Here is a 144,179-nt window from a genome sequence, read left to right as displayed (position 1 = left end):
ATACATGGATCAAATAAACACTCATTAAACATGTCTAAAACATATCAAACATTAATCTAAACCATCAACTACCCCTATTGACCACATTGTCCCAATTGGCTTATCAAATTGCCTAATTGGTGACATGGGCTTACATGGTGGGGTTTATTGCATACATGAAACACAAGACACACTAAGACACCCTAATTATCCTAGTATTAATCCCTAGGGTCATTAATATATTGTTTATGAGGTGCTCCTTCACCATTCTAGGTCTCTAGCGGTTCCAAAATAGGCCTAATTGCATCAGCCCTCCCTTGGCGGTTTTAGGGTCTTAATTTGTAAAAGTCCCAAACAAGGATAGAAATAAATCATGGATTAGAGTACCCTTTTGGAAGTTACAGACAATAATGGAAAAGTGCATCTGTGTTATTTGTACAAGTTGGGTTTCCAATGCTGCACTATTTTGAAGGGTTTAGGTCTCACCGGTTGACTTGGCAAGTTGGGTCTAAAAATCTTCACTAGTCAAGACTCCTGCTCAAAAAAATTTAGGATTATTCAAGGGAACTCAGAAGGATTTCCATTCATGTGTCACTTGGTCCTGCACCAATTCCCATGTGCTTATAAATCACACTTTTCTTGTTGGCCTAACTCACCTACTCCCAGAGTTGAGCCTAGGGCTTCATTGTTTCTCCTCCTCAAGGACCTGAAAAACCACAAATCCTATCCTAAATCTATGTACAGACCTTAACCTATCATTCTTAATGATTTCAATAGGTTCCATCAAAGAATGCCTAGGTTAGAGCTATTTTCTTGCTCTTAAACCCTACTTGCAAAGAATGGAAGACATCTCTGCAACCTAGGACAATCAAACCTGAAAATCAAACTCGATGAAGACAAATAAAATGAACACTCATTAATTACAATTATTTTACACCATCTAGTCCGTACTGGACCGTACAAGCAATGAAAACAAGTGAAAACTGTCAAAAACCGGTGAAAACAAGTTTGTTTCACAATCCAAAAACTTGCTCTTGCATTTCCAATCTTCCAACCCGTACAATGAAGTGAATTCTGGATTTTATGCTCCTATTTCAGTTGGTTCAACCAAATTTTAACACCTATAACCAAAAATGCAACTTTTGCAAGAAATTGCAAAATGTTGCTCAACAACTTTTTACAGCTTTTTGGCTCCAGGATGTAATTTTGCATTCAAATGCATTTTAAGACTCCTAAAGGTCCTAAAACACCCTAGAAGACCTAAACACAACACAATTGACCCCCTAATACATGAATACATTCATCTGGAGTACTTTATTGTGAACTACCTAAGCATCTCACTTCTCAGGCTATCAACATCCTGAACACAATTGACTCAAACCAAAACTTGGACACCTCAACCATGGCTCTATTGAGTCCTAAATGGTTGGTCCATTATTACATCACAAAGATAACTCACAAACTTGAAAGAAAAATGCACCCATAAGTTGCATTATTAGTCAAAGTTAAGCTCAAAAAGTTTTTGGACGTGGGTTTTATAAGGTCAATTAACTATGTTGAATGTATTTCCAACTTGGTACCAGTCACCAAAGCCATTAGGGGCATAAGAATTTGCACTGATTCTAGAGACATAAATAAAGCATGTCCCAAAGATGATTTTCCTCTACCAAATATTAATATCATAGTAGACATGACAACTGGCTATAAAATGTTGTCATTGATGGATGAATTTTCTAGATATAACTAAACAGAATAGCTCTTGAAGACCATCACAAGACTGCCTTCACATGTGCATGGGGAACTTACTACTGGAATGTGATGCCATTTGTCCTGAAGAACGCAGGAGCAACCTATCAAAGGGCTATGAAAACAATGTTTCATGACTTTATGCAAATGCTTATGGAGGACTATGTAGATGACTTATTGTGCAAATCAATTACTATAGACAATCATCTTGGCATCCTAGCCATGATATTTGACAGAATGGAGGAATATAATCTAAAGCTAAACCCAAAGAAATATGTTTTTGGGGTGACATCTGGCAAGATACTGGACTATATTATTTCTCACAAAGGCATCGAAGTTTACCTTGCAAAGGTGAAAGCAATTATGGATATGCCTCCACCTACAAATCTTTATCAACAGAGAAGCCTTCAAGATAAATTGCCATTAATCCGTAGATTTATAGCATAGTTGGCTAACACTTGTTCCACCCCTTTCAACACCTACTTCACAAAGGGGTAGCTTTAAAATGGACAAAGCAATGCCAAGAGGCATTTTAATAGCTAAAAGATGATCTCGTGTCTCTGCCAGTCTTGATGCCTCCTATTAAAGACAAACCTTTTATTTTGTATATCTCAACAACCACCACATCATTGGGAGATCTTTTAGCACAACATGACAAAGAAGGCAAGGAGAGAGTGATTTACTACATTAGTTGGCTATGAGTTGAATTATTCCACCATTGAGCAAGCATGTCTAGCAATAGTATTTGCAATTTAAAAGCTTCGACATTATATGTTGAACCATAAGATATTATTGGTAGCCAAGATTGATCAACTGAAATATTTACTCAACAAAGCAACCCTCACTGGCCGGATGGCAAAATGGGTAATGATCTTGAGCGAGTTTGATATTGAATACATTGACATAAAAGAAATTAAAGGACAAGTCATAGCTGATCAACTCGCATACGCGCCTATTCAAGGTGATCATCCCTTGTGGGCTGATTTTCCTAATGAGTTAGTATTTCCAACAATAATTTCTGATGAATGGCAATTTTATTTTGATGGATCATATGTACAAGATTTGGTTCGAGAGAAGGAATCCTATTTGTAACTCCTCAAGGAGATTCTATTCCAAAGTCTTATAGAATCACTTTTGATTGCACAAAAAATAATGCAGAGTACGAGCCTTTGGTCACATGGCTTAGAATAGTGGTTCAATGGCATTTCACACATCTTCAAGTCTACGGGGACTCCCAATTGGTCATTCGAAAAGTGAATGATGATTATGACACAAAAATGAAAAATTAGTCCCTTATAAGCAATTGGTTGAATTTTTCAAGGCAAAATTTATTTCCATCAAGTTTAGACAAGTGCCAAGACTTTTAAACAAGTCATCCCATGCTATGGCAAAAATTACTTCTATGTTGGATATGACTCAGAATGTTGAAAGATGTGAGTTCTTGGTGGAACATTTATTGATCCCGTCTTTTGAGATTCATTAGTTAGAACTTGTGTGCGTAATTGTTGGTCCTAATTTCCCCTGGTACAAAGACATATACGATTACTTGAAATTTCAAATTATACCTCCAAACCTTTCCCATAACCAATGTTGATCCTTTATTCACCAATTAGCCAAATATGTCATCATCAATGATACCCTTTACCGTTGCTCCTTTTACCAAACCCTCCTTAGGTGTCTGGATTTTGAAGAAGCTCAAATGAATTTAAATGAGGTTCACGATGGTATATGTGGGGGGCATTTCAATGGTTTTAGTCTAGCTAAGAAGTTGGTACGAGATGGATACTATTGGCCTATAATGGAACAGGAGGCCCATGATTTTGCAAAGAAATGCTACGAGTGTTAGATGCATGGAGATTTGATCCACACGCTAGCACATGAGCTTCAACCAGTTATATCTCCATGCCCCTTTTCTCAGTGGGGACTTTACCTCATAGGCAAGATTCACCTGACCTCTACAACTGGACATAAGTTCATCATAACTGCAACTGAGCACTTTGCTAAATAGATTGAGGCTATACCTATGGCCTATATCACTAGAACAAAAATTTCTAAATAAATTTTGAATTATATCATATTTCGATATGGAGTCCTGCTTGCAATAGTCACTAATAATGGCCATTCATGTTTAAGAATCAAGCTATCAGAGAACTCTATGAGAAATTCCACATTCAACAATATTTTTCCACTCCTTATTATCCAAAGAGTAATCCAACAAAACCATCATCAAGATATTGAAAAAGGTTGTCAATGATGCTGGCTAAGACTAGCATGTGTAGTTGAATCCTTCCTTGTGGGCTTATCACATGTCTATCTACACACCTACTGATGCAACCCCTTATTCATTGGTGTATGGTGTAGAATCCATCCTTACTTTGGAGGTCGAGATCCCGTCACTAAGGGTTTCTTTGAAACACCTGATAGATGATGAAGAATATAGAGTATCCAGGCTACATCGGTTATAAATGTTAGATGAAAGGCGTTAGACAACATTAACACATCTGCAGACCTATCAAGATCATCTCTGTCGTAGCTACAATAAGAAAGTCAAAGGGCGACACTTTGAAGTAGGATACTTAGTACTAAAAGCCAATCCCAAGAACTCTCAATTTACAGAAGTCATTAAGGGCAAATTTGAGCCTAATTGGCTAGGACCTTTCATTGTCACCACATCATATGGCTTTGTCACATATCGGCTGACAACACCGAAGGGAGAATCACTACTAGATCTTGTCAACAACATGCGCCTTTGGAAGTAATTTACATGATCTTCTAGAAATTCGAAATATGATCCTGAAAAAAGTTTTTAAAAAATTGAAAAAATAAAAAAAGTAAAAAAAATTTGAAAAAATACAATTTTTTTTTTGGAAAAAGTCAAAATACAAAACAAAAAAAATTGAAACAGTTAAAATACAAATAAATAGAAAAAAAAAAAGAAAACATCATCACCTAACCTAGCAAACAAGCACCTTGTGTGAAATTAAAAAAAAAAAGCAAAAAATGTGAAAAATGGCAAAAGAGTAAAGAGAAATCATTCGCCCTCTAATGAAAACCTAGTAAATAGGTGCTTTGGGAAAGTACTGTGGTGAAAACCTGGCAAATAGGCACCACGCGTAAATGGTCGTTGCTCCATTGTCTATCTTTATTCCACATGTGGTATGTTTCTGCATGATAAAGGCCTATCACGCCCATTTTCCTGATTTGACCCTAATGTCCTTGTTTAGGCCTATGATTGGTTAGCATTGAATGTCATTTTCCTTTCAGTTGCCAATATGTACATATGTTTGTCTTGGTCATTGTACATAAATTAGACTTTAATTGGGGACAAATCCCTTGTCATGATCATTTTACAGAGTTATCATCGTAAGTATCTCAAAAGCTACGACCTGTACATAACCTTAAAGTCATGAAAAAAATCATAAAATCAAATAAAGACCTAAAAAAATTCAAAAAAATCAAATAAAGTCTTGAAAAAACTCATAAAAATCAAATAAAGTCCTAAAAAAATTCATAAAAATCAAATAATGTCCAAAAAAAAATCCATAAAAATTGAAAAATGTTGTGAAATAATCCATAAAATTTGAAAAATGTCTTGAAATAATCCAAAAACATTCATAAAATATCCTAAAAAACAAAGAACAAAAAAATCAAATAACCCTAAAAATTCCTAAAAATTGGAAAGCATAAAAATAAAAAGAAATCACTTTCATTTCATCTTGTTAATAAATTGTCCCTCTTGTACCTAGACAAACATTTTAGCAGATATTAGACAAAAAACATGGCAAGCACCACACTTAACAAATCACACATTAACAAATGAACTATTCAATCAACCAAGCATTCAAATTGATATAAATTGTCATATCAATCAAATAACATCAACATCATCGGTCCTTTATTAATTATCACGTGTGTTATATAGTGTGTGGTAAACTTGAAACCAAACTGTGTCTTGTCTTAGATGGGGTACTGCATTCTTTGAAACTAGGCAGCATGATCAACCTATCATCAAACAACATTATCAATTTTTGACAACAAGATCAGAATGATTGTTTGACTTGTTTGGATTTGTGAGTCTTAGCTATCATTGATTTATCCTCGATCATGTTCCTATGTTGCTCGATGATGTCACTAAGTCATTTAGAGCGGTCGGGATGGCTCATGGTTTTTTGTTTTTTTCTTCTGTTTGTGGGATATTTCATAACATTCAAGGGCAAGTACATGTCTTGGGTGTTTGTGTTGGTATATTCATGTTGTGGTTGTCACACATAACTCAAGCTTTGACACACATAATGCCTCATGATGGTTGAACCATTCCTTGTCTGCAACATGTCTATTTTACACAAAAGGGTAGCATTATCGCCCTGGATTTCCATGACATGGTGCGTTGTCTCCACTTTTTCCACATCAAACAAAGGCTCTTAGCTACATTGTTCATTTGTGAAAGCAATATTTCTTCCCCCTTTCTTTGTCTAATTTATGCTTACTAACATTTCTTCCATCCGTCCTTGCGGTTAGTTTGGTCTAGTACTCTGGTAGACAAAAACAAGTGCATCTTGCATCCATTCGTTAGTATATTTACATATCATAATTATTCATGCATCACACATAAAAACAAAACAAAAGATTTGTCTTTCATTCATTGCATCACATAAGCATGTGACATTCATGCATAACATCATATGGAAAATAAAATGCATATCATAATTGCAACTGCATATCATGTATATATCTCAAACAATATCACAATACAAAAATTAGGCTATCTGTATCAAGTATGACCCATAGGCTAAGTACATCATAACAAAAAGTGTCTACATCAAGAAAGCAATTTATCTATCGCACTAAGTGCTCCTATCCTCTTGGCCTTTGTCTTGTCCTAAGGATGACACTCCTCTTGTCCCTGGTCCTATCTATAGTGGGCTGGTTGGCCCAATCACTCCTATGTTGTTTTGTGTCCTTTGAGAGTGTGACCTCCTTTGTGTCCTAGTCTGTGACTGTATTGATGGTGCTCTCTGCTTTGGTGTGTTAGTCCCAACCAATACTGAGAGGGGAGGGGTGAATCAATACATTACCATTTTTTACTAATTGATATTTTTGCTTTAAATATGAACTAATGAACCATTCACCAATGTACACATTTACTACAGAAGATTAAGCATACATGAAAAGATACACAAAGACACAAATTTATCTTGTGGAAACCCAATAGGGAGAAAACAACGGTGTGAGTAGAAACTCACAAAATTTGTACTCTTTTGGAGTATACCCAATGAAGAGCCATCCCTGTTAGGATATTACAAAGACATTGGTTAGGTGCTACCCGGTTAAGGGAATTTGATCAAGGTCAGTTAGTGCCTTTACCCTATTAAAGGTAGCTTGGTTAAAGGACTTAGAACATCAGTTAAGATGTTACCCAATTAAGGGATTTATACAATGGGACTTGTTAAAGTCCACCCAATTAAGGGATTTATGTTGCAGTTATTTCAAAACAACAAATGAATGATCAGATACAAGAAGCTACACACTAGCCTGATCAGATCACAATTAGGCATCAGTCTTGGTCTGCATCAGTTGTGCCTGTCCTTCACAACTCTGCCTTCTGCCAGTTTGCTGGTACTTGAATCCTACACTGCTAGTCCTCTGTCACTTGAGCCACTGCTCTGTGAAACCCTCACTCTACCAGTCTTCTGTCACTCAGCTCTGCATGCTCTAAAACTCCCCCCGTGTCCTTTTTCACATTAACTTCATTCACCTTGACAACAACCATATCAAGAATGAGATATGTGCATTTATAGACCCTTAAGTCTTTCGCCAACTTTTCCCTCCAAAACATACCTTTCAAAATTTTGTTGTCAAGCCTTAAATTGCGCTTTTGAAATCATGCAGGAATCTTTGTCAATATTGTTGAACATGTCGATATGTCTGTTGGTTGACTAAGAGAATACTTCCAATTTAGCTGGTTGTAACTGAACGTTACCAGTCTGTCGGTTATTGACTTTTTCGGTGAACCGATCAAAACCTTGTCTAGCTAATTTCTTCCTGTGTACCGGTTTAGTCTTTGCTTAGGTGGTGGATGTCTTCCTTACCGATCTACTCATCGCTACCCGATCGCCTTACTGCTTGTCGGTCTACTACTTGCCGGTCTACTGCTTGTCAGTATACTTACTGTCTGCTAGTTTACTCACTACCCGGTTTGCTTACTCCCTAAGGACTGGGAAGACTAAGGAGATGATGTTGCCAACAATAACAACCATATCATTTATCGGTCATACAAAATTGCATCAGAATGCCAACATGGTGGCACTGCGCTCTCATATAGCATCCTCTAATATCACACTTTGTCTCTTGAATCCAATAGCATGCGTCCTAAGTACCACACACAAGCATCTATAATGGAACTCATGAACTCTCACATGGCTTCCTCTATCCTCTAAGCTTGGGATACCCCTGTGTCTCAAGAAGCTATAATACTACCTATATCCATTGTATACTTATCCCTCTCTATCGAATATCTATCCCTTTCTGCTTCCAACTACTCCTCCAACCATGCTATCTCATGATCTCACTCGATCCTCATCTACTCTTTCTCTATCTAAAGATCAGATATCCGCCTCTACAAATCTGTGATACACTCTTTCTGGGTTCTGATTGTGGTCCTATATGTCCCAAGATCTATAATTTGGTCCATATCGTGCCCAACAGGCACATCATGTATTGGCTCGTCCTCTGGCTGATTTATCTACATATGTATAGGACTATCAGCCTCATCCTCATCCTCATTCTCATCCTTATCATCATCTTGATCTGTTTCCTCATCTCTCAGAAACTCCTGCTATGTCCTAGGAACTAGAACCTCTGGATCTGTTAGTGGTATCAAACAATTCTCTGTGAACCATCTATCATACTTTGATGTAGTACCTGTTAGGATAACCGGTGAACAACTGAGAGGGGGGGGGGGTGAATCAGTTGTTAATAGATTATGTGAATTAAAGCACTTAAAACCTTATACTGGAATAACTGATTAAGCATTAAAGCATAAATGAAAACTAGAGATTCAATACAGTGCAACCATAGCACATAACACCATGAGTTGTACGTGGAAAACCTCAATGAAGAAAAACCACGGTAGGAAACCCTGCCCACAACTAGATGATACTTCTACAACAAGTATACGATTACAATAGGGGCATGCACATGCAGGTAGGCACACTGCCTAGAGCGCACTACTCATCATAATGGAGTCTCACTGACTACAGAGATGTCAACAACCTCAAGATGTTTGGACTATAACCCAGAGAGAAGAATTGTTGTTGATAACATCAAACATGATAGATTATAGTTCCAGTTAAGCTCAATACCAGAGGTCTAAAACCTCTTACATAAACCCAACTCGATCACCTATGATCGACCAGATCCTCTGCACAAATAATTATTACATTATTCGCTCCTTGCCTATTCCCATATGTCCACACACGATCTACAATGAGATCTTACATATATTTATACCAACCCGAGACCTAAGCAATTAGGTCAGCCACACAAATGATAATACAATAGATCCATTATATAATCCTGAAATAAAATCAAAACACATGTCATCCTAAGGCCAAAAAAATATCATCTAATCAATAAAACATCTGGGAAGCACATCCGAGGATCCACCAACACATTTCATGCAAACCAGTCTATAACCTAGATAGCACCAGACCTAAATTAGATCTACACATGCCAAAGCAATGACACTAATCAGTTGAGGCACAAACACAATCACCATCAACATCCTGAATCTCTTCTAGAAGCTCACCAACACCACTTATGCATTTCATCAAAGATCTTCAATAAAGCTCTACCAGTGAAACCCTTACCAGACCAATAAAGCAAGCTTACTAGAACATAAGATAGCATCCGATCATCAAGTCAATACTAATTGACTGAAATATACTTCAGAAGCATATGAACCATCCATACAAACACATTCCATCATCTAGATCATACCGGTGGCAATCAACTGATTAACTTCCCAATCCAATCCATCTACCGAAAGCCAATAAACAACCATAACAACAAGTGTTGATATCAATGACAAAACATCAATGCAACACATAATCAATTCCATCATATGGTCAACAATACCCCCCTTTGGCATTGATGGCAACACTAGATGTGAAAAACATCCAAGTGCCAAGAAAATTCCAAACAAGTCTCCCCCAATGGAAGACCACCAACAATCTCCCATGAAATGACATAGCAATGAAGCTCTGAAACAAATCTGAATAAAAAAGACCAAATATCACCAAACTTCTCCTAAGGAGTACAATCAATAAATAGAAAAACTCCCCCTAAGGAGTACAATCAATAAATAGCAATGGTTTTTCACATATATTCCTCCCCCTTTTGACAACAATGCCAAAGAATCAAACAGAAAATGAAAACTCTAAATCTCAAGGCTAACTACTCCCCCTGAGTAGTAGCACTGATTCATCAATCCAGAGCAAAAGGTAGCTCTGATAATGTATACCGGACTGATGCACAACTGCATGAATTAAGTCTCTACCAGAGGGGTAGAAACCCCCAATCTGTCTCTCAAATACTCAAATGATTCCCGAGACAAAGGTTTAGTGAAGATGTCTACTATGTACTCTTTAGTGTTCACATAAACCATTTTGACTTCTTTTGCTTCCACCTTTTCTTTCAAAAAGTTAAAAGTCACTGATATGTGATTAGTCTTGGAGTGAAATAAGCGATTATTTGATATGTCAATAGTTGCAAAGTTATCATAATGAATAACTATCGGATCATTACAACTCACTTGTATATCCATCAACATCTGCTTCATCCACAAAACTTGAGTACAATTGGTTGCGGCTGCAACATATTCAACTTCAGTAGTAGATAAGGAGATGCATGACTACTTCTTGTTGATCCATGAAACCAACTTCTTCCCAAGGAAGAATGCTCCACCAAATGTGCTCTTTCGGTCATCAACACCTGCCCAATCTGCATCTGTATATGCACATAAAGTAAAGTCATCGTCTTTAGGGTACCATAAAACATATTCAGTTGTACCTTGCAAATACGAGAATATCCTTTTTATTGCACTTTCATGATTTTCTCTTGGATTACTTTGAAATATTGATACAATACCGACTGCATTCATTATATCCAATCTAGTTTGAGTTAAATATAGCAAACCACCAACCATGGATTTATATCTTGTAGAATTTACTGAAGGGGATACATCCTTAAGTGACAATATTTCACTTGTAACCATAGGAGTACTAACTAGTTTAGAATTTTCCATACCAAATTTCTTCAACAATTCCCTTAGATACTTAGTTTGATAGATAAAGATGCCTTTGTCTATTTGAGTAATATGCAAACCTAGAAAAAATCTTATTTATCTAGTCATAGACATTTCAAATTCACTTTGCATATTATCAGAAAATTCCATGCACAATTTTTCTTCACGTCCAAGAATGATATCATCAACAAATACTTCAATAATTAGAATATCATCATTAGTGATCTTATAATATAGGTTACTGTCAGCATCACCTTTTATAAAATCAAGCTTCGGAAGATACTTATCCAACCTTGCATACCAAGCTCTAGGAGCCTGTTTTAGTCCATATATGGTCTTCCTTAATCTGCAAACCATTATTTTGTCATCTGCCAGTAAAAATCCATCTGCTTTCTCAATAAATACTTCCTCTTCGAGTCCTCCATTCAGAAATGCACACTTAACATCCATCTGATAGACCTTGTAGTTCTTATAGGTTGCATAAGCAAAAAATAGTCTAACAACTTCAATTCTAGCTACCGGTGCAAAAGTTTCACCACAATCAATTCCTTCCTTCTAAGAATATCCTTTGCAGACCAATCTAGCCTTGTTTCTTACAACCTATCCATCCTCATTTAGTTTGTTTCTAAAAACCCATTTAGTTCCAATAATATTAATATTTTTAGGTCGGGGACCTAAAGTCGAAGTATTGTTCTTTTCTATCTTATCTAATTCATCTTCAATAGCTTTCATCCAACATTCATCTTTACAAGCTTCAACTACTGATGTTGGTTCAATATGAGAAATGAAACATACCTCTTGATTTGCCAATCTTCTCCTTGTCATAACTCCCATGTTTTTGTCTCTAATGATCTGATTTTCCGGAATGATTTAGCCTTACATACCTTAGTGTTTTCTGATTTTTCAGGTTCTCTGTGCTGCTCTTCAGTTAAAGTTGAGTTTTCTGATGATGCCAGAGTAACTAGTTCAGTATTTTGTTCCGGTACAGGCACTACTAGTTCAGTTATGATCATTTCCACTGCCGGTTCATTGTCATAAGATTTAGCCTGGTCTTTGTACTGCTCATCCACTTTCACATTAGCACTCTCTACAATTCTCTGCAATATTTTATTATAACATCTATATGCTTTGCTTTTAGTTGAATAACCAAGGAATATTCCTTCATCACATCTAGGGTCAAACTTTCCAATGGAATCATCTCTTTTGATATAACACTTACTTCCAAAGATTCTGAAATATTTAAGAGTAGGTGAATGACCAAACCATGATTTATAAGGTGTCTTACCGGTATCTCCTTTGATATGAACTTTGTTGAATGTATAAACTACTGTACTTACTGCTTCTCTCCAGTAGATATGAGGCAAATTAGCTTCCATCATCATGCTTCTAGCTGCATCCAAAATGGTTCTATTCTTTCTTTCCACAATGTCATTATGCTAAGGTGTCTGGGGCGCAGATAACTGTCTCCTAATGCCATTTTTCTCATAGTAACTATTGAACTCACAGGATGTGAATTCACCACCTTGATCTCATCTCAGACACTTGATTTTTTATTCCTGTTTCTGTCTCAACCATAGCTTTAAAGATCTTGAATCTCTCAAAGGCTTCAGATTTCTCCCTTAGAAAAGCAACCCATGTCATTCTAGAATAGTCATCAATGATTAACATGAAATATCTATCACCTTGAAAGCTTCTTGTATGAATCAAGACCACATACGTCAGTGTGAATCAAATCAAGAACATCATTATGTTTATCAAGTATGCTCTTAAAAGAAGTTCTGATTTGCTCACCCATTTGACATTCTTTACATACAGGATTATGAGGCTTCACAATCTTAGGTAAATCTCTAACTGCCTTAGTTGAACTGATCTTTACAATGCAATCAAAATTTACATGACACAACCTCTTATGCCATAGCCAACTTTCATCAATATGTACAATCAAACATGTCTTTTCACTAGAGTTCAAATGAAAGATGTTACCTTTTGTCTGTGTGCCGGTTGCAATCTCCAAACCTGATTTGCTAATGATTTTGCACTTTCCATCCTTGAATTGTAATTGAAATCCTCTATCTGCCAACTGTCCTACACTCAAAAGACTATGCTTCAAATCTTCAACATAATAGACATTATCAGTGTTATGCTTACCATTCAATGAAATGGTTCCTCTTCCTTTGATCATACATGCATTTTTATTACCAAATATGGCTTGACCACCATCAAATTCATGCAGGGTTAGAAACTTTCCTTTATCACCTGTCATATGATGAGAACATCCACTGTCTATTACCCATTCATCTGTGTCTTCAACTTTTGTTGCAAGGGCCTTTTCCTTATTCTTGATAACTGGTTCCAGATCATCTTCCTTCATAGCATAAATACCCAGTCTTTTCCATTGCTAGATCCACTAGCTGAATCTCCTGCCGGTTCTTCTTCTAAGTCATCAGTTACTCCTTCCTCATCAACATAGTAGCACGATTTTTTTTTGTATTTCCTATACTTATGCTTGATCTGATATTCAGGGTTAGGCTTATAAGATCTTCTTTCTCTTTCTTCCAATTTTGAATTCCTTTCAGGACATCTAGATGCAAAATGACCTATCTTATTACATTCAAAACATTTGAAATTTTTCCTTCATACTTACTTCCTGACAGACCTCTAGGTATCCTTCTAGCAAATAGGGCTTTAAGTTGCTCAAGCTCTTCATCTTCTTTCATGATCTCTTCCAATTCCTTTGCATACAAAACTTTCAAATCTTTCTTGTTGGTTGATGATGTAGATGCCTTAAATGCAGTATCAACCTTTGTAGCTCCAGGAGGACCAAATTCTTCAAGCTCAAAACCAAATATCTTCCCAACAAGAGTTTCTCTATTGACAGAGGAATTAGGCATGGTTCTTAGATCATTAATTGCAGTTAGCTTCATCTTATATGCCGGTGGCAAAACCCTTAACACTTTTGAAACAATCTCTTCCTCGCTCAGAGATCCACCACAACACTGAATTCCCAATACAATTTCATTAACCCTTTCCATGAATACAAAAATTCTTTCATCTTCTTCCATCTTCAAGGTTTCATATCTTACCCGGTAACATTCAAGTTTTGTAATTTTAACAGTAAGATCACCTTCATTCAGAGTCTCCAACTTTTCCCACATAGTTTTGCCAATAATTTGTCTGATAGTCCCATGATTTGTTGATTTGATAAGGTGCTTAAGAGGGATTCTCTAGCTTTGCAATCATTCTCAATGTTCTTATCCAAATCTGTCGATGCAAGAATGCCAGATGCAAAAATATGAGGAGTGTAACCATTCTTAGTTATTTCTCAAATTTCCTTTCCAATGCTTCTTAAATGAGTCTCCATCTGAATCTTTCATACTCCATAGTTTGTTCCATCAAGCCTAGGGTTGTCCTTCCAGAAAACATGAGTTGAACTATTAGTTGCCATAGGATCTTCCTCAAGCGGTTAAGCTTTTGCAAAAAGAGGACCAAGCTCTGATACCAATTGTTAGGATAACCGGTGAACAACTGAGAGGGGGGGGTGGGTAAATCAGTTGTTAACAGATTATGTGAATTAAAGCACTTAAAACCTTATACCAGAATAACTGATTAAGCATTAAAGCATAAATGAAAACCAAAGAATCAATACCATGCAACCATAACACATAACACCATGATTTGTACGTGGAAAACCTCAATGAGGAAAAACCATGGTGGGAAACCCTACCCACAGTCAGATTGTACTTGTGCAGCAAGTATATGATTACAATAGGGGCCTGCACATGTAGGAAGGCACACTGCCTAGAGCGCACTGCTCATCACAATGGAGTCTCACTGACTATAGAGATGCCAACAACCTCAAGATGTTTGGACTATAATCCAGAGAGAAGAATTGTTGGTGATAACATCAAACATGCTAGATTATAGTTCCAGTTAAGCTCAATACTGGAGGTCTAAAACCTCTTACATAAACCCAACTTGATCACCTATGATAGACCAGATCCTATGCACAAATGATTATTACATTATTCGCTCCTTGCCTATTCCCATATGTCCACACACGATCTACAATGAGATCTTACATACATTTATACCAACCTGAGACCTAACCAATTAGGTTGGCCACACAAATGATAATACAATAGATCCATTACATAATCCTGAAATAATATCATAACACATGTCAGCCTAAGGCCAAAATAATATCATCCAATCAATAAAACATGCCGGAAGCGCATCCGAGGATCCACCAACACGTTTCATGCAAACCGGTCCATAACCTAGATAGCACCAAACCTAAATTAGATCCACACACACCAAAGCAATGACACTAATCAGTCAAGGCACGAACACAATCACCATCAACGTCCTGAATCTCTTCTAGAAGCTCACCAACACCACTTATGCATTACATCAAAGATCTTCAATAAAGCTCTGCTGGTGAAACCCTTACCAGACCAATAAAGCAAGCTTACTAGAACATAAGATAGCATCCGATCATCAAGTCAATACTAACTGACTGAAACATACTTCATAAGCATATGAACCATCCATACAAACATATTCCATCATCCAGCATACCAGTTGCAATCAACTGATTAACTTCCCAATCCAATCCATCTACCAGAAGTCGGTAAACAACCACAACATCAAGTGTTGACATCAATGACAAAACATCAGTGCAACACATAATCAATTCCATTATATGGCTAACAGTACCTGCATCTAGGATGTCTAAATCCCATCCTTGTTGTCTAGGTTGTAATTGATGAAACTCCAAAAAAGCTACATATAATTTGATCATTGTACCCTACTATTTGATCTCTTTGCTCGATCGAGCAAAATATGTTGTACCGGTGGGCATATCCTACTGCTCCCCAAACTATCGTCTTACTTTATCTCGCAACTATATCTCAATCACTCTCTATTGAGTGATAGTTCGACCTATCAAGAACCTCTCCTGCCGACAATATGGTAGATGCTTTGCATCATGTATCTATTTGGGGAAATATTTGTAAGGTATCCTAGTGAACTCTCTTAGTCTATCCAATTCATGACACCAATACAATGTATATCCATATGGACCTCATTGCAATGCCCCTTTGTAGCAATAAACATATGGCATACCTGGAACAACCTGTCTATTTGGAATGGGTCTAAAAAATGCAATGTGCTCGAATGACCATACTTGAAATAATGTGAGTCCACAACTGAGTATTAGTGCACCTTTGTACACAATCTGATGCAACTAAAAGTACAACATCCCTAGCATACACGGTCCCCATGCAAAAACTGTACTCTTTGTGACTATGTGTTTGAGGAATTGACCCCATCCAATTGGAAACCCATGTCCTCACTTGTGCGGTGCAAGTAATCTTGCTATCACCACCGCTATCACCATAACTAATCTATCATTATCCTCTTCCATAGTCTTCCATCGGATCTTGTAATCTGTAATCCCCAAAGGCACCAGGTCCGAAATCAAACAGTTTGCATAAGGCATCTCTCCCTATCGTGGGATCATAAATATCTCTCTTCATGAATCAGGATCCAAAGGATGCTCCATACATCCTCTAGTGTCATAGTTGCCTCGCCGGTCGAGAGATGAAATGATGACGTCTCTAAATGCCACTGCTATGCTAATGTAGTGATGACTCTTGTATTTGCCCTAATCTTGGGCATGTAGGTGATGTAATATAGTCCCAGAGCTTGCAAAGTATCCCTCACATGGCTTCTCAATTGGTGTCGTAAGTCCAAGCATTCTGGTCTACTCTCGCATGTCAGTATTGGGTGTTGGTGAACTTGCATCCACATGGGGTATATGCATGTTATTTGTAGGGTTTGTTCCTAACTTTTGTATTTTACCTTTTCAATCACAAATGGAGTCCACTTCCACTCTAAACTATCCTATTCAGTTACCCTTAGTTCCAAGACCTACCTGGTTCTCACTGGCCAATCAAATGCTTAACCCTCTTGCCCAACTAACTATCCTAAGGAACTACGCAACTTTTTGTTAGGGTTTCAAGCAGATCCGAAGCAAATATGAACTAACAATTATATGCAGATTTAAATACAAAAGATAAATAAATAAAATAGGACACAGATAACACAGAGATTTAACGTGGTTCACTCAGAATGGGTTACGTACACCATACACAGTCGTCCAATCTTTCTTATTATCCAGCAAAAATAGTACATCAACCTTACAATGCCTTAAGCATCCCAGCCGCTTATAACATGTGTTTTTAGGGCAAAAACAAAGTCGGCCTTTTTAGGGTTTTATTACAATATCAGTTTTCATCAAAAAAATACCCCAAAAAAAAATCTCGGGGGCTCCCGCCCCCGAACCCCCGCTTTTCTCAGGGGTTGCCACCCCTGCTCGGGGCCCAGCCACACCCCAAACCCTGGCAAGGATATGTGCTGAGTGTACAGTACTTTGTTGATCAGTCACCACATTTCAACAATCTCCCACTTGGAGACTGATCAAGCTCCACACCGAACAATCTCCCACTTGGAGATTGATACTACATGACACCACTGTACATGCAACATCTGCTGGATAAAACATTAGGACTCGACTGGTATAAATTCCACAATTATCAATCAAGAAGACCAACAGAAAACTGATGAAGAAATCAGCTTCTCCTGTGGAACTGCCTTCGTGAACATATCGACAGGATTCTCACTTGTGTGAATCTTCTCAAGCCATAACTGACCCTCCTCCAAAACAGTCTGGATGAAGTGGTACCTGAGCTGAATGTGCTTTGTCCTTGAATGAAAAGAAGAGTTCTTCGCAAGATGAATGGCACTCTGGCTATTAGTATACAATGGGCAATCCTCCTATGTCTGACCCAATTCCTCCAGAAAAAATTGTAACCAAATCATCTCCTTGCTGGCTTCTGTAGCAGCAACATACTCAGCTTCAGTGGTTGAAAGTGCAACAACCTTTTGTAGCCTAGAAATCCAACTGACTACAGTTCCCCCTATAGTAAAAACATACCCTGTAGTACTCCTTCGTGAATCAATATCACCTGCCAGATCAGAGTCAACAAATCCACTCAGAGCAGCATTAGATCCTTTGAAACATAATGCCTTCATAGTGGTTCCTTTCAAATACCGAAGGATCCATTTCACAACATTCCAATGTCCCATACCTAGATTACTCATAAACCTACTCACAACTCCCACTGCATGTGCAATATTTGGCCTTGTGCATACCATTGCATACATCAGACTGCCAACAACTGATGAATAGGGGATGTTAAACATTTTATTAACCTCTTCCTGTGCCTTTGGGCACATCTCCTTAGTCAATTTGAAATGACTAGCCAAAGGTGTACTAACTGCTTTTGCATCTTGCATGTTAAATCTTTTCAACACCTTCTTTATATACTCACTTTGGGACAAATTCAAGGTTCTATTTTTCCTGTCCCGTGTAATCCTCATACTGAGAATTTGCTTAGCTGCACCCAAATCCTTCATATCAAATGACCTAGCTAATTTTTGTTTAAGATCATTTATATGTTGCATGTTAGACCCAGCAACAAACATGTCATCAACATAAAGCAACAGAATAATAGAACTGCCATTATCCAATCTCTTAAAATATACACAATGATCAGAATGACATCTATGATAACCGTGTTCAGCCATGAAACTATCAAATTTTAAATACCATTGTCGGGGTGCTTGCTTTAGGCCATGCAAACTTTTCTTCAACCTGCACACCAAGTTCTCCTTACCTTTGACCTCATATCCCTGTGGTTGCAACATGTAAATTTCCTCCTCCAAATCTCCATGGAGAAAAACTATTTTGACATCTAATTGTTCAAGATGTAAATCATCTACAGTCACAAGACTAAGTACAGTTCTAATTGAAGTCATTTTTACAACTGGAGAAAATATTTCATCATAATCTATACCCTTTTTTTGTGCAAAACCTTTTACAACAAGTCTGGCCTTATATCTTTTTTGACCTCCTTCCTCCTCCTTCAGCCTATTAACCCATTTGTTAGGCAAAGCTCTTTTTTCTGCAGGTAAAGGGACTAAGTCCCAAGTCTTATTTTTCATCAAGGAGTCCATCTCCTCTTTCATGCCTAGCTCCCATTGTTGTTTGGCATCCACCTGCATTGCTTCTTCATATTCTTCAGGTTCACCAGAATCAGTTAATAAAATAGAATACAAAGAAGGAGAAAATCTTTCAGGGGGTCTACTTGACCTCGTAGAATGTCTAACACTTGCAAGAGTTTGTGGGACAATCTGTTGTTGCTGAGCATTAGGTACTTGTGGCATTTCATTTTCAAGAATCTCATCCAACACCACATATTCTTGTTTGACATGTTCATGCTTATTTTCCTGCATCTGTTCTTTATACATAACCTTCTCATTGAACATAACATCTCTACTTCTAATTATTTTCTTATTTTCAAAATCCCATAACCGATAGCCATATTCATCTATCCCATATCCAATGAAGGTACATTTATGAGATTTAGCATCAAGCTTGGTTCTGTTTTCTTTATCAATATGGACAAAAGCTTCACAACCAAAAGTTTTCAGAAAAGAATAATTTACCTTTTTACCAGTCCATGCCTCCTCTAGAATACCACCATCCAAAGGGGTTGAAGGTCCTCTATTTATCAAATAGACAGCAGTATGTACAACATCTGCCCAAAAATGTAAGTGCAATCCAACATGCAATCTCATGCTCCTCACGTGTTCCATGACAGTCCTATTCATTCTCTCTGACACACCATTTTCCTATGGAGTTCCTGGAACTTCTGCTTTTGAATCCCATTTAAGGAGTAGTAATCTTCAAATTCTTTGCTGCAATACTCACCTCCATTATCCGATCTGAGACACTTCAACTTTTTTCCTGTCTCATTCTCAACCAAAGCTTTCCATTTCTTAAAAGTTTTAAAAACATCTGATTTTTGTTTTAGGAAATATACCCATGTTTTTTCTGGTTGAGTCATCAATAAAAATAACATAATAACAAGAGCCACCAAGAGATGATACCTGAGTCGTTCCCCATACATCTGAATGCACAAGCTCTAACTTCTCACTCTTCTTCTCTTTCCCAACCTTGAGAAATCTGACTCTTTTCTGTTTACGATAAACACAGTTTTCACATAACTCTAAATCAATCTTCTTTAGTCCTGGCAATAGATTTTTGGAGTGAAGGATTTTCATCCCTTTCTCACTCATGTGCCCAAGCCTACGGTGCCACATTATCGAATTTGTTCTTGCAACAGCTATTGTTGTTGGCTCTGTAATAACTTTATCTGTAGCAGCTAGGGTAGAGTAAGTGTTACCAGTACACAGATATAATGTGCCTACCTTTGCACCTTTAGCTCCTACTAATGATCCTTTAATGACCTTCCACATACTATCTGAGAAGGTAACTATGCAACCTTCACTACCTAGTTGCCCTGCAGAAATTAAATTTCTTCTTAAATTAGGAACATGTCTTACCTCTTGCAGAAACCAGTCATTTCCATACTGCAATTTGATCTTTATCTTTCCTTTTCCAACAATTTGATAGGGCTCATCATCACCCAAATATACCTGTCCAAAATCACCTTGAACATAATTTAGAAAATATTTTCTATGGGGTGTAGCATGAAATGAAGCCCCAGAATCTATTACCTAGGAATCATTAACATTATCCAAACATAAGATTAAAGCATCTTGTAAAGTATTACTAGCAATATTAGCTTCCTTACTGTCATTTTCATTTTTGTCTCCTTCTTTGTTTTTCCTAGACCAACAGTCTTTCTTTGGATGACCAGGCTTTCCGTAGTACCAGCAATCTTTCTTTCCTCTAGATTGAGAGCATCCTTTCTTTGACTTCCCTCGTGACTTCTCATTCCCAGGGCCTTTTCCTCTTTCCTTTGATCTTCCTCTATTCTCCACATTCAAAGCACTACCCGATGATGTTGGAGTCTCACCTGTGCTTTTCCTTCGCATTTCCTCGCTTAGGATAAGAACAACAATATCATCAAATACCAAAGTATTTTTACCAGAGACAGAGTTACTTACAACCATAACCAAGCTATTCCAGCTTTCTGGCAAAGAACATAAAATCAAGAGAGCCCTAACCTCTTCTACAAAGGTAATTTTTACTGAAGACAGTTGACTGGTAATTGTATTAAATTCATTTAAGTGCTCTGCTACAGATCCTCCCTCACTCATTTTCAAATTAAACAAACGCTTCATAAGAAATACCTTATTTAAAGCCGAGGGTTTCTCATACAACTTTGCCAATGTCGCCATCAAATCTACACTCGTTTTTGCCTCTGTTATATTGAATGCTACAGACGATGCAAGGCACAATCGAATGGATCCCAGTGCCTTTCTATCTAAAATGTCCCACTCTTCATCTGACATTGTGGTCGCTTTCTTTGCCTTTCCTTCTAATGGCTGCCACAAATCCTTTTGATACAGGTAATCCTCCATCTGTATTTTCCATAACTGATAGTTTTGGTCGTTAAACTTTTCGAGCTTGAATTTGGAATCCTCCATTGCTCCCACTCAAATCTGAGAGTCCTGCCAATTTACAGAAAACCTCGCTCTGATACCAATTGTTAGCTCATATTTGCTTCGGATGTGCTTGAAACCCTACCACTTTTCCTATACAACTGTGTAGAAGAACCTATACAACCGTGCAATAGTTCTTTTCTTACCCCTAAACATGTCCTATAATGTCCTAGGTATGTGCATAATTCATCAAAATTGAAACATGGGTTTTTAAGTTACTCACTTGTGCTCTCCGGTTGTCTAAAATTGTGTATGTGTTCACCGAGGTGCTTCTCCACTAGAATAAAAATGAGCTATTTTCACCCCTCCCACCTCCTTTTAGAGCCTTTTGGGGTACCTACATGGACGTGCACCCTTTCCTTGTTGTGTTGGTTGCGGTGTTTTTCACCTTTTGGAGCTTATATCTATTGTATTTGACCTTTAATTTTCATTTTGTCTAAACTAGTGGATTCCTATTATCATTTTCAATCAATTGGCCTCTTTTATGGCCTTTTCCAGCCAATTTATCGAGGGGGAATCCTTATATCTTGTCATTTCCAGGGAAATATTCTTGTGATTATTCTTTGAAACAATGTTCTAAATTGCATTGTCTCAAAGAGGGGCAAAATGCAGACACTAAAAAATGGTCAACACTTGCATTGTTGTATGTTAACATGTCTGCATTACCTTCTTTTAGGTTTTTGCACTTACTAACACTTCCTCTATGCCGCACATTTGGTCTTTATCATTTTTCAAAATTGTGTCATTCTTCTGCTTTCTCTTCCTATTTAGTCATTTCAATTTGGGCCTTGTCAATTTCAATCTCAATTCTCAATCTCTGATCATGATCAACCTTTCATATCAACTGATAGTTCTGATACTTAATGTTAAGTACAAATGTCAAGCTAATAAGATGAGAGGGGAGGTGAATCATACAAACTTAATCTTCCATTAAAAACAACAGATTCAACCTCGGTAACATATACTTCAGTAATATAACCAAAACTGTTAAACATGCAAACTCAAAAGCATATGAACATCATAACACTTATAACACTAGATTTAACATGGAAACCCAAATAGGGAAAAACCACTGTGGGATTTCGGACCCACTAAGAAATATACTCTTCTAGAGTATGCTCGGTTAAAAACAAATCCTGTTAAAGATTACAAACACATTGCTAGATGTGACCCGGTTAAGGGATTTCCCTTAGATCTATTAGGATCTTCACCTTGTTAGAAGTGACCTTGTTAAAGGATTTCAAACACTCAATCAGAATGTCACCTTGCTAGAGGGTTTTACAAATAAGACTGTTAAGTCCACTCGATTAAGAGATTTTCTGTCACTTCACAAAATAACGGTAATAAAAATCTATCTGCAACTTCACATCTAAAATGCTAAAGTAGATTCTTATTTGCTCAATACAATAGGACTAATCTTGTCCATCTGCTGGGCTCTATACTCTGTTATTCAAATAGGTCTTCAAGCTTCTGGGCTCGGTAATTACTATGTAGCATCCCTATGCATACACTTGCTCGCATACATTGTTTATCAATAGTTCCTTATTTATAAACAATAGCTAACCGCTTAATCTCCTTGATCACATTTCCCATGATCAATCATAGCCATCAGATCTTCAAACTTGACCAGGTTCAATGTATCCTTCGATCTGAAAACGTTTTACCCCGCCTTGGACTTGCATACATTTCTTGGAACTTGTGCTAGGGTAGTGCGGTTCAATCTGAGCTGTAGATCTTTCTGTCGATTTTCCTTTGCCATAGATTCTTTAACAAACTTCATTCACGACATACCAATCATTTAATCATAGAAAGCTCATCAGCTTCCTTCATTAAATAATGCTTTTATTCATTCAATGCATTTTGTTATTACTCGGTTGCAACTCGGTAAATACTAAACTTCGCTCGGGTAGACATTCTGCCTTCATTAACCGATAGCGATAACCTTAGGGTTTACTGACTAGGTTCTTTGCTCGGTAACATAGTATAGTATTAACATTACAATAAATAACATATGTATGATATCAAAACAATCTAAACATCATGATCTCATCATTGTCTAACTTGGTAATAGTTGCCCATTGAATAACTTATTCCTCCCCTTATTCATAATATTCTTTCTGTGTCTTTTATCGACATCTTTATACTCATCAAATCATTCTTCTCAAGATATGGCAACATCATACTGAATTAGAAAATCAATTTCTTGACATCAATGACAAAATAATAATATAAAGACAGTAAACATTCTTAATCAGTTTTATCCATAATCATCAACAACCTTCTCAATATCCTTATTGAAATGCCAACAATCTCTCCTTGTCTGTTATAATGCCAAATGCCAACAATCTCCCCCTTTGGCATTGATGGCAAAACCAATTGATTTGACCTAATTGATTTGGATTGTTGTGAGATTATGAAATGCTGAAATGCTCTCCCCCTGTCATCAGAATTCTCCCCCATACATTAGTCTTCTCCTCTTTTTTTCAGTCTTGCTTTTCTTCAGTCTTCTCCCCCTTTGACAACAATGCCAAAAAGTAAAGAACTAAAACATGATTTCTTCCTGTATGAAGTGATTTCCTATTGTTGTGTGTCAACTTAGTCTCAGTCAGAGCATTTATGTCTTCAATTCCTGTTTCCTGTATTTGTTTCCTGCACACCTTTAGAAAACATCCTAAAGTGTGTAAATCAACATCAACTCTTAAAAGATATTCTGTAGAGTCATCGAATTGATGCCTTCACTGAACTCGGTCAGTGAATGGAAGATAGGGGTAGGACTCCTAACTTACTTTTGAGATACTCAAAAGTGTCCCTTGGCAGTGGCTTGGTGAAGATATCTACTATTTGTTCCTTTGTGCTAACATACTCCAACACCACTTTCTTCTCTTGAGCTACTTCTCTAAGATAATGATATTTGACAGAGATGTGCTTTGTCTTCGAGTGCATAACAGGATTCTTTGAAATGTTAATGGCACTAGTATTGTCATAGAATATAATTACTGGCTCAGTAACTTTCTCATTTATACCTTCCAACAGCTGTTTGATCCATGCTATGTTGGTACAATTCAATGCTGCAACAAGGTATTCAGCTTCTGCTGTTGACTGTGAAACACATCCTTGTTTCTTGCTAAGCCAACTTACTAGTCTTTCTCCTAAAAAGAAAGCTCCTCCACTTGTGTTTTTCCTGTCATCAATGTCGCCTGCCCAATCAACATCAGTATAAACTTTTAAATCAAAATCATTTCTTTTCTAATATATTAAGCCATAATCTTCAGTGCCTTTCAAGTATCTGAAAATTCTCTTGATTGCTGTCATGTGTGTTTCCTTAGGATCTGCAGAGAATCTTGCAACTATACCTACTGCATGTGCTATGTCTAGCCTGCTGTGAACAACATATTGCAACTTTCCAATCATGGATCGGTAAAGTGTCTCATCAACAAATGCAGATTCATCATTCTTTGATAGTTTACAGTTGGTAGTCATAGGAGTACTTATTGGTTTTGAATCCTCCATTCCAAATTTCTTCAAGATTTCCTTTATGTACTTGGATTGAGTAATGAAAATCTCATCTTTCATTTGTAGTATCTGTAAACCTATAAAATACTTTATCTCACCGATTAATGACATCTCAAATTCTTTGCTCATTTCATTTCCAAAGTTCTTACATAGAGAGTCATTTCCACAAAAGATAATATCATCAACAAATATGGCTGAGATCAGTATTCCATTTTCATCATTCTTCATGTACATATTGTTGTTTTCACTTGTTCTTATAAAACCAATCTTGATTAAATAAGAGTGCAATCTTTCATACCATGCTCTAGGTGCTTGTTTCAAACCATATAAAGTTTTGTTCAATTTACATACCTGATCTTTATTCTTGTCTTCAACAAATCCTTCAGGTTGTTCAATAAAAACTTCTTCTTCTAATATACCATTCAGAAATGCAGATTTGACATCCATTTGATATACCTTGAAATTCTTGTAAGCAACATATGCCAACAATGTTCTTACTCCTTCAAGTCTTGCCATAGGTGCAAAAGTCTCACCATAATCAATTCCCTCTTCTTGGGCATAACCTTTGCAAACTAGTCTTGCTTTATTTCGAATGACCTCACCTTTTTCATTTAGCTTATTTCTGAAAATCCACTTTGTACCGATTACATTTTTGTCCTTCGGTCTTGGGACCAATGTCCATGTGTCATTCTTCTTGATTTGATCAATCTCTTCTGTCATAGCATTTATCCAATCTTCACTGTTAAATGCGTCTTTCACTATTCTTGGTTCAAATTCAGATATCAGACATGTGTTCTGTCTCAGTTTGTTCCTTGTCATCACTAGATCATCCTTATCTCCTATAATCTGACTTGATGCATGATGTCTTCTGACATACTTGGCTAATACAGGCTCGGTAGGCTCTGTATGATCTTCTTCATCACTCGGTAACTGAATATTTTCTTCATTTCCTTCTGCAGTTTTCTCGGCAGGACGTGTCGGTTGAACATAGACAAATTCATCACAATCTTCTGGTTCTTTGGAATTTACTTCATCGTTTCTTTTTGCAAATTCATAAATTTTCACATTTGCACTTTCTACTATTTTGTTAGATGATTTGATCAGACATTTAAATGCTTTACTTCTAGAAGAATAACCAAGAAATATTCCTTCTTCACTTTTCTGATCAAACTTGTCATTTCTATCATCTTTGTGTACATAACATCTACTTCCAAAGATTTTAAAATAACTTACATTAGGTTTCTTGTCATACCAGATTTCATATGGTGTCTTCAAAGTTCCTTTCTTCAGTTGTACTCGGTTCAGGGTGTAAACTGCTGTGCTTATTGCTTCTCTCCAAAATGTTTGTGGCACTTTCTTTTCAATCATCAGGGTTCTGGCACAATCCACAATAGATCTGTTTCTTCTTTCAGCTATCCCATTTTGTTGTGGAGTTCTTGGCGCAGAGACCTGTCTTTTAATACCATGATCATTGCAGAATAAGTTGAACTCATCAGATTTAAACTCACCTCCTCTATTTGATCTAAGACATTTCAGTTGTCTTCCTGTTTCATTTTCAACTCTTGCCTTGTACCATTTAAACATTTGAAAAGCTTCTAATTTTTCTTTTAAAAACATTACTGACATCATCCTTGAATAATCATCCACAAATAGTATGAAATATTTATCACCATAATAACTTTGAACTTTCATAGGACCAAAAAGATCAGTGTGCACAAGATCTAAAATTCCCTTGGAAGTGTAGGACTTACTTGTAAAGCTTGATCTTGTCATTTTACCCATCTGACATCCTCGACACATGGCATTCTCAGGTTTTTCAAGACTCAGTAGACCTCTTACTTAGTGCTTCTTGCTTATTTTGATCAGATTATCAAAATTTACATGACAAAACCTTTTAGTTCCGAGTTGAGTCAAGGTGAAATGTGTTGCCTTTTGTTTGTGTCCTGGTAGTAGCTAACTTTCCATGCTTGTCATGAACTTTGACAATTCCTTTCTTAAATTCTATTCGGTATCCTGTATTGTTTAGCTGTGCTACACTCAACAAATTGTATTTCAAACCTTCAATCCAATAAACATCATTGCACTTTTCATCGTCAAGAAGTGTTATGGATCCTTTACCTTTTACCGGACATGGTGCATCATTACCAAATCTTACATATCCTCCATCATAGTCTTCTAACATAACAAACTTGTGTTTATCACCTGTCATGTGATGTGAGCATCCACTATCTATGATCCAAGAATCATTAGTATTTATGTGAGATATTAGGGCTTTTTCTTCATACCTTTCTTCATCTGATCCATCTTTGATAGCCACATAAACTACTTCCTCTGTATCACTTTCATCTGATTTATCATCATTGGATTCCTCATCGGCTATTAAGCATGACTTTCTATCTCTTCTTCTGAAGTCTCAGTGTCCTCTGTAATGATTATCTTTTTGTCTATCATCTCGGTAATCTCTCTTTTTAGTAGAATCTTTGTCAGGACAGTTAGAAGCCATATGTCCTATCTTATCACAATTGAAACATTTCAAAGGTATTTTTCCTTTATACTTACCTTTGCCTCTCGGTAACCTTTTGGCTAATAGTGCTTCAAACTCTTCTTGCTTTTTGATTTCCTCATACAGTTTGTGTACTTCCTCCATGCTCTTGCGAAATCTTTCACTTGCTCCACTGTGATCTCCTTCAGAGTACTTATACTTTCTTTCATTGTAATCATTAGATTCATCAAGATGAAAAGAACTAAATGCAGATTCAACTTTATTTACCGATGACCCACTGTTATCAAAGTTACTTAACTCAAATGCATGTAGCTTACCAATAGTAGCATCTAAGGAAATTGGCATATTGGGTACATACCTTAGTTCATTGATTGCAGAGACTCGGATTGCATAAGCCGGTAGAAGGGTTCTTAACAACTTACTTGTTATATCCTTTTCTTCAATAGTTCCACCTGCTCCTTTGATTTGATTGACAATCTCCTTTAGTTTTGTACTGTACTGGGTTATGTTCTCACCTTCATTCATCCTCATAGATTCAAGTTGTCCTCTTAGACTATCCACTTTTTCTCTTTGAACATGTTCATCTCCACCATACACAGATATGAGCTTGTCCCACATTGCCTTTGCATCATTGCAGCCTTCTAGATCATTAAACTCTGAGTCGGTCAATGCAGATGTTATTTCAATCATTGCTTGAATATGTTCTTGATTTGCCTTTATCTCTTCCATTGTTAATGGATAGGTGCTTAGTGTAATGAAATCATTCTCCAGATAATATACAACATATTCTCCAACTCCTGATAGGTGCAGCTTCATTCTTTTCTGCCATGTAGAGAAACTTGACTTGTTCAGCTTCGGTTCATCCCTCTTATACATCTTTGGATCTTTGCCTCAAGTACCTTTAAACTTTTTTTCTCCTGAAGTCCAAAGCTCTAATACCAATTGATAGTTTTGATACTTAATGTTAAGTACAGATGCCAAGCTAATAAGATGACAAGGGGGGTGAATCATACAAACTTAATCTTCCATTAAAAACAACAGATTCAACCTCGGTAACATATACTTCAGTAATATAACCAAAATTGTTAAACATGCAAACTCAAAAGCATATGAACATCATAACACTTATAAACACCAGATTTAACGTGGAAACCCAAATAGGGAAAAACCACTATGGGATTTCAGACCCACTAAGAAATATACTCTTCTAGAATATGCTCAGTTAAAAGCAAATCTTGTTAAAGATTACAAACACATTGCTAGATGTGACCCGGTTAAGGGATTTCCCTCAGATCTGTTAGGATCTTCACCTTGTTAGAAGTGACCTTGTTAAAGGATTTCAAACACTCAATTAGAATGTAACCTTTCTAGAGGGTTTTACAAATAAGACTGTTAAGTCCACTCGGTTAAGAGATTTTCTATCACTTCACAAAATAACAGTCATAAAAATTTATCTGCAACTTCACATCTAAAATGCTAAAGTAGATTCTTATTTTCTCAATACAATAGGAATAATCTTGTCCATCTGCTGGGCTCTATACTCTGTTATTCAAATAGGTCTTCAAGCTTCTGTGCTCGGTAATCACTATGTAGCATCCCTGTGCATACACTTGCCCGCATACATTGTTTATCAATAGTTCCGTATTTATAAACAATAGCTAACCGCTTAATCTCCTTGATCACATTTCCCATGATCAATCATAGCCATCAGATCTTCAAACTTGACCAGGTTCAATGTATCCTTCGATGTGAAAACCTTTTACCCTGCCTTGTAACTTGCATACATTTCTTGGAACTTGTGATAGGGTAGTGCGGTTCAATCTGAGTTGTAGATCTTCTTGTCGATTTTCCTTTGCCATAGATTCTTTAACAAACTTCATTCACGACATACCAATCATTTAATCATAGCCAGCTCATCGGCTTCTTTCATTAAATAATGCTTTTATTCATTCAATGCATTCTGTTATTACTCAGTTGCAACTCGATAAATACTAAACTTCGCTCGGTAGACATTCTGCCTTCATTAACTGATAGCGATAACCTTAGGGTTTATCGACTAGGTTCTTTAGGGTTTACTGACTAGGTTCTTTGCTCGGTAACATAGTATAGTATTAACCTTACAATAAATAACATATGTATGATATCAAAACAATCTAAACATCATGATCTCATCATTGTCTAACTCGGTAATAGTTGCCCATTGAATAACTTATTCCTCCCCTTATTCATCATATTCTTTCTGTGTCTTTTACCGACATCTCTATACTCATCAAATCATACTTCTCAAGATATGGCAACATCATATTGAATTAGAAAATCAATTTCTTGACATCAATGACAAAATAATAATATAAAGATAGTAAACATCCTTAATCAGTTTTATCCATAATCATCAACAACCTTCTCAATATCCTTATTGAAATGCCAACAATCTCTCCTTGTCTGTTATAATGCCAAATGCCAACATCAACTGGACACCATTTTAACCCTAATTGGTGTCGATTAGGGTTGTTTTCAATCATTTTCAATATCAACCGCTTTCAATCAATTGTCAATCAATTTGGATCAATTTGTATCATTTTCAATCATTATCAGTTTTTATCAATCTGGATTAATTCGTCATCGATCCCTATCAGTTGTCAACCATCTATCTTCATCATCGATTTCTATCAATATTGATCAATTCATCATCAATCTTTATCAATGATCAATCATCATTTATCATATCAAAATTTGTCAGTCTTTATCAATATTTATCGATTTTGATCGATTTCTCATCAGTCCCTATCCTTGTCAATTTGATCAATTCTTGGTCCTTATTAATCAAATCAATTGATCATGTCCATGCTTATCATTAGTTGTGTCAATTTTTTCATGACATTGTTTGACCTAATTCATCTCTCTTTCTACCTTGGGTTTGACAATTCTTTAATTATTCATCCCTTACTAAAATCTCTCTTTAGGTTAAATGAATTCATTTCATTTATCCTACGTCTTTTGTCACAATTAAATATTTTATTTAATTGGCTAATTTCCCTTTTGTGGGCTAATTAATAAATGAAAAGTTATTAATTATTCCCACATTTCTCTCCCTAAATTTTCTCCAATAACTTTTCTCCACTAATTCCTCAAATCAATTAGCTATAGTTTCTCCAATTTGTCATATATTATGAAGCTAGAATTCCTATTCAATTTGTCATAATCATGTCATATCAATTTTCCATTTTCAAATCAATAATGCCTTTGTCACATTCCTTGATTTTCTCATGTCATTTTGATGAAGAATTTCTCTATAAATGGAGCTCATTTTTAATGTATGAGATCTAATTTCGATAACTATATGCTGCTAATTTGTCTTCAAAATCATACTTTGAATCTTCTCGCCTAGCCTTGATTTCATTACACTTGCAATAGCATTGAGAGTCACATTTCTATTAGATTAGAGAAGCAAGAAGGACAATGCAAGGGATTATTTTGAGCATGTGAAGGATGGTTTGTATTTGCTTGCGTTATTTCCTTGTTTATGCTTTATTTTTGTACCTTCACTAATGTAGGATTTATAAATGTTATTGAATGCCTAACTTTTCCTCCTACAGTTTCCATAGAAATAACTTGTGAAGCATTAAAACTTTGATCAACCAAAAACTCTAATTTTTCAATTCTAATAAAATCAAAGGTTACCTATATTTTGGGAGGTGCCAAGAATATCAAATAAAAATAAAATTAAGATAAAATAAACCTATTTTTTTTTGGTTCATGGGGATCACATGTGAGCCCAGATGCTCCTACATTAGACACGATGAGTAAGATTGTTTTTGTGAGTTTGGGATTACAAAATGGAGTTGAATGTTGAAACCATTATTTTATAATGTGAACAATTTGCAACAAACTCCATCACTGTAACAAATATATTGCAACACTTCTTCCTTCCCCTCTTCTAACATTTTCCTAGAACAATCTTCATTCTCCTCCACTATATCATCTCCACACTTCTCTTCTTCAACGTAGAATCTATTCCACCATAACTTGACCTCATCCTTCAAATATTGATTCACTTAGGATTTCTTGTCATCTCACCACTCCCCATTCCTCTTCTCTTCTTTGTGGGATTTAACCTACCTAAGTTTGGCCACCTCCATCAAATGCACTTTGCAATTTCCTCTATCCTCGCCACCATAATATAAACCTCTCCACATCCTCTATTGCAACATATACAATATTTTATTCCCTTTAATATTCCTTTTTCTATAACTAACCTCTTTGTACTCTACTTTTCCATGCTCTCCATCATGGTCATGCCCTCCAAGCACATTTCACAACTCCTGCTACATATTCATCTTTATTCTCCTCTATCTTTGTCGCAACACCACCCAAATTTGCAACCTCTTTTTTTCTCTTCTTATTCCATGCCTTCCTAAAGAAATGTATCTATTTCATCCTCACTCATCACACTCTCCATGTCTTCATATAGATAAGTTATTGCAACTTCACCCTTTGTTGCAACCTCTTTATCTTCCTCTACACACATAGGTTCAAGTTCATCAACAACCAAACCCATGTCCTCTTATTTCCTCTACTCCATTGCTACTCTGTTTTCTTTTAAAACTCTCAACATCCTCTTCATATCATTAATTTGTGTTGAAATAATAATGAACCCATAATAAAGATGCAAACTTCAAGGATCAACCAAGAAAGATACCTTCCACAAGAGAGTGTTTCAAGATGAGTTTACATGAATATTGAGAAATGATATTGATTGATGAGATAATGAGATATGTTAAAATATACAAAAACCTTGAATATAAATGCAAGGTGTGAAGAGGTATGACAACTACCTTTGATACAAACATTATATGCTCAATGCAAAATAATAGATGCCTAAAGCAAATATTAAATATCTAAATGACTAAAAGTAGATAATGAGACATGGGCCTATTATAACTAACTTCTAGAATGTTACACCTAGGACTAACTTAACTTCTAAGTATACTTAACATGTGAATAGGTTTCCACTAATGACTAGATAGGAAATAACCTCATATACACTAACACCCCCCCTTAAGTGCAACTTAGGGAGTGAAACTATTATGCAAATGATACAAGATCCTAAATGACGATGAAAAATGCAAATGAAGATGCAACATGGGTCCTGACAACTAAGCCATGTTAGATACTCTTACACAACTAACCATGCATAGCTAATTGCTCACAAACGAAGAAAATGAGAGAACCTTGTGGAACAAAACTCCTCTTGAAAAGAGAGAAAATATAAATCATGTACACATGATCTAGAATAAGTGATGTATGGATGTGTCAATATAAATACCCCCCAAGAACTACAACCATCACAAGATATAATATAATAACCCATCCAACGAAGGGACAAATAGAGATTAAATTGACCCCCCATAATGAAGTATCATTAAAGCCAACAAAGATAATCTGGAGCCAAAAAATAATTCAATGAAGAAATAATATGTCCCCCCTTAGGAAGAAAGAAATCCAATGGTGAATGCGGAAGAAAATCCATCTCCATAAAGAAGTAAGAAGGAAGAAGTCTCACAAATGAAATCTTTGAAGAAGAATCAAGTCCTTCCAAAGATGTCCCATCAAAATTAGGATGTATCTCAATCAAGGAAGAAACAATGGAATTAGGAGACTCAAGAACATCCTCCAATGTAAAATTTGCAAAGAGGAGATTTATCCCCTCAAGCATGTCCTCCAAATCTATAGAATCTATTTGGAACCACTAATATGAAAAACTGAATATTTCCTGCACTGCTAAAGTCATTGAATCCATGTCAATTGTCAACTCTGATGAAGCAAGTAATGGGAGAACCATGGAAAGATTAACAAACCCTTTAAGAGGAACTGAATTACTCCCCACACTAGAAGAGGGATATTGAGAAACATATGAATCATAATTAGGATAGAAGTGGGAAAAGGTATACACATTAGACCTATGATTAACCCTACCCACTGCAATAAGCTCTCTCATCTCCTAACAAATGAAAATTGAATCATATGTGAAATGCCTATCTATGTAATCTAATAAATCGAAAGAAGATTGGGGGTAATCTTAAGAATGCAAAGTATATTAGATGGTGATTAGATGCCAACCTTGTACCCAAGTAAACATCTCCTACAACAACAACATGAACAAACTGAATTTTTATATTAAAGAGCATATTATAATGTAGAGCTCTAAGAGATCCTAGAATCATGTGATCAAATGAGCTAGCAATATTTTTTGAAGCACCTAAATCAACAATCTAACCAATACATCTATTTGCATGAATGGTAATCAATGCATGACCCTTCCCTTTGCAATATCCACTAGCAAATCCTTCTAACCTAGTGTTTGAAGTGTCCCCATGACTGATAGAAGAAAAATGTGAACTAGATGAATAAGGATTGAAAATATGATGCTCCTTGATAAGTTGTTTCAACTCATTAATTTCCTTCTTATTGTTGGCAATATATGTTGTCATTGATGTCGACTTGATGTCTGACAATATGTGTTGTCATTAAGGAGATGAATAAATATGTGTTGTTGTCATTGGTGAATTAGATAATGTGAGTTCAACACATTTTAAAGCAGTTGTGCCTTTGATGATTAATGATAAAAGTTTAGTATACTTCTAGAAAGATAGTTTGATTCAAATAATGTCTAGAGATCTACATACCAAGAAATATGGAAGACAACCTCCAGAAGACAACCACTTGAATCTATGACAATATAACCACCTAGATGATTGATAAGTATATGGTAACACATTGTTACACATACTTTATATTTTGGTTATGAGATGTAATCATGCTCAAGGTGTCAGTGGATTAATATCTGAGTCAGATTCATACTTGCTTGATTAAGGAAATATGTCTAAGGCATGAACAATGCACTTCTCTTTGTTTGGGTGTTGATAACTTGGTCTGCATCTTGCCGCATTATAAGATCTAGTTATGTAGTTCTCGATGTTAATATTGGTAATATAAAATTCTTGGATTTAAAGTCACATCCACTTATGCGGGAAAAGTTATTAGTGTATGTTCTTCATATTATAGTTTGATAGAGTGATGGGTCTCTAGAATGCTCCGCATTCTTTCATTGTGATTGGTATTCTTGCGCGGATTAGGAAAATTGCTAAAGGTGGTATAAGGATTTAGTGATATGAGTTTCAGGTGAAATGATGCTCCACAATACAATATCTGACTTGTTGATGTGAAACGGTTGTTCATAATGCCTTGTTTCTAACTGTTTAGTGAGTCTCTCCATTTGTGCCAGTATTTGATGATAGCTTACTCTAAGGGATGACTGAATACATGTTGTTGTTAGTCTACATTTCTTTCATATTAGTTTGCACAATGATTTTGGTTTCTCCCCAATGGTGTTAAGGCAAACAGTTAACACTGTTGATAGTGGTGTTGATGCTTGAGCCAACAAATTGTCTTTCTTATTTTACGGTTGATCTTGAACTATCTCACTTATTTTGAGGGCGTGTTGAGATGTTTATGAGGTATATTTATGCATTGGGTTGACCCGTAAATCATAATTTTTACTTGATATTTATGTTGGGGTTGACTAGAAAATGTGAAGGTGTTGTTGATGATGTCTTGAACATTGTATCATGTGTGCTAATATGATGAGATTATTTTGGGACCAAGTAACCTCCTTGCATGGTCCACTGCATTCTATTTGTCATGATTCAGTTGTTTCTAGGCTAACCTATGTGATGCTAAATGCTTTCCCTATAGGTCCATTTGGTGTCAACCTAATAGATGTTTTTGAGGTAATGGGAAGGTTATATAAGGAGGATAAGATCATTTTGTGAGATTGCAAATAAATGGAAGTAATAGTAATAGATTAGTAGAGTATGAAGTGTGCAACATTAGTGTGACAAAGTAATAGAGCTACAAAAGTAGACCACAACATCAACATATGTTAGATGCTTCTTCTATAGCAGTTCATATCATGTTTGTTATTGTAATCTTCATCTATCTTGCTTGGAGATAGTGTGTCTTCTCAACAAGTCCTTTCTATGGAGTAGTTACTTCCTTGGGTTGCTGCCCTAAAACCAAATTATAAAAAACTAATTATATATATTTTGAATTTACTCTCACCATGTTTTTCCCTCTTTGGGTTTTCCACCTAAAAATCATGTTGTTCTTGTATGGTGCATGTTTTGTTTTTGTTCTTTCTTTCAATAAATCAAATTAAATGGTTAAATGATTAATGGATGCTTAAGTTCTAATTAAAGCCGATTCACCAACCCTCTTAGCATCTTAGTGTGTTCAACACTTATAACAAACTTGTTCACCATGTCCAATCCCCTTACAAAAGGTACACTTACGTTTCTCTTTCTTGGAATGAACCATGAGAAAATATAAAACAATTAAAAATAAATACTCTAGAATTGCTAACGTTGAGACACCTTAATTCCCAACATTAACTCCAGGTTCAATTAGGGTTATATTTAATGTTCAAATAGGTTTAGAGTTACGATCAAAATTCAAATAAACTAGGTTCAAGGTTACATTTGAGGTTCACATAGACTTCCAATCAAAGTTTAATTATTAAATATTAACATTGAATAAAGATAAACTTTATTTTTTATTTTATATAATTTACACAACATTAATAATAACTATTTTATACTTATAATAAGAACATTATTAATGTCTTACATGTTGTATCTCACATTGCTACTAACATATATATCTTAAATATAATCTATATAGAATATGTCAAAGATATCATTATCAGACAATATTTTTTTTTCATTACAAAAATATCATTATCACATAATATTTCTTTTTTTCATTACAAAAATATATCAAAGATATCATTATCGCATAATATTTCTTTTTCCATTACAAAAACATGTCAAAGATATTATTATGAAACAATTTTTTTTCTATTATTTATATATATATGACAATTTTTCATTACAAAAATATGTAAAAAACGGACCTATTTTTTTTAATTACAATAAAAATACATCTAGACATATTTACCTATGACAATTTTTCATTACAAAAATATGTCAAAAACAGACCTATTTTTTTTAATTACAATAAAAACACGTCTAGACATATTTACCTCTTACATTTCAACTTTTTAAGCCAACCTTCTCTAAAACGAATCGGATATGAAGAATATTCCTCAAGTAAAATATTATTCCAAAGTTTGTTTTATATAATAGAGCAGATGATTGTTTCCCAAATTAGAAAGATTTATCCATCACGCATCTCAACAAACAAAAATTATGAACATTGTTCATCACGCATTTCAATGAACACGGCACTGAAAGCTTTGATTGAATTGTCTTTAAACGGCAGGTTCCTTATCCATATCCAACCGTTAAGATAAAATAGGTAGTTGACATGTAGAAAGAAATGAGCGTCGGATCGATGTTGTAAGAGACTATAAATTATCGATCAATTCAACACCCAGAACTATTTGTTTTGACCGATCGATTTGCCGCTGAGAAAAAAAACCATTTTAGCCATTATATATCGCTCACGGAGAATAGAGAATACAAGCTTATCCGGTTTCGTCAACTAAACAATGGAGAGCAAAAATTGTGAAGATTCCATTGCAAGGCGAGCACGAATTGTTGCAGAACATCTTCAACCCCATGTGCACGGACGTAATGGAGTCGGAGTTGAGAGATTTTCATGCTTGCAATATTGTCCACCAGAAATTGCTTTAGGTGAGCCTTTTCTTATAATTTCATGTACCTAATGTTTAATCGCAATTAAATTGAATTCAGTAAATTCTCCTTGCGGGAGTTTGAGTGCTACCGTTTAGATGCCAGAACAACCCTGGAGTGTCTTGATTTTTTGGGTGGATTTTGATCTATGAAATGCTTAATTGCAATTAGATTAAATTTTGTAAGTTACTCTTGCTGGGAGTTGTTCTTAGTAAATTTCCATGGGGGTGTCTTTTGGCATATGTGTTTAGGGCACATCTAGAATTAGATGTGATTGTTTATCTGATCCAATATCAGACATTTGTATATGTAAGCATGTAGCAAAGTTTAAATAGATTTGAACATATGTTTGGATTAAGGTAAACGCTTTGACTGGAGCTATGAATCTGAGATGGGTTTGGAAAGGATCCCAAAACCTTTTACAACAAGATCAACAAGGAAATGGAACAAGGTCCGGACCCAAATACAAATCAGCCAAAAAGATGAACAAAACTTGTCTCAAAAAAAACAAAACACCAAAATCAACAAAATCAAAGGAAACAGAAAGAACCAACAAATGCTTTTGACTGGAGCAAAGAACCGGGGGCTGGTTTTGACAAGAATCCAAAACCAACAACAAAGCCTAGCAGACAGTCAAGGTAGTTTGAAACCAAACTTCACCAAAGGCCTCAAAAGAGGGGCAGGATGGGAACGGATGGAAATGGAATGTCCTCTAATTATTTGAAGGAGAATCTCAGCTAAAGAACTCTCAATCACAGCATCAATTTTTCTTTGAACCTTGCATGGGGATCCTTTGCCCACATCAATGTGGTCATTTTTCATGGTTTTCAGCACCTTCCTGTCCACCAAAGGGGTTAGAAGATGATAGCCGAGGATTGTTCTAACCAAATTTGAAGAAAAGTTGTTATTGAAAGAGGGGCTTTTGAACACAACTTGTTCCTTGCACGAGGAACCTAAAACCTTACAAACATGGTCTCTCCTAGTAGTTTCTACTACTTTCTAGTACCTTCCCAATATAATGAGCCCGGGACATTGGAATGCACATTTTCATGAATATATGCCCTACATTGTGGAAATGTTGTAGTTGAGAGGTCTCATAATGAAGTTCCTACTCCCAAACACCAAACTTGGAGCACAATTTCACACTGTTGGGAACTCCCAACCAATTTCAACACATACACCAAATCTAGCAAAAAGAAACCTTATTTTAGATTTTGTAACATTGTCAATGGCAATCAACTGACCAATAGCATTAGCAATGCCAATGAATGATACTTTCATCCTAGAAATCCAAAGGAAGCTCTAGGAGATGAACCCAGATCGGAACCATGTTAATCTTGGTAGCATTGAAACCAACAATCCATATTTTTAAATGAAGAAATGCCCTACCAAGAAACCAGGGACTTCCTTGAAGAACTTTGGTGCAGTCCTTGATGGAAAAGAAGGAGAATAAAAGAAATCCATTCATCAAAGTTGTCACATGAACCAGAATTGGAGCCAATCAACATTCGATCCCAACTAAGAATAAAATCAATGTTTGGTCTAATACCAATGAACCTCCTAATAAGAGAAGAATGCAAGCTTGCAGAAACTGTTGGATTATTTGTCATTGACGTCAAAGGCTTAATTGAGTTTTGATTATGAATTTTGGTTGAGCTCCTTATGTGTCTGGTTGCTTGAGCTGCTTGAAGTGCTTGAGCTAAGTGTGTGCCTTCTTCAGCCATCTGTATGCTTACTTGTCACCTTTGTCAGCATCCACTTCCGATTCTTGCCATGTCAGCCTAAGTGCTGTGGGTTTTGATTGGATTGTGGAATGCAGCGTATATGTCAGATCGTGGGGGTCTTTAATTGAAGTGCAGCATAGTATGTGTAACGTAGACTATTCTTTGCCACCATAAAAAGAGAAAAGATTTTTTTTTGAAGGGAAATGGCCGGACGTGGGCCACGAACTTAAGTGGTCGGTGCTATTAAAGGAAAATAATATGGTGTAGTCATGAGATACTTTTCAGAAAATTCGAACTCACAAAAAGACGTGTTTTTGGTGTTGAAGGCTGCACAATTGTTTGGGAGTTTTTTTTTTAAATTTTAGAAGAAACATCATTTAATATTGTGCTTATTAAAGTTGGGAGTGTAACTGGAAAAAGCTCAAGACAACAGTTGTGGTGTATGTTTAATCATATTAAAAATGATGTGTGACTTCTATTAAAAAAACGGCTTTGTTTTGGAATCTTAAAAAAAAAACGGACTCAATTATGCAATATTGTGTATATGCTGGAGCGAACCCATTTAGTAAAAAAACGAAAAATGAAGTAAGTGACTTTTTTTTTGAAAAAATTTGGAGACATTTGATACAAAAAGGTTGTTGGTTGCTTACCGTGATTGCAATCTTAAGAATTCGTGTGAGCTTATAACTAAGTGCAAAGCATTGGGTGTTGTGTGGGGAGAATGTGTTGACTTGGTGGTTAGCACCTCCTTGGGGACTTGTGACATGGCTTAATCGTCTCCGGTAGATTGAGATAAATTTGGTGTTGATAGTTTGCGCTTTTGGCACAATAGCAAACGATTCCAACAATTGGTATTAGAGCCGGTACCTTTTGTTAAGACTCAAAAGCTTGAAGGTTAGTTTTGTTAGCACTCGAAGATGAATGCTTTGGAAGGTCTTGAAATGAATAGAGCCCCTCTATTTGATGGTTCAAATTAAGCCTTTTGGTGTGTCAGGATGAGATCATATTTGATGTCTCTTGGATTCGATGTTTGGAACAACGTTGTGTCAGGCTACACACCTCCTTAGAATCCTCCATCTACTGCTGATGAAAAGAGAGCTTTTGAATGCAATGCAAAGGCTTTGAATGCTATTTTGTGTGGATTGTCAGAATTTGAATTCGTGAAAGTTATGCACTGTGATAGTGCTCAAGCAATGTGGGATAAGCTTAAAAATGCCTACGAAGGAGATGAAAAAGTGAATAAGGCCAAGCTTCAGTTTCATCGAATGCAGTTTGAAAGTCTGAAAATGAAAGAGGAAGAAAATGTTGCAGCGTATTTCCTAAGGGTCGATGAAGTGGTTAACTCTCTTAAAGGCTTAGGAGAAACAATTGATGATACCGTTTTTATACAAATAATTTTAAGGTCTCTACCTTTAAGGTTTGACTCAAAGATTTCTATAATTGTAGAGATGGCTGATCTTGATTAGATGATCATTGACAAGCTCCGTGGTATACTGACTGCATATGAGATGAGAACGAATCTTGAATTATAAAAAAGGGAGACCACCTTCAAAGTTTCAAAGAAAGATAAACAAGTGGAGCAAGCCTCAAGTGATAGTTCGGAGGATGACATTGACTTAGAAGAAGCTATGTTCACTAGAAAGTCAAAGGACTTTAGCAAAAACAAGAAGAAGACCTCTCTCAGGTGCTTTAACTGTGGCAAATCTGGACATTTTGTAGCCAAATGAGCATATGAAGATAATGATGACGATAGTAATGAAAAGAAGCCAAAGTTTAACAAAAAGAAGTATAGAGGAAAAGACAAGAAGATTCGGAAATCTATGAAGAGTCTTTACTCAAAAGACGAGAGTGATTCATCTTATGGAGGTGATGTTGAATCTTTGAGTGATGAGATCTTGTTCATGGCTATGGAAGAAATTCACATAGAAAATCTAGAAGATGAAAGTGACCTTGGAGAAGAAGAGGGAGAAGTGGATTTGGAGCAAGAATTGATAAGTGCTCTCAATGAGATCAAAAGTCTTAAGAAGAAAAATCTGAGTTTGAAGGTGCAACTCAAAGAAGAAAGTGAAGGAAAATCTGTGAAATCACAAGCTCTTGAGGATGCAGAGAAACAAATAAATGATCTGAAAATTCTGAATATTGAGGCTAAGAAACTTGAAGAGGAATTGAGAAATCAGATTAAGGAAAAGGTTGAAAGCTGTGAGAAAATTGAAGCAGAAATTGCTTCTCTTAGGGTGATAGAGAAATCATCTATGCTGTTGAACCAAGAAGAGATAAATCAGAAAGGTTCACTTTCGCTAGACAACTTGTTAGCTTTCCAAAAATTGTCCTCAGACAAGGGTGGAGTTGGCCTTGAAGAAGGTCAAAGCTCAAAGGTAGAACAACGGACTCTTAATGGTGAGAGCTCAAGGGTTTCATCTTCAAAAATCAAAAATAATAATTTCAGGCAACCTTTTAGTGCTAGACAAGCACATTTAACCAGGTTTAATTATTCATACTTTCATGGTTATTGTTTTGCTTGTAACTATTTTGGTCACAAGGCAGCAAATTGTAGGGTGTTTTTTAGAAATAATTTCAGTTTTGCAAACAAGAACTCTTTTGCTCCTCTGAGAGATTATAATTATGTTTGCTATAAACGTAATAATATTGGACATAGTGCAAGGTTTTGTAAGATTGACAGGGTAGATTTCTCAAAGAAAGATAATGAGAGCAAGGCCAAGGAAACCAAAGTTTGGAGGAAGGAAGAGAAAGAGGCTGAAACAAAGTCTCTAATTGTGGAAACAACTCTTCTTGCACAAGAAATCAATAATGGTAAGATAAGATTTGGTGGAAACTCATCTGCTAAGGTTGCTGGTAAAGGTACTCTCATGTTGAATGATGGAAAGACTAGAGTTGAGAATGTGCTGTTTGTAGAAGGCTTGAAACATAATTTGCTTAGTGTCAGTCAAGTGCATGTTCAAGGTCATAGTTTAATTTTTCAGTTTTGGCTGTTGTAAGATTAGTAAAGATGGTATTCATATTGTTGAAGCCAGTAAGGCAGTGAATAACTTATACATTTTTGATGATGCTAAAAGTGAAACTTGTTGTTTGAGTCTACTTGATGAATCTTGGTTGTGGCACAAAAGACTTGATCATAGAAATTTTGACAGCCTTATTCAGATCAGTAAGAAGGAGGTGGTGAGAGACCTACCAAAACTCACTAAACCATCTGACTTAGTGTGTAAAGATTGTCAATTGGGTAAACAAACTTGTAGGAGTTTTAAAACAAAGGAGTACTCAAACACAATGCCTCTAGAGTTGGTTCATACTAATTTGTGCGGACCAACAAGGATTGTAAGCATGCAAGGTGAGAGATTCTTTATGCTTCTAATTGATGACTACTCACGTATGACTTGGGTGGCTTTTTTGAAGGAAAAATCAAAAGCATTTGAAAAGTTCAAAGCTTTCAAATCTTTGGTTGAGAATGAGAAGGGATTGAAAATCAAATGCTTGCAATCAAATAATGGACGTGAGTTTTCCTCTAATGATTTTGTAAGTTTTTGTGAGAAGTTTGGTATCAAATCCTTGGGTCACGGGTTTGAATCCCCCTTTAGTGGGTGCGGAAGGCTCAGTCGGTGTTGAGGGGGAGATTGTTGACTTGGTGGTCAGTACCTCCTTGGGGACTCGTGACATGGCTTAACTGCCTCTCGTGGATCGAGTTAAATTTGGCGTTTGTATCAGGCGTTGATAGTTCGAGCTTTTGGCACAACGGCAAACGATTCTAGCAGAATGTTTACATCAATATCAACATCCAAATATTTATGATTTGTGCGCTGAACATATTGTTTTGATATGTGTATGGTGGTAAAGTTGCTGGAGTTTTGTTCTTCTTAAAAATCATCATATATGACTTTGCTGTGCAAGGTTTTGAAGATAAAAAAAAAAATATTTGAAAGTTTTTTTTTGGCTATGTATTGACCTATTGAGGCCACGTTTTCAGTAGCAGGGATATATGTTGTGTTGCCAAATTTTATAGTGGTCTTGTTAGAGCTGTTCAAAGAGATAAAATTAAAATTTGGAGTTAAGGATGTTTCTTATAGGTGGTTGATAAAAGAGGATATGTGGCTGTGTTTTTTTAAAAAGAAAAAAAAATTGTGCATACATGCTGTATGAACATTGAGAAGATTGAGTCTTGAATTTTGATTTCTTGATTGCTCAGAGTTTAATTTTCCTTTGGATTTGGTGCTCTTGATTTGTTGTTTCTATGTGTGAAGTTGGTGCTTCAGAATTATTAAGTTGGTGCCTTGAAAGGGTTGGTGCCCTTTGTGAGTTGAAGCTCACTTATGTATTGTTGGGTTGGTACCCATTTTGAAGATTAATAAGAGTTTGATATGCCGTGGTTTTTTACCTGAAATGGTTTTCCATGAGAAACTTTGGTGTTTTGCCTTCACTAATTTATCTTTCATGTTTTGTGTTTGTCTTTAGAGTTTCAAGTTTTAAATTTATGCAATACCGATTCACCCCCCTCTCTTAGTATTGCTTGTGTGCTCTTCAGAAACTTTGTCCACCATGCGTAAAGAATAGTAAGAATTGAGTCTTGTATGAGATGAACCAAAATCGGAATTCGAGGATCCACAAAAGGGGTGACCTCCCCAACACAACACTCCTGCATCATAGTTAGGGGAGGAGAAGGCACATGAGGAACACCTTACAAAACAACTTAAGTTGTAGAAAGAGGAAACCCTATACAGAAGCCCACATCAAAACAAAGGGAAGGCTCAACATTCACAACACACACACACAAGCAATAAGGGAAGGTGTGAGATCCGAGTTCAGCAACGGAGATGAAGCAAGATGAAAATATCTTTTAACAAGGGGGGCAACCACGCCAACCTGAATATTGCCAATATGCGAGTTCACAAAGTGTCAAGGAGGAGAAAAACTCACACTGCATAGCGTCAGATGAACATAGTGCCTTAGGGTTCTTGGAAGAGGGAATTAGAAATCCCCTCTTGAGAGAGCTACTAAGGGCGCACAATCGAGACCCAAAGAGATCAAGCTTAGTAGATGTTGGAGAAACCTTCCTTTGAATTGAGGGCACTTGAACAATGTATTGTGCATCCAGCCATAGCGCAAGAGTGAGTTTTCCTCATTAGCCTCCTCTTGAAAGTGCCATCCTTTCAAGGACCCCGTCTTCCCATCATCCATACCCCACTAAGCATTTAGACAAGACTCTAGGAGAATGTTGAGGAGCATTTCATCCTCCTTGATCCAATCATTCTCCCAAATGGCTAGATCAACCTCCATTGAGTTGCCCCCATTGCCATCCTCATCGTCTGAGCTACCATCGCCAACATGATCACAAGAGGAATCACCATTTCAAATGTCATTGCAAGACGCCGCTATTGCTAGGGTTTTGGCCCCAGACATAGAGAACGCCATCCTAATTATTTATTTTTCTAGATTTGAACATAGGCTTTATTGTAAAAAAATATATTATTTACCAGGTGCTCATCCCATTTGATAAGTGACATTGATTTGATATTCTTGGGTCGCCACAATGGAAAACCTGATCATTTACCATTTGAGTTCATCCCATTTGACAAACAATATTGATTTGTCTCCAATACCACTAAGAAAACCGCATCATTTACAACTTGAGCTCATCCCATTTAACAGACACTGTTAATTTATTATTTTTTAGGTTTATTAAAGATTTTATAAACTCTTGTATGTAATGTTCCCTTCCTAACCAGTCGATAGGGTGAACCATTAGCCTAGTTAGTTGAGTTCCCATAGGCTAATGGGTAAGCAAATAAGGAACTCAGGAGTCGTCTACCGGGCTTGGGCATAATTTTATATTATAATGGGTTCTAAGACTTTATAATTAAATAACATAAAATCTAAGTGAAAATAAAATATATTTCGCTTATGTTATTTAATTATTATAAAGTAAGTTTATTGAGGGTCCCACCCTCATAAGTTGTTTTCAAAAAGTGGGATGCTTAGGGAGTAATAAGGGGACTTAATAAATAAAGGGAGATATAAGGGCTAAAAGTTAATTGAATAAAATATCTAGAGGTGTGTCCAAATGGTCTCATATAAGGGGTTTCCAAATATTAATAAAATAAAAAGTGTTTGCCTTCAAAATTGTGCGTGGGAATTAGAGCAAAGTGGATGCCCTATTTAGGAGTCAATTGAAGAATAGATTATTCATTTAGGTTATTAACTGTTTGGAGATTTGGCTGCAGCTTATTCTAGAGACAATCTTCTGGTTAATGAGGACGAATTCCCTTATTGATGACATTTCCTACATTGTTGAAAGATAGAGTCTGGGAGATCTGTGACTATCATCCTACAGGCAATAGGTGGATCAATCAGAATAATTAATTTAATCATTTACTGGGCTGTTGTAGATTTGCGGAGGCTGATTTACAGGTTTTGGAAGGGTTTTATCAGACCAAGTTGGGCAGTTAGGGCTGCAGGCAACCTTTAATTAATCTCATTTTATGACAACAGTAGTTTCCAGCTAGCCACTTATTTTGGAAAGACAGGGGTAGCACACATTACAATGGTATTAGAGCACAATTTTTCTTGCCATCCAGTGGGTTCATGAGATTCTATGAGCATCAGTGACAAATAAAGAAGATACTAAGAAAGACTAAGGAAAAGAGAAGAAGATTTGTGGGAACAACGAGAGGTAGACTCGAAGGAACAACACTCTAAGCAATCTTCACATTTAGCGAGTATAGGCGACAAAGGTGACCAAGAACCAGATCGTATAACCCTCCTTTTGGATGCCTTGTTTAGAAGTCAAGAGCAAACCAATTAGCATATTGCAGAACTGTTGATATAGTTGTACAGATGAGGGTCAACGATCGAGGAAACAATGAGCAAATAGATGAAGGGGATCAACCCAGGGCTGCTAAGCAATATCCTAGAGCAGCTCCAACTAGACTTCTCATGCTTGTCTTCCTTCCTAGGGTGGAACCACTTGTAGGGAATGATCTCACATTGGTTGAACTACAGGATGAACTTAGACAAGATTGTCTTGCTGCAGGACCTGAATTTCAGCGTGATATATCCTTGAGGGATTATATGGATGTTAGGATGAGACATATGCCTAACAAGGGCAATAGGGAACAACATTATGATCTACTTAGGAAGGTTGGAAAACTTAGCTTACTGTACTTTGATGGATCTCGTAAGACTTCAATGAGAGGATGGGTCCAAAAAGTGGATACTTATTTCATTCTTAATCCTATGCCTGAAGAAGAGTCCATAAAATATGCTGCTTGGCATTTAGACGGGGTTGCTCATGAGTGGTGGCATCATGGTATGATCACCATGGGTCATGCAGAAATCACATCCTATGCAGAATTCACTGAGACATTAATTGAGAGATTTGACAAGAAGGATCCAGAACTACATTTTAAGAAATTGGCACAACTGAAACAATGGGACTCAATAGATGCATATGTTGCTGATTTTCAGAGATTGCCAGTTTTATATTTTAGAGAGGAGGCTTATTGTTCTTTTCATAGATGAATTTCAGGAGCCTTTGAGGGGATGGATTAAAGCATTCAACCATCCAACCCTACATGAAGCAATTAAAATGTCTAGAGCTATGGAGACTACCACTTCAAGGAGTAGATTTCAGTCCAAGGATTTTCTACATAAGAAGGATAAGGAAAAAAAATTTCCAAAAGGAATCGCATCAGCCACAAAGTGATTCAAAAAGGCTGGACAACGAACAGTTAAATGATCTCAGGAGGAGAAAATTGTGTTTTCATTGTAGGGAACCATGGGATCCTTCACATAAATGCAGCCTCAAACCCAAAGAAAAACAATTAGAGTATTTTTCGTTTGATGAATAAGAAAAATCTGATCAGCCATCTGATTTAGAGAATGGAGAAGAGGAAAACACTCCAAATGAAGTGCCCAAGGAAGATAGGACCCTTGCCCAACTCTCCAGTGCCCAAAAGGCAATCACTTTCAAGGTGAGAGGTGTTCTATAGGGGCAGCGAGTAGTATCTTTGAGTGACACAAGAGCAACACATAATTTCATTGATGAGAGGGTAGTGGCAAGAAGAGGGCTGCAAACATAGGAGCATGATGGGTTTAAGGTAATGGTAGCAGATGGGTACAAAATTTCTTGTGCTCGCAAAATTTCAAATCTAATTATAGTTGGGGGATTATCTACAAGATGAGTTTTTTGTGGTAGATATGGGGAACAATGATGGCGTCACTTGTGGAGCTCACTTTCAACTTACAAAGGTTGGAAATGAGGTTTGAACATCAAGGGAGGAAGGTAGTACTAAGAGGACTTTCCAATGAAGGGCCCAAGGTAGTGTCACTCAAGAGGATGGAGAGGTTGATTAGGCATGATCAAATTGAGTGGGCAACAGAGTGTCTTAGTATGCCCAAGGTTCCAGACATTCCAGATCAGCAAAAGAACAGTTACCACTCAAATATTCAGTTGGTGTTATCCAATCATAGGAAGTTGTTTGGGAGTATTCCCCTTGGAGTTCCACCTATTAGGGGTATGGAGCACAACATTGAGCTAGAAGTGGGAGCTAAACTTGTCATTACAACTCCTTATCGACATCCTAAGAGGCACAAAGATGAGATTGAGAAGGCAGTTAAGGAGTTGCTTGAGATGGGACACATAAGGCCCAACAAGAGTCCCTTTGCATCAACAGTAGTCTTGGTTGAAAAGAAGAATGGTACAATGCAAACGTGCATTGATTACAGGGCTCTAAACAAGAAAACAATCAAGAATAGGTACCTAATCCCCAGGATAGATGAGCTGATTGATGAGTTACATGATGCCCATTACTTCTCAAAAATAGATTTGAGATCTGAATACCACTAGATTCGAGTGAGGCAGGAGGACAAAGAGAAAATGGCTTTCAGGTTTGATATTGGGGATTTTGAGAAACTGTTGATGCCCTTTGGGTTGACGAATGCTCCACCCACATTCCAGAGTTGCATGAATCGGGTGTTTAGGGAGTAGCTGCGGCGGTTTGTTTTGATATTTTTTGATGACTTCTTGATTTTCAATAGGACTTGGGAGGACCACATATGACATCTAGAGGAGGTATTGAGCATACTATAGAGTGAGTCCTTTTATGTGAAGGAGTCAAACTATGATTTTGGGATGACATAACTCCTTTACCTTGGTAACATTATTAGTGTAGAGGTAGTGAGGGTAGATCCGAAGAAGTTTAAGGCTATTGTGGAGTGGCCTACCCCTACCAATCTAACAGAGCTCAAGGGATTCTTTGGACTTTGTGGGTTCTATTGGAGATTTGTTAAGGGGTTCTCTCGGATAGCTGCACCACTTATCGATTTGACTAAGAAGGGGGCATTTGTTAGGTCTGATTCAGGCGATGTCTACATGTCCTATCTTAGCCATACCAGATTCTCCAAACTCTTCGAGTTAGAGTGTGATGCTTCAGGTGAAGGGATAGGAGTAGTATTGATGCAAGATAAGCACCCCATCTCATTTGAGAGTAGGAAGTTAAGAGGGGTAGATATGAGCTATTTAGTTTATGATAGGGAGATGTTGGCCATTATGCATGCCTTGGCCAATTTCAGACCATACTTGGTTGGAGGCAAGTTCATCATCAAAACAGACCATAACAGTATCAAATACTTCATGAATTAGAAGGACCTTAATGAGAGGTAACAAAAGCGGGTCAGTAGATTGTAGATGTATGATTTTGACATTGTTTATGTCAAGGGAAAGAATAATATAGTTGCTGAGGCACTCTCTAGGAGACCACATATATGATCTCTTGTGGAGATTTTTGTTGATTGGAGGGAATTATTTGCAGCTGAATATGCCCAAGATCCATGGGTAGTAGGAATTATGGAGGGTGCAACACAAGATGATAGGTACACAGTGGTGAATGAGCTGATCATGTATAAGGACAAGAATTATTTGGTACCTTCTTCACAGTTTAAGGTGAAGATTTTGAGGAATTTTCATGATACACCTATGGCTGGACACCAAGTTTCTTTAAGACTTACAAGTAGATTCACAAGAGATTCACTTGGAGAGGGCTTAAGAATGAAGTCCTCAAGTATGTTAGGGAGTGTCTAGTGTGCCAATAGAATAAGAATGAGCATACATTTCCAGCTGGTCTACTTTAGCCATTGCCCATGCCTAATCAGAAATGGGAGTGCATCTTGATGGATTTCATTACAAGGCTGCCTAAGGTTCATGGCAATGATAGCATTTATGTGGTGGTCGATTGATTGACTAAATTTCCTCACTTTTTCGCTATCTCAGCTACATATATAGCCACACAGGTAGCTGATTTGTTTTTTAGAGAGGTCTTTAGATTGCATGGGCTGCCCAAGAGCATTGTGAGAGATAGGGACAACAAGTTTTTGAGTATCTTTTTGCAGGAGCTCTTTAGGTTGAGTGGGACTAAGCTCACTCCTAGTACGAGCTACCACCCATAGATGGATGGTCAAACAAAGATAGTTAATAAATGGGTGGAAGGATACCTCGAGAACTATATTTGTGAACAATAGAGAGCATGGGTTAAGTCTCTGCACTTGGGAGAGTATTGTTACAACACCACTTACTACATGTCTATCATGATGACACCCTTTATGGCTTTGTATGGATATGAGGCTCCCAACTTCATGGATCGACTTTTGGGGGACAACTGATTTCCTGGAGCGAAAGACTTGTTACAGGAGAGTCAAGACATCATGAAAACCTTGAAGGAGAACCTACAACAAGCACAAAATCAGCATAAGTTGTATGCTGATTAGTAGAGGACAAAGCGTCATTTTGAGGTTGGGGACATGGTGTACCTCAGGTTGCAACCATACAGATTGCCTACTCTCAAGAAGAGTGGGGCCGAGAAGCTCAAGCCAAGATTTTATGGACCATTTAGAGTTACTAGGAGGATTGGGGACGTTGCTTATGAGCTTGAGCTACCGGCTAATAGTTGAGTGCATAATGTTTTCCATGTATCTAGACTCGAGAAGGCACTTGGATACAATGTGGTTCCTGTTATCACAAAAGCTTGCACCCTTGCTGAGCTATCAACTCAGCAACATTGTGAAACGTGTAAACCACCCCGAAGTGTGGGACCTTGCACAAGGGGGTTGAATCTCCGGAGAAGGCCGACTTCCTTCTCAATCCAGGTGGAGGTGCTGAACCAGCTCAACATTTCAAAATTACTCCTAAGCCTATCCTAACAACTTGCAGAGGAAAAGAGAAGAGAGAAGTGCTTAAAATAAAAAGAGGTGATGCACCAAGAAGAGATTGTTTCTTTCCCTACCCGAAATGACACAAAGAATCAATTGAAATACCTAGGAGATGCACAAACTTCAGTTGTATGAGTGACCCCCATGCATGTATGGAGGAGAGAATTCACTGAATGTCAAGAGGGGAGAAGGTTTCCCACAAGTCACACTCAGAAATGAATTAACACAACATATGTGAGAGAAGAGCCACAAAACATACACCTATGATGAAGGTAAGGAAACATACACAGCATACATAAGTTGAAGGAAGGCAAGAATAGTGATTTTAATTCATTATAATGCCAGTAGCCAAACTTACAGTTGCATAAATGCAATATAATTACAAGAGAAGTGGAAGAGCATATAATAGCTCAAGACAACAGGGAGAGAACCCTTTACAATGAGGCTTAACAACCTTTATATAAAAAATTGGTTACAAGAGTGATCATGACCCTTGTGTGTGCAGGGAAATGTCAGTTTGGGAGTGCAGGGAAGTGCATGCACTTGACTTTTGTACATACAAGCAACCTAGCCATACCCTAAAAATGCAATCCTGAGAAGGGTGGATTGACTGACCTTCCAAAGTCAGAGCATGCAGACACGACATAAGTTACCACAACAAGCATGGCCCTGTACCTCTTGATGGAAATCCTGCCAAAAACATTAGATGGACCCCTGTGGCTCCACAAAAGAAGGTGCACAAGTCACAAAAGTCGTTGGAGCATTTAAAGCTTTGAGTGTTGATCACGCCATCTAGAAGTGTTGCCAGCCAGAAAGAAGTCCGAGGACTTCAGAAACTCGGGTTCCTGAAGTGGGGAAGACAAGGAAGTTCGGAACCTCAAGGTTCTGAAGTTCCGTGGAAGGGGAAGGAGAACTTTGGAACCTCGGGGTTCTGGGAAAAGAGAAAAGGCAAGGAGGTAAGGAACTTCAGAACCTCGGGGTTTCAGAGTTTCGGGAAAAGAAAGGGGCCAAGGGAAAGGAGCTTCGGAACCTCGGGGTTCCGGAGTTTCGAAGAAGGCAACAAAAGGGAAGTTCGGAACCTCGGGGTTTCAGAGTTCTGGAGTATTGAAGAGGAGGGGGAAGGAAAGGGAGGAACTTCAGAACCTTGGGGTTCCAGAGTTTCGCGAAGGAGAAAGGAGAGGCAGCAAAAGGAACTTCAAAACCTCGATGTTCCGGAGTTCTGAAGAAGAGAAGAAAATGAGGAGGGAACTTCGGAACCTCGTGGTTCTGAAGTTCCGTAGAAGAAAAGAAGAGAAGGCAAAGAGAAGGAATTTCGGAACCTTGGGGTTCCGGAGTTCTGGGGAACATGAAAGAAAAGGAAGCAAAGGGAACTTCAAAACCTCAGGGTTCTGGAGTTTCGGAGAAGAAAAGAAGAGAAGGCAAAGAGAAGGAACTTCCTCCAGGCAAGACAACACTTCTTGCCTCGTAATTCTTCTGCTTTTCTCCTTGATCAACTGGGGTAGCGCTGGTCCATGGATCGTATCTCTGATAGGTTCTTATTGATGGACCAAGGGTGTCATAAAATAACAACATTTATGGCGATTTTTGCAGAATGTGTGCCTGCTAAGCATGAAGTCCAGAAGCCTTGAGCATCCATTGGGCATTGAGTCATTGAAAAGACCCAAAACATGTGTGCGCCATCACTTGGAGGAAAACTGAAAACTAGAGTGCACACCCTCTTAAGGAGAATGCGGTAGGTGCACAAGTACTTATGAAAGCAAAACAATTTCTAGTCTAATATTTACATAGTCATCAACACCCTCCTCAGAAGCAGAGCTTGAGATGAATCCCATTCACTGGAATTGGAAGAACTTCACCATCAAGCCTGGAGGGATGAAATGCATTGGCCTCCTTGCAAATAGTGATGACATATGGACCACTCTAGATAGCATCAAATTTGGAGTGGCGCCCAGCTTTCGCTCTGTCTGCATCCCACTTGAGAACTAGATCTCCCTCTTTGAAGACCCTATTAGTCGCCTTTTTGTTAAAAACTTTCTTGACCTGTTCTTGATGAGTCTCAAGTGTATGCATAGCTTGACTTCTAACCTCTTCCAGCTCCATCAACTCAGCCAGCCTTATTGTCATGGCACCATTCTCTGTCAATTCCAGCTGATGTGCTAGTTCAAGAGAGGGTAACTCTAGGGAAGTTGGCAGTCTTGCTTCCTTCCCATATACTAGCATGAAAGGGGAGTTACCGATCGCCCTCTTGGGTGTGATCCTGTTAGCCCATAAGGCCGTCCTCAACTTAGTATGCCATGCCCTCTGATTGTCTTCAATCGTTCTTTTAATTATCCTGATGAGGTTCTTGTTGGAAGATTCGGCTAAGCCATTACCCTGAGGGTAATAGTTGGATGACGTCTTCAAGTATACACCATGCTTAACTGCCCAAGAACTAATTTGGGTTCCACGGAATGCCCTGGCATTGTCTGATATTATGGTGGAGGGGACACCAAAGGTCATCGTTGTTGATGCTGGGCTGGAGAAGGTCGTCCTTGTCCTGGCCTAGCATCAACAAGGACGACCTTCTCCAGCCCAGCATCAACAAGGACGACCTTCTCCAGCCCAGCCTCATCAAGGACGACCTCTTCCGGTCCAACATTTGAAGAAAAGACAAGGTGGCATCCCAGTCATCACTCCTGCAGTCGGGTTGGTCCACTTCAGCATGTCCAGATTCAATTTACCTGACTCATCAAAGATGGCACTAACTTCGATGTACCTACCCCGGCTATCCATTGGTCGAATATTCCAGAGAAGACATGTGTCCAAATAATGCAATTATTTCATTGGTCAGAATTAAGTTTGTTGTAACAAACCCTAATTAGGGTTTCATTGTAAAATCTCGGCCATTGATCTCAAAGTGATCTGAGCCATTGAATTGTATTGAGGGCGCTATATAAGCCCTGGCTCCTCATTTGTAATAGCTAATAGTTAGTCAATAATAGCTAATAGTTAGTCAATAATAGCAAATAGTTAATAGTTAGTAATAGAGGCCAGAATAGTAGAATAGCAATTAGAGTAGATTAAGAAGTGAAGGCAAGACATTGTTGCCTTAATTGTAAAGACTTCTTTTCATTGAAGATATGGTGGAATATGTTGTTTCTTTGCAATGTGCATGGTCTCTTGTTGAATCTTCATTTTTGATGATAGATGATTAAATTGAGTGAAGAAAATTGTTGAATATACCTGTGTGGAATCTGTCTAGTCCATACCACTAGCCTCTTACTGATGGTAAGTGCGCCCTGCATGGTCAACTGGCATAAAATGAGCTTAATCTTAAGTTGTTACACGTCTATTGTTCATACATTATCTTGAATGGTGATCATTGTCAGATGGTGTACGATTTGAACATATTGGAAGCATCCCTTAGAAGATCGCACTGAGTTGGTGTTGAATTGTTCAACCTGATGGTGAGACCCAGCCCAGTAGGACTCCACCTAGTCATTCATCCATTTTCTCGCATTCTAGGTAGTAGAGTAGACGTCCTGAACCCTGCATCTTTGTCATTTGTTTGTCTTCCAGTTAGTTAATAGGACTTGTGATTCCAGCAAATCAGACGTTTAGGTCATTGAGTGTAAGTCCCCTTGTGATTCCAACAAAATCACATCATACTGCGAAGAGCTTATCCACGAGTAGAGATCCTACAAAGCAGAACCTTGGAGTTGCCTCGACTGATCCTTCAGCGAGATCTTCAGCAGTCGGGAACTTTGTTCAAGAGAGGATAAGGTACCTTTTAGGTATTTTATTCTGTGTTTGGTCGTGTACAAAATACACATCAATAGAATTGGCGCTAGAGGGAGGGGCTGATCATTTTCAAGCCGCGATCAGTGGAACTTATCAGGTCATATTTAGAAAAAAATATCCAGAGCTTTTTGCCCTCCTCCACGCTCAACAGAATTGAATTAGGATTGCCTGACAGCGAATGCGAACTCTTGAATCCAAGGAAGATCAGTGGAAAGCTTTCTTCAACACTCGACGGAAGTGATACAGATAAGGAAGGTGATCGCTGGGTCGTCAGTTGGACTTGCGAAAACAAGGAAGCAAGCTTGAACCAGTTGAACGTTCAAGTTGAATCTGAGATATTCAAGATCTCTCTTATTCTGGAAAAATCCCAAAAAAGTGAAAAATAGAAAATTCAAAAAAAGTAAAAAAACCAAAAAATAAAAAAAAAAGTGAAAAAATAGAAAATCCAAAAAAAAGAAAAAATCAAAAAGAAAAGATTTCTCAATGGAGCGGCAACAGTTTCACGAGGAGCAACAAGTTGATTTTCCTCAGCTTTGGTGGAGATTAGATACACAGCTCTATCAACGCAAATTGTCCGAGTTTGCAAGACCAGGGCAGTGTCGAGTCCATGAGACAGAGGAACATGATGAAATGCATTGCTTGAAGTACTTATCAAGGATGGAATCGGCAGCGCAGGGAAAAATCTTCTTTTGGGATGTCCCCAGGCCAGAAACAGAAGAAGGCAGCTTCAGTGTCCCAGAGAGCAAGGATCCTCTTCTAAGCTTCTTGTGGATGATCGAGAGTCAGCTCATTTTGAATGGTGAAATGCATTTAGAAAACATATTGCTACCATTGTGGTGTAGAATTCATAGTGCATCTCATTCCGAGTTTACTTGCTCAGTATGTGAAATGGCTATCAATCAAGTCAGAAACTAGTTTGGAATGCCAACTTTGTCCGAGGAAGAGTGCATCATGAACAGATCTTGGGGTGCACATCTCGCAGCTGAATTCAGGAGGACCTATGAACAAGACATCGTTCCAGCATCTGATTGTGAGAAGGATCAGTGGTACGTTGACGATACAAATGCACCTGAGGAACAATATATTACAGTGGATAGCTTGCCATGCCTTGCACCTGAAAAGGAAAACCATGAAACAAAAGTTGAAGAATCAGTTGAGAATACTCAAACAGTAATAAAGGAAGATCCAGGAGTTGAGCAAGCAATTAAAGGAGAAGATGACTCATTCCTTGAAGAATTCTCGTTTATGCTACAAAAGGAAATCCTTGAGATTGAATTGCAGGAGGTTTCAAATAGCATTCTTAAAGAGGACAATCAAGTTGACATATTGAATGAAGAATTACAAATCATCATAAGTGAGCCCAGATACGAAGAACAATTCAAAGGGGCGCTTAAAGATTTCATCACTCTCATAATATTTGAAGGGGTGTTGAAGGATCTTATAGAAGAAGTATAATTGGAATCACTGCCAAAATTTTTTCAAGATAAGCAAGTTACTGTGAGTGATATGATCCATCATCAGCTCCGACCTCCTGAGACTATGCTTGAAGACGAGACATCACCTGAGATTATCTTTGATCAACTAGAGGAGATCTTTGAAAATCAATCCCTCAAGGAGACTCTAATTTTTGAGGATATGCTAACAAAATTTCATAAAGACTGGTTCATGCAAGATGTCTCAATGAAAGCAAAGAATTCTGAGTTATTCAAAGGGGCGCTGAGCTTGTTACAAGAGGAACTTCCTAATCAAGATCAACACACTATGAATGCTCGTGGAATAGTTCATCATCGATGGCGACCTCCTGAAGCAGCTGGTGATCTCGCTTTTGACAATGCAGTTCCATCTAAACACGAACAATGCCAGGTTGCCTCTTTCCTTAATCCTAGCCTTGAAAGTTATTATGATTTTGATTATGGGGATTTTGGGAAAACAACTTGCATCTGGATTGATCATGGTCCTAACGAATTACCTCAATTGATCATTTTAAGTGAAAACTTGCTTGAGTATGAAAAATGCATGGTGAGAGCTTGCTTTTTTGTGTTTAAGGATGAATTTGCCCGACTAAGAACCATCACGTTTGCCATGCTCCTGTTGCACAACCTGAGAAATCATGTGAAGTCATGTATATATTTTGCTTCTTTGAGTCGTGTTGAGTCTGGGAGTCTTGTATATAGGTTTGGAGTAGGTTTTCTTTTCGTGTGTTTTAGATTAGAGGTCTTTTGAGCCTTGTTCTTAATTTGCCTTGAGTCATTTGACTCATGATCTAGTGTGGCTCAGATAGTTTAGTTGTTTGCCTTCTTTAGGAAGTTTGCTTTTGGTGTGCGCTTTAGCTTAGTTTGCCTTGGGTTAGTCCGTCGGTCGTTTGCTTTAGTTTAGGTGTCTTGAGTAGGAGCCTCCATTCGTGAGAAAGGCGTTTGTGTTGTTACTCACACACTGGCTACATCCTGGATCTTATGTTAGACTCATTTCTTAGATATCTATTCATGAAGTGCTTGGAATCTGAGGTTGTTCCTCTCCATCTTTATCATCTGATCAGTTGTACTTGACTTGGAAGGGAATCATTTTTCTGTATCTTGATGTCGACATCTGTTGATTACTATATCTTCACACATTAATAGACTCCGAGTCATTATGGTTTTCAGGCAAAGCTGTGATTGGTGAAAAATCTAAAATCTGACTTCAGTGCCACCGCAATCCTCAAACCCTAGTAAGCTTCACTGCTTACGAGCCAAAGGAATTGACGGAATGAAAAAAGCAATATCAAAAAGAAAAAATGAGAAAATGAAAGAGAAAAATCAAGAAAAAAAATATAAATGAAATGAAACATCAAAAATGGCTAATGGGAATATGCGAGTAACTCCATCGGGGCTATAGACGCCCGACCGGTAATGGAGCAATGTTCGTGAGCTTGCGGCGATAACCTCGTCGAGACTATAGATGTCTGACTGTCAGCGGGGCTCTATCCAGGATGCTTATGAAGTTTAGATATACTACGTAGCCGATCACAGGGGAACTTGAAGGTCATAATTGTCTTTTCGAGAGGAATGAATACACTTGCACACACCTGGGTAATCAAAGACTAAGTGTCTAGATCTGGTTAAAGATTTCCCTTCTACTTTGAGTGCATTTTCTAGTCTCTTGATAAGTTGGGTTGAATTTTCCGGAGTTTCTAAGTGTCAATTGAGTCTTTATCTCTAAAATGTTCCGGAACATTTATTCAAGGTGGCGCTAGATGTTGTGACGTATTCACACATCGCCCCATTGCAAATGGGGACCCCTACTTTTTTTGCTTTCTGGGGTTCGCCTTCTAGGTGTTTAGGGTTCGTTTGTTAGCCTTTGCATTTTGAGTGTCGCCAGGGGATCAATAGGATGGCAGGCTTTGCTTGAGCCAGGGTGAGTCCACAGGGCCCCAGAATTAGGGTTTCTTTGAGAGTCTTCCTTAGGGCCTGGTTTTTATCTTGTTGCTAATTGTGTCTTTCTTTGTGAGTGAGTATCATCCTTGAAGGTCTGAGTTAGGTCGAGTTGGTGAGTGATGAAGTCTGGAATGTCATCCTGATCTTCAAATGCCCTGAAATTTGGCTAAGTCTGGAATGTCCTGATCTTGAAATTTGGCTAAGTCTGGAATGTCCTGATCCTGAAATTTGACTAAGTCTGGAAAATTGAAGAATCCTCCAAAAACTAGATTTTGCAATATAACTCCTGGAGGTCTGAAACCACTCTCAAACATCCTGAAAGTATATATGGAATATAACTTAAAGTATAAGTGACATACTTAAATGTTATATTCCATAAAATGATCCTGACGGAGAGTCCAAAATGTCAAATTTCGCTCCTGACCCTTCTAAAGGGTCCAGAGCGAAATTCTGCATAGGACATTCTACTTTGACCAAAACCTAGAACTAATGCATTCCTAGGCTTGAATGAAGGAAAAAACGCTTGTTTGAATGAAGAAATGTGAAAATGAAGTCAGGATCTTGGCCAAGATTAGGAATTTCGCTCCTGACCCTTCCAAAGGGTCCAGAGCGAAAATCTTTATAACTCTTGTTTTCCTCCTTATTTTGGCTAGGCGTTGGCTTGATGGGAGATGAATGGGTATGTTTTTTGCCTTGAGAGGGAGTTTGATTAATTTTGAAAAACAAGATTTTGGCCTAAAGGAGAATTTCGCTCCTAACCCTTCCAAAGGGTCCAGAGCGAAATTCATCATAAACTTCATTTGCTGCCTTGTTTGACCTTGAAACCTTCTTGCTCAGGTGGAAAATGATCTAAGTTTGCTTCTTGAAGTGGTTTGAAGTTTGAAAAGTGAGTAATCTAGCCTAGAATGAGATTTTCGCTCTTGACCCTTCCAAAGGGTCCAAAGCGAAAATCTTAAAACCACCTATTTTCCTTGCAAGTCTAGTAAAACGTTAGGTTTTCATGGCTTGGATGGGTGCGAGGAGAGGTGTTCTTGCCCTGTTGAAGTTGATTGAAGACAGATGATGAAGGAGTAAGCTCAAGTCAAGGATTTCGCTCCTGACCCTTCCAAAGGGTCCAGAGCGAAAATCCTAAAATTTACATATTCCTTTCAAATTTATGCTAAACCATGCCTAGGCCAAGGTGAAAGATGCCCTTGAGATTGCCCTTGAGTCGATTGTTGTCTCCAGAAATGATGATTTTGGGCTAAAGGAAGAAATTCGCTCCTGACCCTTCCAAAGGGTCTAGGGCGAAAATCCTTCAATCACCTTTTTCTCCTTGCAAAATCAAATCAAACTTAGGTTGGATGAGAGAAGAGAAGTGTTTCCTTGCCTTGTGAAGTGGATTGAAGTTGAAATGATGAAAAAATGAGCTACAAACAAGAAATTCGCTCCTGACCTTTTTAAGGGTCCAGAGCGAAAAACACTAAAACCATCCTTTTCTCCAAATTTTGTAATAAATCAGGCCTGGACGAGGGTGAGAAAAGCTATTTGGAATGCCTTGGAAAGATGTTTGACCTTCAAAAATGTGAATTTTGAGCTAAAGTTGGAATTTCGCTCCTGACCCTTCCAAAGGGTCCAGGGCGAAATTCTTATAGGGTCTGTTCCTGGAGAAAATCTTGGGCAAGTTTCATGTTAATATCTTTTTGTTGATGATTTAAGTTGAAAATGCTATGTTGAAACGAATTTATCATGTGTCCTTAATCATCTTTTGGTTTGTTTTGGCAGATGAAAGAAGACTAGGCCAGGACAAGGACGACCTTCTCCAGCCCAGCATCAACAAGGACGACCTTCTCCAGCCCAGCATCAACAAGGACGACCTTCTCCAGCCCAGCCTCATCAAGGACGACCTCTTCCAGTCCAACATTTGAAGGAAAGACAAGGTGGCATCCCAGTCATCACTCCTCCAGTCGGGTTGGTCCACTTCAGCATGTCCAGATTCAATGTACCTGACTCATCAAAGATGGCACTAACTTCGATGTACCTACCTCGGCTATCCATTGGTCGAATATTCCAGAGAAGACATGTGTCCAAATAATGCAATTATTTCATTGGTCAGAATTAAGTTTGTTGTAACAAACCCTAATTAGGGTTTCATTGTAAAATCTCGGCCATTGATCTCAAAGTGATCTGAGCCATTGAATTGTATTGAGGGCGCTATATAAGCCTTGGCTCCTCATTTGTTATAGCTAATAGTTAGTCAATAATAGCTAATAGTTAGTCAATAATAGCAAATAGTTAATAGTTAGTAATAGAGGCCAGAATAGTAGAATAGCAATTAGAGTAGATTAAGAAGAGAAGGCAAGACATTGTTGCCTTAATTGTAAAGACTTCTTTTCATTGAAGATATGGTGGAATATGTTGTTTCTTTGCAATGTGCATGGTCTCTTGTTGAATCTTCATTTTTGATGATAGATGATTAAATTGAGTGAAGAAAATTGTTGAATGCACCTGTGTGGAATCTGTCTAGTCCATACCACTAGCCTCTTACTGATGGTAAGTACGCCCTGCGTGGTCAACTGGCATAAAATGAGCTTAATCTTAAGTCGTTACACGTCTATTGTTCATACATTATCTTGAATGGTGATCATTGTCAGATGGTGTACGATTTGAACATATTGGAAGCATCCCTTAGAAGATCGCACTGAGTTGGTGTTGAATTGTTCAACCTGATGGTGAGACCCAGCCCAGTAGGACTCCACCTAGTCATTCATCCATTTTCTCGAATTCTAGGTAGTAGAGTAGACGTCCTGATCCCTGCATCTTTTGTCATTTGTTTGTCTTCCAGTTAGTTAATAGGACTTGTGATTCCAACAAATCAGACGTTTAGGTCATTGAGTGTAAGTCCCCTTGTGATTCTAGCAAAATCACATCATACTGCGAAGAGCTTATCCACGAGTAGAGATCCTACAAAGCAGAACCTTGGAGTTGCCTCGACTGATCCTTCGGCGAGATCTTCAGCAGTCGGGAACTTTGTTCAAGAGAGGATAAGGTACCTTTTAGGTATTTTATTTTGTGTTTGGTCGTGTACAAAATACACATCAACAGGTACCATAGCGAGAACCACCAACTTAGGGTTAGAAAAGGGTTGTCAAGGGTTGACTTGAGGAATAGCCCTAGTCTACCATGAAGTCAAGGCCCTTGCTCCTAGACACATACCTTATCTATGTCAAGAAAAAACCTTCTTGTTCTTCCCCTAAAGCTCCAAAGCCACTCTTTATAGAAGGAGCAGTAATTATGATATGGGTTTCCAACATTTTCTTTGACCTTGCAAGATTTGACAAATAGAAGAGGGGGTAGATGTATTAGCCCGCATAGCAGAAACATTCTTTGGATTCTTAAGTTGAAGTCAATCCTTTTTCTTTTGCTCCTCACAACCTTGATGATGAGCCTACCAACAAATCATTCAATATCTCTTTCTCAGTGGCACTCAAGAATGCATTCTGACTGCCATCATCTTCATCATCCTCATCCTTTTCCTCTTGCTCATCTATATTCAAATATCTGCCCTAGCTGTTATCCCACCCTTCCTCCTGCTCATCATTTTTTTTTTCACTAGTGTTACTTGAAATGTGGATTCCTGAAAGTATTGCATGAAGTTTTTTTGTTTTTTTTAAAAATAACTGTTTCATTTTTTGGAGCTAATATTTTTCTTTAAATTAGAGGGAACTTGGATGAGATATTTTCTTTTTGAAGTTTAATTTTTTTTTTTTTTTGATTTTATAACAAACTGGGGAGGGAGTGTGATTGTTTCTTAAGGTAGCTCCCGATCTGACTGGCTTCAAGAAAACTGTTATTTCTCTTATGGGATAGGTATTTTAATTTAACTTACTTTGTTGTCAAAGAGAAATGACCCTCAAATGGTAACTGTTCTAACAGCCCAGAAATCTTTAAAGGGGCTTTGCATTAACTTGTGAATTGAATTAGAGTGAAAAGTAAAAAAAAAAGCTGTTTTAATATGAATGTAGCTGAAAGTAAAAATTGACATGGAAGTGCCCAAATGGTTAGAGACTGTAGTATTCCTTGTCAATTCTGACCTCAAAATGCTGATTAGAGGCTCAAGGAATATCATCAAACACTTTGCATACAACCTCTATGCTTGCTGGATTTGTGTTTCAGTTTGTTTATGCTTGCTTGGAATGATGTCAAATGTGATTGAAATGCTTGCAAATGATGTTTTTGAATGCTTCTAATGGTGCATGATTGGTTGATAATATAATAGAAATGATATACTAACTGTTTTTGACCTTTCTCATACATATAAGTAACTGAAATCAACTTGTACAGCGAGTTGACATATTGTCAAACACTTTACATGCATCCTAGGATAACCGATATGCACCTACAGCAACTAGGTATTAATGCAAACACTTAGCATGCATCTTTCAATTCCCAAATGCAAATCTTTTATGCAAATTAGTCATTTACAGCAATTAAGCATTTTGACAAACAAATGGCATGCAACCCTATATCTCCTTCATTTATATGCTAAACCAAGTACAAGTTGTTATGCCTCACAATCCAAATGCCATTACAAAGTCTGATATAAAATGTGCATCTACCAACACTATTGATGGCAGCGATCAAATTTATTCCTTTAGACAATAAAAATGCTAGCAATGAACCTAGAGTAATATGCTATTATAAATCGATAATGCCAAGGGAGACCTAGCAGCAATGAAGATGCCTCCGCAATGAAGAACCTGAAGAAACACGTCCCTGCTGTAGCTGTATATAATCTGCCAACTAAATGCTTGATTTCCTGATGTATAATGGTAGCCAATATGAATCTCCAGGTCTTTTGTAAATATACCTCCCAATCCTTCAAACCCTAGACCACCTATTAGCACAAATTGAACTCTTGGATGAAGCCCACAATCAAGCAATAATCTCAACTGATATCTCACAGCCTCAAAATTGCACAAACATTGAACCCTTGTGTATTTCTACACACAACTCTCATATCAAAAAGCATAAGTTTATAATCTTCAAGAATGAAAAAGCATTTGCTTTTTGAGTCCTTTTATAACCTCAATCTCCTTAATAGTATTTAAATCCACTTTCAAATCCACTTTAGGGTTTGCATATTAACTTTATTTAATATCCTCATAAGTGGGCACCCAAGACTTGAATTATTAGATGCACATTAATATCATTTAAAATGATATTTTATATTTATCTTTTGACTTTATCAAATGCATCAATAAATAGGCCTCAAATATTAAAAAATGATTAATTGCACTTTAAGTCACTTAATTGAGGGTCATGGCCCCATTGCACATAAAGTGACTCTAATAACTTTATAATATGCCTTCAATGATTAATTATTAATAAAGTATTACTTTATTAATAATTAAAATAACATAAATCCATGAATACTCATTATTTCACGATCTTGTCTGAACCAGGGAGTCAACCACTGCATTCACTGTGCATCCATCTGCCTTACTAAAAATAGTAAGGGTCCCTCTCAATCATCCACTGACTTACTATAAATAGTAAATCTCTCATTATCTAATCAAACCAATTGTGCATTGCAATCATAGCTTGCTCAGGTGCCTTTCTATAAATAGTAACCTTGACTTTCCTGAAATAGTCACTTACTATAAATAGTAAGTGTGCCAAATTGAACCAAACGAAGAGCAATCCTGAACCTTTTTGACCTCCGGAAATGGGAATAAGCCTCCTGCAGTGCCAACTGGGACCCTCTAACCGTTAGTCTTAGCCTGCGGGTGCCAATAATAGGCTAATTCAATCATAAACCATATCATCTCAAAAAGGGGACATTACAGGCCGCCCTCCTTGAAATTGCTTGTCCCCAAGCAATCTCAGAAACAAAATAACACACTAGTCCACCCGGGTCCCAAGGCAAGAACTGTGTAATGTCCCTGCTGATACCAACTAGCTCCTGTAACACCAACATTAGAATAACTGACAGTACCTGCCGATCCAAATCGATACCAACAACTGGTGTTGCAGGAGGAGACAACTCAAATGGAAGCAACTCAGAAGGTTGATAAAGTTTACTTCCCAAAAGTGCACAAGGTGAACTGCCATACATGCTATCTAATACATGCGCAACTAAACTGTGCATCCGAAAGGGGTCATGCACATGATTATCAAAAGTAAAATTGTAGACACTCCTCACTATGTAAACACCTGAAAACTCCTCAGTGAGCTCTGTTTGAAATCCCGATGCATTGAAAGGATCCAAAACTCTGAATAGAAGCCTGCCAAGAAGAACATCCTCAGACTTCTGCTGCTCAACTTTGATCTCAACTTCATCATGCCAAAAATGGTGAAGCCAACCAATGGGACCCACCCAGACTGCAGTGCTAACCCTGTCATTACTCGGGTCCCAAAGCAGACTAAACTCACATCCATTTTTTGTTATGTGGAGATACGAATCACGAAAGGTGTCTGCTACACCACAACAATCTCCAACCCTCACTAGTCTCCCATGGATGTGCTGACTCTGCAAGTAATTCCCCACTGAAGATGGAGTCGAATACTTGCAACTATTGCTTCCATCTAATGAAGACGATGAGTACCCATCCCACCAAGGATGGTACAACCTCAGGGCCAACCCACACCAATGCATCATCAATTCCTCTGTGTGTGGATCATAAAAGAAGTGATGAGTACTCCTCCCTATGCAGTCATGATAAAAAGCTCCCACCTCGGTTAATGGCTGAGTGTCATAGTTCTGAATATATCCCTTGTCATCTGACTCATCACCAACAACACTTGCGGTGGATGTAGATACAGGAGAACCTGGTGCAGCATGTGGTTCTTTGCTGCTCTCAATAGATGCACGCATCCCATCTGTGTCAACTGCACCTGTAATTGTGATAGGTGTAGCCACATCAACTTGCTCACAACCATAATCCGTGGATATAAGATCATCACCAACTGCTTCCATAGAAGCCTAAATTGTATCTGTAGATGGTGACACCTGTACCAAACTCAACTCCACGGTAAGCTCCTCTATCTGTAACTGTGAGTCTTGAAAGCCCAACTGAGTGCTCTTCAATGAATCCATAGTCACCTCAAGCTCATGAGTGAACTCATCAACCTCCTCTTCCTTTCCCTTCAAGGCATCATAACAAATACCATATCACTCGAGAAGATAATCTCTGTCCACAATTAGTTGTAGGTAATTTTGTTTCATTATTCCAATTGCTTCTCGAAGTGCATGAAACTCTACAAGGGAAAGACTACTATAACAATGCTCATCTGTCACGGGAGTACTCCAACCATAAGTTGCCAACATCTGACGAGCTACACCAAAATGTTCTAGTGCTGTAGCAATCACACTGTCATTAACCTTAAGTTGCCCTACCAAATGATGAGGACTCTGTAGCTTATGACTCCCATACAAGCTTTTTGATGTATAATTTGCACTATGACATGAAACTGAATCATCATCGCTCCCTATATGATAAGCACTATCATGTGTGCTATCAACTTCACTCACAATATCATCAATGGTACTGTTGCTATGTACCTCAAAGGATGGCTCAACTGGTAGGGTGGAAGGTGTTGTTTTGACAATATCTTCGCACACTTCTTCTACCAAAGCAACTACATATCCATCCAATTCATGATCTTGGGATTTATTGCTGTATACCTGAAAAGATGTTAGGGATCAATTAAGAGCAAACACAACAACCATACCAATGAAACATTATATGTAAGGATTTAGCCAAAAAAAAACAAAGTAAATAAGCCATCCTCGCAAGATGTCCCATTGTTCTCTATCTCATAGGATTCCTCAAGTCATGGTTGCTCTCAGATCATTGAGCAACTGACCTTTGGAATGACAACTCCAAGAACGAGTGATATGTGATGAAAGTGATCTATATACAATGCATTCTAGATCTATAAGATTATAACAAAACTAGCTATGATGGATATTATGCTATGATATGGATATTATGCTAATATAATATATGCTAATGCTAAAATGCTCTTAAATGCTTAAGCTTGCAAATAGAGGCAAATGTGGATTCTTGATAGGCAATAACTTGGATGCATAAAAACTTGGATGATGGATAATGAGAGAAATGTGGCCTATTTATAGAAGAAATGGGGAATTGGATGGTTAAGATTCAATTATCTTAACAAGGGCTAGGATTGAATGATCCTCAATCCATGTGATACTTTCAACCCAATCTCATGTTGACAAGTGTCACCGTGAGAAGGCTTGAGAGGAGATAGAACAGGCATTAAATGTCTGAAGGGACATGAGGGTTACCCTAGGAGGTTTTGGTTAGGGTTGAGTTAGTGGATAAAGATTTTATCCAAAGGATAAACTCTTGTGCAAGGGTTAAAGGGATAACCATGGTCAAAGCAATGAATGCTTGAAGAGACCCATGAGTTAAATGATGGTTAAGTTAGAGAGAAAGTCTCTAACTCAAGGTTGAGTTTTAAAAGTTAATCATAAATGGTTATGTAAGAGCCTTTAATGGTTTGGAAGATTTTAGAGGTTAACAATTTGAAGGCATAAAGCCTTTAATGGTTATTGAGGACTTTGGGGGTTTTTGAGAAGTGACCTTTTTCTTAAGGAATGTGCAAATGATTATGAGGGGGATTGGGCCAAACTGGAATTGATTAGAAGGATCTAGAAGGGGGTTTAGGCATGCAAGTGGATTTTGTAGGAGAATGCAAGTGGGAGGATTTTTAGGATTTAATTAAAATAAACTTGATTTATTTCAATTATTGGTTGCAACTTGCATTTGATAAATTGAAATAAATGTTGATTTATTAAAAAGTGTGGATGGTATTTAATTAATTGTGAAGAGGTATTTAATCAAATAAATATGATTTATTTAATTAATAGCTTGAATATGGAAAAGGGATAACCATTTGAAGACATAAGAAGACTCTAGAAGGAAGCCATTAAAGGCTTAAAGACTTTAAGGGAAACCATTAAAGGCTTGAGAAGACTCTAGAAGGAAGCCATTAAAGGCTTGAAGACTTTAAGGGTTAACTTGCAACTTGTATTTTCTAGAAAGTGCAAGTGGGGGAGGGATTTTAGGAATTTAAATAAATAATTCATTTATTTAAAATAATGGTGCAACTTGCATTTTGGATAGATATTTAAATAAATACTGATTTATTTAAATGTGAGAGGGATTTAATTAAATGTGAATTTAATTAAATGTGGAAAGGGAATTTAATCAAATAAATATGATTTATTTAATTAATAGTTTGAATTTGGCTAGATGAATTAAATCAAATAAATTGAATAATTTATTTAATTAATAGAAGGAAGGGGTGAATTAATTAAATATTAATTTAATTAATAATTGGAAAATGGATGATAGATTAATTAAATGTAAATTTAATTAATAGCTAGATGGAGGATAATTAAATAAATATAAAATTCATTTAATCAGGTGGACAAAAATAGGTGTCTACAATTGCCATTAAATAAATTTTCTGATTTGTTTTCTAAGGTTTGATATGAAAAATCAGACTCATTGTGGCATGAATCTTCATCATAAATTGCATCATTAGTACCCAAATCTTGAGTACCAACATTTGACAACTCCATCGAAACATCATGAGGCAAACATAACTCACCGCTGTCATGAAAATGAGAATTGTTATAGGTCATATTTTCCAAGTAATCTTCATGTTTGACACTCGCATCTTGCGTGTCAGTACTCAAGGTGACTCCCACAACATCTTTAGCACTTGCCATGACATCAACACCGTTATTACGCTCAAGCAAAGGACTGCTGTCATAGAAATCAGAATTTTTATTATGACCGATAACAACTTCTTGAGCGCTAGTAATGTCAACATTCTCTTCAAAACTCACCTTCTTTTCCATTATTTCCTTTTCACTGATAAGATTATTTGTATTAGTGTTTGCTTTCTTTTTCTTTGCAAACAAGGGATCCAAAATTACTGGATGTTGTAAAAGCCTTGTTAAATTCCTATCATAGTTTTGAAAGGCCTGCATGAGCTTTGGCATGAGTTCCTGCATAGACTTCATTTTACCCATACTGAAACAAGAACAAGAGTGCTGGTTACTCTAATATCAACTGTGGGAGCACAATGATTTCCAACCCCAGCAGGATGGCAAGAAACCGCTCTGATACCACTGTAGTATTCCTTGCCAATCTGACCTCAAAATGCTGATTAGAGGCTCAAGGAATATCATCAAACACTTTGCATACAACCTCTATGCTTTCTGGATTTGTGTTTCCGTTTGTTTATGCTTGCTTGGAATGATGTCAAATGTGATTGAAATGCTTGCAAATTTGAATGCTTCTAATGGTGCATGATTGGTTGATAATATAATAGAAATGATATACTAACTATTTTTGACCTTTCTCATACATATAAGTGACTGAAATCAACTTGTACAACGAGTTGACATATTGTCAAACACTTTCCATGCATCCTAAGATAACCAATATGCACCTACAACAACTAGGTATTAATGCAAACACTTAGCATGCATCTTTCAATTCCCAAATGGAAATCTTTTATGCAAATTAGTCACTTACAGCAATCAAGCATTTTGACAAACAATGGCATGCAACCTTGTATCTCCTTCATTTATATGCTAAACCAAGTAGAAGTTGTTATGCCTCACAATCCAAATGCCATTACAAAGTCTGATATAAAATGTGCGTCTAATGGCCACGATCAAATTTATTCCTTTAAACAATAAAAATGCTAGCAATGAACCTGGGGTAATATGCTGTTATAAATCGATGATGCCAAGGGAGACCTAGCAGCAATGAAGATGCCTCCACAATGAAGAATCTGAAGAAACACGTCCTTGCTGTAGCTGTATGTAATCTGCCAATTAAATGCTTGATTTCTTGATGTATAATAGCAGCCAATATGAATCTCCAGGTCTGTTGTAGATATACCTCCCAATCCTTCAAACCCTAGATGAAATCTTTAACCTATTAGCACAAATTGGACTCCTGGATGAAGGCCACAATCAGGAAATATTCTCAGCTGATATCTCACAGCCTCAAAATTGCACAAACACTGAAGAGTTTCCGTTCTCCAATGCTGAAAATGATTGAAACCCTTGTGTATTTCTACACACAATTCTCATATCAAAAAGCACAAGTTTATAATCTTCAAGAATGAAAAAGCATTTGCTTTTTGAGTCCTTTAATAACCTCAATCTCCTTAATAGCATTTAAATCCACTTTCAAATCCACTTCAGGGTTTGCATAATAACTTTATTTAGTATCCTTATAAGTGGGCACCCAAGACTTGAATTATTAGATGCACATTAGTATCATTTAAAATGATATTTTATATTTATCTTTTGACTTTATCAAATGCATCAATAAATAGGCCTCAAATATTGAAAAATGATTAATTGCACTTTAAGTCACTTAGTTGAGTGTCATGGCCCCATTGCACACAAAGTGACTTCAATAACTTTATAATATGCCTTTAAAGATTAATTATTAATAAAGTATTACTTTATTAATAATTAAAATAACATAACTCCATAAATACTCATTATTTCTCGATCTCGTCTGAACCAGGGAGTCAACCACTGCATCCACTATGCATCCATCTGCCTTACTAAAAATACTAAGGGTCCCTCTCAATCATCCACTGACTTACTTTTAATAGTGAATCCCTCATTATCTAATCAAACCAATTGTGCTGCTCAGGTGCCCTGCTATAAATAGTAACCCCGACTTACTTGAAATAGTCACTTACTATAAATAGTAAGTGTGTGAAACTGAACCAAACGAAGAGCCATCCTAAACATTTCTGACCGCCGGAATGGGAATAAGCCTCTTGCACTGCCAACGGGACCCTCTAACCGTCATTCTTAGCCTACGAAGGCCAATAATAGGCTAATCCAATCATAAACCATATCATCCCAAAAAGGGGACATTACAGAGACAAAGGAGGTGCTTAAGTTAAATGGCTCAAGACAAGCAGCCAAGAATGACAAATTTCACACTATAAGTGGGTAATCCTGTAATAAGTTAATAACTATGGAATACCTAGAAACAAGGGTCGTGTTTGATTATTACAGACCCATGCCTGCTCCTACTGTAAAGGCTTGTCCATATCGTTGTACATTTAATTTTGTTCAAAGGGTGTAGCTGTTTGCCCAAGTGTGCTAATGCCTGCTGAGGCTCATTGTGTGCTAAGGTTATCTCATAGTTGCCTTTATAGCCATGGTAGGGGTGTATCTTTTCTTTCAAATTTCTCCATGTCTACTATGGTTCAAATATACAAGGGTCAATCTGATAGCTTAATAGCCACATCAAGATGGAGTTTGCTCCATTGGATCAACATACACCTGCTAAGGGTCAATCTTATTTTCGTCTTAATAACCATGATGGGATATTGCTTCTTCCAGATCTTCCCAATAAGTCTCACTTTTGGCTTAATAGTCATGACAGAGGGTATCTCATTTGCCAAGTTGGCCCATAAGTTATAACGAACAACTGGTCCTATTAGAGTAGGTGTCACTGGGACTGGGGTTTAAGGATCTCTTCAGAATGGAACTCTGGTGGATCACATGACTTGTAATTGACTCCACCATTGACCCAACACTTTGGCAGAATTTTTCTATGTAATAAAGTTGTTGCAGAATGCCGACTGTAGCTGTTTATGTGTTTCTCAATTTGAGACACTGTCTTTAAACCTCCGATCCAAAATTGTTGTTGCTAGTTTTTCTGTCAGCAGAAAAGGCTTCGAAAAATTGTCATCATCTCATACATGCTGACATGATTAATGCTTTATTATATTGAAATAATCTGCCAATCAGCTGTACACATCAAATGACCTATTTCTCAAACCTATATCTGAGATGTTGAATTCATCATGTAACTTTTGAAACTCTTTTCTCGAGATGATTGATGTAGTGTGTAGAGAAGACTTTACCTTCTAATCTATACTGAAATACAAAGGGAAATGATGCAGAAGTTATTGCCCCGCACGACCATCTTCATTAGTTTTCACATTACCTTGCTGCTGTGACTTTCACAAGCCCCTTGCAATGCAATTATCACCTAAAATTTGACGACTCTAGCTTTTCTAGCTTGTTTGTCTTCATTCCAGTAAAAAATTTACTCCAGTTTTTCTGGCCTATTTTAGTTCTTTCAAATGTGTTACATGCAAAATCAACAAACTTAATTATATGATTTTGTAATTTCAAAGCTATTCTCCTTAAAAAGAAAGCAAAACACAAGTGCACTATTGATTTATTTTAGATATGTTTTTTGTATTAACGTCAAATAAATTAATAAAAGTGTTAATTCGAAACTCTGTAACCTTGTATGCATATTTTCCTTAAAAATTATATTAGGACAAATCGATTTATGCCATAAAATTAGCATTTTTAATGAATTCATTGATTGATACTTGTATTCTAATGATTGATTCCTTTCGTTATCATACAGAGAAACCCACTTTTAATATTGGTGCTATGAGAGAATTGATGCATGGTCACAATGTTGAAGACCGGGACTGGATTTTCAACTTGATGGCTAATAGTGATCTCTTTGTTGTGAAGAAGAAAGCTGGAAAAGTATATGCTATCCCAGATTACAATAAGCCAATGGAACATCAGCGTGAAATGACCATGAAGAGAATTCGTTATTTGTTAGAGAAGGGTGTTTTTAAAGGTTGGCTGACAAACACAAGTTCAGAGCGTGAAACAAAGAGACAAACGGCAGTTAATGAATGTTTGGGAATATATGATCATTCATTAGGTATAAAACTTGGTGTACACTTTCATTTATGGTAAGAAATTTGTCAACTTATTTGTTTGCATGCTATTGTTGCATCCAATCAATAAAAGATGAAAAAGTAAATGTTACTTATCTTTAGGCTTGCTAAGTGCAGGATTCTTAGTTGTTTATGTATTTTAAACTTAGTGCAAATCCATTGGGATACAACTGTGCACGTTATAAGCCATCAATCACATTCCTGTATGGTATGCCAAAAGTTAAATTTTAAGATGGATATATAATATATGGTGCATTTCTGTTGATATGTGGTGTGGTGTCTGCCAATGTATGAGTAATAAATTAATAGATGATGTAATGATATTCTTTTAATTGAAGTCAGAATGAGTTAAAGTATATGGCAATATCAAATAAATTTATATAGCTTATGCATTGGTCTTCCTTTTAATGCTTACAAGTAACAACTTAATCAATTGCATACAATGGTGCACATTATAATGTTATTCTATTAGTTTGAGTTAGTTTGAATTAAAGTATAAGGCAATGCGAAGCAAATTGATATAGCTTATGCATAGGGTTGCCCTTTTGATGCTTACAATTACAACTTGTTCAAATGTATTCAATTGTGACCATCAGGAATGTCAATTTTTCTAAGGTTTCTAGAGAACAGTTCAAGCATATTGAAGTACCATGCATAACTAAATCTTTTTTGTGAGCAATTACATGTGCTATAATACTGGGGCTGAATGGTTAGCACTATCGATAGTTTTGGTTTGAGTTGTTGAACGGTCTTTGTTACTGTGTTTCTTTTCCCTATACCAGGGGTTGGCTAGTTTTGTCATAATCTTTGGATATTATTAATTTTAGTTGCAAAATTTTTAATCTCTAATAGTGTATAGCAGAAAAACAATAAAAGGCACAAGGGTCTAATTCTCATGTTTAAAAAAATGTCAAGGGTTTGCTTTACTATCAGAAAAAGGAGAGAACTCGTACTAAAATGGACTGTGTGAACTTACTACCTTTGTTTCATGTAAAATATTTCCAAATATAATTTATCATTTCATTGCTATCCTTATGCTAAGGGTATTTCTTGTTGATCCTCTTGTGGTAGGGGTGGTGCAATCAGGTTCCTTGGTACAAAGAGACACCATCAAAAGTGGCTACAGGACACTGAAGACTTTGTTGTGATAGGATGCTTTGCTATGACTGAGCTTGGACATGGCAGTAATGTATGGGGAAATTTTTAAACATTTTGCAAGTTAAGAACTGTCATTTGTGATACATTGTTTCTATCTTTTTGAGAGCTTGCTGAACATTGCCATTCTTCACCATACAGGTCCGTGGAATTGAAACGATCACCACTTACGATCCTTCTACTCAAGAATTTATCATTACCACGCCTTGCGAGTCTGCCCAAAAGTACTGGATTGGAGGAGCTGCAAATGTAAGTGATATGTTATTTTTGGTTCAGTGCATTCAATAATATTTTGATAAGCTGGCTTATTATTTTCTGTTTTTTTTTCTTGTCTAGCATGCCACCCATACAGTAGTCTTCTCCCAACTTCTTATTAATGGAAAGAATGAAGGTGTGCATGCATTCATTGCACAAATAAGAGATAAAGAGGGGAATGTATGTCCAGGAATTCGAATTGCTGACTGTGGTCACAAAATTGGCTTAAATGGAGTCGACAATGGACGAATTTGGTATAGAATTGATAATTAATAATCTGATAATTTATTAAACTGAAAAGGACCGAGTCCATGAATTGAAATCTTATAGGGCGCCATCTGTTAATAGACAACTAATTATTTTATGTAACTTTTTCTAGGTTTGACAATTTGCGTATACCACGTGAAAACATTTTGAACTCTGTTGCTGATGTATCTCCAGATGGCAATTACCAAAGTCCAATAATTGATCCTGATCAGGTGACTTTGCCTTCCAAATTGCATCTTCAGTTAAAACTTGAAATAAATAAAAAATTGAATATTAGATATATGCATATTAATGTTAACTTAGGGCCAGCTATTGTTTCAAACTTTATTTAAACCTCATATGCGATTATTGTTAGTGCTACTGCTAATATGCAGAGGCTATGTTTTGTTACATGGTTGCACACCAATTGGTCAATCTGTAGAGCCCCAAATGTACTCTTAGTTCTAGTTTGACATGTTTTAATTAAATACTAATTTTGCATCATCTGTTTAGAGATTTGCTGCTTTCATGGCCCCTCTAACAACTGGCCGTGTAACAATTGCAGTTAGTGCTATCTATCAGTCCAAGGTAAGATATTGACAAGTATTTGTTTCAAAAATGCTATATTTTGGAAATGCCAAACAATTTGAAAATCCTTATCTTATAATTTTGGTTTACTTTTGGTTTTATTACAGATTGGATTAGCAATTGCAACTCGATATGCACTGACAAGACGGGCTTTTAATCTACAACCCGATGAGCCAGAAATATTGTTACTTGATTACCCATCACATCAGCGGCGTTTGCTTCCTTTGCTTGCAAAAACGTAAGATTGTGTGTTAACATTCTTAGTGCTACCTGTATTTTTAATTTGGTTATTTCTCCTTGCAGTATAACATTTAGTTTTGACACCACAACTCTAGTTATTGGTAAAATTTGTCAAAGGACATATTTCAGGCCTCATGTTTTGGGGTATGGCACACCTAGCAAGTTAGATGTGGTATTTTCACCTAAATTAAGTGCTCTATTACATCTTATAGGAATTTTGTAACATGCCACTAAATCTAATTTAAGAAAATAGAATAAATTTCTCTATATAACATTATAAATAAACTGCTTCAGCTGAAATTGAAAGCTAATTAATTTAACAACCACCAACTGCTTCATTGTAACATGAATATAACCGAATCAACTGAGACAATATTGAATAATTATAGATTGGTATGAAACATGAAATATAACCATTTAATAATTCATCCAAGTAATTATGCAACATTTACATTTTAATTTTACAAAGGAAGAGAATAGGGTTCATTATTTACAATTTTTCTATATGCTTTCCCAATGGAATCTTTCGGTTACAAGCCTCGGCATAATCTAGAAGAGGGAGAGCATCATCAAGGGCTTTTCCACCCAACCATAGACCTAGTGGTCTCCCGCGCCCCTTCCAACTGGAAGTGGTCCGACCCTTCACGAGAGTGAAGACTAGGGACTGGATCTAGTTGCCATCTTGCCATCTGAGCCTGGTGTTTAGAACCTACATGCATCTAGTTGGTCACACACTATAGGTACCCCCTAATTAGTATGACCATCTGACTAGTAGGTGTATCTGGCTCATGTGAACTGACGATCGCATGCATTGAGCAATGCCACCTTGGCCACGGTTTAACATTGCAGGCACATTTAATGCGTTGTCAGTATTCACCACTCTTACTCGACTTGAACATATTGGAGTTCAACTGACTCACTGGATACATAACATTTAGGTGCAACTGACCCACTAGTTCTTTTATCAGTTACAAAATTTTGCCTCATGTCTACCGACATTAATGGTCTACAATGACCTTCATGGATTTGTGACATATTCAGATCAGCCAACTACTGGAATTACTGACTCTAACAGACTCAACTGTCAGCATGGTTTTCCATCTATAACTTCAGTTCTCTTGTTCAGCTGAATAGATTATCAAATTAAGATTCAATAGATAAATATAGTTCAGACACACTTCTTTGGTTTGACTGCAAATTCAGTTCTGTAATAACTTACTAAACATTTGTAGGATGCATGCTGGATGAAAGATAAATAATAGATACAGTAGATTCATATACCTGGCCATTCTATAGCTAGAATATAATGATATACATTGATTAAGAGGGATCCATGACTAGGATCAGTTTGAAAATGAATTACTTAGTTGGATAGCCTTCTCTTAGGTTATTTTCCTTCTCAGGTTATTGATGTTCCAACTCTTGTCTTGCTTTGAGATACCTTCTTGCAGACATTAAATCAGATTCAAAATATGTATAAGAACTCTAGTGCGATGTCCCATACTCCGGGTTCTTTATGCACGGTATTAATTGATCGAGAAAAGATTGAAATCTTTTTGTCATTGAAATGACTACTATAATGAAACAACTTCTCTCTGATAAATATTCATTTTCTCAACATATAATAGCTAGTAGTCCTTTGTACGACCCCAAGGGAAACATTATGACGGTATTGACATTGCTAAAACATATACAGGAGGAATTATAGGTGCACATAATATAATCTTAGTTTATTACACATTATTTACAGATTCAAATCTCAGATGATAACTCGATATACCATAGATCAAGTATGCAAGCAATTGAATATTTCTTTGTTCTATTCAGTTAACCTTCAACTAGAGCATAACAATTTCTTGTTTCCAAGACTAGTAAAAAGATTAATTAAGCTTTGACATTTCCTTGAAAAAGGTATGTAGACATGCCTATAAATTGTGAGCAGTTAGATGATAAGCCTCCTCTAATGCAATGGCAACCACATGATGATTGAAATCAGCGTATGGAATAATTATTTCCTCCTTAGCAACATGGACTCACATCTATAAAAATGAGCCCAAAAAGAGAATGCCGCTTATGCCATGAATGATGTTTTTCTTTTCTCAAAGATGGATGAGCACAAGGGAGATATGATTATCTTTATGCAGAACTGATGAAAGTGTGTTGTGGAGTGGTAACACCTCCCCCCCTCGAAAAGAGCTTGATATATAATAATCTATGCAAGAAAACTGATCAAGAAAATGTTTCACTTAGAAGAAATGGTAGTAGAGTGAACATTATGCACAAGGTGGTGTTGAAATGCTATGCCTTCAAAAGGTAATGAGCCCCAAGCAAGGCATCGGCTACATAGCCGCAATTAATTAAATAACTCATTTTAAGATATTATTATTATCATTATTTAATTATATAAATGTACCCTCACTACACGCCATGTAACATACATATATCTATATGTGTATACATTTGTATATTTGTACATCTTCCACAATTGGATGTGAATATCTCTGTTTGCAAAATAATTATGTTCCATTTAATATCTCTATTAATTTATTAACCCAAGATCAACAATACATACATATTTAAGAAGATGTTAAAAGACCAACTACCTACTAACTGACTAGGTGAGACAACCACCCTAACAACCAAGGTGACAACTAACTTCCTAAGGATCTGACACCAGGTGCATGGTCCAATGGCAAGTTCAATCAATCTGTTGTCTACATACCTCTCCTTGATGATACTCTCCCTCTCTTCGGAGGAGTTGTTAATCCTGCATCCACTTGGTAACATAAAAATGGTTAGATTATTCAAATCTTCACAATATTTCCAATTATATGAAACAACATTGTCAAAATCAATCTTTCAAATCCATAGTACAACTCAAATTAAGATTATGCATCCACATATGCAAGTAATAAAATCCAAATGATATAACGATCACAAATGCATTATCAATTAACAATCTTTATTGAAAAAAGGGATGCAACAATTTTGAGAGGGAAAACTTACATGGACTCTAGATGAATGATAACAATGTTCTTTGTAGTTTTACAAGATTACCACCTTTTTGTGCCCTTCAAGAACACCGACATCGGTCAACAACATCTTAACATTTGCAAATGCTCTCTAATTGTTGATTTGGTGGTCAACACCTCCTTGGGGACTCATGACATGGCTTAACTGCCTCTTGCGGGTCGGGTTAAATTTGGCGTTTGTATCATGCGTTTATAGTTCGAGCTTTTGACGCAATGGCAAACGATTCCAACGATTGGTATCAGAGCCTTGTGTCATGGGTTTGAGTCTCCCTTTAGTGGATGCTGAAGGCTCCGTTGGTGCTGAGAGGGAGATTGTTGACTTGGTGGTCAGCACATCCTTGGGGACTCATGACATGGCTTAATCACTTCTTGTGGGTTGGGTTAAATTTGGCATTTGTATTGGGCATTGATAGTTAGAGCTTTTGGCGCAATGGCAAACGATTCCAACACAATATACTGTAAATCTCTTACTTTCTCAGCAAAAAACTATCTTCTCATCTCATTTGTGTAGTCTTCTTTAATCCTACAATTCAAATTTCACATTGTTTCTGAGCTTGTGGATCAATTGTCTTGCAATTGATTCCTTTTCTTTGAATCTCAATGGGTTTATTTATGTAGTTACAAGTTACAACATGCCTTAGGCTCAAACAAGAAGCACAAAAGTCAGGAATCTGAAGATAAAGCATTGTCTCGTCATATACATGTCGCCTGCATTCAATTAAACCACCTCTTTAAGCAAGGTGAAAATGTTGCTTACAGAATTGATGGACAGGAAACCTTCACTTAATTATAAATTTTTACTCTAAGCAGTTACAAGACAACCAATGAGGGAGCTGGAAGTTCTGTATCTTCCCAACCCCTACTTAACTGTGCAAAATTTCTTGCAACTTGCAGAGGCCATAACTTTTTCATACAGATATGAAATCAAGTTCAATTTCTTTTGAAAGTGCATAACTTTTAGAGAGGAATCTACAAAATTCACTTTGTATGTTTCCCATATGTTGTTTTTGGCCCTAAAACATGTCATTTGTTTAGTCTCATTAATGGTCAATTTACTCAATCAATAGACTTTGATAATGTTTATGAACCAATAAAAGATTACGCATCCTTAATTTGGATGCTATTGGTACTGAAAAAGATCTATAATGAAAAAGAAAAGGATTCACCTTCTGTCTTCTCAATTGGGTACCTGTCCATCATTTCTTTTATATAGGCAATCTTTCTTTCCCTCTTGGAGTTTGCTGTTCCAACCTGCACTTTGCAAAACCAAAGTAGTCTTAAAGTTTTTGACTTCTTCACATATTTTCCATCTAACCCTTTTGCACACTGGGGTGTCTTGGTCTCTCTCTTAGCTTGCTCCTTTGTGCTCTTGGTGCCTTACCTTTGCACTTGGCTATTCCTGTTAGCTCATTTTATTGCGATACACATGCTTGTTGGCTAGGGTGAAGCTCTCTCTTGAGACACGCTTGCTACAACTTCCTTGCTATTCACATTCTTTTGACAAGTGAAGAAAGCATTTAACATCATGTAAGTGGCTTACAGAAATCATTACTTATACAAGATGACTCCTATCTTGGATTTTACAATTCAATGTCTGCATCGACAACACATAAAAGATAGATGTAACGTTATGTATTTGATGAAGTAACATCAATATAAACCACATATTTTATGAAATCATTAGTCTAATATGGATTACTACCTATCATGAGTGCTCTTCTCACCTTTGTATCAATAAGCCAATCCCATATTTTTCAACAAGTGAAAAAAGCATTTAAGATCATGTAAGTGGCTTACAACAAATCGCCACTTATACAAGGATAGCCCTATCTTGGGTTTTTTAATTCAATGTTTGCATCAACAACACATGTATAATATAATGTCTTTGATAATTTTAACATGGATCCAAACAACACATTTATAAAGTCATTAGTCTAATATGGATTACTACTTACCATGAGTGCTCTTTTCACCTTTGAATCAATAAGCCAATTCTATGCTACCGAATCTCCCATCATGGAAGAACTGTTGGGCCCATGAGCATGCTTTTTGGTGCCCACCAATTTGCTTTTGCAACTGCTGTCACACCCAAAGCTTAGAATACCTGCTGCAACCTTATTCTATGTACACAACAATTAAAAAACACATGCTACATTCTTTCCACAGCTATTACTTCTTCTTAGATGCATGTCATAACCATCATAGGCATGCTACAACATTTTTGACAAGGAAACTAGATCTATACCTCCATTTTGCAAAGTTACAATGCCCACATGCACATGCATGCTACTACAATGATAAGCAAGCATACATGCTACAATTGATACCGTTTTAAATATATTTTGAATTTGCACAGATAAATGTGTGACCAACTTGTTGTAACCTTTGTGATGTCTTGGCCTTCAACCTTTGCTATTGTCTCTTTTTATCTATCTTGTCATGTGCTACACAAGTGGTAAAGAACTTACACACAATTTGCATATTAACATTAACATGTGAGAATGTGGAAAATGATACAATCTATTTTATGCAATGGGCTGTTCATACTTGTGCTTCTCAAATTGATCGGAGGGCTGCTCCATATTCACCCATGGTGGATTAAATTCTAGTCTACTTCCTAATATAATTGGAGTTATGTAATATCCCGGATATTTTTTTTTGTTTTTTGAGTGCAATAAGAATTACCAACAAACACATAACCCGTTAAGGTTAGAAAACATAATCTCAAAGCTTGCTGAAAATGCAACCCTTCCACTTTCTGATCACCAAGTTCCCAATGTGAGAAGGTGAGAGCATACGGTGATAAGGAGTTCGTTAGCTCACAAATCTTCTAGAAATGATAAAGCAAATACAATACTGGGCCGCAAGCCAGCCCCTTCCGCTTATCTAGCGGGAAAGCAAGGAACTTGGCGGTGAACTAGCAAAGAGAACAATACCGCAGACACAAATCACTCTACCGCAATATTTCAGTGGGATGACTAAATTACTAAATTACTCAACTCAACCGCTTATGCAGCGGGAGGACCATTACAACCAACATCACTTGACCGCTTATGTAGCGAGAGGACTGAATTACAAATTATCAGATGTAGGTGGCAAGCCAACCTCTTCCACTTTTCAGTGGGATAAGAGATTACAATCCAGAATGGGTTAGTAGTACTACTACTTAACCTTACAATAAAAAGGGAAGTGAGAGTAGAAGAATAATGCTGAACATCATGAAACTCTTTCAACATCAAAAACAACAGGGTGGAAATGCATAACCAGCAACACATAAACTCACTAGAATACTCATATTTCTCTCAAATCTCACTCAATTCACCCCAAATCACTCCCAAACCAACACTAGACCAGCAACAACTAAGACAAACCAAAAGGAAGCTACCAAAACACCACCAATTAATTTGCACACATCCCAAAGCACCCTCAAAAACCCACGCCTAGCTAGATATTTTCGATTTGCATTATTAAATTCAATACTCAGTGAAAAGTGCCAGGAAATTACAATATGAATCGCCAACAACAAGAAGGATGATTGAACCAGTACCTAGAATGACCAGTCACTTAGGCAGAGAGGTGTGATAAAAAACGTGCTTCAGCCATAGGGAAACCAGCAACTCCAGAAATCACTCCAAACTCCAAAAACACTGAAATATGCAATGAAAGTATCATAGATTACAACACGCAGCTAGGTACTATATCTCAAGTACGAAATTGGAAAACACTAGGGAGCCGCACTCCAAAGCTTCAAAGTTCATACGCCGATCCGGCAACATAACGATGCAAATTTTCAAGATGCCAAAATGAGAGCCCAAGGCTCATATTTATAACTTCACGCCTCCCCAAATGCAAATGCAAATGGCACCCAAACTCCACTCAAATTCAATTTCATTTTGCCTTATGTCTCCCACCAACATGGCACCCACTTACCTTTCCTAGGCAAGTTCGAACTTTGCCTTATGGTGGCGTCTTTTTGCGATATTAAACATTAAACAAAAGATGTTTAATCCTCCTAAATTGCCACCAACAAATTCGCCCTTTGACTTAGAAAATAACACATGAATATCAATTAATTATTTTTCCCTAAGTCATCCTCAACATTTAATCAGTAACTGCAAATATTTAAATATTAAACCTTTGACAAGGAAATAATATTTAATTAAATTACTTATGACCCCCATACTGATCATTAACAGAAACCAGGATGAAGCGGAGTAAAGAAGACCACGAAACTGTTGCAGGACCAAGACCCTGTCCACTGCGAAAAATAGAAATACTCCATACTGCCACTTACTAAAAGTAGTAAGTCATGAATTACTGCTCTGAAAAGCATGATCTTCACACCTAGTGACAGAGCATGGAAAGCTCAGTAGGACAGCATCATCTAAACAACCAACCCCTAACTTACTAAAAATAGTAAGTTCTCGCCTCACCAACGTTTGAAACCCTAATTCTTCATTCCACATTGCCTACGGGTCTCAGGAATAGGGCAATGGACCACTGAAAGCACATCATCGAGAAGGGGACATTACAAGTTAGTTCCCTTCTTGTTTCTTTCAACAAATGGAAAACAATAAACAATTTAGAGGTTCTTTAATGTGAGTGTTACACATCCATATGCTTGCCAATAAACACATTATCTATGCAAATATTCTATCCATGACACCAAGAATAATTTGCTTCTTTTTTTGATAGCTAGCTCTTGGATAACTAGGTGCTTGAACAACTTAGTCTTTCTCTCTTGTAGATGCCTCTTCCTTTTTGGAATGCCCTTTGAAATCATTTTTGTTGAGTTGTGGATGAAATTTCAAATGTTTGGCATGCCAATGCTCACTCATAGTGCAATGTGTGCAATAATTCTTGCCTATGGCTTTAGACAACATTTTGTTATTCTTTCTCTCCACCTTATATTGATTCAAAGATTGGTATTTACAACTTGCATCCTCCTTGCTTCTGCACCTTGATCTGTTCTTTGTCTTGGGGAGTGGTGTAAACAATTTCCTTCTTTTTGAAGCACCTAAGCTTCTTGGTGATGTAATTCGTATAATACATGGCAACCAATGGTTGCTCATTCCACAAGATGAACACGGACTGGTATATTGATATTCTTGTGATACAGTGGCCTCTTTTTCTATGATTGAAGCAAACAATGGAAGACTTGTCACTTGTATACCTTCCTAGGTTGCCCTTATTCTTGTGCAAGTTTGTTGAAGTGGTAATATTCTACCTCCTCCTTTGGAATGTTCTCCTCTCTTTGCAGATGCTCTGCATTCTTCTTTGTTACTTTTTACTGTATTGAAAGGCTCCCCTCTTCTTGCAGTCAACCTACATTCACCTGTGTATTCATGTATTGATGATATGCTATCCAATTCTTCTTGGAGATGCTGTCCTACAGGAGTCTCCTCATTGGTCTTTTGAGTTAATTTAATACTAAACATGCTGATTAGTTGGAGACATCAATTCCTCATTAGTTTTAACAAAAAGAATGATGCCATCACCTTGCATAAGCTGTTTTTATTGAGCTAGTGGCTTGAGTTTTTATCTTTGCAAGCCTGTCGTACTTCAGCTGTTTTGGAGTGCATTATTCAACTTCTTTTTTGCCACCAATTAATCCCACACTTTAATATTGAGGTCTTCCTTCAATCTTTATGTGATTGACCATTCCTACCAAGCCCCTTTCGATCATAACCAATCTTGATTAGCAACTTAGAGCCAAGTCCCCTGACATGCTTCACAAAATTACCAAAGGACTCATCTGGATTTTGATTGGAAGAAAGATCACATGGTGTACAGTTCTTATTGTGCAGGTCTCAGTCATGGATTGTGCATCTTTGGTAGAGGATGGTCTCCTTGGCTAGTAGAATCTTCATTCCTTCCCCGTCATCTTGAAACTTTGTCAACATTTTTTTGTAGTCGGCATAAAATGCCTATTGTTATGCTTGATAATATTTGTTATCTGCCAATGTATTAATTGTTTGAACTTTGTATTAAGTGGGTTGTCACTCTTGGGTAGTTAATGTGTCAGTTGGTTGATGGTTGTGTTCCTCTCGGCAACTGTCGGTTCCTTTAAATATGTTGTGTACCTCCAAGGAAGGTAGTATGGAATAGTCGGGTTAATTGTTATCCTTGGCCGACCCTCTCTGGTCTTCTTCTTTGTAATAATTGCATGCGCGAATAAAGATATATTTTACTGCTGTGTCTGGTATGCGTTGTCATGTATATTATTATTTCCTGTATTTGATTTATCAGATATAGCAGTAAACATCTTCTTTCATTGTGCAAGTCTTGTTGCATCTTTGCCACAATACCTATGACAAAATATCTAGCAATGTTCTCATACATGCTACATACATTTTCATATCATGTTTCGAACCCCAACTATACTTTACCAATCATGTGATTAACCTTGTAATTCCACAAAACTGTAGTGCACAAGATGTCTTGTTCTGAGAGTGAATTCAACTCCTAATTGTCGTTAGGAACAAGTGCTATGTTTGTAGTTATTCATTCACTTGATGGAAGAATCACTGCTGTGATGATTGTGCTCTGGTTGTACTTTGTAGTAAACCACACTGCCCATTGCCATTCTAATGCACTAATACTGATGGCTATTCTACCTCCTAGTGTCCCTGGCCCATTCTTTTGAGGGTAGTCAGGTGTTATCACAAGGTTTGCAGTGCCCTGCATAGTTCACAAGGAGATTAAACATCTACAAGTATGTTAGCCCTGCCATTCCACACACGAGTGATTCACAACACAATCAAAGTTCACAAGGAGATTAAACATCTACAGGTACCTTAGCCCTGCAATTCCACACAGGAATGATTGCACAACAGAATGCCACGACAGGGCCTTTCTTTTTTAAAATTGCCAAACAAACCGTTGAGTGTTGTATGAGAAACCGCCCTTCCCATGACAAGTCTTAACCAGGTGCAGTCACAACAGGGAATTGCATTCCAGTTTAATGTACTAGGTGAAGCAAAAAATAGATAAAGGAGATATAAATGATGACATAGATCAATCCCAAAATTACAAGCAATAAGTATTGACAGATAAAGGAGTGAACAGATTTGTTTAATACATACGCTGCAAATATTGTATAGAAGGGCAGAAAGTATGGTTCTAGGGTTTTTGGAGAGCCTGCAAATATAATAGGAGGGCAAATGCATAATAATTAAGTTACTAGTCTTCTAAGCTTAAAAAGAGGAGTCATTTTAACATCAGCCTTCATGCTAGTCTGTTTCAGGCAAATTACCACTTTCTCTGTCCAACTTTACAACTTTATCTTTCAATATCATTGAGTTGTGCCTCCCATTTATGGTGCATCCTTTTCAATACAAGAATTCATTTCTATGCAGAACCGTGTAATATTGGGCCTATTATCTAATGATTGAATGATGCCTCATGTTGGAAATGCTTCAAGTTCTAACTTCTCTTTGCCAAGATACATGGAGACTAACAGGCTTCAGTTCCATTTTGTGACATTCTCATGTCACTCTCATGGGTGCCCACATTAAGTTGGGGACCTTGCCCAGTGGGTTTAAAATGCTGCCACTTTTTATGGTAATCACTCTGCCTTACTATTCGTCAAGTGCACTGGACTTTATCTTGAAAATACCTCTTTTATGTTTATTTTGATCATTTATAGTTATTAAGTTCAATTTTAACCTATGCATTATATAAGGCTTGGTGCATTTAGGGTAACAACTGCAAATTATGTGCTGTGGGTATAGGTGGTTCATTTGAAAATGTGCATTACAAGTATAAGATGTGACATGTAGTATCCTTGTAATGTTCAGGATTTGTGATGACATGTTTCAATGAAAGTTCCTTTTGATTGTTTTTGGAACTAACACCAAATTATCTGAAGGTATGTTATTTATTGTTTGACAATTTAGCATGTATTTATAAGGCATGATGCATAATTTTATGCCTCACTGCAGTTTTGTGAATGATTCTTTTAGCATGTATGTGTAATAAGAAGATACACAATATTGGTAATGGGTTGCTTCTTGTTCAGTGGGAAAAATTACTTCAAGGGAAGGAAGGAGCTTTCTGGACTTTGGAATATATGCTAAAGGGTAATCATAAGTAGTCACATTTGATGATAGAGGCTCATATTCACTAAGGATAGGCATCATGTGCCCATTTGTTATGATGAAGTGCATGGAGCTACATTTTAGGGGTTTTAAATTCTACTTCCATCAGATGGTGTTTAATGAGTACAATGCTTCTATTATTTTGCATGCACTTCTTGCAGGACCATTCACTGACTTGTTTTGTATAGACACTTAACAGATTCATCTATAATGTGTACATTTCTGTTTTACGTTGCAAGAGGGATCTGTCAAAAGTATTTCTTAGATTCTTTGATCCTTCTAATTTGAATGAAATATTTATCTTGATATGCAACACATACGTAAATTAGCATGGGACGTGAACAATGTAGACAATTAACAATTTGATATTGTGAACTCAAATGCTTGGGAAGTAACCTTTGAAATAACTTTAAGGTTTGACAGGTCCAATTGACAGAAATTTCTTAAGCAATACTTTAAAAGGATTTTGTCTTTGCAGATATGCAATGAGTTGTGCAGCTAATGATCTCAAGAGGATATATTGGAAAAGGACCCCTTCTGATAGCAAGACTATTCATGTTCTTTCTAGTGGATACAAGGCTATGTTCACATGGCACAACATGAATACATTGCAGGTTGTCTTCAAATTCAAGAAGGATTTGGTTGGCTTTAGTTTTGATAATTTTATTATATGCATATGCTATGATCTTATCAGTGCTTATATTTTTGTTTATTGAATTTCTTGGTTTGTTTCATTGACATGTGTGCTTGATTACAACTTTATAGCTTTTCTTACAAAATGCAATTAGTTAATGGAAATCAAATTTGAGATGCAGGAGTGCCGTGAGGCGTGTGGTGGTCAAGGTCTAAAAACAGAAAACCGCATAGGCAACCTCCTGGGTGAATATGATGTTCAATCCACATTTGAAGGAGACAATAATGTTCTCATGCAACAGGTATGTTATGAGTAGGATACCATACTCTTTTATTTTTTAAAATTTTTGTTTGGTAAATGAGCTTTTTTTTAATGGACCCCCTAACCTGTGGGACACAAATGGGCATTCAATCCCTGAACGTGATAGAGGACATCCCTACTGTGGATAGTTGAACTTCACATCACATTTGATTGCAATTGGCGTCTGGATTCAACTGTGTAAGAACTTTTGCATCCAAAAGTTCTTACACAGTTGAATGCAGAAGCCAGTTGCAATCAAGTATCATAGACTGTGGAAATCTGATAGATCTAATTCACATCACTTTGTTTGCAAATATATTCAGTTACCATTACACCATAACCCCTAACTTGTAATTGATGCTGTATCCAAGTATTTATTAGTGAAGTAAGAGAGCAGTAGATGCCATTTTATGGTGTAATGTTTTTTAATCCGCTTGTTTTTTTTGTTGGGTGAGGATGGTCATCCTACCCATGAAAATCTGATAGAGAATGCCTATCATCTTTGATTCACCCAAGTATGGAAACATTTTCTCATTTTTTAAGAGGCAAAGCAATTTAGGAAGTGTTAACATTTTATTGTATGTTTTTATTGCAGTGTACCTCTAATATTAATCTCTTAACAGATTTCTAATTATAATTGTTTGTGGTAATACTTTTGGTTTGTGTCTAGGAAAATACCTTCATTTATATGTCAGGAATACATAGAGTAGCCGGAAACTCTTGTGTCCCTCCTTGGGTGTGCGTATCCCTGTATCCGATACAGCCCGGATACACGTCGGTTAATGTACCCATGCATGAAAAAACCTTGATTTCCAACCGTGCTGAATACTATGTTATTTGATTTTTTCAAAATTTGATATAAATCTTAAATTTAATTAAATTATTTTTCATTCATTAAACAAAACCTACACGAAATGAGAAAGACAAATGAAATGTTTTCTATTTCAGCAACCCATTTTTTGGGTTATCTTCCAATGCAACTCTACTATATTTGCATATTGTAAATTATTAAATCAACTTATAATTATTTATGTAGCAATTATGTGTCTAAATTGCTTTTGAAGTAATGAAAATCTCCTCTAATAACTTAGAAAATTGTGTTAAATATATGTGTATGTGTTTTTTAAGAATGTTGTATCCAAACGTATCCATATTGGGGGTCTTAAAAAATAGCCGTATCCGTATCCGACACCGTATCTGTATTTGTATCCGTATCCGTGCCCATGCAACTTTGGGGATTCATAATACAAATAGCATGTAGATGTATGTTGAAACAATGTAGCTTCGGTAAGATAAATGATTGAATGAGAGATAAATGAAGTCTCTCATTCAATCATCTATCCTATCGATAAATCTACATGCTAATGGTAGACATCATAATCATCTTTATAAGCATTTCTATCATCGATCGAGATATGATCGTATTTGCTATGCAGTGATTTCATTTATATGCTGTGATTGTAATTGGTTCTGCATATCTATTCTAGTTGTCATATATGATAACTACAATAGTTATCGTATTAACATATTTTTTCTCTTATACCAATCCATAATCGGGTTGCATTTACCATCCATTACCATGAAATAGCATTGAGAATAAACCGATTAGTGATCGGTTAATGATAACTAAAATTGCATTAGAAACTAACCGATTCATTATCGGTTACAATGATAATCAAACCGCATTAAATCACAAACTGATTGGCATCGATTATCATTTGTTATGTATCGGCATTTATATTAACCAATAGTTATCGGTTTGCATTATGAAGAGGCACCACCCTTGATCAAGACATGTCTGGTCAAGGCATGCCTTGATCTTACAAGGCAATGCCTATATATATGTGTCGTGAAGAATGCTGGAGAAATATCGAAATCAATAAATATTATCTACAGCCACCTGCAAACAAAGAAGTTTCAGTTCATAATCAGAAATAACTAGAGAGCATACATTAATAGCATTGAATATTGGCTAAGGAATTAAAAGAAAGACAAAATCCTTAACACTCCAATTTTGAACATAAATTTGAATACTTTTACATGGTATCAGAGCAAGGTTGATCGAACCTAAGGCATTCAAATTTGAGAAGTTCAAATCGAGGATATAGACATCACATTTCCATGGCTAGCGTTATCAGATTTGAGGATAGACTTGAAGGAGGCGACAATTTCTCAGCATGGAAATTCAGAATTAAGATGATTCTAAAAGAGAATAAAGTTGAATCATTTGTAAGAGTTGAATCTAAAGAACCTGAGAATGAACCTTGACAAATCGGCATCGATCGAGGGAAATGAAAAAGCCATGAAGATCATAGTCGATGGAGTGAGAAATCACATTATGCCAATAATAACAAAGCATGAGATTGCCTACCGTATGTTCAAAGCACTCGAAAGTGCATTCGAGATAAACAACGCAAGTAGAACCCTGGCTCTAAAAAGGGAAATAACTCATATAAGTATGAACAAAGGAGAGTCAATCAATGCATACTTTATGCGGATATCAGCCCTAAGGGATGAACTGGCAACGCTTGGATATGAGATCCAGAGCAAAGAGCTAATGCTCATTGCTCTAGATGGGTTGCCTAGTACATGGGAAACATTCGTCCAAGGCATTTGTGCAAGGGCTAAATATTCGAAATTTGATAGGCTAGGAGTAGATTGTCTTCAAGAGGAGTCAAGGCTAAATAAGAAGGGGATCAAGCAAAAGAACATAGATGAAGATCTCCATGTTCTAAATACCAACTCCAACAAGAAAAGCAAGAAGAAACATTTCAAGAAGAGAAAGAACCGACATGAGAAAAGGTCATCTAAGAAAGACAACTCTCACATTCAGTGCTTTAGGTGTGATCGATATGGACACTATGCAGCAAGATGTCCGGATAGAATCAAACAACAAACTACATTTGCAAAAGTGAAAAGGGAAGAATATGACTCCGAGAAGCATGTATTCTACTCTGCCCTCTCTATCCAATTATCCAATAAATCTAACACCCGGATCATTGACAGTGGGTCTTCAAGACACATCACTGGGTATAGAGAATTATTGGATTCCATGTTAGAAGAAACTGATGAAGAAGTAACCATTGGTGATGACTTTGCACATCCAGTGAAAGGCATCGGTACTTGCACCATTAAGCTGAAGACATGCATATCTCTCCAACTCACTGGAGTCCTATTCGTTCCTGGCATCAAGAGGAACTTAATCTCCATATCTACACTTGAAGATGATGGGTACAGAATAACCTTCATGAATGGTAAAGTTCTAGTATGGCCACAAAACTCTTCCATCAAGAAGGCTATAACCCTAGGACATAGAAAAGGCTATTTGTATGAGGTATGTACTGAATCTAACCTAGCCCTACTTCATGAGATTGCAGATTCTAATGAAATTTGGCATAGAAGATTAGGTCATTTAAACTTTCTCGCTTTATGTTCAATGGAAAAATTAGTAATTGGTTTGCCTAAGTTAAAACAATACCATTTCGGTACATGTAAGGGGTGTGCCCTAGGCAAAAATACTAAGAGTTCCTTTCAGAATAGTTCTAGGAAAATGAGCAATGTTTTGGAACTAGTTCATTCTGACCTATGTGGGCCAATGTTTGTACCATCATTAGGAGGGTTCCTTTATTATGTAATATTCATTGATGACTTCTCTAGGAAGACCTGGATCTACTTCCTTAAACATAAAGAATCTGAAGAGATTCTCAAGAGATTTAAGGAATTCAAATCCCTCTCTGAAAACTCTTCCGGGAAGAAAATAAAAGTCCTAAGAACTGATAATGGGAGGGAATATACCTCAGACATCTTTAGGGAATTTTGTAAAGAAGCTGGGATTAAGAGGGAGTTCACTGTTCCTTACAACCCCCCAACAAAATGGGGTTGCTGAAAGGAAAAAGAGAACCATTGTAGAAGCAACCAAAGCCATGCTCCTTGATCAGAACTTAGAAACTCACCTTTGGGCAGAAGCCTCCAACACTGCTGTTTACATACAAAACAGATGTCCTCATTCCCACATTGAAGACAAGACCCTTGAAGAAGTCTTCACCGGGATAAAGCCAGATATCACCCACTTTAGAATATTTGGCTCCCCTGTTTACTTTCACATACCTAAAGAGAAAAGGACAAAACTAGAACCCTCTGGAAGAAAAGGAATCTTTGTTGGATATAGTGAAACCTCTAAAGCTTACAAAAATTTTGTACCTGGACATAGCAATATTGAACTTAGTAGAGATGTTATATTTGAAGAAGATATAGCCTTCAAAAGGGCTAAATACTATATTGAGTCTGAAATCTATGCTCCATCTTCAGACCTAGAAGAGGATCCCACTCCTGAGATTTAGAGGGAGTGTTAAGAAGAAAACGAAGTACAGATTCCTCCCCAAGAAATCCCTAAGAAAAGACCTCTATGGGCTCACAAAACAATGGAGGATGCAAGGGACTTTGCAGCTCCTTCAGGGACTTTTAGAGAAAGTAAGAGGCCCCAAAGATTTTCTAGCTATGTAGCTCTTATGAATGATCTCTCCAAATTAGAAACCTCTAGTGTACCAGAAGCTCTTAAACATCAAGTTTGGAAAGATGCAATGTCTGAAGAATATACATCCATACTTAACAATGATGTGTGGGAAATTGTTCCTAGGCCAAAAGGGAAATCCGTTGTTTCATCCAAGTGGCTGTTCAGAATCAAACATGCCGCAGATGGTAGCATAGAGAAACTCAAAGCCATGTCTTCTCCTATGGAAACTAATCTTCACAAACTGAAGGAGGCGGCAGCAGATTCCCCATTGGTAGATCCCACTCTCTACAGACAGATGATTGGATCGTTAATGTACTTGGTCAATACTAGACTTGATATCTGTTATCCAGTAAATGCCTTGAGCCAGTTAATGTGTGAAGCTAAGGAGATACATCTTATGGCTGTGAAACATATTATGAGATACCTTCAAGGTACTCTTAACTATGGACTCAAGTATGAGAAATTTGATTTGGATCTTCATGGGTTCACTGATTCAGATTGGGCTGGAAGTGTGACTAACAGGAAAAGCACCTCAGGATGCTGCTTCAGTTTGGGTTCAGCCATGATATCTTGGATTAGCAGGAAACAGTCTTCAATAGCTTAGAGTTCTACAAAGGCCTAATATATCGCAGCTTCCATGGTTGCACAAGAAGTTGTATGGCTTAGAAAACTACTTGTGGGATTATTCGGTGAGCCACTGAAGCCTACTATAATTCATTGTGATAACTAGAGTTGTATAAAACTCTCTATGAACCCTGTATTTCACGATAGATCCAAACGCATAGAGATTCCTTACCGCTATGTGAGAGATATGGTGGATAGGAATGTGATTCAGTTGCAGTATATCAGTACAAGAGACCAGATAACAGACATATTGACCAAGCCTCTATCCAGAGTAAAAGTTGAACACTTCAAGAAAGGACTTGGTATGATTGAATTGTAATTTGCTTTATAATCTGTACTAATATATAAGATGTTTAATGTGTAAACTTCTTTTGTCGTGTTATGACTTGATGGGCTCCTCCCCCTGTGTCCGTTTCTAAGAGGTGACGATTTTTTAGATAATGAACACATGTACTGAACATTACAAGGTGACGATCTTGTAATGTTGATATCATGCTGACTTGATATCATCTTGACTCATGGATGTGCCATGATATGTTATGGTAGACATTATGTGACGTAATGTCAGTGCACATACCATAACCTGGATATAAGAGAATTCAATATTCTCAAATTATTTTATATCCAAGGTATCGCGTGTTATGCAATACTGATATCACGTGCTATGTGGTATCTCTATATCACGAGATGATGTGATATATTTCTGTATCACGTGTTATGTGATACATCATGTCATGAGCATATGTGACTTGATCTTTTGTATTACGAGGTCATGTAATACATTCTATTATGAGAAATGTGATGCTATATAATTAGATGATTATTTCAATGTTTACATAGATCTCCATTTATCTTCCCTAGCTAAGAGGGAGTGTTGAAACAATGTAGCTTTGGTAAGATAAATGATTGAATGAGAGATAAATGAAGTCTCTCATTCAATCATCTATCCTATCGATAAATCTACATGCTAATGCTAGACATCATAATCATCTTTATAAGCATTTCTATCATCGATTGAGATATGATCGTATTTGCTATGCAATGATTTCATTTATATGCTGTAATTGTAATCGGTTCTGCATATCTATTCATAGTTGTCATATGACAACACTAATTACTAATTAGTGTTGTCATATGATAACTACAGTAGTTATCGTATTAACATATTTTTGCTCTTATACCGATCCATAATCGGGTTGCATTTACCATCGATTACCATGAAATAGCATTAAGAATAAACCGATTAGTGATCGGCTAATGATAACTAAAATTGCATTAGAAACTAATTGATTCATTATCGGTTACAATGATAATCAAACCGCATTAAATCACAAACCGATTGGCATCGATTATCATTTGTTATGTATTGGCATTTATATTAACCGATAGTTATCAGTTTGCATTATGAAGAGGCACCACCCTTGATCAAGACATGTCTTGATCAGACATGTCATGAGACATGTCCGGTCAAGGCATGCCTTGATCTTACAAGGCAATGCCTATATATATGTGCCGTGAAGAATGCTGGAGAAATATCGAAATCAATAAATATTATCTACAGCCACCTGCAAACAAAGAAGTTTCAGTTCATAATCAGAAATAACTAGAGAGCATACATTAGTAGCATTGAATATTGTCTAGGGAATTAAAAGAAAGACAAAATCCTTAACACTCCAATTTTGAACATAAATTTGAATACTTTTACAATTTAGTTTAGCAGATTGCTTCTGTAATTTCATCCTTGCAAGGAATTTGAAACCTTCAATGTGTTTTAATTATCTCATTCTGTGGTCTGTTTTGTCTGAAAAAAATATATTTAGGCGCCTACCCTAACATCTCATTTCTATGCTTCAGGTTAGTAAGGCACTATTTGGAGAATATTATGCTGCTCGTAAGAAGCAAAAACCCTTTAAGGGATTAGGTCTAGAGCACATGAATAATACCCGCCCTGTAATTCCAGCAGTTCTGGATAGTTTTACATTGCGAAGCGTAAAATTCCAAGTGAGTTTTTTGATTTTTCTGGTTTCATCTGTTATTTGTTTTGTTTTTATTGCTGCATTGCATTTTCTGTACATCGCAGCAAGGGTGGTCTGTAAGTTGACTTGTAAGTTGTACCTAAGAAGTGCAGTGCTGTGCAGGTTGATATTTTCCATTTGAGGGAGCGTGATTTGTTGGAACGTTTAGCAATGGAAATATCTCAAGTTGTATCACAAGGCAAAAGTATAACTATTGCTTTCACCATGGTATGTATGTATATGACATCACATAATAGTACTTTTAGTTTTACTAGACTTCATCTCATCTCAAAGCCATGGAAGGACTGATTTGTAGTTTTCATGATGATTAGAGTTACAAGCTGGCAGAGGACTTGGGGAGAGCTTTCTCTCAACGAGCAGTACTAGATTCCATCATTTCTGCAGAGGACAAACACAGTCCTTCTGATTCGATGAAGGTGACTAAACTTAAGTCTGTCCTATCCTAGAAGTATTTTGATAGCAACTATTATATTGCCTTGCTTCTTACAAGGACAAGTTCTGGATTTGTAGGATGTTCTAGGACTGTTGAGGACCTTATATGTCTTGGTCAGTCTTGAAGAAGACATTTCATTTCTCAGGTATGCATAGACTAGAAAGAAATGAAATAAACCAGTTAACAAGCAAAATTGGCTATCGTTATATCTCTTAAGTTCTTCATATTTTATTTTTATTATTTAATATTCCATGGTCATTACTGCACGAAGCTGATGCTGGTGTCATCGTAATACAGATATGGATATTTAACACCACGACAGACACAGGTGATCCAGAAGGAAGTGGGAGATTTGTGTAAGGATCTACGACCACATGCACTGGCCCTTGTTGATTCCTTTGGAATTCCTCAGCCGTATCTCAGTCCAATTGCATTTGACTGGGTTGAGGCAAATTCATGGGAATAAGTATGGATGCAGTCAGTTCAAATCTAAGCAGCCAGAGAATTAAATCTACGCTTGGGCTTATTGGATTAGGTGAAATTTTTTTATTTATCGAATGTAATTATGATATTGACTTGAGGAATAATTGCTAGGCCATGTCTTCAGCAGGGATAATATTGGATTCAACTTTTAGCAATAATTTTCTTGGGAATTTGTGCAAATCAGATTTTGTCAAGTTGACCTTAAATTGTCTGTTTTTGCAATAAAAATAAAATAAGATGGTTTGTGGCATGTTATTGGTCTGTCTTAATTTTGCTGGTAGGTTTTTAAATTTTTTATTATTAAGCAAAAAGGGGCAATCAATCAAATGGCATGTAACAATTTTTTGAAAAAATATTGTGATTGCATATCGTGCATAGCTTGGGCGGTGATGATGTAAACAAAAAGAGACTATTTAGTATTTTGTAATGTTTATATGCGAACATATTGTTGACAAGTTGGGTGGGGGCCAGCTCATGGAGGAAATGCTGCACAGCCAGCTCATGAAATTAATGTATTTGTTTAAGCTCTCCTTTGTATTGTATGTTTCACGATTTGCATTGTTCTAGTAGACATTAATGCAAAATGAGGAGGCATGCAGGATGGTTGAATGGTATAAATAGAAGTTGAAATGGAGGCTAGTAAGAAAGCAATTAAAAGTAATATTGTTTAGATAGAGGAGTAAACTTATTTGGAGTAGATTTTGCAGAAGAAAATATGTGTAATTGAAGGCAAGAATTTAAAAGAAGATTTGAAGTAGATTCATGAGATTTGAAGGAGATTTATGAGCAGATATAAAGGAGATATAAAGTAGATTTATGAGTAGATTTAAAGGCAGCGTTCCACTGAGATGCGTCCCCCCTAAAAATGTAGGCGTTTCTGAGACAGGGATGTCCTTGAGACGCGAGGACTCCTAGGGAATGTGCCTCTGCCGTCCTTCCACTGCCACAAAGTTTCCTCTGTCGTCTCCAAGACGTTTCCTCACCAGGGGGACATTTCCTAGAAGTTTCTTGTGTTAGAAATGCCAAAGGGAACTCCCAGATGTCCCCGAGACTCCTAGACATCCCTCAACCTTGGAGGGGACTTGCAAACTGACTTGCCATTTTTTAATACTGATTGGTATGGTTGAGTGTCATGTCCCCATGTAGACAACAGGATCATTAGAGGCTAACTGTGAAATACATTAGTAGATTTGTGTATATATATATTCTCAAATTTCAATTAATAAAATTAGGATGATCAATTAATTGTGTTTGCTCATTAACTAATGTTATTAAGGAAAGGATGCAATCATCCCCAAGTCATCTCTAGAAAAGATGCCATGCTTCCAAGGGGGTTGCGTGGTTTCAGAAGGTATAAACCACTTGCACCAAGGGAAGCACGGGAGAAGGAGGTGACAAGGACAAAATCGCAAGGAGAATCTGCAAACATGTAACCCTGTGAATGTATCAGGCTGGTACGATGTGGAGGGAGAGTCGTTGGTTCTTCCCAGCGATGAAGAACCTGTGCCTAATCGTATAGAGCGCCCCTCCCCATCGTCGACAGTCTGGTACGTTCCTAGGCCAGTCCGTCTGGGTATCACAGTGCGTCCATGTATGTATCGTTCATTGAAAGTGTTTCCATATGCAAATTGTATTCAATTTGATTTTTTGTAACTCACCTTTATATCAATGGGAATGAACATAATCCAAGTAATTGTACAGATTAATTGCTAATCAATTACAAATTTGGATCAATAAATAAATATTCTCGACACATGAATTAATCAAATCTATAACATGCCAAAGGATATCTTCCCCGCCAAATATACAACCTGCAATATCAGCTTTAGTTATAAGTCGTAAAAATGTACTCTAGTAATTGACAGAAAATGATAAACATAATGCACAGGCAATAATATGAATTAAGGAAAGAACAATAATCAATGATAGTCATGTTTCTGAAATTAAGCCATATACAATGAACCAACTCTTCAATTAACAGGATGAATAAATAATAACCAAGTAACACATATTTTGAAATCATTAATCTTTGTTCCCTATAGACATTTGTTATCTTCCTGATGTTTTATGTTTGTTAGCACATTCAGAATAAGGGGTCCCAGCCAGGGGTATGCTGGGCCCATCCTCAGGTAACCCTATGAGCCCTAAGAGACGGGATGGGTTTGGATGGGTAGCCCAACCAACTTAGAGCGTCCCCAACGTCCTAAATGGGTCTATTTTCATGTAACAGTTATGTAACTAATTTACTATTATTGCTGACATATATATATTGCAATGTCTATAATGTTGCAGGGAACCCTAGATCCGATTTATTGCCCTAATCAAACCTTTGGAGTAACGAATTTGATCCTAATCTTAGGAAGGCAAGGGAGGTACAACAAAGGTACATTATAGTGGTATTAGAGCCTCCTTCCTGCCACCCTGTGGAAATAGTTGATGCAACAAAGCCAAAGAACCCTTAGGGCCTTAGAAAGAGAGAGGAAAAAAGGGGCAAACAACACGAGTGAACATGCTAGTATTGAACTTAGGGGCTTCATGGAGCAAACCGCTCAAGCACTAAGGGAACAAATTGAAAGAACCATGCAAGCCTTCATTGAACATAATGCGAGGAACCACCAACTGGTCCTTCAAGCCCTCCAAAACATAAGTAACCATAATGCCAAAGAAGCCCAATCCAATCTTTTTGAAAACCACCAACCAACCCCATCAAAGGACACCAACTCAAGATCCACTCGTCCTTCATTCCTACCTGAGGAGGTACCAATAGGAGATGATAACTAGGATAGACCCATGGAAAATGTAGATGAGATTCTGGCAGCCTACCATAGGTTGGATCTTGAACTATGAGATCTTGTAACCTTCAAAGACTATTATGATGCCAAACTAAAGACACATAGTCGAAATGAAAGACATCCTCCAGCTCACAAAGAACTTCAAAGCAAACTAAGTAAAGTGACCATCCCTAAGGAAAGGTATCGACTCGGTCATGGGTCCAAAAATTGGATACCTATCTATCCCTCAGCCCCATGACTCAATCCAATGCCATTAAATTTGCTATACTTCGTCTATCCGGAGTTGCCCATGAGTGGTGGCACCATGGCCTCATCACCCAAGGACATCAACTTATAAACACATATGATAAGTTCACCCAAAAGCTCATAAAAAGATTTGACCAAAAGCATCCCAAGTGGTACTTTCGAGAGCTCACCCAACTAAGGCAGCAGGGGACTATTGAAAACTATGCCATAGAATTCCATAAATTAGCAGTGATGGCATTGGGTCTAACATAAGAAAGGCTTACTTGCCTATTCATAGAAGGGCAAAGGGGATCAATCAAAAGCACAGTAAGTGCACATGAACCCCAAACATTAGATGAGGCTATACAAAAAGCTATGAAATTTGAAGAAAGCTCACCCAAGGATAAGACCAAATCCTTTGGCAACTCCTCCAAACCTCCACCCAAGGACTGTAAACACAAACACGAAGGGATTGTAAAGTCTTGTACCTATTGTGAGGGAAAGAGAGAGAAGGGACATATGTGTTCAGCCTTGGAGGACCTTAAAAGAAGGGACTTTGTTTCACATGCCTAAAACCATATGAAGGAAGGAGCCATAAATGTCAAGGCCAGGCTCACAGGATAGAAGCCTCACCATATGAGGATGAGGAAGAGCCACCTAGCAAAAGAATGAGGTTGGGGGAAACTGTAATGTCCCCAATTTTGTGAAGTCTCTAAAGAGACAAAATTGGGAAAGAATAGTAGACTATGACCAAATACAAACAAACAAATACTCGGTAAGACATGAGAAGATCGATCCAAGCATGATATAACACACAGATCAAAGATTAGTATACAAATCGCCTATGGCATATATGATGAAAGACAAAAGCCAACATAGATTAATAACATTGATTAGACAAGTAGAGATTAATCATGACAGGTGTCGATCCATACAAGGAATCTAATCGTATGTGGGTAAGAGGACAACGATTAACGGAAATGTAAATATTGTCAGTGATATAATAATCGATAATGCTATGCTTATAGAGCATGGAAAGACACAAAAGTGTTTAGTTGTCAGCAAGCACCGACTGAGATATAAAGTGACAATCAGATCATTCATTGGGCAGCGATTAAGAAGTCTAAATTGATAACCATAATCATCTTCAAGAGGTGCGATTAGTATGAGGAAGGGACATGATGGTGAATGGACCTGACTTGTCATTCCAATTGCCACGTATAAGAAGACATTTGAAATCACTTCAAATGGGGGGGATATAGATGGTTATTATTTCAGTATTGGAAAAGGGAAAGTCATAAGAGGCATAAGGAGCTAAGAAAAGACATCGCCATCATCCTCGCAGAAGTATAATCAGACATAGTGTTCGGACTGAAACTATAGAAAAGGCAGACAACGATCTTTATAAAGAAAGACACCACACATCATGATCTATATAATTGATAGAAAATAATTAGAGGCCCGTTCGATACATATCATCACTTCGATAATCAAAGGAACCGTAGAATATAGTCCATGAATCGTTGCACTTCCGATAATATTACACCCATGCAAAACATTTCTGGCGCCCACCATTCATAGTAAAGTTGTGTTAGGTACAGAGGGAAGTCTATTGCAAGAGAAATATTTGGAGTTTCGTGTTATAAGGTATTCCTGATAATGGGCAAGGGGAATTTTAGCCAATATGATTCTCGTAAGAAATATAATGTATTTCAGTAACTTCCAACTCTTAACTCAGCGACCACAAATACCTCTCACGTAAGTGCTCAAATATATTTCCTTCAACAATGACAATGAATGAGAAGTGATCTTAGAAATATGAACGAACCAAACATATAATAATAGGCAGACTCTCAGGGAATAGAACGATCACAAAGAAACAGTTGACTGAGTTCGATAATAATAATGGTGGAGAAAGAATCTACATGACTTGCGGTTCATGATTAAACAATGATATTAAGTATTAAGAGTTACCACTGTCAGCAATTAAGGAAAGAGAATCCTCAGGCAGCGATTGAAGCTAGGGAAACATCTTGAAGAAGACAAACAACCTTACAGTCCCATTCTCAAATTACAAAAAATATCATGATAAGTTTTATCTCTTGATATAATTCTTAGAATTTTAAATCAAATATTATAATGAAATGTCCCCATAATTGATAAAATTATATACATAAATGTATTTCAACTCCCACATTTAATTAAAATTGTTGTCTCAGGACTAAATAAAGGCAAATCTCGGATGGGGACATTATAGACCACCCAAATTGCCACATTGCTTGAGGACAAGTGTTAATTTCTTTCTAAATTCTGTGATCAAATAGGAGAGATGGAAATATGACCTGAATTATGTATCTTGACTGTTGTAGTGTGATTTTAAGGATGCACCACACTTATCGATTTCAGTGTATGTATCCTTCTCAACGTAAGTATGATATATAAGCGGATGAGGGGTTATGTAGTGAGGAGATATGTCTTCCCACGTGGGAAGACACATCTCTTCCGTACGTACCTCTCACCACAACACATAAACTAACTTCATTTACTTGATCGGAAGGAGAATGACTTGTTTAAGAATTGTTTTACCACCTGATAACCTGAATGGTGTAACCGTTGGTTAACTGCGATAAGTTAACTTTGATTTATATATCATTTGTTAATGTATATGCCACTAGTTAACATATTAGTATATATATATATATATATATATATATATATATATATATATATATATATATCGGAATCATGAAATAGCACGACCGATGTTACAAAAACACTCCCTCTTAACTAGGGAGGACACATTTCATGCTAGAGAAAACATCACAATTCATCCATTGATTGTGAAGAGGAGATATCACACCATAGTGATATTCAGAGATATGGTTCAACAATGAATATCAAGTCTCATGATACTCACCATAACTCATAATTATCAAGTAAGGTATGTGCACTGGCATCAAGTCACATGATGCCTACCATACTGATAATGATTTCATGGCATGTCCACGAATATTATGTTCATAATATTCACCATGAAGATCTCTATCATAATTATGGTTTATTTAATGATATCAATCAACATATATCTACCATAATGTCTCAGAGATATATATATTATCATGACATGTCCACAGATATCAAGTCACATGATATCCATCAAGATAGTTAAATTGATAGTTGTAAGATCGTCACCTTACAATATCAATTTGAAACAAGTGTTCATTATTGAAAAGTTGTCACCCTTCAATAATGTTCACAGAAGGCCCATGAAGTCATGGAGTCATACACATGACAAATAAAAGAGTTTACACATTAAACATCTTTAAATATATTAGTATATCAGAATAAATGAGACTATATCAAAATTAAATAACATTTTCAACCATACCAAGTTTATCTCTAAAGTGTTCAATCTTGATCCTGGAGAGAGGCTTGGTAAGAATGTCTGCAATTTTATCACCTGTACTAATATAATTCAGTCGGATCACATTCCTTTCCACCATATCTCGAACATAGTGATAAGGAATCTCAATGTGTTTAGACCTGTCATGAAATACTGGATTCATTGAAAGCTTGATGCAACTCTAATTGTCACAGTAGATGACAGTAGGATTTAAGGGCTGACTAAATAGTCCTATAAGCAATTTCCGAAGCCATACAACTTCTCTTGCTGCCATGGAGGCCACAATGTATTCAGCTTATGTAGAACTCTAAGCAATTGAAGACTGTTTTCTACATATCCATGGGATCATTCCTGATCCTAAACTGAAGCAACATCCTGATGTGCTTTTCCTGTCAACTATGCTTCCAGCCCAATCAGAATCAGTGAATCCATGTAGGTCAAGCTCTACATGTTTATATTTCAAACCAAAACCAATAGTTCCTCGAAGATATCTCAGAATATGCTTTGCAACAACAAGATGACTTAGTGCATTAACAACATAACATATATCAGGTCTTGTGTTTACCAAATACATCAGAGATCCAATAATTTGTTTGTAGAGTGTAGGATCTGCAAACTCTGATTCTGCAACTGTTTCCTTTAGCTTGTGCAGATTTGTCTCCATAAGTGTGGTCATGGATCTACAATCCATCATTCTAAATCTCTTGAGTATATCAATGGTGTATTTTCCTTGATTAAGGATTATACCATCTGCTTGCTGCCAAACTTCCAATCCAAGGAAGTAGTGAAGGATCCCTAAATCTTTCATATCAAACTCAGAGGCTAATTCTTTCTTACATCGAGAAATACAATTATCATCTCCTGTGATTAGTAGATCATCAACATAAAGAATAAGAATTAATAATTCACCATTGATTGCCTTGTAGTAGAGATTTGGATCTGTTTCATTCTTGGAAAACCCTAATTCCAAGAGATAGTGATCAATTTTTTTAGTCCATAAAGAGCTTTCTTTAATCTGCAGACATGTGATTCAGCCTTCTGAATCACAAAACCTTCAGGTTGCTCCAAATAAACTTCTTCTTCAATCTTACCATTCAGAAAAGCAGTCTTGACATCCATTTGATGGACTTTCCATCCTTTAGATGCTACAATAGCTAGAACTGCTCGGACAGAAATGTATCTGGCAACAAGAGCACATGTCTCTTCATAGTCAATACCTTCTTTTTGTGAAAAACCTCTGGCAACAAACCTTGCTTTGTGCTTCTCAATGCTGCCATCTGTTGCATGTTTGATTTTGAAGAGCCATTTAGATGATACCACATATTTGTCTTTAGGCCTAGGCACAATATCCAAGACATCATTTTTCAGAATTGACTGATACTCTTCTGACATAACATCTTTCCAAACTTGATGCTTGAGCGCATCTCCAACACAGGAAGGTTCTGCATCAATGATCTCACTCATCAAGGCAATATAACTGGAAAATAGGTTAGGTCTCTTACTTTCTCTAAAGGTCCCCTTTGGAGCAACATAATTTTCAGCTTCTTGAAGCATCTTTTTAGCCCAAAATAGTCTCTTCCTAGTTTCGGGATAATGTTCTTCTAAAGGTAAGCCTTGAACTTCATGCTCAGTGTGTTCAGGGGTCTCCCTTTGAATCTCAGGGGTGGAATCCTCATCCAAGCTTGTAGGGGGATCTTGGTGTTCTAATTCATCAAAGCTTTTGGACCTCCTGAATGTTATGTCTTCCTCAAAGATGACATTTCTGCTTAGTTCAATTTGCTTTTGACCAGGTATGTATACTCTGTAGGCTTTAGAGGTTTCACTGTACCCAACAAAAACTCCTTTCTTTCCAGAAGGTTCTAACTTTGACCTCTTTTCTTTGGGGACATGAATATAGTCTGGACACCCAAAGATTCGGAAATGGCTTATGTCAGGTTTGTTACCAGTAAAGGCTTCTTCAGGGGTTTTATTATCAAGAAGAGAATGAGGACATCTATTTTGAATGCACACAACTATCCTAGATGCTTCAGCCCAAAATGAGGTTTCTATATTTTGGTCAAACAACATAGCCCTAGCAACTTCTACTATAGTCCTATTCTTTCTTTCAGCTACCCCATTTTGTTGTGGGTTATAAGGTACAATTAACTCCCTCTTAATCCCAACATTTATACAATAATCTTTAAATATATCAGAAGTGTATTCCCCTCCATTGTCTGTTCTTAAGGTTATGATTTTCTTACCTGTCATATTTTCTGCAAGAGCTTTGAATTCCTTAAACTTAGAAAGGATTTCTTCAGACTCTTTGTACCTCAGAAAATATATCCAGGTCTTCCTAGAATAATCATCTACAAATATTACATAATATAAAAATCCCCCTAAGGAGGGTACAGACATAGGTCCACATAAATCGGAATGAACTAATTCTAATACATTTTTGGATTTATTATTGCTAGAATTGAAGACCCTTTAGTATTCTTTCCCAAGGCATGCCCTTTGCAGGCTCCTTCAGATTTTTGACTTAGCTTGGGTAAGTCGATCACCATCTTCTCTATCTTAGGTAGAGCATGGAAATGAAGGTGCCCTAATCTTCTGTGCCAAAGTTCATTCAAATCTGGAGTCTCATGAACCAAGGCTAGAGGTGGAGTGGTGCAAAGTCTGTAGAGGCTCCCTTGTCTTACTCCAATGGTGTGGGCTTTCTTGATGGTGAAGTTCTTTGGACAAGCAAGTACCTTTCCTTCCATAAGGGTTAATTTGTAACCCTCATCTTCAAGTGCAGAAACTAAGACAAGGTTTCTCTTTATACCAGGTACAAATAGAACTCCAGTCAGCTGTAGGGATATGCCTGACTTTAGGTTGATATTGTAGGTTCCTATTCTCATAACTGGATAATTTGAGTCATCACCAATTGTAACTTCTTCATTCGAATTTTCCACAAGAGTATCTAGGTACTCACGAAATCCAGTGATGTGTTGAGATGCTCCACTGTCAACCACCCATGTGTTGGAACTGGAGGTGACTTGACTAGAGAGGGCTGAGTAGAAGACTAGCTTCTCGAAATCACTCCCTTTCTTAATTTCTACCATTGAAGCTTGTTGCTTGACCCTGTCTAGGCACTTCATTGCATAGTGCCCATATTGGTCACATCTGAAACATTGTACAATAGAAATGTCTCTTCTTCTTCTTTGAAGACCTCTTCCCATTTGAGCAGTTGTCCCTCTTTCTCTTCAAGTTCTTCTTCTTTCCTTTCTTGTGGGAATTATAGTTTAGAACTTGAATGTCTTCATTACCATTGTTTTGTTTTATTCCTCTTGTGACAAGCCGAGATTCCTCTTGAATGCAATCGGTTTTCAATCTATCAAACTTAGGAAATTTAGAACGAGCACTGATTCTTTGAATGAATGATTCCCATGAGGTAGGAAGTCCATTTGGGGCCATCATAGCAAGTTCTTTGTTGTCTACTAGATGTCAAATAGTGGATAGTTGATCCATAAGCTCAGTGATCCTCAAGAAATGGGATGTAACTGTTTCTCCTTTATTCATCTTTATATGGTGTAGTTGATTCTTTAGGGTGAGAGCCCTGCTTGTGTTGTTGATTTCATAAATGTCAGCTAGTGCTTTGAACATATGAAAGGTTGTTTCATATTTAGAAATAACTGACACAATGTGGTCTCTCACTGAATCCACAATTATCTTAAGAGCCTTCTCACTGTCCTTGCTCCACTGAATTTTCTCTGTATCATCAGAGGGTTCAGGAATTTCACTTTTGACATGGGAGTCAATTTTATTTTCTTTCAAAACAAGTATGATCCTGAATTTCCAAGATACAAAATTTGATGCTCCATCTAATCGATCTTCAAACCTAAATCCGGTTGCCATTAGGATTATAGGAATGTGATCTAGTAAGAGCCTGGTGAAAATCTATGAGATCATTTACAAAATTTTAATATGATCTTCCTTAACTTCGCTCTAATACCATGTTAAGTTCTTTCTAAATTCCGTGATCAAATAGGAGAGATGGAAATATGACCTGAATTATGTATCTTGGCTGTTGTAGTGTGATTTTAAGGATGCACCACACTTATCGATTTCGGTGTATGCATCCTCCTCAACGTAAGTATGTTATATAAGTGGATGAGGGGTTACGTAGTGAGGAGATATGTCTTCCCACGTGGGAAGACACATCTCTTCCCTACGTACCTCTCGCCACAACACATAAAGTAACTTCATTCACCCGATCGAAAGGAGAACGACTTGTTTAAGAATTGTTTTACCACCCGATAACCTGAATGGTGTAACCGTTGGTTAACTGCGATAAGTTAACTTTGATTTATATATCATTTGTTAACGTATATGCCATTAGTTAAGACATTAGTATATGTAATCTAATTAATATATATATCGGAATCATGAAACAACACGACCGATGTTACAGAAATTAACAAGAAGCAATGTAAGGGGGGAGGACTATCATGTCCCCATGTAGACAACAAGATCATTAGAGGCTGACTGTGAAATACATTAATAGATTTGTGTATATATATATTCTCAAATTTCAATTAATAAAATAGGATGATCGATTAATTGTGTTTACTCATTAACTAATGTTATTAAGGAAAGGATGTGATCATCCCCAAGTCATCTTTGGGAAAGACGCCATGCTTCTAAGGGGGTCGCGTTGTTTCAGAAGGTATAAACCACGCACACCAAGGGAAGCACGGGAGGAGGAGGCGACAAGGAGAAAATTGCAAGGAGAACCCACAAATAGGTAACCATGTTACTCAGTCATAATATTAATTCAGTTTCATTACAATGCCTAAACAACCAACGGGATATCTTGTGAATGTATCAAGCTGGTACAATGCGGAGGGAGAGTCGCTAGTTCTTCCCAACGTTGAAGAACCAACACCTAATTGTAGAGAATGCCCCCTCCCCATCACCGATAGTCTGGTATGTTCCCAGGCTAGTCCATCTAGGTATCACAGTGCGTCCATGTATGTATCATTCATTGAAAGTGTTTCCATATGCAAATTGTATTCAATCTGATTTTCTGTAACTCACTTTTATATCAATGGGAATGAACATAATCCAAATAATTGTACAGATTAGTTGCTAATTTATCACAAATTTGGATCAATAAATAAATATTATTGCCACATGAATTAATCAAATCTATAACGTGCCAAAGGATATCTTCCCTGCCAAATATACAACCTGTAATAACAGGTTCAGTTATAAGTCATAAAAATGTACTCTAGTAATTGACAGAAAAGGATAAACATAATGCATGGGCAATAATATGAATTAAGGAAAGAAAAATAATCAATGGTAGTCATGTTTATGAAATTAAGCCAGATATAATGAACCAACTCTTCAATTAACAGGATGAATAAATAATAACCAAGTAACACATATTTTGAAATCATTAATCTTTATTCCAAGTAGACACTTGTTATCTTCATGCTGTTTTTTGTTTGTTGGCACATTCAGAATAAGGGGTCCCAGCCAGGGGTACGCTAGGCCCATCCTCAGGTAACCCTATGAGCCCTAAGAGACGGGATGGGTTTGTATGGATAGCCCAACCAACCTGGAGCGTCCCCAACGTCCTGAATGGGTCTATTTTCATGTAACAGTTATGTAACTAATTTACTATTATTGCTAACATATATATATTGCAATGTCTATAATGTTGCAGGGAACCCTAGATCCGATTTATTGCCCTAATCAAACCTTTGGAGTAACGAATTTGATCCTAATCTCATGAAGGCAAGGGAGGTACAACAAAGGTACATTACATTGAGTCTATCTGACATTGTTTGGCATTGTTTGGGGGCGAACATGGTTACATAGAGTGAGTTTTAGGAGGCTTTAAGGTGTTGCTTGGACCTAAAATGGTGATGTTTTAGACCTGCAACATATTTTCCAGTTGTATCAAACCCGCATTGTTGTATACAGTAATTTAAACCAAAATGTGTGTTACGGACCTATAGTGATCATTTCAACTGCCTTTTCAAGGTATTTTCATTTATTGTTTTCTATTGGATGCTAGTTTCATGCAATTTGGGCAATCTAGATAGTGTCTTTTCAATGTGCTTCCTTGTACCAACATTTGTATCAACTTGTAATCGTTATTAGTTTTTAATAGCAGAGATAAGTATTGTTTTAGTTTGCATGGTTCTTATGCTTGTTTAAAAATAAAAGATCGTCCACAGTGGTCATTACACATATACATATTTTTTTCATGACAACAAAATTGAATTTGATTTATGCTATTATTTCTATACCTTGAGCTAGAATGATAGGGGTAAGTTAATTAACGCTTTTACTATCTTTAGGGTTAGATCCTTTTAAGATGCGCCAACACAATCTTTCTAGTTTCTACTTATAACTTATTGTTCAAAGTTCATTGCAATCATTGCAATGTGTTTACTTATTCCTTGTACAATTATACATATACATAGTTTTAAAACTAATTTTTCAAGTACTAAATGTATTATGTCAGCACCACTCCCTCGCCACCGTCCCCCAGTCGTCCCCCCAATGTTTCCAAACTTAGGCCCCAAGTACCCCCATCCCCGAAACACATTTCCTCGTCCCCCCAAGGAAATGTTCCCAAACCTTGGAACTATGTTTAAAGGAGATATATGAGCAGATTTAAAGGACATTGATGGGCAGATCTAAAGTAGATTTGAAAGCAGGTCTACAAGAAAAATTTATGAAGGATATTGACATGATTATCATGCTTTGAAGAAGAAACATTCTAGAAAATGAAAGTTGCATCATTTGGAGGTTGGTGTCTCCTAATTGAAAGGATTGGTGTCTCTTGCTAAGATGGTGCTTAGTGGTGGAGATTGGTGTGTCTAGTAGGTTGATTCCTACAAAGATTTGTAAAAAGATTTTTTTTGTGTGATGGATTTGGATAGTAGATCCAAGAAATCATTTCTTTGTGGTTTTGTTTTGACAAAGTTTCCATGTAAATCTTGTGTCTCTTAGTTGATAGATCTCATGTGATTTCTTTTTCAAGGTTATTAAATTTTAAAACAAGTAAATTTTTATCTTATACCGATTCAGCCTTCCTTAGTATAAATGTGTGTACTCATGAATTGGTATTAGAGAAGGTTCCTTCAAGAATAGTCTAACCACTAGAAGGTAGATCTCTAAAACACATATGAGGAGTGAAGAAGGTATCTCTTTAAATAGAGCCCCATTGTTGAACAAAACACAATATGCATTCTAGAGCGTAAGGATGTGGAACCAAAAGCCAATTGCAATCAAGTGTGATGTGAAGTTCCTATTCAAAACAACGAGGATAATCCTAGAAAGCTAAAGGAGGAACTTGCAAAAGTTTGGGAAAAAAAAAGAAAAACATATGTTTGTACAAATAGCCTTTCATGCATGAAATGAAGCAAATAAATGGTATTTTGATAGTGGATGCTCAAGTCATATTACATGGGACAAGAGCAAGTTTCTCTCTTTGAAATAATTGAATGAAGGCACGATAAAATTTGGAGATAATGCTACAACAAGGATAACAAGAAAAGGAACTCTTAGCATTGCTAGTGGGAAGACAAAGAGATAAATAGTCATATGTTGAAGGTTTGAAGCATAATCTTTTTAGTGTGACTCAAATGTGTGATCAAGGACACATTCTTACTTTTCATGCTCAAGGTTTTGAGATAAGGAAGGCAATTATAGGGAAAGTTATTACTAATGCAAATAGAATAGCAAACAACCTATACATCCTTAGTGAGATCAAGGGAGAAAAATACTACACGGGACAAACAAATGAGAGTTGGTTATGGCATAGAAGAATGGGACACATAAACTCTGATAATTTAGTAAACATATTCACCCAAAAAACCATAAGTAATATACCAACTATGGCTTATCCTTCAAACACTCTTTGCAAGCAATGCCAACATGGAAAACACAGAAGAGCTAGCTTCAAGTTGTCACATGCATCGACAACGACCTCCAAGTTGGATTGTGTGGGTGTAGAAAAATAATTAAAAATGAAATAATGAAAATAAATGTTGACAGGAGAGTACAACATTAATGAGAAATTGCGCCCTTGTCACTTGTTCATTCACATGAATAGGTAGACCAAAATAAGGTGTGCAAAAGAAGAAAGTATACCCATCCATTAAGGCATTCAATCACAATATGGTGTAGGAGATGGGAATGGGGAATTTTGTGCCATAAAGTGGGCATGGTGACCCTATCTTATGTAGACATTTGCAGGTTGAGGGTCAACTTGGCACACAGATCTTGATCTTTCACCTTGACCTCATTAAGAGGCGTTCCTGGTGCGGAAGGGAAGAAAAGGCAATGAAGGTGAAGGATATGGATTTATGCCTACTATTTGCATTAGCTTGAAAGTTTCAAATGCCTTTACAACAAATCTATTATGTGTGTATCCTGCAATACACAACCATTGCAGTAAACAAAAAATAGAACCCATCACAGAGAGTGAAGGGTTCGAGAAATCTTGTGGCATGCTAAGATGGAATGAGAGGGAAAAGGGCATTCCCAAGCAAAAGAATACGTATAACTGAGGTAGAAGCTGATAGTTGAGACTAAATCCCTCAAGAAACATGGTCTTATGGAACTTAGTAGCAAAATATGCACATTCTCACGTCATTTCATAGAGGAAAATGTAGAGAAAGGTAGACAATTGGACGACATTGGGAGATGGCACACAAAGAGATGCAAGAAAGAAGGGAGAAAAACAGAAGGAAAGAACAAAATATAGAGGGAAAAGGCAAAAACAGAGGCATCAAAGTCATGGCTGAGTGGAAAAGCAAAATCCCATAAAAAAAAACATTTCTAGCATTGTCAATGCCTGTTCCTTAATGTGAGACTTCAAATAGGTGAAGGACTCTTTACCGGACTTGAAAGGAGAGAAAAGAATTGAGAAGGGAGAGTGGTGTAGAGAAGATAAAAGAGGAGGCAGTGGCAAGATAGGAAAACCGCATGAAAAAAAGAAGATAGATACGTGAGGAGAACAAGCAAGGATTATGATGTGATTAGAGTTGACTAGGGTTTAGTGGAGTTGTAGAGCCACGTAGAGAAGAAAAATAGAGAAATGCAGGGGTAGAAGGGTTGACTGAGTTTTGATAAGGGTTTTAAATCAGCATAAGGGATAGAGGAGTTTTGTTAGATGGTATGGTTGCAAGTTTGCAACTATTGTGTAGAGAAATATAAACTCTTAGGCCACCTTTATTGAAAAATGCATACAATGGATCTGCTGGGCTGCAAAAAAAAATTCAAGAAAATGTAATCGTTTGCTTTGGAATGGCCTTCAAATTTGCGGAAGTGGACTATGATGGTAAGGTAAATGAATATATATCGATGATGCTTGTTTTCTTACTCATAAATTGATTTGTCAAGTATTAACGTCACCCATCAAGTGATTTGAGCATTTGGGTATGCTGTTTATTGGGGGGTTATTAGTATAGTTTTCTTGAGAATTGATCGTGTAACCTCACATTAGTTTGGGCTGAGACTCTAGATCATATCATAACTTTAATTCTTGAACATTATGTGGGGTAAGGTTTAAACTTTAATTCTAAGACTTATAAATATGGTTTATAATTGATTGCATTCCACACTGATTAAACTGCAATCTGGGGTCTCAAAACTTAATATTTATGCTTTCTAAACATAGGTCTAGTATAATTTGGTTGGAAAATATAGGATAAAATGTACATAGGTGTCATGATATTATATAGTACTTTCTACATGTATATTGTGGACAATCTTAGTCTAGATGGATGGTATCTTTCAAACTAAATATGGCATCTTTGCTGAACTGTTCTATCACTAGGAAGGAAAAAATACACTACCTTGAATGTTGGCTTATATTGCAATTTAGTTCACATTAAAATAAATATCGAAAGAGTGGGTGCAACCTTAGGTAATTTCTTGTTAAATTTTTCTTAAAGGATATACTCTAACATCTATTTGGGATATGTTTGTTATTAATAATAAAGGATTTAATTTGATATATGATGGGTTGTCAGTCCATTATCAAAGTGCAACTATGACATTTTATTACTAATTGAACTCCAAATTAAAAGGGTACCATTTTTGTGGGTCAATTAAAGCTTATTATATATTTATAACTAAATTGAGGATATGTTAGTGTTACCAAGGTATGATAGTTAACTATCATATATATGAGCTTAGGCTTATGGTTACTTAACAACATAGGTGAAATGGACTTCATTACTAGACTAAGACTATATTGTGCTCATATTTTAATATTGTTATTGTAATGGATGGAAATTAGGGTTTCACGAGTTATGCTTTATAAACTAGGAAATGACCTAACTTTCACATGCATTACATTAAAAGGAGGATGAAATCAATAGATCCAGCCTCAATATTAATAAGAAGAGGGTTGAATGCTAGTTGAAGTCCTATTACCTTTTGTTTGAGTTGAAAATGTAATTGAAAGGATGTAAATTGAATGCTAAATCTAAGGTAAGAAAGTACATGCATGAACTAGCAACTTGGATTGGTTATACTAATTGGTAATGAAACATAAACTTCACAACAAGTACAAAAATGATAGTGGAATTTGATTGTGCACTTGTAATTGAAATCTGGAGCTGAATTGACGGGATCAAGGCACTGGGCGCCTTGGTCTTTTGAGCTATGGTCTGAATCCTGATGCAGTCTAGAAGACACTTGTCAAAGTTGGACATGTTCTAGGAGGACCATGGTGCTCTAAGGTGCTCTAGTTTGAACCATGGTGCCCACAACGCCTTGGTCCAGACACTTTTTGATGAAATTTGGCTACATGCTTTGTTTTTGGGTCTTGGTCTTTCTGGCTCCACTGGGTACCTATAGCTACACACAAGAGGAAAGAAAGGGGGTTGTGGATAGGGGTTTGCCTTAGGTTAAACCTAGGGTTTGGAATTAACCCTAATTGAAATTAAAATAGAATTGAAAGCGTGCCTTTTGAGGGTAGAGGCTAGATTAAAATTGAAATGCTTGAATGTAAATGATTATACCTTCAATAGGTGATGCAATGCTCTTAGGATAAGTCCTCCATGTGTTGGTGCAATAACATGATAAATCACATAAAATCCATAATGAGATCACAATTTGAACATAATGTGAAGATGCTTTGATGTAGTTTGTTGCTCCTTGAATCAAATCTGCTCTTGAGGAAGAAGAATTGCTCTTGAATTGATGATAATGTTAGCATAAGATGTAATAGTGAAAATGAATTGAGAGTGATGCCTTATATAGGGATTTCATAATTAAAATCACCACTAGGCCGACTTAGATTTGATATATTTTCACATGAAGCGGGATTTGAATTAGATAAGACTGCCAAATTATTCTCTCGAAACTTAGAGAAAAAAGTACGGGACCAGGGTGAATCCTATCAACTTTTTTTTTGGAATTCTAGGGATGTGATAACGAGGATTTAATGCCAAATCAACCTAGAATTAAGGGCCCAAATAAGAGTGTGATGATGTAATAAAATGGAAGAAGACCCATAATATTGAATTAAATATTAATTACAATAAAGGTCCTATAATGCATAGAGGAAAGGGAAATACTAAAATAGGTGCTAGGAGGGTGTGAAATTGGACACACTAATAAAGGTGTATAATTTATGACGCTATAGTTATAGGTTGACACTGTTGGGTAATCTGCTTCAAATTTGGGAGTATAGGCTTTATATAGCTATATGATGATCATAGACCTTTTAAATGTAAGAATCATTATATTTTAACTATCTTGTGAACTAAGGGAAGATACTATAGTCGTATCAAATTATTGTTTGATTATATCATTTAATTGATGAGATGGAGTTATAATTTGGAATGCCATCTCCTAATATCTTATTGTTGACCATTAAGGTCATAATTAGTTATAAGTGGCGAGTGTGAATATTATATAGATAATGAACGAGACTAACATAAGAGTGTGGATTACGTTGTAAGGTAGAAGAGATTAGAGGGTTACTCATATATTATTAAACATACATCTTCATACAATGATATAAAGGATATAGTGTTGCTATATGTTTGAGTATGACTTAGGCACTAATCATGCTTAATTAGAGTGGTAAGGGACCTCAACTCTATAATGTTGTGTCTAATGGGTGTTTTTCATTCTTGTGAGCTAGTCGATTAAATCATACATGACTTGCATTAGGATACAACTCTTCTTGGATGTGGTGATTGTGATCACAATAATGTAATTTCCCATTTATGTCCCCATTATGGAATGGTGTCTTGGTCCAGGAATAAGTGTAGTTTATGTGATTAGAGAGAATTGGGAGATCAACCCAACCTCTATGTCAAGGAGGTGAACCTATAAGAGGTTAAGGATATTCATGTTGAATATTGGGACAAGGTTGAAATTTCAGATAATGACCCACATGGATGGAAGAATTAAAGTATGGGTTGCTAAAGGTTGAGATTACTTTGATTACCTAACTACCATTAACTATTATTGTTTGATGGGAAACATTAACAAAATCTTGGTTATGGGAACCTGAGTGTAGGTTTCCTTGAGAGATCTTGTAAGGAGAATCATGTGTAACTTTGATCCATTTGGAAGTAGGAACGTAGGTGTTCCTTGGGTAAAGGATGTCCTTGTGACTTCAAGTCCTTAGGGGAAGGGTCTAGGGGAGATAAATCCCAAGTTATGGGGTTGTTATTAAGTAGTTTGACCTTCTCTCTTTAGTAGGCTTTAAATGAGGCAAAAATGGGTATTAGATGGTTATGAAGGGGATATGAAAACCTGATCATTGGTATTTAATACATAATGTGTTTTGAATAGCGAGTTGGATAAGTGGTGGGGTCTACTACCTTATAGTCAATTTGTTTATCTAATGAGTAGAGGCCATCTTGTGTTGGATCCAAGCGATCCTATGTGGTTGTAAAATTTAATCCTATACGTATAAGACCCTGCGTATATACTCAAGTATATTGGTCCTTTGTGATCTACTTGTTCTGAATTAGGAACCTCTCTTCAAATTATAGTGTTAAGCTAAGTACAAGCCTTGACTTTTATGACAACAGATGGAGGACCCTACAAGGGCATATGTAGAGGATTGTATTCCTCTAACATGTAGACTAGTCCTCTCTATCCGAGGTGATCATTGAAGAATAAATCTCATGACATGCATAATATAAGCTTATTCGCTCAAGATTGTTAGTAATCAAGGAGTGTACTATGTTGGTAGACTATTAGTTGTACCACCTAGATAGTGGATGGTTACCACCAGTTGCATGCAAGTGAGAGATACCTCATATTGATCTAGGGTATTGGATGGATTCCGCCAGGACAATCTAGGCTTGGGGTCCAGTTGCATGTTGGCGATGAATGTCCTTGTTGCTTGGTCATTTGATGAACTGCAAGGAAGATAATTACTAATGAAGAATAGGTAGGTAATAATTGGACCAATCTCATAGTTTAATTTTGGGTATATCTTGACGTGGTAATGGTATTCTTGACCTTGTTGAGATGGGGATGGACACTCGGTGTAGTATGGGATACATCGAATCCTATTCTCACTTGCTTGTTGGTGTAGAAGACTAGGCCAAGAATGCGACTCATGGTGTCCTTTTTTATGGGATGCACTATGGACAAGTGATAGTTAGCCGTTATGGATATGCTAGTCTCTCATTGTGTATATGCTAGTCACTATGTATGTGAGGCCTATAGAAGATCGTCACTATATATGAGTGAGATATGTTGAAGCTAATCCCTATGAATATCTAAGGTATGCTAGAGTTAGTCACTGTGTATATGTGACATAAGCTAGAGTTAGTCGTTGTGTGTGTAATATGTATGAGCTAGTCACCATGTGATTATGGGAAGTGTGCTCGAGTCACTCTCTATGGAATTGGGGAATTGTGAAAAGATACAACTCTTGAGTAATTGTGTATGTTTGTACGTTACTTGATGGCAATTAACTATTGTTATATTATGATTGGACTAATTTTGATGAATAGTCCCGGTTTAAAGAGAGAACAAAGATTTTATACAAGAGGAGAGAATGAAATCCCTCTAACCCTCAAGGGCGAACTATGAAGCCTCTTATTTCCCTCAAATGAATATGTAGGTAGGGTTGTTGGGAATGAACCCTTGAAGCTTAGGTCTAGGTCTAATGGGGATCCTGACCTCAAGAGCTTACCACCTTTAAGTGCATGCATTAGTGGTGTGTAGATTTGTCACCACTATGGTGATTGAAGAAATTATGAAACCAAAACTTCTAAGATAGAATAAGAAGCTTGAAAAATTGAGTTGGTACTTGTGGAAAAGGAAAAAAAAAGAAAAATATTAGTAATAAGAGGCGATTATTACACAAGTCAAATGAGTACTCAACAACAAATCAATTAGAACTTGTTCATACAGACCTATGTAGGCCAACAAGGACACAATGTTTACAAGGTAAGAATTATTTTGTGTTGCTTATTGATGATTACTCGAGGATGGCATGTGTTACCTACCTAAGAAAAAATTGAAGCATTTGAAAAGTTCAAAGATTTTAAAACCTTGGTTGAGAATGAAACTAGGTTGAACATCAAGTGTTTGAGATCAGATCGAGGGGGTGAGTTTGTTGAGCACTTGGTTATACTAAGAGGAGGGTGGTGGGGTGAATCAATATAACAATTACCCTTCAAAACAACTTTATTAATCACAATAAAAATAATTATTCAAATGCAAAGAACACAAGAACATGATATTTATGTGGAAACCCTAAAGAGAGAAAATCATTGCAATATGCTTGCTTTATACAAAAATTTCTTTACAAATTTAGAGGCACCAACCCCTCATTCAAATTTCCACCCTGTAATGGATGATAGATGATCCTATTCTTCTCAACTTATGCTATAATTCTTCTTCTCAACTTGTTTTTCAAATTTGCTATTAAATGACTATAAGACTACCACAAAATTATCTCCACAATGAAATTCTTTATACCACCTTTGAAACTATTATAAATCTGGTTACAAGTCTATTACAAGGAGATCACAACTCTTCCCTATAATATGTTCATCAAATTCAATTCCAATTCTAAATTTATCTTCTATATAAAATGCATTTTCTCCTTGGTGTATGTACTCAAACTATTTCTTTAATATTCCCCACACACACTCTAACTCCCTTTCTCATTATGATCTTATATCTGCCCCCAAGAGAGGTGATTTTCTTAATGGTCATCACCCTCCGATCGAATGGACACATAGATCGTGTCTCTTTATTATCTTGTGTTTAAAACAGACAACTATTTTAATAAGTTTTTAACCCACACCTCTTGACTAGTATTCTAGATCAGGCTCTTTCATAGCAACATACCTCTTTAAAAAACACTACTCTTGTCCTTTTTATTTTCTAATTGCTGCTTATAATTAATTCCACCATCTTTTCTTAAACTTTAATCGCCCCATCTGGTTATTAGTTTGAATCGCACCTTGTGTAAACATTAATTATTGATTTAGTTACCATACTGTTTAACAGTAATTATTCTTCCTTTGTCGATCGCTGCATTAACATATACTATTTTTATTATTGTTTGCTGTAAACAATTGCTTGCATCTAACAAGTCTTTAGACTGCTTCATTGTCTTAAAATGTCTTGCAACAACTCTTCTTTATCGCTTGTCACAAATCCACCATGATAACAAGTCTGAACACATTATAACTTTGTGCCATTACCTTCTAATCTGTAGGACATCTGTCACTGATTTGAAGAATACTTCATTTTATCGTAATCAATGATGCCAATCATTGATTAAAATAATCTATGATATGATGTGTTTCATCTCACATTCTCATGTTGACATCAATGACAAACAAATGACAAACAATTCTAACAGAGTTTACCTCAAATGAATTTAAAGACTTTTGTTAGAATTCTGGAATAAATAGATTTTTTCAGTGGTAAGGAATCTATAATAGAATGGTGTTGTGGAAAGAAGAAACCAAACCATGCAAGAGTTGATTAGAAGAATGTTGAATGAATCTATGCTACTAGATAAACTTTGTAGAAAAGCAATTAACACATTAGACTACATTCTAATTAGAGGGTAAATTATAGTCAATAATATCAAGCCACCTTATGAAATATAGAAGAAAAGATCAGTGATGGTGAAATACTTTAATTTTTTTTGGAAATAAGTACTACATAAGAAGAGACAATGATAATTAGGAAAATTTGACTCTAGATTCGACGAATGCATCATCCTTGGTTATAATTTAAGAAGCAAGTATTATAGATGTTATAATAAAAGGTTGCAAAATAATGTAGAAAGTACTAAAGTAAGAGTGGATGAAGAAAGACATCAAAAGTAGAAAGTATAAATGAATGATCACCTAGAAGACTCAAGTTGCAAGGAAGAAGAATGAAGACTCAAACTACAAGCAATAAGAAGTAGAAGTTGGCAAAGAAGGAATATGATGTCCAAAAGATACAAAGACGCCATCTAGATTTGTTCATACACATCGTTTAGAAAACCTAATTTTTGGTGATAAGGATACTTGGATATAGATTAGAAGAAGACTAGCAAGTGCATAAGAACATGCAAATTTATCCTTACTATCTATAATAGATCCTGAGGATTTTACATAAGCTAGAGAAGACAAGCTTTGAATTGATGCTATGGAAAAAAAACCTAAAATCAAATTGAAAAGAATGAGAAATCGAAACTTGTTCCAATACCAAAAGAAAATAATGTAATAGGTACCAAGTGGGTCTCTAGAAATAAGCTAAATGGAGATGGTCAAGTAGTAAGGAACACATATATTTTAGTTTGTAAAAGATATGCTCAAGTTGAAGGTACTTTGAAGAAATTTGTGCTCCTGTTGAAAGATTAGATGCTATCAAAATGTTTTTTCACATTTGCTTCTTTCAAGAACTTTAAATTCTATCAAATGGATGTCAAGTTATCCCTTCCTAATGAAATTTTTAAGGAAGTATACATTAAACAACCAGAAGGATTTCTATTGTCAAAAAATGAGGATTATGTGTGCAAGTTGATGAAAGCACTTTATGGACTAAAGAAAACTCCCAAAGCTTGGTATTCAAGACTTGGCAAATCTACAATAAGAAGCGTTCAAAAAAGGAATTGTAGATGGTAATATTTACACCAAGACTCAAGGTTAAAACCAATTGATTGTTGTAGTTTATGTTGATGACATTATTTTTGGAGGCAATAGTAAGAAAATATGCCAGGAGTTTGCAAGGGACATCCAAAGGGAATTTGAGATATCTATGCTTGGTGAGTTATCATTTTTCCTTGGCTTACAAATTTTTCAATTTGACAAAGGCATATTTATCTCATAAACCAAGTACATCTAGGAAATGTTGAAGAAATTTAGGATGGATGATTGCAAACCAATTAGCATACCCATGATCATAGGTTGCAAATCAAGCAAGGATGATGAATCTATTAAAGCAAATCAAACACTAAATAGGTAAATGATCAAGAAGTTACTATATGTGACAAAATCAAGGTTAGACATTATGCAAGCAGTAGGCATGGTTGCATGATTTCACGAAGCGCCCAAAGAAACTTATGTGCATGCAGAGAAAATATTTTTCAAATATCTAAGAGGTGATTTTTTATCGCTAACAACATATATACACATGTGGATTGGGTAGGTGGTATTGATGATACAAGAAGTAGAAGTGATGGAGCATTCTTTCTTGGTGATAGTCTAGTGTCTGGGTTAAGCAAGAAACAATCTTCATTTTCTTTATCCACATTAGAGGCATAATACATAGCAATAGTATCATGTTCCACACAAGTTTTTTGGATGAATAAGACATTGAAGGACATGAAGGTATTATATGACCATCCTATTCCCATATTTTGTGACAATACAAGTGCAATTAATATTTCAAAGAATCTAGTTACACACTCTAGGACAAAGAACATTCCTATTATGTATCATTTATTAAGAGAACAAGTTGACAAAGAGAATGTCAAGTTGGAGTATGTTACCACAAAAGAATAGATTACAAATATCTTCACAAAACCCCTTCCTAAAGAGACGTTGATAATTTAAGACAAAAATTAAGAGTAATATCACTCTCATCTAATCACTAAATTTGTAAGGAGAAGCACAAATTGAGAGGGAGCTATTGATGGTATAATATTTTTAGCTTTGTGGAGAATTTTCCATTGACTTCATAGGGAAGAGCTATAGATAGGGGGAGAGCTATATTCTTGTTGCATTAATAGAGTACTTCCCAGCAAGGTTTCCATCACTTACAAATGAGGAGATTGTCATTGATGTCAAAAGAGAAATGGACACACATGAAAAATTATTGTCATTTATGTCAAAAGAGAAATGAACACAATCGTTGCCATAATATTTGCTAATGTAAAAGGAAAATGTTTGTTGTTGTCAAAGGAAATATTTATTATATTTTAAGTTTAATTATTGATCTTCATGGGTTGGTTGACCCCATTTGTGTGTGGTGCCCAAATGTTAGATAAATCATCGATATTATTTAATAACCATATTATTATTATTTTGGGTGTCTTAATGTGCTAACTGACCATGCATAGAGGACCACCACTCTTTGGGAAATTAAAATAAAATTATCATTTTTCTTATGAGGTCAACCCTCCTTGAGAAGGTCGACCTATTTAATGAGCAAGCATGTGTTTGGTATAAGTAGAATTTGAAATGTAGGCAGTAAGCACGCATTCAGATTTACAACATAGTGAACTTAATTTTTACATATTTTTGAAGAAGAAAATATTTGTAAATGAAGGTAAGAATCTAAAGAAATATCTCCCTAATCAAAAGCATATATAAAGGAGATTCATGTGTAGATTTAAAGGATATTTTTGAGCAAATTTAAAGGAGATTTATGAAGAGATTTAAAAGAGATTTGTGAGTAGATTTAAAACATATTTATGGGAAAATTGAAAAAATATTTAAAAGTAGATCTACAAGCATATTTTATGAAAGAGATTGACATGATTATCATGCTTTGACGAAGCAACATTATAGAAGACAAAGCTTTTGTTCATTTAGAGGTTGAAGCCTCCTAAGTGAAGATATTGGTGTCTCTTTCTAAGTTGGTGCTTAATGTTGGAGATTGGTTTCTCTAGTGGGTTGGTGCCTACAAATATTTGTAAAGAGAAATTTATTGCTGGCTAGATTTGGACAGTAGATCCAAGCAGTCATTTCTTTGTGGTAAAAGGGTTTCCATGTAAATGTTGTGTCTCTTTGTTGGTAGATCTTGTGTTATTTATTTTTCATGGTTATTGAATTTTAAAATAAGTAAAATTTTATCTTATATTGATTCACACCCCTCTTAATATAACTATGTGATCATTGCTACTAGAATCTATTAATTAACTACGTTGTTGCGAGGTGTGTGCCCTCGATCTCCTTGTGTTGTGCAACATAGCACTCGGGTTTGTGACATGGCTTATCCGCCTCCTGTGGATTATAAAAGTCTAGTGGTTGTATCGGGCATTAATAGGTTGATCCTTTGGTGCAAAGACAACCATACTTCTAACAAGTGGCAGTAGAGCCTGGGTCATAGGTTCAAACCCCCTTGTTTGCGCTTGGGGGGATTGTTACAAGGTGTGCACCCTTGGTTTCCTTGTGTTGTGCAACACAATGATCGGGTTTGTGACATGGTTTAACTGCCTCTTGTGGATTCTATAAGTCTAGTGGTTGTATTGGGCATTAATAGGTTGATATTTTGGTGCAATGACAATCGTACTTCTAACATATGTCATAGGAAGACATTATTTTTCATGGGCCTACTATTAATGAGTGATTGTATCAACAAGGTTATTTTCTAATATCTCAATTCTAAATGTGTTCTTCCTTATCTAGGTATCTTCCAAATATAAAAAAATAAAAAATAAAAAATATTATTAGAGATTCATTCAATAATTCTTACAATTACTTTGAAAATAAGAGAAGAGATTAGTTCTAATTCTATTTTGATTTATATTGCAAATAGTATTCAAAGAGATTTTAAAATATAGAAGGGGAAAGATGACTTATTAATAAGCATGATCATTATAGGTTTTACCACTAGTTTCCAAGCATCTCTGTGAAAGCATCCAAAATTCAAGTCATATAAAAATCAAATTTACATAACTTTAGTACAAATTTATAAGAATAAGAGTAAATTATAAACCATATTCATTATATGAAAATTACCCATTATCATTCCAATGGATTACTCATGATATGAATAGACCATATAATGCATGAAATATTTTTTATTATTTGAAAGGATAAATAAATTTTCATGGGGAATCAATTTATGTAGTAACGAATGGGAGGTGATATGTGTGTTAATGTGGCAGTGATCTAGTGGGATCAAAGTGTGTATCTAGAAAGGAATTTGGTCATATGTATTGAGGTTCCATACAATTTTCTAAGAGTGTGATGTTTAAATACTTTTAAAATGAATAACACCATGAACAAGGAATGTGCAAGAACTAGTTGCACATGGCTAGATATATATTATTATACCAATGGATGTAGAGTGTAAGGTAGAGTTCAATGAAGACTATTGGGGTAGGTGAAGACCGTTAAATGGTGTTTATAATCTAGCCATTTCTAATTGATTTAATGCTAAGCTAATTTATAGGAGATAAACTATGTTGATTTGAGTGAAAGTAATGCAAAATTAGATGCTTACTGAAATGGTGAAAATGTGATCCTAGGCTAACATGTGCAACAACCTAGAATCAATCTCCTTTTCACCATAAATGATTAGAATTGGTGTGAATGGGTTTGACTATAGTTTTGTAGGGAGAGACAAATAGTCCTAGATCCACACTTAAACTATTTTAATGAGGGATTGTGATTAGGGATTGATGGAAGATATCCAACAAACTAGGCTAAAGAAGGAAATTATGAACAAGATTGATAGAATGCATGAAACTTATAACAAAAAATCCACAAAAAAGGATAGACCTAGAAATAAGATTCAAGGAGAAACTTGTGATATAAATTTGGAGCAAACTGGGTAGGACATGGGTGTTGGGCACTAGAGTCTAGGAGAAGACTAATGTAGAAGATAGTGTTAAGAATAGGATTAGGAGGTCCTCAAGGATTTTTTGTCAAAATATGGAACAAAATTGGGAGGACACTAGCGCCCAGCTCTAGTGTCTAAGGGTTTCCATTGTTTGAAATTTGGGATTGTTCATCAATGTTTGCTTTGTTTTCCTATAACTTTTGATCATCATCAATATTTAGATTTGAACTTGCACACATGAAAATAGGGTAAAATAATTGTGCTATATAGGGGCTTGCCTCAATCAAACCCCATGTTGGTGTTTCCACCTCCACAACAACAATGATGGATGATATAATTGGCACATGCTCCTTTAGGAGTAGAGGAAAATCAAATAAAACAACAGTGATTACCTCATGCACAAAACCCTTGCTTCGATCTCATGTGAGGTGATAAATAATTTATCTCGTTAAGTCCTACAAAACAACAATGCAACAAAATAAAAATAATGAAAGATGAACTTGATGATGATCCCCAAACTTTTCTACTTGATATATCTCTAATTTTGTAACAATTAAATTGGATTTCTTACTTAATCATAAAAATTGATGGCTAGATTGAAATAGATTCAATAAGGGTTCAAAAGGAAAGGAACTCACATTTATATGTGTCTTATACCCTTTCATGAACAAATTTTTGATAGAGGCCAATAATAGGATACAACCATTAGGGATTGCAATTAACACTCAAATATTTGAATTTGGAACCAAATTGGGAGGTGGGTGCTAGTTCTAGCCCTATTTGGCTACACAGAAGGGTAGGCACTAGTCAAGGTGATCCACATTACAAATATGGTCTTGGGGCAAGCACATCCAAATAGGTTTAGACATAACAATCAATACAAGTGCTAAATTAACCATAAAATATTGAAGGGTATACAATTTATGATGCTGCATTTAGCCCCCACTTTAAGGAGGGTATGAGCCTACACCCACATACATGATAAAGTATGGGGGATTTGAAATATTTATATCTAAAAACCAAAGAGATAAGATGATTCCAATTTGAGACGTATAATAGCTCTTAGACTTAGGATGGATCCTATCAATCCACAATGCATAGATAGAAAGGGATCATAGACATAGAAGACACATATCAATAAGTTACAAACATACACATATGCCAAAACATAAACATGGTTAGCAACATGAACACAACCGTAATTGATGTAGGTTTCTCCCCTATCTCTTAGCAACATACAAAAGTAACTAAGAAATGCAAAGGAATAGATAGAAAAACCGCAAGACTAGGCTCTCACATTTTATTCAAATAATCTTGAAAATGAAAACACAATGCAAATTTGAATTATTACAGTATATCCAGTCTTATAAGAACATACAATAATCTATAATCTGATTTAAATTTGATATAAATCAATTACATAAGCAGCAAAACTTACAAGGGAAAATTGTCTCCTTCCACTTTGTCTTGTGCTCTTCGACTAGCTATTCATTCCTCCAACTTGCAAAAGAATTCCACTACCAATTCAAGGACGAAAAATGGGAGGGAAAACAACTTTGGTTTTCCAAAACCAAGGGTAGAATACCACCCAAAATCCCTCACCCAAATGAGAATTTGCAATTTTTAATTTAGAAAGATTGCAAATAATGCTAATTTTGACTACACATGGACTTCCTCCACCCACACCAAGATTGGGAAGATGCCAAAAAGATAAGGAAATGACATCTAATACTCCATAATAAACTTTCCTTCCCACCTCCACCAACATTCTAAATCAAGAGTCATTTACGACACTCCTTAACTCCACTTGGGATCCAAAAATAGAAAATGCAAAGCCACTAACTCTTGGATGCTCATTTGGAATGCCAAGCATTAAGGCAATATTCTAGGAGTTATGAAAAGTTGTAACTCCCAAATTCCACACCAAAGAAGGCATATTTGAATATTTTTTCTTGTAAATTCCATTAAAATGAGTCTAAATTACAATAAAGCTAAAATTAAATATTTCGACCAAAATACATCAATTATTCACCAAAATATTTATTTGAACTTAGAAAAAATAAAATAATTTTTTTTTTGGTTCATGCAAGGTTGAACCTACACCTCTAGATGCTCCTGCATCACACATACACAAAACATACATTGGGCATACACTTAAGCATACATGAAGCATATACAAAGAATACACAACAAACAAAGGCATACAAGTTATGGCATCTCAAGATAGCAAGATTTGTAAATCTTGACTAGGAGCCATATCCACAAACATGCAAGCTATGACATCTCGTACTAGCAAGATCTACAAATCTTGACTAGGAACCATATCCACAACAATGTCCCTAAGTCTTTGTCTGCCTGTTAATTGATATTGACATATCTCTACCCCTCCCTAGGGATGTGGTTCTAATGGTTGGGGATAGGCCATGGACTCAATCATTGGATTATGAGGGCCTCTCCTTTTGGATACCTTCAATAAAGTACTACAAAGATGATGCATAGGTGCTGCAAGAGCACAACCATCTTTGTGGTGTGCTCACAAAGTGAAACACAGAGTAAATGTATGCCCCCACCCTAAAGTAATTGCTAATGCCAACCACGAGCAATTGCCTTTAATGATACATGGAAAAAGAAGCATGTTGGCACATTGAATTACCCCCAACATAGCCAAATCGAGGCAAGGCCACATACAAACAAACAAAGATCATACAAGAGCACATAAGTGATCCATAGATCTTGCGTTAGTATGAATATATGATAATTATTGTATATGCATATGATTTTTTTGAATTGACTTCATTTGTCAAATATAGTGGAACTATGAGTATGAAGGAGGAAGAGAACAAAAAGAACAAAACAAACTTTTGGGTCAAAATGGAATAGACTTAAAGGTCTCAATGTTTTGCATCAAGAAAAAAAAGATGAAACAAAATCACATTTACGATAAAAACACATTTACAACAAATAGAAGAATGAAATGTACACATAGAGGAATGTCATAACCGATGTGTTCCCTTGTATCCAAGTATCAACAGAGCATCAAGGGTCATCCAAAGGGAGCTAAAAACAAATACATGCAAAGAAATACACAAAAAACACAAAGGGTACCATGCTTATGATCCACTTTATGGTAAATTGTTTGTATCCCAATCTTGTTCATCTTAAAGAGATGACAAGAAAGATGCTAAAGGGACTCAAAAAAGTGTAGTAATAGAATAAGCACAAGGTTCCATGTGTGAAGGATCACTCAGTAAAGATCGTGCACCCCCCTAGAATATGAGTTCAAAGATTTTGCAAATAATATAGATGATTTTTCATTATTCTCAATTTTTTAAACCACATCGTTCTAATTATCATCTAAATAAAGAACAAGTCGTGTAATAGTGATATCAATGGAATCACAAAAAATATTAACCATAGAAAACAAATCCGTTGTATGAGGAACCTTCAGACTCAATAGAGGGGAAGGTGGAAAGCACTTAATATTTTGGCTAGGTTGGGAAAAGTATGGCTTAAGCTTAGGAGAGGTAGGCTTGGGAGTGGGGGAAAGAAAGGATGATTGAGGGGTCAATCTAGGATCCAACTACATAGTAGAAGGATTATTGAGAGAAGGATTACTCACTTCAGCAAGTTGATAAGCTAGAGAACAACACCATCTCTTTTTTAATCTTTAGCATTACAATTTCATCTAGTGGTATGGAGCTTTTGAAGGAGAAATTAGGGTCTCAGCCAATATTGAATCTTTTTATTCTTTTGTAGTTGGAGCAGGAGGAGGAATGGAAGGAGTCACTGAAGGTTGGGAAAAAATGGGAGGGCAAGGTCCTTTCACAATAGGTTGCCTTCTTCTAGGTTCTAAAGAAATATGAGGAACAAAAGCAATTGTCAAAGTGTGAGGATGAGCTCTAGGTTGTGTCAAGTCTTTGCCTCATGGTCCTACACAAGATGGTGGAGACAAAACACTAACATAAACATTATAGTTTCGTCGAAGGGGAAGGATTCCATCTTCAACTTGTGTTTCATTCACTACCTGTGAGATATGAGGAACTATTGACGTAGCCAAAGAAGATGAAGGATCCTTAAGGGTAGTAGTCAAAATGGAACCCAGGAAACTAGATACAGATAAATGGGAAATCTTACTAGCTTTGAATTTATGGTAGGATAATAACAAAAAAAATTCATGAGGCTCAAGAGGTTTGATTGGACAAGGCCAAGGTAATTGAGTGAAAAGTATCCATGATGAGACAAGGATTTACACTCATTGTGATGAACAACGTACACTTCGTCTTCAACTGACGATCAACAAAAAACTTTAAATACTTATGGATTATCAAGGTGACCACCCTCATGGAAGTGAGCCAAGGTTGACCTAGCTTCACACAAAATTGTTCGAGTTATGAACATTGAAAAAAAATATATTTAGGCTTTTGGGTTCAACCTAGACATGAAAGGTTATGGAACCAATGTTAAGATGAGTGCAACCATCATGCATTATAACCAAGACTTGTGATTGTTCATATGTGTAATTCATTCACATTGTGGAAATATTCTATAATAACATTCATCATGCAAACATGACAACGAGTACTCCTTGTGTGGGTTTATCATTTATTCTAGTGATGATGTACAAATGTCCATCAAGTACATGAATAAAATAATAAATGTGCATAAAGGTAATGTCAAATTCAAGTTTAGGTTGGTGTATACAAACATCTATAACATTAACTAGGTTTTCAAGAGATCCATCGTGAGGTTTGGGATCGATATGCACTATTTTTATAGAGGGTTCTACAAGGTTGGTTGTATGAGATGGGAAAGGATTTGTATTAATTTTTAATTTTTGGTTTGTAGGAGCTATAGATTTATTTTGTTCATCATTTACATAAACTACTTAAATGATGGTAGAGTTAATGAGGTCTTGAATTTCATGCCTAAGATGCATACATCATGTAGTATCATATCTAGGAGCACATGATGATACTGAAAAAAGGCCTTCACATTGAAGGAAGGAGGTAAAGGTTTTGAGGTATCTATTAGACAAATAGGGGAAAACTAGATTAATTTATTATTAAGAAATTACAACACGATGGAACGAAGGAAATCATAAATATGGAAAAATTGTCGAGTCCTCAGTCTAGGAGAGGGGATTGCAACAAAAGGTGTTGTGGTTGATGAGCCCCATTTTATGATCTTTTATTTCAAATGTTTTAATTTTTTTGGAACTTTATCTTACATTTTGAAGACATGAACCTTGTGTTAATATCCTTTTTAAAGTCATAATGTTGAAGAAACTTGTTATGTCCCCAGTCCTTTGTGATGTTGTTATGGATGTCATATGAATGCAATATAAATATGTTTTTATCTATAAATGGTATTAAATGTTGTATTTTAAGTAATTATGAATATGTTAGGATCTTTGTATGTTAACCTCGGTGGATGCAACTGATGGAAGAGGTCTAAGTTGCTAAGATGGATTAAATGCAGTCACCAAGATGTGGCAGAACTTAGAAGGGGTCATGGACAAAAAAATAAGGAGTCAAAATTGCTATGCGCGACTAGCCAATTGTTGTCACTATTTGGAGACTCCTTAGATCAATTAGACGACAATTACCCTTTCATTAATTTTCTATGTCTGCTGGTAGAACAAATATAAGAGAAATATGTAGACGAAATAATGTGGAAACAAAGTCCTACTCTATTTCAACCTTCTTGTTCCTAGATTCTATGTTTTCAATAAAACCCCTCCTCCTAAATGTTAGGAGTCAAGCGACTGTAGTGATTAGGTAGTTCAGTCTTTTTTTTTTTATAAATACTCCCAGTCTTTCTTAAAGAGTTGGTTGGAGAAAGAATGTAATTTTTCTACTTACTATTCAAGAATTTGAATAAAGATAAAGTTTAGCTCTATCTGTTATCAACTGTTATCAACATGAAGTATGATGTGATTATGTGTGTGTAGCATTTGAGATTACAGTTAACAATTGAGAAGACTCATCCAAGGGGGCCCACTTGGTGAGGATTCTGTATATTTTCTTTGTGCACATTTACTTTCCAGTTACTTTCATTTTATTTCTGGTAGTTTTAGTAGTTGACTGTTCCTGCAGCCACAAAACTGTAGCTTTGTGATTGTTCCTGCAATGAAAACAAAGCAGAGTAGTTGTCTTTGTTGGTTAGAAGGATTGTTATTTCAGAATCAGTTTTAGTTGAGTTCTTTTGTAATAGAATGAGACCAAAGTACATTTGGAGTACTTTCCTTATAATGTTCATTTGAGCACTTCAGTTGTTTAAAGTTAGTATAGCATAATTCCTAAAATCTCTTAGTGCACAAATAGTGTTGTCACATTTCAAGTCATACATCCCTGGGTCTGATAAGATAAATGAGCTTTAATGATGGAATTTGATAGCTACTTAGTAAAGATATCATGTCTCTGAGTTGAGATGTCATGCCCAATTATCTATTCATTGTTCAAGTACAACAATGACCACAACCCGAGTTTGGAGATGATTAGAAGAAAAATAAATTTAATGATATTCTTTTTTGTTTTTGTTTTAAATGATTAAAAATATGAGGACCTACCTTAGACCGACCAACAAAAGATGACGAGGAAGAAACCTCATACTAGCTAACCAATTTTTGGTAATCATGGAGAGGTACACACAAGTGTGTAAATAAAGATATTTCATCATAATTATCTTCTCATGGATGTGTGGTTGCAAGTTCCTAATATTTTTTTTTGCACATCAAAATCCAAAAGGGGACAAGAGATTCGAGGGAAAAGAGTTGATACTTATAAAATAAGTTAGCTTCTCCTTCACCCCTTGCTTGCAACGAACCAAATCACTCAAGGAGACTTGAGGTCCAATGTAAGTCTGAATGTGTTGAAGAAAATAATTTACAACTTGCAAAAATGAATGAATCGAACTATTAATTAAAGAACAAAAACAAATTATTGTTGTGTATTTCAATGACCTAGGAATTGTTTATTCAAGAAGAGCATCTTCAAATATGAAATCACTATATAACACAATAAAGGATGATACATGGCTATTAGGATCTCCTTTCCCATTATAGTTATCAAAATAAGTGTCTCAATGTGGGTAGGTATGGGAATATTTAGGATGGTATATGAAAATGGATTATAGGTGTTATATGATGGGAGAATAGGTTTAGACTGGTTTTGGTTCAAAGTGGCTAACCGTTGTTGTAAGGATATGGCATTTCAAAAAACATAGCTTATGAAGAGATCACAAGGTTAATTAGTATAATGTGATGATGTTGGGCAATAAACAAGTTCAATAACAAAGATTGTGGAGATTAATCTCTATCATATAAACTAATCAAAGGATGAGATTCAATGCTTGGATAGAAATAACATAAAATTTTGAAACTTATATGCAAATATTAATATTAAGTTTCCTTAATTGTGAAAAACCCATGATTAGATCCTTCTTCTTTATGATGCCAAAATCAGCCTGTTAAGCATGCTTAATAAACCAAAAATAGAGGAATACCCAAAAATCTATAACCTTTAGCTCTAATACCAAATGTTGGGAAATAAAAAAGTTCAATATCAAATATTGTGAAGATAAATATCTATCCAATAAACTAATCAAAGGATGAGATTGAAGACTTAGATAGAAGCAACGTGAAAATTTGAAACTCATGCAAATCTGAAAATTGAGTTGCCTTAATTGTGTAAAACCCATGATTAGATCCTTCTTCTTTATGATGCCAAAAATCAACATGCTAACCATGCTTAATAAATATATCTTGTGTGAACTTATAACATCAATAAATAATTATTATCATTAGCATAAGATAGTAGCAATAAGGCACAAATTAGCAACATAAGATCCACACATAACATAGGATTTATGTGGTGAAACCCTTGCAAGAAAGAACTCCGCCAAGAAGAGAGGACAAGCTTGTATTAACAACAATAAATGTGCTTAAAATACAGTCACTTTCATTGTCCTCTTTTCCTCCACCATAAAAACACCCATGGACATGTGAAAACCTCCTTATGCCTCCCATTTGTCCTTCATTCTTGTAGAGAAATCTATATTCAACTGTTCCACATTCTGTTACACATAAAATCTACACCCAAAGGCTGAATTTAATGAATGACAAGAGCTCCAAAAACACCAATAAAGGTTCCCAAAGAAGACTCTTCATTAGTCATGACCAGAACCCTTGGAATGCCTCCACGAAACTGGAAAAGACATCGATATAGCTTCCAAAACCTTCTCTCCAACATGGACACCAATACTTGCGAGTAAAACATTACATAAATATAATAAATGACTGAAAACTAAGATACCCCTGTTGCCTCTTCCATGCTCCCACTATGAGAAGCCCAGAGGTCACTCTTTTTCCAATTTTTAAGGCATTAAATATCTTATTCTAGACAACCATAAGTGGGGAAAACAATATTAAATATTTGTGTTCACAACCCACTTTTACCGTTGCTATTGTAACCCATCACCCCTTATGAATAGTGAGAAATAAATATTACATTTTTTTTACCAATACATCTTAAGTGTCTTAGGACAATTTACAAGGATGTTCAAACCATGTCATAGGATTTACAAGGTAGATGTCACCATAGTCCTAACATTCTCCCACTTGACATCATACATTATAAATACATCCATAGAAATCACAAACAAGGGAAAACCATTCCTTATCCATCCATGTACCATCTGAGTCTTCACCATGCTCTCATGTTCCAACAAGACACTTGAAAAAGAAACCATGGCAACCACCATGAAGCAACAAACTCCTCACATCCTCCAACATGCCACATATGGAAGAAAAAAGGAACATGATAAGGTGAACCATGTCAACTATCACTGAAGCCTTCACCAATCTCTACATGAACATAAGCATCAAATTCAAATGATAAAAAAGGTTATGAGTAAATTCCTTACTCACACCACCTATAATAGCAACCACAAATGATTGAAATTCATCCAAGCTAACCATACCTTAAACCAAGGTAAACCAACATAGATAAAACTTCATGTTATCAACATATCATCTCTAAACTTGCAATCAATTCTTTGTATATCCAGCCTCCTATCTTAAATAAGCACACCAATGCACTAATTAGAACATACAAGGCCAAGTAACAAAGTCTGCATCACCATTGCAACAATATCGTGGATATAGACAAATCCACATTCAAAACATCCCACTATAATCAATAGGTTGAACACACATACAAACTATATAACTCGTAGATCCAAATACAATGAAACATGCAAACTCATTATCTCATCAATAATCAACAAACCAAGATATCATAGAGGATAAACACACATATATCCAGAAACTCTCACTACATGATAATGTCAAATCTAAAAAAGGTCAAAACATACAAATCCTATCTATATTACTTCACATATAAGATGTGGATAACTCTAGCACATAGTGTCAATTAAACATACATGGTTTACAAATCTTGCAACCAAAATAGGTGCAATACCTCTCTCACCATCAATATCCGTATCTCTCCCATGTTCTTCACACTCAACCATGTGTATACAAACATCTAAGAAGAGAAACAAGACCAAAGAGAGAACCTGAAAATCAAACCATATCATTGTCCCACACTAACATGTACCAATCTGTGTAGTGTAAGATCTCCTTCACGATTCCCATAGTTAAATGATATCAACATCTAACATTCAATCAAATGGTAGAAATAGAGTAAACCTACAAAGGTAGATCAAACAAACCATCCATTTTGAAAACAAAGGAAATTATGCCCAAAGCCACAAACTATTTCCTACACCTCTCCAAATAAGTCTTCAAAACTATATCCATATCTTAAGACCAACAATAAGAAGAACAACATAAATCCACAAAACCATTCATTTTCTTCTCAACAAGTCCTTATAAATTTTATATTCAAGTGGTGCAGAGGCACCTAAAGTACAAGAGATAAATGAGTTTAAGAGTCCTTATATCATGTATTAAAATATATTTGATTCATTTGTGATGTATTTGAGTCTAAATGTAAGGCTATGTGAAGCCATTTATATGACATTGTTAATATTGTTATGTTAAGGTCCTAGTTTGATCAAGAAAACAAAAATATGAAAGAATGTCTAATAAAGGCTAAAAATCATGTAAAAGGTCTTAAATAGGTTATTTGGACATGTCTAGGGTGATTTTACAAAGTGTGGAGTCATTTTTATTAAGTGTCATAAAAGTTGTCAAAATGCATAAAAATTGTAAAGCATGAAACAATGCAAAAAGGCATTAAAAGTTGTCAAAAGGAAGATGAAAGGTCATAAGGGTGGTTAAGTGGTTTCTAACTACCTAAATATGTATAAATATGATGTATTGGTCGAACCAAATCATATTGGAGAGAATAGAGAAAGAGGAGAACATTTTGGAGCAATTGAGTGAATTTGAATCTCTTATTTTGATTGTTTTTTTTTTGTTAAGTTGTTGTTTCCAGGCCTTGTATGGCCATGTACGGCCTAGAAACCCTATAATATAGTAATTTTAGATAGTATATTGAATCCTCTTTCCTATACTTTTGGTTTGATCAATTTTTATTAACTATGGAGGAAGTTATGAGATTTTTCGTGAAAGTTAGTATTTGCAGATTCAAGATTTCTGAGAACAGTCATAGTGAAATGCGTGGTAAGAACGCATATGGAAGATTCAAGAACTCTAATTATATTCATTGGAAATATATTTGAGTAATATTTCATTTCCTTTTGGTTTGGTTCAATTTCATGATGATTTGTGGATTCTATGACATCTTTAATGAAGACTGGTTTTAAACCCTCTTCAATGGAGTTGCAGGAAAAGAGTTGTGATGGTATAATTATTTATGATTGGTAAAAATAAATAGTTTACATATTCAAAAACTAGATTCATATATTCTTTAGATGGAATTGGTTTGGTATCATTTGAAATTGTTTTGAGAAAGATATATGATGCCCTAGGCAGGGGTTGGAGTTTTAAATCTGGATTATGACAGAGACATGGATCAGAATTTATAGTCTGAAAAATAATTGTTTGGGGAATCAAATGAGATTATCAGACCTTAATATTTTATAAGATGATAGATAATGTAGTTATCTACAAACGTTGTATTTTCCAGAAATTTTGGTTTGGATTTTTGGTTGGTCAAATAATTCAATCTTTAAAGACTGTCTTGAAGACAACAATGTTGTGGTTTTCTTTATAAGTTGCCTTTGTTCAAAGATATTATTGAATGAATGTTGAAAGGATCATAAAGGATCCTATTGATCATTTGGTTTGTAAGATGCTCTGCATCATCAAGGCATTTACATGAGAAAACAAGATACAAAAAAGAATACATCTGATAACTAGGTGGGCAATACCTCTCAGACCATCAACCTACCAAGTAGACGAAGAGTGGGAAATAAGATTGCCATGTGCTCACAACACCAAGAAATAAAGCTTATAATAACTAACAATCTTCTCTTCAGGTCCATAATGGATTCACATCCATAACCAAGTGAAGTCTCCTTAGTCTTTTTGTTGAAATCATCATCAAAGAGTCCCCATCTCAACACACGATCCCAAAAACCATGAGATATCATAGCCTCACACAAGTCTCTCTATTCCATGCTAACTTCAAATGCAATCCTGCAAAATATTGAAGATCGAAGTAAATGGTTAATACTCAAAACCAGAGAGAAACAACAACACCTCACCAAGAGCTCATGAATCCTCCATGGAACCAAGATGCCACCATAACCATCCATCATCAAATGATGAATCCAAATAATTGCCAAAGCTCCCATTGAACCATTTAACCAAGCTCTTTAGGCATCATAAAAACCATCTCCTAACTAAATATCCTCCATGGTCCCAACATGATCAAAGAATTCAACCAAGAGCTCCCAAAAGGAAGAGTCAAACCACGATCTCCAAACCAAGAAGATATAACTGCACATACTTTGTCAATAAAACCAAAGATGTGAAACTCTCATTTAAATTTGAAGGCAAAAAATCCAAGAGGCAAAAAATCCAAGAGCTCGACATGACACCAACACCCATTTCAAAAGATCATCCATCCTCTAATCAAATATTGTCCATGGATCACAATACACTACAACCACAACAACTTAGAACCAAAATCTTGAAACAAAGAAGATAAAACAAATTATGTGACTTCATAAATCTCCCACTAAAAGTGATACCAAGTTATACATGGCATCATGAACAAAATTATTACCAAATATCCACTAAAAGTAAACAAAGCTTCTCATGTGCCATAATCTACTATTAAGACTCAAATGGTCAACTATATCATGTACTCCAAATAATAATTTCCTCACTGCAATCAAAATACCAATGTAATAACGGTGATCAACAACAAGGACCTGGAGCAAGGGAAAACCATTGCAAGGTTAGATGGTTAGTTTAAACCCAAATAAACATAAAAAATCAAATAAAGCTTAAACCAATCTTCTTATATCTTTCAAGAGAGAGTTCTCTCTTGTTCCTCCGATTGAGCTATTGGTGAATCCAAGGATATGCCCCTCCTTAACTTGTTTGGATTAGCTCCTTGATTGGGATGTTGATTGATCTCCACACACAACAAGATTGGTTGGATTTGGATTGGATTTGAATGATGATGGATATGGATTAGATGAGAGAAGATTTGGGCATTATAATGGCATGATGGATGATTTTAGATTTCAAATTAATAACATAAGATTAGATGAGAAGTGGAATATTTGTGAGGAGAGGAGACTCCAATTTATAGATTGGAGAAGGCCAAAATGAAGGGCCAAGATTGATTTTGGGATAAAGGGTTGAGATTGATTTGAGAGGGAGCACATGGATTGAGAGGACAAGGTGTGGAGACAAAGAGATATGCCATAAAGGCATTTCTTATTTCCACACCTCTCAAGGTACATGGGGAAGAGATCCCAAGTACATTGGGAAGAGAAAAGGAATATAAAATATCTTGGGGGAATGAAGAAGGAATTAAAAATTCCAAAATAAGAGGGTGTGTGGGAAGACTAAATGAGAAAAGGAATTAAAAATTCCTTGGGAAGAGGATGCATGGGGAGATTCAAATAATTTGAATTTCCTTGAAAGGATCAAGGTGATTAGGGATGTGCAAATGATTAAGGAGGTTGATTAGGTGGCTTAATGAGTGATTAGAGAGCAAGTGGGAAAGTTAGGAGGATGTGACTTGGGGAGAGAGAATGAGTGGAGGAATATGAAATTGGAGAATAATCATAAGCATGATTAAGGAAGAACTAATTAGGCTAAGTGAGGATTAGAAGAAGTGATTTTGTAGGAATCACATGACTTAAGTTAATTAATTGTCATTAATTAACTAGGAGGAGATTTAGAAGAATTAATGATTGAGATGACTTTAGAAAAATGGGGGATAATTAATTTTAATAAATTAATTATTGGACTACAATGATAAAATTAATTAAATTAAATTTAATTAATTTTAAGAAGAAAGGGACTCACACAATTAAATTAATTAATTATTGGAGAGGCTTAAATTAATTAAATATGAATTTAATTAATTTTAGGTGTCTACATTTTGCCCCTCTTTGATATAGCGTCATGAAATGATGTTATATCAAAGAAGAATAAAACATAGTGGATGGAAAAGATAAGGACTAGTAGTATGATGCCCCAGTCATAAGTGAGATAAGGAAGGATGATGAGGAGGTGGTATGCCCCCTCAAGAGGACATGCAGGTTCTAAGAACATGAGTGTGCTCTCAAAATAGATAGGAGGACTAGATAATGAAAAGATGAAGATGATGAAGGGGGAGTGAATGAATAAATTGGAGTCTCCAAGATAAATGGGTGATATGGGATGAATAATGAATGAAATTGAGTGGATGAGATTTTTTGTTGTGTAGATGTGGAGAGAAAACCTAGTTTTGATATTTCCACAGATTATCCACATCGTTATAGGAATCAGAATGTTTTGAATATCTGAGGCATGGACTAGACTCACAAACAATAGGTATCTCTATGTACACAGGCTTGCAAACATCGATGACGATGCAAATGCGAGACTGTAGGATTGTACCAGAGAAACCATCAAACATGCCATACCACAAAAACAATGCCCCATTATACGACAACCAAGACATGCCGAGACATAGGATGATTAGGGCAGCCCTGAACAGGTACAGTCCTGGGACATAAGATAAAAAAGTCAGAGGGAAAAGCTCAATCATGACATCTCTTGCCAAGAGTGGGACATGGATTTGGTTAGATGCATCTTGATGGGCAGGAAGATGGATTTGGATAAACTGCCAAACATGGGAAGGATGCATCTCGATGGGTAGGGTACATAAAGATTGATAGATGCAAGAGACAAGATGGTGTGTAGGATCTCTAGGTGAGAGGATTGTTGCTCGGATTTGATTAACATAGTATGGATGGGTGTTTGGATTACGTGTGAATCAGTATAATCTCAGATAGATGGGAAAAACTCAGTGTGATGGGGGTCATAAATGGATGGGATACAATGGGAGGGGGATAAATGATTGAATAGGATTGGATGGGATGGGGAATATGATATGATATGATGGGATTGGTTTGTCGATATAGGATAAATGGAGGGGGACCAATGACAAGGGAGAACCAAGGCTTGGTAAAAGGATGGGTGCATGAAGAGACTGCTTGGATAGGAGATAGAGGGATTAAGTAGATGGATGGTGATAAGATATGGAGGACTAAAACATAAAAGATAGGTGGAATGAGGATCCAAGAACTATGTTGTAAAGGAGGAAAATGGCCCACTAAAGGTAATGCAATTAAGGATGGAAGGATGGTGGATAAAGATGTATGAGATGGAATAATAATGTGGAATGGATATGAATAAAGGAGGAAATTTGGGCTTGCATTTTCCCAAAGCATGCGTACGCATTATTTTTTCTCTAGCATGATCAAGAATAAAGGTAGGAATGAGGGATGAATTTGGATAAGATGAGGGATTTGAGATGGAGGATATGGATAGGATATTCAAGACCAAAGATAGGAAGGAGGATGGACTTAGATAGGATGTGGGTAGAGGATAATGGATATGGATAATGCAGACGGTAGGGTAGCATGGATGAAGCTTGCCCCCAAGTGTAGAGTGCAAGAAGATGGTGTAACTACACATGACACTTGTTTCAGGCATCTAGTTCCATGGATAGTATATATGCTATAATAGAGTGAGAAGGATAAGAGATGCAAGATGAACTAGGATTGACTTGGTAAATGGGCTGGGATGGGAGACATGGATAGGTGGAAGTTGGATAATTTTGAGGCATGCATGAGCTAGATGTGGATGGTTGATATAACTTCCATGATAATTTTCTCATACCAAGCTTTGAATTTTGGATGTGGATTTTGGGTAGCCATGTGACCTCAAAATGCTGAGAATGGAGGGATAAGTTAGGATTGGATAGATTTGATTGAAAAAAGTAATGAGATGATTCTAGATGAAGATTAGGACTAGGACTTAGCAACTTTAGATTTGATTGATGGATTGATTTGATTTGATTTGATTTGCTTGGATCAAGTTAAATTTGATTAGATTGGATTGGTCCTTGGGTAAGGACAAGATTGATTTGGATTAAAATGAAACCTTAGCCCTTGGATTAGGACTCAAGTGAGGATGAAAGAATCCAAATGATTAAAAATTCTTGTACTTAGGGTGGACTTACGTGCCTAAGCAAAATAGGGCAAAGGATCCAAATGATTAAGCCTTTTTCTACTTAGGGTGGACTTGCGTGCCTAAGAAAAATAGGGAAAAGGAACCAAATGATTAAGCCTTTTTCTACTTAGGGTGTACTTGTGTGCCTAACCAAAATAGGGAAAAGGATTAAAATTGTTAAGCCTTCTTCTACTTAGGGTGGGCTTGTGTGCTAAGAAAAATAGGGCAAAGAATCTAAATGATGAAGCCTTCTTCTACTTAGGGTGGATTTCCGTGCCTAAGCAAAATAGGGAAAATGATACAAATGATTAAGCCTTCTTCTACTTAGGGTGGACTTGCGTGCCTAAGCAAAATAGGGCAAATGATCCAAATGATTAAGCCTTGTTCTACTTAGGGTGGACTTGCATGCCTAAGCAAAATAGGGCAAAGGATCCAAATGATTAAGCCTTCTTCTACCTAGGGTGGAATTGCGTGCCTAAGCAAAATAGGGAAAAAGATCCAAATAATTAAGCCTTCTTCTACTTAGGGTGGACTTGCGTGCCTAAGCAAAATAGGGCAAAGGATCCAAATGATTAAGCAAAGGTACTTGGGGGAGATTCTTTCCCAAGCACAAAAAGACAATTGATGATTGATTAAAGATTAAGGTCTAAATCAAACTTTCACAAAGTGTTGACTTTGGATTAGGATTGATGATTGATGATTGGATTAAAGGAATATTGATCGATTGATTGGGATTTTTGGAGATTTGATTATGTTGATGTGCTAAGTCCTCAAAGGTGAGAAGAAAATGATTATGGATTGATGGAAGGAAGAAGAAGGGGAAGGATACCCGGGAATGGATTGATGATGGGATAAATATATTTGGTCGGGGATTGATGATCATTTGGATGGATGAAAATTGATTGGTAGGTTTGAATTTAATGGTGGTAGTGAAATAGGGGTTTGAAAGTGATAAAGTGAAGATTAAATGTTTGGTCAAATTTGGGAATGTTTTGGATGTTATCTACTCTTGGAAAGAGAAATCAAACAATGACAAGCATGAAAGTGAAGGGGGCCTAGATTAGCCCAAACAAAATTTCACTGGTTTTGTACAAGATGAAGACACACATTAAACATACAACTTAGGATGGAAGATGGAAACCATTCAATAGGCCTCTCGCACAAGCAATACCTCAAACAAGTGAACATATAGAGATTCTGGTAGGACTGGCTCCCCCTTACAACGCACTCACTTCTCGAGCATACCAAATTCTAGTACCCCAAAGATACAAGGATCTATTATATAGGTAATTCCTGTCTCATCTTGAGTGGGTTCATGAGAGGTAATTTCGGGGTATGATCTGCATCCCCTGCACTATGAATGTGAGATTTTGGGATACTAAACAAGGTTCTTAGTGTAATTTTGAGGGATCACCAATCCAATGAAGGATTCTTGAAGAAAGCCACTTAAGGCTCTAACTGAGCTTATCAGTGCAGAGGGGGGCTCCACATACGTTGAATTCACTCAGCACTTCAGCTGCCTGACCAACATATTTATATAGCAACTTGGAAAACCTGCTCAAGATCACACTGGGAGAGTCGATATCCTCGACGTGTCCCAATTGAAGATACCCTTGTGAGGTGATCAAATGCCCATAAAAAATACCCCTCACTACAAAAAGAAATAGGCAGGTGTTGTTGATCACCTTTCTCTTACACCCAAGATCCATGAAGGTGAGGGGAGAGGATACTTGGTGCAATGGTGGGTCCACTCTACACGTGTGCAAGTGCACAAGACACAAAAACACTTGTTCTTTTTAACCCCCCCCCCCCCACCCCCCCTCACAAAAAAAAAAAAAATGTTTGCTAAACTAAGAAATCTACTTTAGTGGAAAAACATGATTTTCTTTGACAAAACGTCTGTAATAATGATTAGTAGTTTATGATAATTGATCTTGAGTTTGAAGAAAAAAAGTTGTAAAAATAATATGATTAGCCCAAAAAAAAAGACTGCAAAATCAGTTTCCTTATGATTTTCTAGGTAATTTCAAAAAAAAGTTTGATAAAAAACTATTTCATATGCTAAAATTATGTGCATTTAAAGTTAAAAAATAAGGGTTCTCTTTGAATGTGTTAAATTAATTTTTGAAACATGATATGCAAGATCTAATGACAACCCATTTTATATCTCTAATCCCTATTTCCAACACATTTTGAATTTCAAAAATCCGACACCTGAGTGAAAAGTTATGCTCGTTTTACGAAAACTTCTTTTTTCACTAAGCGCGCGCGTTGATTCACAAGCATACGCACCGATTTGAATGTGCAGACACTGATTCACAATTTTTAATGAAGAATTCAAAAAAAATCTAGGCGGGTGGATTTTTTCATTAAGCACACGTGTTTTGACCCCTACGCAGGCGCAAATTCACGTGCGCAGGCACTGATTTACAGTTTTTTAATGAAAATTTTGAAAAGAAAATCTAGGCGGGAATATCTTTTAAGCGGAGGTGTCAAAATAGTGAAGCGGAGGCACTGATTCATAGGGAGATGCATTGATTGACCAAAAACCTGCACAATGGCAGTCAAAAAATTTAAATTTCAAATCTCCCACGCTATTTGATGGCGGACGCGTTAGACTAGTGAGGCAGACGCGCTGATGTGCAAACTGATGCACTGAAACAGAAAATTGCAAACACTAAAAAATCACACAAATGTTAGAAATTGGGACGTGGGTCCCATTGAGCATGCCAAAATGAATCAAGGGAAAACCAATGCAAGGTTAGATGGTTAGTTTAAACCCAAATAAACATAAAAACCAAATAAAGAATAAACTGAACTTCTTATACCTTGCAAGAGAGGGTTCTCTCTTGTTCCTCCGATTGAGCTATTGGTGAAGCCAAGGATGCACCCCTCCTTAACTTGTTGGATTAGCTCCTTGATTGGGATGTAGATTGATCTCCACACACAACAAGATTGGTTGGATTTGGATTGGATTTGAATGATGATGGATATGGATTAGATGAGAGAAGATTTGGGCATTATGATGGCATGATGGATGGTTTTGGATTTCACATTAACAACATAAGATTAGATTAGAATTGGACGATTTGTGAGGAGAGGAGAATCCAATTTATAGATTGGAGGAGGCCAAAATGAAGGGCCAAGATTAATTTTGGGATGAAGGGTTGAGATCGATTTGAGAGGGAGCACATGGATTGAGAGGACAAGGTGTGGAGACCAAGAGATATGCTATAAAGACATTTATTATCTACACACCTCTCAAGGTACATGGGAAAGATCTCCCAATTACATTGAGAAGAGAAAAGGAATATAAAATTCCTTGGGGGAAGGAAGAAGGAATTAAAAATTCCAAAATAAGAGGGTGTGTGGGAAGACTAATGAGAAAATGAATTAAAATTTCCTTGGGAAGAGGATGCATGGGGAGATTCAAAGAATTTGAATTTCCTTGAAAGGCTCAAGGTGATTAGGGATGTGCAAATGATTAAAGAGATTGATTGGGTGGCTTAATGCATGATTAGAGAGAAAGTGGGAAAGTTAGGAGGATGTGACTTGAGGAGAGAGAATGAGTGGAGGAATATGAAATTGGAGAATAATGATAAGTATGATTAAGGAAGAATTAATTAGGTTAAGTGAGGATTAGAATAAGTGAATTTGTCAGAATCACATGACTTAAGTTAATTAATTGTCATTAATTAACTAGGAGGGGATTTAGAAGAATTAATGATTGAGATAACTTTAGAAGAATGGGGGATAATTAATTTTGATAAATTAATTATTGGACTACAATGATAAAATTAATTAAATTTGATTTAATTAATTTTAAGAAGAAAGGGACTCACACAATTTAATTAATTAATTATGCAGAGAGACTTAAATTAATTAAATATGAATTTAATTAATTTTAGGTGCCTACATTTTGCCCCTCTTTGATATAGTGTCATGAAATGATGTTATATCAAAGAAGAATAAAACATAGTGGATGGAAAAGATAAGGACTAGTAGCATGATGCCCAAGTCATAAGTGATATGAGGAAGGATGAGGAGGTGGTAGTGGTATGCCCCCTCGAGAGGACGTGTGGGTTCTAAGAACATGAGCGTGCTCTCGAAATGGATAGGAGGACTAGATAATGAAAAGATGAAGATGATGAAGGGGGAATGAATGAATAAATTAGAGTCTCTGAGATAAATGGCTGAAATAGGATGAATGAATGAAATGGAGTGGATGAGATTTTTTGTTGTGTAGATGTGGAGAGAAAACCTAGTTTTGATATTGCCACAGATTATCCACACCGCTGATTATAGGAATCAAGATGTTTTTAATATCTAAGGCATGGACTAGACTCTCAAACAATAGGTATCTCTATGTACACAAGCTTGCAAACATCAATGATGATGCAAATGCAAGACTATAGGATCGTACCAGAGAAACCATCAAACATGCCATACCACAAAAACAATGCCCCATTATACAGCAACCAAGACATGCCGAGATATAGGATGATCAGGGTAGCCCTGAACAGGTACAATCCCGGGAGATAAGATAAAAAAGTTAGAGAGAAAATCTCAATTATGACATCTCTTTCCAAGAGTGGGACATGGATTTGGTTAGGTTGCTAGACATGGGAAGGATACATCCTGATGGGCAGGGTACAGATAGATTGATAGATGCAAGAAACAAGATGGTGTGTAGGATCTCTAGGTGAGAGGATTGTTGCTTGGATTTAATTAACACAATATGGATGGGTGTTTGGATTACGTGTGAGTTAGTATAAGCTCAGATAGATGGGAAAATATCAGTGTGATGGGGGTTATAAATGGATTGGATAAAGTGGGAGAGGGATGAATGATTGAATAGGATTGGATGGGATGGGGAATATGATATGATATGATAGGATTGGTTTGTGGATATAGGATAAATGGAGGGGGACCAGTGACAAGGGAGAACCAAGGCTTGGTAAAAGGATGGGTGCATGAAGAGACTGCTTGGATAGGAGATGGAGAGATTAAGTAGATGGATGGTGATAGGATATGGAGGAGTAAAACATGAAAGATGGGTGGAATGAGGATCCAAGAACTATGTTGCAAAGGAGGAAAATTACCCACTAAAGGTAGTGCAATTAAGGATGGAAGGATGGTGGATAAAGATGTATGAGATGGAATAATGTGGAATGGATATGAATAAAGGAGGAAATTTGGGCTTGCATTTTCCCAAAGCATGCGTACGCATTATTTTTTCTCTAGCATGATCAAGACTAAAGGTAGGAATGAGGGATGAATTTGGATAAGATGAGGGATATGAGATGGAGGATATGGATAGGATAGTCAAGACCAAAGATAGGAAGGAGGATGGACTTAGATAGGATGTGGGTAGAGGATAGTGGATATGGATAATGCAGATGGTAGGGTAGCATGGATGAAGCTTGTCCCTAAGTGTAGAGTGCAAGAAGATGGCGGAACTACACATAACACTTGTTTCAGGCTTTTGGTTCCATGGATAATATATATGCTATAATAGAGCGAGAAGGATAAGAGATGCGAGATGAACTGGGATTGACTTGGTAGATGGGATGGGATGGGGGACATGGATAGGTGGAAGTTGGATAATTTTGAGGCATGTATGAGCTAGATGTGGATGGTTGATAGAAATTCCATGAGCATTTTCTTATACCAAGCTTTGAATTTTGGATGTGGATTTTGGGTAGCCATGTGACCTCAAAATGTTGAGAATGGGGGGATAAGTTGGGATTGGATAGACTTGATCGAAAAAAAGTAATGAGATGATGCTAGATGAAGATGAGGACTAGGACTGAGCAACTTTAGATTGGATTGGTCCTTGGGTTAGGATAATATTGATTTGGATTAAAATGAAGCTAATGGCCAAAACATATCACATTGATAATATCCATGATTTCCAATCTCACAAATATGAAAAACAAATTTAACTGACAAAACATTCATTGCATCCCCATAAGCCTTTTAACAACCTTTAATTCCTTCTAAATGATTCCCACAAGCTTACTAAACTAAGAAACCAAAAATAGAGGAATACCCAAAACCCGTAACGTTAATCTCTAATACCAAATATTAGGAAATAAATAGGTTCAATACCAGAGATTGTGAAGATAAATATCTATCCAATAAAATAATCAAACGAAGAGATTCAAGGCTTGGATAACAACAACATGAAAATCTAAAACTTATATGCAAATCTGAATATTAATTTTTCTTAATTGTGTAAAACCCATGATTAGACCCTTCTTCTCTATGATGCCAAAAATCAACCTATTTTTTATTAGAAAAAAAAAGGTTTTGATGCCAGCCCTTCCCTAATAGCCTTGTACCTTCTTCCAATCTGCTAAAAATCAACCTGTTAACCATGCTTAATAAATATGTCTTATGTGAACTTATAAAAAAAAATAAAAATTATTAATATTAGCATAAGATAGTAGCAATAAGATATAAATCAGAAACATAACATCCACACATAACATGTGATTTATGTGGAGAAACCCTTGCTGAAAAAACCTCCACCAAGAAGAGAGGAAAAACTTGTATTAACAACAATAAATGTGTTTACAATACAATCACTTCCATTCTCCTCTTTGCCTCCACCATAGGAACACCTATGGACTTGTAAACAACCTCCTTATGCCTCCCATCCATCCTTCATTCCTGTAGAGAAATCTACATTCAACTCTTTCACATTCTATTACATGCAAAATCTACACCCAGAGGCTAAATTTATAGAATGACAATAGCTCTATAAAAACCAAGAAAGGTTCCCAAAGAATACTCTTCATTACTGACAACCACAACCATTTAAATTCTTCCACGGACCTCAAAAAGACATCAATTTAGCTTCCAATACTTTCCCTCCAACATGGACACCTATACTTACAAGATAAACATTACATATGTAAATGTAATAAATGACTGAAATCCAAGAGACACTTATTTTCTCTTCGATAATCCCACTTGGAGAAGCCCATAAATCAGTCTTTTTCCATGTTCTTAAGTCATTAATATTTTATTCTAGACATCCCTAAGTGGGGAAAACAATATTAAATGTTTATATTCACAAACCACTTTTACTATTGCTAGTGTAACCCAACACCCCTTATGAATGTATGACAAACAATAGTGAAAAAAATATTACAAATTATTTTTCCAATACATCCTAAGTGCCATAGGACACTTTCCAAGGATGTTGGAACCATGTCATAGGATTTAGAGGGTAGATGACACCT

The 144,179-nt window shown here is 36.4% G+C and overlaps 1 protein-coding gene across 1 annotated transcript; it reads left to right on the top strand.

The window, feature by feature from the left end:
* The first annotated feature begins 36,807 nt into the window (after window positions 1–36,807).
* LOC131040223 (acyl-coenzyme A oxidase 3, peroxisomal) lies at window positions 36,808–94,089 on the top strand. Its single transcript, XM_057973086.2, has 15 exons — window positions 36,808–37,294; window positions 70,874–71,216; window positions 72,273–72,390; window positions 72,498–72,605; window positions 72,693–72,865; window positions 72,991–73,090; window positions 73,371–73,445; window positions 73,553–73,683; window positions 85,295–85,430; window positions 85,632–85,751; window positions 92,742–92,888; window positions 93,026–93,130; window positions 93,235–93,339; window positions 93,434–93,501; window positions 93,654–94,089. The coding sequence occupies exons 1-15, from the start codon at window positions 37,150–37,152 to the stop codon at window positions 93,820–93,822; spliced, it is 2,043 nt and encodes a 680-aa protein (XP_057829069.2). The 5' UTR covers window positions 36,808–37,149; the 3' UTR covers window positions 93,823–94,089.
* Window positions 94,090–144,179: the final 50,090 nt, after the last annotated feature.

This window comes from Cryptomeria japonica, chromosome 7, assembly GCF_030272615.1.
Source record: "Cryptomeria japonica chromosome 7, Sugi_1.0, whole genome shotgun sequence".
Classification (NCBI taxonomy): Eukaryota; Viridiplantae; Streptophyta; class Pinopsida; order Cupressales; family Cupressaceae; genus Cryptomeria; species Cryptomeria japonica.
The sequence above is the reverse complement of the archived record's forward strand: the minus strand, read 5'-3'. Positions and strand labels throughout refer to the sequence as shown.

Excerpts from the sequence above, each read along its gene's own strand:
- LOC131040223 (XM_057973086.2), top strand. The coding sequence starts at position 37,150 with ATGGAGAGCAAAAATTGTGAAGATTCCATTGCAAGGCGAGCACGAATT. Across the intron at positions 93,131-93,234 it reads TAACTATTGCTTTCACCATG|AGTTACAAGCTGGCAGAGGA; the intron begins GTATGTATGTAT and ends CATGATGATTAG. Across the intron at positions 93,502-93,653 it reads GAAGACATTTCATTTCTCAG|ATATGGATATTTAACACCAC; the intron begins GTATGCATAGAC and ends ATCGTAATACAG.